General features: G+C 36.7%; 2 protein-coding genes and 1 pseudogene across 3 annotated transcripts; 2 read left to right on the forward strand and 1 right to left on the reverse strand.

Annotated features, from left to right (window-relative positions):
* Nucleotides 1–5,275: 5,275 nt before the first annotated feature.
* On the forward strand, nt 5,276–100,431 carry BLTP3B (bridge-like lipid transfer protein family member 3B). Of its 2 annotated transcripts, XM_055336481.1 has the most exons (22): nt 5,276–5,530; nt 17,040–17,170; nt 40,736–40,898; nt 42,672–42,710; nt 43,996–44,087; nt 48,805–48,994; nt 49,748–49,888; nt 50,825–50,995; nt 52,942–53,122; nt 55,014–55,097; nt 60,366–60,548; nt 61,058–61,176; nt 64,358–64,499; nt 68,625–68,818; nt 70,731–72,229; nt 72,439–72,614; nt 75,688–75,827; nt 76,504–76,654; nt 79,491–79,744; nt 80,085–80,193; nt 97,075–97,268; nt 98,897–100,431. In XM_055336481.1, exons 3-22 carry the CDS (start codon nt 40,836–40,838, stop codon nt 99,014–99,016), a joined length of 4,242 nt encoding a protein of 1,413 aa, XP_055192456.1. In that variant the 5' UTR covers nt 5,276–5,530; nt 17,040–17,170; nt 40,736–40,835; the 3' UTR covers nt 99,017–100,431. The 2 variants fall into 2 exon arrangements, with proteins under 2 accessions (XP_055192456.1, XP_055192455.1); XM_055336480.1 differs by lacking the exon at nt 17,040–17,170.
* Nucleotides 39,303–39,704, reverse strand: LOC129516920 (60S ribosomal protein L26-like). Its single transcript, XM_055336483.1, has one exon. The coding sequence runs from the start codon at nt 39,702–39,704 to the stop codon at nt 39,303–39,305; it is 402 nt and encodes a 133-aa protein (XP_055192458.1).
* On the forward strand, nt 82,668–84,321 carry LOC129516919 (T-complex protein 1 subunit zeta-like; annotated as a pseudogene).
* Nucleotides 100,432–129,179: the final 28,748 nt, after the last annotated feature.

The raw sequence follows: 129,179 nt of genomic DNA on the forward strand, positions 1-129,179 counted from the left end.
TTGTCATCTTTTCATCATATACTCATTCTCTTTTATTTTTTTAAAGATTTTACCTTTAAGTAATCTTTACACTCAACCTGAGGCTGGAACTCACAACTCCAAGATCAACAGTTGCATGTTCCACCAACCAAGCCAGCCAGGTGCCCCCATATAATTAATCTCTTAACTTGTATAGATGGCAAACTCCTTGAAGTCAGACCACTCTATTCTACTGGTCTAGATCTTTGTATCGAAAAATCATTGAATGTCCAAAGTTAATTATGTGCAATTTTAGTCATTCTGTATTCTCTAATTTATCACTAAACTGGTAAGATCTCTTACTACAAACATGTAAAGAATGTTTTCTAAAACTTACAGCATAGGGACATCTGGGTGGCTCAGCAGTTGAGCATCTCCCTTGGCTCAGGGCATGATCCCAGAGTCCCGGGATTAAGTCCCACACCGGGCTCCCCTGAATAGAGCCTGCTTCTCCCTCTGCCTGTGTCTCTGCCTCTCTCATGAATAAATAAATAAAATATTTTTTTAAAAAACTTACGGCATAGAGTTGACATCATTTCTAGTCATCTTCATCTCTTAAAATATGATTTTTCCTTCTGATTATCAGCCTTTTCTTATTTAAGCTTCTCTTTTTGCTTTCCTCAACATTTATATCCTCCTTGATTAAGGTCATTTTTGTTCTTGGTTTCAGCTGTCATTAAATAATGATAAATCTAAAAGCAGAATTTCCACCCCCAACTGTAGTCTGAATGTTTCTACCCAAGTATCCTAGGATAACTTTAATGGGTAGCAACAAATCCAAAACTGAATTTTATCTCCAAAAAGATTTGTTCCACCTAATTACTTATCTATATTAATGTGTGTCCCAAGATCCACATGGTGCATCAAGCTAGATACCTCAATTACCTTCAACCCCAATCCCAGAATTACTCTCTGGAATCTGTCCTTGGCCTTTCCTCTTTACTGATACCACCTTATCTCTCACCTCAAATAATGCCACTGCCTTCTCAATGCCCTTTCTGCCTCCATTCTCTTCTCATTCTGCTCGGTCTTCTGTGCCGCTAGCATAATCATCAGCAAGTATTTTTCTAAACCAGAAATCTGATCACCCTCTGCAAATGTATTCCTCACCACACAAGTCCTTCCTTCTATGACTTGACACTGCCTAGGAAATAATGCCCATATATTTGCAATTTCATCCCCCTTCAACCCATCTTACAGCGTGTGCTGGTAAATGGTCAACAACCAGATCTCCAGGGGAAAAAAGCCCTGATTTGTAGGATTTACCATGGTCTGTGTTATAGATACTGTCATCATGGTTGATTTCCAGCTATCCTGAAGTCACCAAACACTGAACACAGAGCTGGGAAGAAATGCATGTAATTGGTTCTCATGACCCTGTAGGAGCCAACTTTCAGCACAAGACTGTTCAGTAAAAATTTTGAGTCCAGTCACTTCACACCATGCTCTCTCCCCTACCAGATTTTAGCTCAATTAATCTCAAGCATATATTACTGTTGTTAAAATACAATTCAACTGAGTAAATTTGAAGATTTAATTGGCTTTACTGAAAGATTCATGAACCAGGCAGTATCCAATCTAGCAAACTAAGGGGAATTCTAAGTAGAGAAATTGTACAAAAATGGAAGTAGGTGGAGGCCACTGCAGAGCTTGAACTCAAGACTCTGTGATCAAGATCTGAGCTGGGATCATATCAGACAACCAACAGAGCCACCCGGGCGCCTCCTAAAATGACCTTTCTTATGTGAAGGAAGTGGTGTCTTTTTCCAGGGACCCTTGACTCCTGCTTATATAATTTTAAAAGAGTTAAAAATATGACTCTGGGCAGCCCTGGTGGCTCAGCAGTTTGAGCGCCTTCGGTCCAGGGCGTGATCCTGCAGACCCGGGATCAAGTCCCACATCGGGCTCCCTGCGTGGAGCCTGCTTCTCCCTCTGCCTGTGTCTCTGCCTCTCTCTTTCTCTGTGTCTCTCATGAATAAATAAATAAAATCTTTAAAAAGAATAAAAAATAAAAAATAAAATAAAATAAAAATATGACTCTGCTACAAGTATATAATAAACATGTGCAACAGTTTTAAGTCCTATTAATGAGTGAACTAGCTCTAACTCCTATTTTGTTGGGTTTTACATTAATATGAGTTGATAAATCTTTGGTGCATATCCATTATACATCTGTATGACAGTCATGTTTTTTAACTTTTAAAAATTATACTTTGATAATTAAAAAGCAATTAAAAATGTAAAGGGGTGTTGGGTGGCTCAGTTAAACATCTGACTTGGGCCCAGGTCATGATCTCGAGGATCCTGAGATTGGGCCCCATGTTGAGCTCCCTGCTCAGCGGAGGAATTTGCTGGTCCCTCTACCTTTGCCCTGCATGTTTTCTCTCTCAAATAAACAAATAACATCTTAAAAAAAAGATGTGAATTAATTTAAACCACTGAATATATAGTGTTATTTTTTTAAGATTTTATTTATTTATTCATGAGAGACACACACAGAGAGAAGCAGAGACACAGGCAGAGGGAGAAGCAGGCTCCATGCAGGGAGCCTGACATGGGATTCCATCCGGAACCCCAGGATCACGCCCTGAGCCGAAGGTGGCGCTAAACCGCCGAGCCACCCAGGGGTCCCTTATAGTGGTTTTGACATATGTTCCCTCAATCCAGGGACAGAAAAATTGCAAATATATTTCTCAATAAAAAGATATTGGTACAAATCAGTAAAAACTCATTAAATAACACAGGCTTAAGGCAGAGTCAGTTGCCCATAGCAAACCAAGACCTAAGTACAGTTTCAACCTCTTTAGGTGTGGAATTTTAAGCCAATTAGCCTGGAATTTTCTGGTCTGCATCAATTAGGTAATCTGTCACATGGTCCCTCCTCATCCCAACGTCCCCCCCAAAGGAAAATAAGGTAATCTACCTAATAGGGCTCTTGGCCTTTCCCCCTAAATGAAGGTGACCTTGCCTGAAACAGTCTTTTGTCTTTCTTTCTTTTTCTTTTCTTGCAGTAACGTCCTGTAAATTCCTTCTATTTATTTATTTATTTATTTATTTATTTATTTATTTATTTATTTACGATAGACAGAGAGAGAGAGAGAGAGGCAGAGACACAGGTAGAGGGAGAAGCAGGCTCCATGCCGGGAGCCTGATGTGGGACTCAATCCGGGATCTCCAGGATTGTGCCCTGGGCCAAAGGCAGGCGCCAAACCGCTGAGCCACCCAGGGATCCCCTGTAAATTCCTTCCTATAAATACTTTCCATTTTGTACAATTCCTTTCTTGGGAGTTCCCCTCTACTTGCTATGTGGGATGATCCCAATTAATGAATTGCTTAATAAAGACAAATTCTCAATTTGCTTAGTTGAATTTTTTTAAAACTATACTACAACTATAGTTATCAAGCTGTGAGATTCTTTAATACTTACAACTTGGAAAAGGAATCTGTGTTTTGTTCTAGCCACAACATTAGGCCACTTGCCTTTTATAAGCCATGAGCTTTGACACTTCCACCTGCCTGGAACATACTCTTCCTGCTAGTGAATTAATTCCATCATATTGTGTCTGGCACTCTTTCAAGTAGTCTAGTACTTACTTAACCTTCATTAGCTTGGTTAATCCTCACAACCACCATCGTGGAGCCTGAGAGGTTCCATACTGTTCCTCCGATCCCATTGTTAAAAAAATCTGCAGAGCTACATTTTATATCCAAATCTTGAATTTCAAGGTCAATGCATTAAGCTGATTCAGTCTCATCTTTGAAATAACATGTCTACTGTAAATCTGCCTTTGACCTAAGGTAGAACAAATCACTCCTTCTTCGTGGGCTCATACACTTTGCATCTGTTTTCAATAATGCTAATTTAATAGCATTTATTAAAGAGTTTGCCTAGTACTGAGCACTTTGTTGAAAACTTTATATGCATAATCTCATTTAGATCTCATAAATTCTGAGTTAGAAACTTAATATTGTCTTGCATAGATGAGGAATTTGAGGCTGACACATTAAATCACTTGCCCAAGTTTACATAGTGACACAAAGGCCGAGGTAGCATTGGACCCAGTCGAAGGACTTACCTCAAGGTCTTGAGAGTCTATTTACCTACCTAGTCTGTTAACTCTTTGATGACAGAACAGATTTGTTTGCTTTTGGCTAGGCAACCCCAGAATAAGGCCTAGCTCGCATTGCATGAGGAATGGTGAGGAGTCAAAGCATTATCTCCTTTCCTTTCTCCAAAAAGGGCAGCTTGTTGGACTATGTGTGAACTACCTTCTCTCCCCCACCCTTAACCAGATCCTTCCTGATCCATCCCTCAGAGGTAGTGTTAATACCTTTCCTCCTTGAGACGTCGCTTGAGACGTTATTTTCACCCTTTGAAAATGTTGCTTTGGGGCTGGGTGAGGTGGAGAGCTGTAATAGTTCTATTTCAATCATTTCCTTCCTTTTTATTGAAATTTTCAAGTGAAATTTTGCATTCTTATTTCCGTAGCCACAACCTAGCGAGACGGTTATAGAATACAAGATTAACGTATTTTGTCTCTGATTAAGGTTACAAGTAAGGAAATTATTTTCTTCAGGTTAACACAGCTAGAACCACGGAGCCAGGACTTGAATTTCTGACTTCTAATTCTCAGGTCCTAGACTCTTAAGACACGTTGTCAACTTTTACTTCCCTTAGGATTGGAATCACCAGAGGAAACATTAAATTACAGCATGGGCGTGTGTGTGTGTGTGGGGGGGGGAGGAGCAGTATATCTTAGCAAAGAAGAAACTGAGGCAAACGTATGAAGAAAGCGGAGTACAGCAGGTAGAGAGCAAAGCGAGCAGGGTAGTTTGTGGAGCAAATTGTGAAAAATGAAAAAAACAAGTAGGATGTGGAAGGAGCACTCCGTGATGGAGGCAGGAACCAGGCCAGGGCAGAGACGGAGGATGTGAAGCCCAGGAAGGTTCTGGGATCCGGAGCGGCGCGGCAGCAAAGGACACTCATGCAGCGCGGGGCGGGGCGGTCCGCGCGGGGCGCGTTGGGGGGCGCGCAGCTCCGCCCCCCCCGCCCGCGCCCCCCCCCGCGCTCCCCCCCGTGCGTCCCCCCCCGCGCGGCCCGCCCCGCGACTCCCCCCGCCCGCAGTCTGCGTCGCCCCGCCCCCGCCCCGCCCCACGCGCGTCCCCGCGTGCACGCCTCCCCCGCGTCGCCCCGCCCCGCGCCCCGTCCGCGCCGCCCCGCCCCGCCCTCCCCCAGGTCTCTTAGGTGATGCTGCAGCCAAGATGGCGCCGGCGGCGGCCACGGAGGCCTGAGAGCGATGCTCCGGGTCCTCGGCGGCAGCGGCGGCGGCGGCTGTGGCCTCGGCCGGGGCCTTCGGTCTCTCCCGGGCGTGAGCACTCACGCGACCCTTCGCCGGGCTAGTCCGGACCACGAAGAGAGGAGGCAGTGAGAAACGCGGAGGGAGCGCGCCGCCTCCTGCCCCGGCACCATGGCTGGGCTCATCAAGAAACAGATCCTGAAGCACCTCTCCAGGTCAGCTAGAGCCTCGGGCGTGGGGGGCCAGTCCGCCTCCGCCCTCGCCGGCCCGGGAGGCTGCGTGCAGCTCGGGGACCGCGGGGCCCGGCAGTCGTGCGGGAGGCGCCGCCTGAGCGTCCAGGTCCTGGCGGGGCAGGGGTCGCGGCCCCGGTGTTCCGTGGCCGGCGGCGCCCGGCGCTGACCTCGGGAGTCGGCCCCCTGGACCGGCCGTGCCCCGCCGGCTCCGAGCGGCGTGGAGGGCGGCGGGGCAGGCAGCCTGCTGACCTGGCTCCGGGGACCCCGCCGGGCGCTGCTGCGCGGAGGCGGGGATGCTGTGTGCGGCCCGGTGACTCCGAGCTCCGTGCTCGCCTCCATCCGGAGCACGGCGGTTCGGTTCACCGAGGGCGCCTGGAGCAGGGCGGACCTTGGGGGCTGAGGCTTGTCTTCTCCGTGAAATGTTGACCTTGTGGTTTCCCGAATTCACCCCCGCCTCGCCGCTCCCGCTCCCGTGCATTAGAGCGTGTGCCTGTTTGCACAGTTAGGGTTTGTGTTCGCCAAATAGACTTCCCAGCTTTGGCGAAGTTCTTTCTGGGGTCGTTTTAGTTCGACATCATTTTGGCAAAAACAGTTTTGCTTTTCTTTTTAAAATACGAGGTCCATAAATTCAGGTAGTCAGCATCTGTGGTGATAAACAATACTTGTCATTCTTTCCGTTTCATAACGCGGTTTTAGTCAGAAACATGACTCAGTAAAGCTGGCACTTTGTTACTTCTGACTTCTCCATATTTGTCTCCGGGCGCAGGCTGAATGTGGGATCTTGTTTCCAAATGGTTAACAGAATTCAAAGCGTTTGGTTATGACCCTTTTTTGCTCTGTTATTTGTAAGTTGATGCTAGGATAAAACTTGGGTATACAGGTATGTTCACACGGTGAAGACGGTTGATTGTCCAGATCACTGCATACCACAGGTTGCAGGTTGGGCAACAAAATCAGTATTTCCTTGAATCAGCAAATATGTTATCTAGACTTAAAACACTGAGTAAGATATAACCTCTATTTTAACAAGTAGCAAATTATAGCAGCACTTACGAATATGCATTTCTTTTTTTTTTTTTTAATTTTTTATTTATTTATGATAGTCACAGAGAGAGAGAGAGGCAGAGACATAGGCAGAGGGAGAAGCAGGCTCCATGCACCGGAAGCCCGACATGGGATTCGATCCCGGGTTTCCAGGATCACGCCCTGGGCCAAAGGCAGGCGCCAAACCGCTGCGCCACCCAGGGATCCCCGAATATGCATTTCTTAATATTATCGCTAATTGAAATGTTTTAATAACTTGTACCTACGGTCCAGTACTGAATTATTTTATTTTGGAAAAAGGTTTTATCTTTTTAATTATTATTTAGGTAATACCTGACTTAATCAGATGTCCTCTAGCCTTTGTCATACTCCATTCCCCAAGAAAATTCAGACTTCCGGAAAATGATTTGAGCGTTTATCTTCCAAGGATGATGGCACATGGCTAGTTCCATTCCAGATGCTTGGGAGAAAAGTTAATTCAGAGTGTCTTACGTAGTTAGTTTAATTCTCTTGTGGAACTTCAGTTGAGAAAGACTCTTAAAAATTAATAGCAAAGGTGGTGGCTTACTTCACAAAAGAGACCACAACTACATATTCAGAATTGAGTCCTTGGGGTACTATTTGACCTGTGTGATTTTTAATAGCTTTGTGGTAAATGGTAATAAGGATTGTTTTTCAGAGATGAGGATTTCTGTTTTTGCATCTTTGGCCATTTGTATGCCTTTCCTTCCTCCCTTCTTTCGACTTAGAGTTGACACACAATGTGAACATTAGCTTCAGGTGTACAACACAATAATGTGACAACTCTATGGGTTATGCGGTGCTCTCCACCAAGTGTAGCTATCACCTGTCACCACACAATGCTATTATAGTACCACTGACTGAATTCCCTGTGCTGTACCTTTCATCCCTGTGACTTGCCCATGATCAGAGCCCTTTACTCTGCCAACCATGAGTTTGTTCTTTGTATTTATGGATTTCTGCTTTTTTGTTTTTCTTTCTTTAGATTCCACATGTAATTGAAGTCATATGTATTTGTTTTTCTGTGTGTGATTTATTTTCACTTAGCATAAAATCCCCTAGGTCTATCCATGTTGTTGAAAATGGCAAGACCTCATTCTTTTTGAGTGTGTTTTTGAAACACATGAGTTTTTAGTTATTTCATATTTCAAAACTTAACTCGGGTGACTAAAGAGTATCAAATTCACATTCTTGGCTAGAATGTTGATGTGTGTTGTAATAAATTATAGTTATTCAGGTAGAGGTGAATTTTTGAAATTACCTGGGTCAAGCTTAATTTTACAGATTATCCAGTAATAAAGATGTCTCTATTAAAGTAATTATCTTTAATTATGACAATGTAAATGTTTAACAGGAAATACTTAGAACACATTACCTTCTAATAATAAACGTTTCTTACAGCCAGTGGATGCCATTACTGACCCTTCAAAGGAGGCCCTATCTGACCAACCTTTTCATCCTTCTCTGCCTGTATAGATGCTTGCTCTTTGTCTTCTTCACTTGAACGTAAACTGCATGATGGCAGGGATCTTGTTTTAATCTAGCAGAATGTAGGTACTCAGCAACTTTTTTTTTTTTTTTTGTAATGAATCGTGGCACCAAAGCATTGACTTGCCCTTGTATTTTCATAACTGATTAAGACTATATGCCACCAGTGTTATCACAGATATTGGGTATGGCCAGTTTCCCTGTGTGTGTGTGTGTGTGTGTGGTTTTGTTTTTTTTTTTAAGATTTATTTATTTATTTATTTATTCATGATAGAGACAGAGAGAGAGAGAAAGGGGCAGAGACACAGGCAAAGGGAGAAGCAGGCTCCATGCTGGAAGCCCGATGCGGGACTCGATCCTGGGTCTCCAGGATCACGCTCTGGGCCAAAGGCAGGCGCCAAACCGCTGAGCCACCCAGGGATCCCAATCCCTGTGGTTTTAAGAAGGTAATTGAATTACTGAATAAATGAGCCTTTTTTGTCCTGGAAAGGAAGGACCGGAAAATTGACTCTATATATGGGACCTTCCAGTAAGAAGGAGACTGTAAAGGAAAACAGGAGAAAGAAAATGCTTATTCTGAGCCTTGAGATTGAAGTATGGTGAAATTGTAACATTAAAACCAGTGTTCCTGAGATACAGGGGCTTGAGAAACTGGTATATTGGAAAATTATAAAAGAGATTCTTAAGAGATTCTTAAGAGATTAATAAATGCTTTAAGTAAATGCTGAACTATTTGAGAAGTATAAATCTATATAGTAGTTCCCTGCCCAGTTGTTGTTTAGTTTGTATCCTAAGCATCTGTTGCATCCTTAATAAAAAATAGTTTGTGGGACACCTGGATGGCTCAGTGGTTGAGCGTCTGTCTTCGGCTCAGGGCGTGATCCTGGAGTTCCAGGATCAAGTCCCACATCGGGCTTCCTACATAGAGCCTGCTTCTCCCTCTGCCTGTGTCTCTGCCTCTGTCTGTGTGTCTCTCATGAATAAATCAATAAAATCTTAAAAAAAAAAAGTTTAAAAAAATAGTTTGTGTACTTGGAACTGATCTGAAACTGAACAGGGAAAGAGAGAGAGAGAGAGCTCGCTCCCGAGCTGGAGCTTGCCCACGTGCCTCCTGGGATTGGGCAAGGGGGCAGGGCAAGAGGGTGAGGGAGTGTGAGTGTGTGTGGTGGGGGTGGGGATTGGAGTAGTTATATTTTAAGAGAAGTGAAACAGGAAAGTCCTTGAAGAGAAATTACTGTGAACCAGTACAGAATATGTTTTGGAGTCTTCTCCAAGAGAGTATTTTTCACAAAAGAATGAAGAGTTCTAAGGAAAAGTTAGAACAAATGTAAAAAAGGAAATAACGATCGCTACCTTTCAAGGCCTCCTGTTTCTGTGGCATTTGTATTTGTGTGTTCGAACAGGAGAAGAGGAGGAAAATAGAAGCTAGAAGATGAAGTGTATTAACACTAAGGACCTGAGAAGGAGTAAGAGAGATTCAGATACAAATGTTCCCTCTTCCCTTCCTCCCATGCTTTGGCTCATACACACTAAGCTGGACACAAGGTTTATGGGAAGTGGGAGTTGGCAGGACAACTGTTCACAAAGTCTTATACAACCGTGGAGTCTTTGTATAGTTTAAAATTGTGGTTTTCAATCAGGTGATTTTGCCCCTTAGGGGTTACATGTTACATTTGGGATGTACTTTAGGATGTTATATTTGGTAACATCTGGAACATTTCTGATGGTCACAACTTGTGGGGTGGGATGGAGGCCAGGAATGCTGCTAAACATGCTGCAGTACACAGCATAGTCTCCCACAACAAATAATTATTTGACCCAAATGTCAGTAGTTTTGAGATTGAGAAACTTGTTTGAAGTATACAAGCATTTCAAATGTTTGAACTAGGGTACTGGTGCTACTTCAGGTTATTTTGTTTTTGCAAACAACAAAAACTTCAGTTTAACTTAAGTAATAAGGGAATTGTAACAGAAAGCTGTTGGGATAGGTCCCAAAGTCTGGGGAGAGGCAGGACTTTACCAGCTCCTAAAACTTCATTGGGTAAGTTAATTCTCTGTTGTGAAGACCTGCTCTGTGTTTGTAGGTCTTTAGCAGCATCTCTGGTCTCTACCCACTAGATGCCAGTAGCACTCCAGGCATTGTTAATATCCTCTGGGAGTAAAATCTCTTGATTGATAACTGCTGCTTCTACCTCTCACAACTCCCTGTTTTTGGTCTTTTCTGTCAAGTTTTAGATTCCTGGGAGAGAGAACCTGTTTGGCCCAGTTCTATTTACCAACATATATCAGTTAACAATGGCAAAAGGGTCATAAAGCAAAGATATGGTCAGAGGGAAACTACCTTGAGTGTGGCTTGCTGTTCCATTTGGTGTCTTTAATAGGCCCTGAACTAAAAATTAGATGTCAGAAGGCCTCATTTGCTGTATTAAAGATATTGTATTTCATCCCGGGAGGTGACTGCTGATAAAGAATTCCAGACAGAAGAGGAACATGATCATTAAAGATGTTTGGTTATCAGTTTGGTTTTTGGACTCCAGAGTTCAGGAGCAGTTGACTGTCATGGAAATACAGAGTCTACAGAGGGTCTCTGATTAACTTGAAAAGTAATGGATTAGAAAGACATCAGTATCCCAATGGAATTTATGGTTGGGTGAGGGGACCACTCTTGGAAAGGGACTAATGATCTAGGTAGGAGAAACTGCTTGATAGTCTCAACAAGATATGTTCCCTAAATTAAGGGGAAGGAGTAAAAAGAAAGGGTGTTTTGAGAAGATTGTTGAATATTTGGAATATTTGTTAGGGAGATTAGGAATGGTTGAACACTTGCTGGATCTTGTGAGTGAATGGCAAAGTGATAGAGAGTTTACCATGCCTCGGTGTATTCATGGATAGCTTATGATGTGAAAGAAAGAGAAGGGGGAAACAGCAGCTGATAGTCTGGAAAGAACCATCAAAGAATTGGAAATTTTATCTGAATGGGAGAGCAGTTGAGAAAAACAAATGAGAGAACTGGAAGGATTGGAGGTTTTGTTTGAAAGTGTCATATTAAAGTTTAAAATGTCAGAGGAGGATTAGGCCTAATTTACGGCAAGGTATCCATTAAGGCCGTAGAACTGAATCGCTGAAGAGAAGTTAGGGTGCATATAAGCTTCTGGAGTGGAATGAGGAGTGAAGGAAGTAGAGGGAGATGAGATCACAGAGAAAACCAGGCCACCTTGTGGGGCCTTATAATGACTAGGTCTATATATCATTCCTGAATTAAACATTCTTAAAAGGAAACACAACATTATTTCAACTGTCAGAAATTATTTTTTCAAATGATAATTTTATATAATTATGTTAGGCTAATTACATTTCTACTTTTATGGTAAAGCTCAATAATTTTTTTAAAAGATTTTATTTATTCATGAGAGATACAGAGAGAGAGAGGCAGAGACACAGGCAGAGGGAGAAGCAGGCTCTCTACGGGGAGACTGTGGGACTCAATCCCAGGACCCTGGGATCACACCCTGAGCCAAAGGCAAGATAGTCAACCACTGAGCCACCCAGGTGCCCCAAAGCTCAATAATTTTTAGAGTTGATGTTTATCAGGTTCTTGAATACTGGGCATTAGAGATACAAAGATGGGTAAGACATGGTCTCGGCTCTTGGGAGACCTCAATGATTCCTACTGTGGCATAGGAAGCATGAGTAGGATTACTAAATGTTACCTATTCCTAGAGCTATACTACCATATGAAATTCGTGAGATTTGGCTTACTTGGATTGGGCAATTGGAAAAAATTTGAGTTAATTATTACCCTTTGGGAATAGAAATAGGGATGCCTGGGTGGCTCAGCAGTTGAGCATCTACCTTAGGGTCAGGATGTGATCCCAGTCCTGCATCGGGCTCCCTGCATGGAGCCAGCTTTTCGCTCTGCCTGTGTCTCTACTTCTCTCTCTGTGTTTCTTGTGAATAAATAAATAAAATCTTTATTAAAAAAAGAAATATAAATAAATTTACTTTTATAAGTCTATGAATTTTTTAAAGTAATTTTTAGTTAGATTGACAGTATTTTAAAAATAATCTCCAATACTGTTGACTTTAACACTAGATATATAACAGTTGTTTATTTAACAAATATTTACTGAGTGCTACTTTGTACTGTGCTCTAGTACTTTGTGTTGTGGCATGAATCTCTGCCCTTAATGGAATTTACATTTTTAATCAGAGGAGGCTGATAGTAAAAAAAAAAAGTGAAGAACATTATATCAGTTTGCGGTAAGTGCTATTAAAAATAGAACACAGGGAAAGGAGATAGGAAGTGCAGGGAAGTAAGGAAGGAGTTTGCTCTCTTAAATCCAGTGATCAGGAAGGTCTAATTGAGAAGGTGATATTTGAGAAGAGAGAGGAAAGAGGTAGTGGAGGCAAATGCAGAGATCAAGGAGTGAAATCTTGCTTGCCATTTTTGAAATATAATAAGGCCACCAACATGAGTGAAGTGAGGAGTGAAGTAAGTAGAGGAAGATGCATCAACTTGTTGGACCTTGTAATGACTTTGTCTTTTATCCTGAGTGAGATCAGAAGCCACAGCAAGGCTTTGAACCAAGGATTACTCTGCAGCCATATGGGAAGTAAATAATAGGAGGACAAGGGCAGAAGCAGGAGCCTAATAAAAGTGCTAATTATCCAAGTGAGAAAGGTATCGGCTTGGGTGTAGGTTGATGTGGTGGACTTGTTGAAATATAGTCGGGTTCTAAATGTATTTCGAGAGTAGAACCGCAGGATTCTGACGGATAAGATGCGGATTGAAAGAGAAAGAACAGTCATGACATAAGCAAATGAGGAGATGGAGTTGCTAAGAAGACTGCAGGAGGGGCGGGCTTTAGGTAGAGAGATACGGAGTTTGGTTTTGGGTGTATTAATTTGGATGCCTGCTAGATACCTGAATGGAGAGGCCTTTTACTAGTGAACTAATTTACGCATTTTGGTCTGCTGTTCCGTCAAATGGAGTGTGGGCAAAACGACCTCCAAAGGCCTAAGGGACCTTAAGACTGAAGAAAAACACTAAGTTCAGCTTGGTGAGAAATGGTTTATTAAGGAGGTTTATGAACAGAAGCAGGTCCTGAGTGGCTGCAAAGCAAGCAGACCTCTACAACCCCACCTCCTGTGAAACCTGCTCTTGTAGCTCTAGAGGCTGGAGAGTATGTGCGAGGAGACCACCAGGGAGGAGATGTTTGCAAATAGGTATGTATCATAGTTGAATCTCCAGAGCAGATCCAAAGTGTTACACCCCAAGGGTGTACCTACAGGTGCTGTTAAACAAAAGAGAAGAATGGGAATGGGGGCTGAATTCAAGAAGGCTTAGGTCACAAAGCAGCCTTCGTGGTGGTAGTCTGGTTCACAGGTCTGGCAGCGACAGCGTCGAGTGTTTCAGGTATATTGGTTTATGAAGTACATGATTACAGCGAAGTGAATTGTATGATGAATTTTAAGGGGTGGACTTTATAGTATATTTTGCTAATAAGTATACTATGTAGAGGTAACATATGTAAATGTGCCCATTTCTTTCACACTAATTTACAGTTAAAACCAGATATTGATTCTTCAGAAGTTAGTTTCAGGGGATTAATTTGTAAACTTTAGTTGAAAAGGATGGATGCTTTGTCCATTGGATGCTTTGTCCATTGGATGGGTGTTGTAATATTACCATTCTAGAATCAGAAAAGATTTGTTCCGGTTTCTGAAAAGGAAATTATTAAAACGTTAAGATTTGTAACTTGCCCAAGGTTTGACAGGTAGTGTTGGGTGGTGAAGTCATTGATCCAGTACTCTTTTAATATGATTATTCTATGCTGTCTGCTCAGGCCATTGTTCCTACCTAACAGTTTGCTTTTCTTTTACTCAATTTTCAGTATTTATCATTAAATTTCAGTCTCACACTCTTTTTTGGTATTTCACCATCCTATTGCAGTATCCCTTAGGAGATTCTTTTATTATTTGAAAATCCTTTGACTCTGTAGTTCTTTGAAGCTTGGGAAACATAGTCTTTTGACTTAGCAATTCTATGAAGTTGGGAAAGCACAGTTTCTCCATTTCTTAATAGTTGCATAATTTTTTTGCAATATTACACTTTGCCTTAATAATGCAGTTTCCAATCTAAACATTCTTTAGTAATTCAATCTCTTATCAGTTGTATATGTTCTATGTTTTGCATATTATATTGTATATACTAGATTGAATAATTTAATATTCCTGTTAAATATCGGTATTTAGTTGATATTAGTGACTAGAGCTCAGAAAGTAAGTTTGAAAATAAGTTACAGGTGTAACTTTACGACTATTTCCATGAGTGAAATAGGAGCAGTTATGGTATCAAGATCAAGTTATTAAAACAAAATTAAGAGCTGCAGCAAATATCATTCAGGTTATAATAGTTACTGTTAATTTTTTCAGACATTAGATTTACCGTTAGTCTGTCTGATAATTAGTTGACTTATTTTGAGACTTCTCCCAGCCAAAATGAATGTTATATATAAATTTTGAATCTTCAGTCTCTTCTTTAAGACTTATTTTTAGCTATATGGTATGTACTTTTTTCTACCCAAAAATACCATTAAGAGAGAGCTCTCTGGTTTCTTTTTGCCACTACTAGCATAGCATCAAGTGTTGCTTTCCTTTCCTGTTTTCTATTTGTAAACCTTTTGTTTGTAATTTTATTGATAGGAATTAATACTTAGAGATAAATTTAGAAATACCAGAAAATTCATTTTAAAACTTGGTCATACTGTATTGTTAGATACTAAATTCAGTTCCTATTCCAAAGTTTTCTTCTGCTGTGATGGAACTTTATATATAAACGAACTATACTATAAAAAGGGGCATCATAAAATGTAAGATTTATATTATCTTTAAGGAGTATTAAAAGTATGATTATTCCCATTGATAAATCATTCATTTATTCTTTCTACCAGTACTTAAAAGAAGATCTATAAGATATGTAAGTGAAGTTAAGAACTAGAAATGGCTTCTGAAAACAGTATGGTGGATAAGTAAATAGATACCAGGATAAAATAGAAGTCTTGAGAGATAGGCACAGAGTACTATATTCAACTTTAATGGAAGTAGGGACTTTGAGACAGAGGTGGTCTAAGTCCAGAGAAACTTGTAAAGAAATAATGAATTAAAAGCACAAACAACAGTGTTGGGATATCAAATGGATAGTTATTAAATCTGTTTGCTTTGACAGTGGCATGCATACCAAGGGAATATTTAAAGCAATTATTTAGAGAAGTTAGGGATATATTTTTTTTAATTATTAAAAAAAAAAGTTTCTAAAAAAAAAAAGTTTCTATGTTTACCTGAAAAAGAGTACATGCTTGTGCACCTCTGAGGATGAGGCGGGGGGGGGGGGGGGGAAGCAGAGGAAGAGAAAGAATCCTCAAGCAGATTCCTTTGCTGCTGACTGAGGAGCCCAAGGTGTGGCTCCATTTCAGGACCCCGAGATCATGACCTGAGCCACCCAGGTGCCCCATAAAGATACTTTAGATCCTAGAGACTTGGCTGCAGTTTTTTTCCACTGTTTTCCAATACTGCACTTTTTCTCCTTTTTGTTTTTCGCCCATCTTCTGTTGTCTTACTACTATAGCCAGATTGTCTACATTCCTTCCTGCCAGGTCATCCTCTTGGGCTTCATTTTACTTGTACATCTTCCATAGCCAGCTTTAACCAGGTAGGCTAGTCTCATTGGTCTTCATTTTTTTATTCCTTTAGCTCTTAAAATATATTTTTATTACAACAGAAGTTTCATATTTTTAATTCTGTGGATTGTTGTCTTTTTTTTTAAGTAGGCTCCATGCCTAATTTAGGACTTGAACTCATGAGTACCATCCTCCACTGAGCCAGCCAAGTGCCCCTAGATTGTCATCTCTGTAAGGGCAGGATCATCGTGACAGACTGAGTTCTGAAGGCAGTAATTGTGTGTATCCTGTTCACTGTTGTACCTTTAGCATCTGCCACAGTACTGTTATACATAGTTGTTTAGGAACATTTTCAACTGACTAGAGAATAGATTTATACTACTTTGGCCTTCATAAAATACATAGGATATAAATTGGTTACTCTGAATACATTTTTGGCAGATGATTTATATCCAAAAAATTTAGATTAAAAACTTGGATTAATACTGTAGTTCTCTGATTTGCTTTTGAGTATCTATAGATATAATTTATTGCTGGATCTCTCTTTGGTTTGTGGGTTACTTGTCATAGCTAACTGTACTTTTTAGTATTCTCCGTAAAATGAATCTAAGATTACAGATTTATTTATTTATTTATTTATTTATTTATTTATTTATTTATTTATTTATTTAATGATAGTCACACAGAGAGAGAGAGGCAGAGATATAGGCAGAGGGAGAAGCAGGCTCCATGCACCGGGAGCCCGACGTGGGATTCAATCCCGGGTCTCCAGGATCACGCCCTGGGCCAAAGGCAGGCGCCAAACCGCTGCGCCACCCAGGGATCCCTAAGATTACAGTTTTAAATGGACTTTTGGTAGTTACATTAATTTGATAATTTGTATTTGTAAATCACTTGTCTCTTAGAGTGCTTGTCCTATTTGGTTTGATTTAATGTTGAGTTATGCAGTTTGGTCTTCATGTAAGTCTTGTACAACAGAGCTAGCTATCTCATTTTTAATATTTTTAATATAGACATTTAAAAATATTAATTTATTAGATAAGCAGTAATACCAGTGGTAGAGAGAATGAAGGAATTCATAAATGGTTCATTTATCTTAGAATTTAAGCAGTGTTTGCCTTAGTTATTCCAGTGTGAAATGCGTCTGTATTTTTTTTTTAAGTGCATCACGGCTAAATATTTTTATCATATCATTCCTTTCCTCTTCCTTCCCTTAAACTTGCTCCCTCCTATGTCCCCTGTGTACCCATTCCCTGCAGCGATCCCTGCTGGCTGTGGTGGAGATTGGTGTGCTGTGAATTTCATAATCAAGGAGTCTAAGAAACCTTGGCACCTGACTACTTGCTTTCACCAGGAATAGGGACCTTTTGTCTGAATTTCCTGCCCTCAGGTAATACTTCTATTCCCCGTCGTTCTGACTTTTTCTTTCTTTTTTATAAATGCAAGCACTTATTATACCCCACATAAAGATACTTTGAGAATATTTTCTAATTCTTACTGCATTAGTCAGATACGATTTTCTTTTTCTCCTTCTTTGCCACCAACCCCCCCCCCTTTTTTTTTTACCGTACCTATAGGTTCATGCAGTTCCTCTCTTAAGGTGACTTTTCTAATATATAAGGTTTGCCAGGCAACTTAAAGTTATAACCAACTCTTTCTATTGTTAAAAGAGAGTTTTATAACTTAGTCAGTCAGCTATTTGGAAATAGTAATTAGCATTTGATCTACTCTTTAATGGAGACGATATCGTAGTCTAATGTAATTAATGAGGTATGAAGGCTCTTTTGATAAAGAGAATGTTTTCATCACTTCTTTTATTGAAGGACTTAGGAGTTTATTTTGTATACTTAATGTTAATTACAGTCTTTATGAAAGAGATTGAAGTAATTTATGAACAGCAGTGAAAACAGTATTCATTCCTGAGGAATGTAAAGACTTGCCACCTCATTTATTACTTTCCCTTTCCCCTACCCCTTTTAAAAATTCATTATCAGGGAAAGTAATTATGTTATAAAACCAGATTCATGGAAATAGCACTCATTTTGTTAAAGTTGGATTTAATGAAAAACCTAGAAATGTATCCTTGAATACTTCTAATGCTTGGGAAATTTATCTGCATAAATACTTTGAACCTGTTCTAAAAGTGTAGTAAGAAACTGGTGATTAAAATATTAACCATGACTGGGGCACCTGGCTAGCTTAGTTGGTGGAACATGTGACTCTTGATCTTGGGGTTGGGAGTGAAAGCCTCACAGTAGGTGTAAATAAAGATCACTTAAAAATAAAAGAACATCCTAAAAAACAATGATAACCATGAGCAGAATTGTGCAACTTATTACATAGGAGTAACGTGACACTTGATAAACTTACTGGCCATGTGTTAGATATGATATATATCAATTAAATATTATTTTCCATATTCTTATCTGCCTTGATTCTATACTGTCATTTGGGTATCTGGATCTAAACAAAAATTGCTAAGAGAAAAGATGCCAGGCTTTAACCTTAGGTAGACCATTAGGGAAGCCTTGGGTAGACCATTAAGGAAGGTAGATCATCAAGGATTATCTCTAGGATATTGATAGTTAAGCATATTGTTTGTATAGGCATTCAAAGATGGTTCTGATTTTGCATATACCTCTAGTAAGTCTTCTGAGACCTTTTGCTCTTGAAGTAGAGTCATAGCTGTAATCATTTGCTTTTTTTAGATTACACTTTCTCAACATATCTTTTTTTGGCCTGGTTTGTGCTTAGCTTATTGAAGATGAGATGTTACAATTTTATTCCTAGTTTAAACCACAGCTATCCATTTGTTTATTTAAGTCTTCTGCCAAACTTAATTCTTTTATCCCTTTATCTTCTCATTTTTATCAATTATGATGCCTTTTTATTTAAATAACTTAACTTTTTCTTCCTTTTCCTGAACCTAGTATGCAGCAGACTTCTTGGCACAAAGTAGACATCAACAAGACTTGAATATCTCTGTTGTCATGACCCAGACTTAACTCATCATTTCTTGTGTTACTCTTGCAAATAAGTGTTTTCATTTCCTTCTGGTCTCATACTTTTTAATTTTATCCTTGGCACTGAGTAGAGAGATCTGTTCAAAATGCTAATCTTAACCATTTAATTTCTTGGTAAAAATCTTTTTTTTTTAATTGAAGTATAATTGACACATAGTATCCCATTAATTCCAGGTGTACATCATAGTGATTTTTTTTTTTTAAAGATTGAGAGTGAGATGGAGTGAGAGAGCGAGAGAGCAAGAACATGTGCAGGGGGAGGGTTAGAAAGAGAGGGAGAAGCAGACTCCCTTGCTGAACAGGGATTTGGTTAGAGCTCAATCCCAGAACCCTGGGGTCATGACTTGAGCCAAAGGCAGATGGTTAACTGATGAAACTACTCAGGCATCCTTATTTTTTGTCCTTTTGATAATAGCCAATCTGACCGGGGTGAGGTGATATCTCTATGTGCTTTTTTTTTTTTTTTTAAGATTTTATTTGTTTATTTGAGTAGAGAGAGCAAGTGAGAGAGAGGGAGGGAGAGAGCGAGCGAGAGAGCGCATGAGTACGTGTGCACTAGCATGATCAACGGGGAGGAGCAAAAGGAGAGGAAGAAGCAGTCTCTCCACGGAGCAGGGAGCCCAATGCTGGACTCAATCCCAGGACCCTGATCATGACCTGAGCCTGAAAACAGATGCTTAACAGACTGAGCCACCCAGGTGCCCCCTCATTGTGCTTTTGATTTGCATTTCTCTGATGATAGTGATGTTGAGCATCTTTTCATATGTCTGTTGGCCATCTGTAAGTCTTCCTTGGGGAAATGTTTATTTGGATCCTCTCATTTTTAAGTAGGATTTTTTTTAATACATTAAGTTGTATAAGTTCATGATATATTTTGGATATTTACCTCTTATAAGATGTATGATTTGTAAATATCTTCTTTCATTCAGTTAGGTTGCTTTTTCATTTTGTTGATGGTTTCTTTTGTAGAAAAGCTTGTAGTTTGATGTAATGCCATTTATTTATTTTAGCTTTTTGTTACCCTTGCCTGAGAAGACCGGTAAAAAAAAAAAACAAACACACACGCACACACACAGCTAAGACCAATGTCAAGAGCTTATTATTATTATTATTTTTTTTGAGTTTCATGGTTTCTGACTTCACATTCAAGTCCTTAATTCATTTTGAGTGTTTTTTTTTTATTTGGTATAAGATAGTGATTCATTTTTTACATGTGGCTGTCTAGTTTTCCTACCACCATTTATTGAAGAGACTTTTTTTTCCCCATTGTATATTCTTGCCTTGTTACATATATTAATTGAACGTATATGTATGGGTTTATTTATGGGCTCTTTATATTCTATATATATACATTTTTTTAAAGATTTTATTTATTTATGATAGAGAGAGGCTGGCTCCATGCCGGAAGCCCGACGTGGGACTCGATCTCGATCCCGGGTCTCCAGAATCATGCCCTGGGCCAAAGGCAGACGCTAAACTGCTGAGCCACCCAGGGATCCCCTCTATTGATATATTTGACTTAAGTTTTTATGCCAATACCATACTGTTTTGATTACTAACAGCTTTGTAGGATTTGAAATTAGGAAGCGTGATAACTTCCAGCTTTGTTTTTTCTCTAGATTGCTTTTGCTTTTCAGGGTCTTTTCATGGATCCATGCAAGTTTTGGGATTCTTTGTTTTAGTTTTGTGAAACATGCCATTGGTGTTTTGAAGAGGATTGAATTGAATCTGTAGATTGTTTTGGGTAGTATATAGTTAATATTTTAACAGTATTCTTTCATTCCATGAGCACAGAGTATCTTTCCATTTATTTGTGCTGTCTTCAGTTTCTTTCATCAGTGTCTTACAGAGTATATGGGTCTTTCACTCCCTGGTCAAATTTATTCCTAGAATTTTTTTTTTTTTTTGATGCAGTTGTAAGTGGAATTATTTTCTTAATTTCTTTCTGGTAACTTATTATTATTCCTATTTCTGTAAACTTTGTATCCTGCAACTTTACTGAATTTTTTAGTCCTTACTAGTAGTTTTTTTGGTGGAGTCTTAGAGTTTTCTATATGTTATATCTGCAAATTGACAGTTTTATTTCTTCCTTTCCAATTTGGATTCCTTTTATTTCTTCTTGCCTAACTGCTCTGGCTAGGACTTCTAATACTATGTTGAATTAAAATGGTGAGGGTGAGCATCCTTGTCTTGCTGCTGATCTTAGAGGAAAATCCTTCGGCTTTTCACTGTTGAGTATGATGTTAGCTGTGAATTTGTTGTAGGGCCTTTATTATGTTGAGGGGTACATTTCTTCAATACCCACTTAGTTCAGAATTTTTACCGTAAATAGATGCTGAATTTTGTCAAATGCTTTTTCTGCATCTATTGAGATGACCATATGATTTTTATCCTTTGTTTTGTTAATGTGGTGTATCATGTAAAGATTGGTAAAAAGGGGGCAGCCCTGGTGGCCCAGCGGTTTGGCGCCGCCTTCAGCCCAGGGCATGATCCTGGAGGCCCGAGATCGAGTCCCACATTGGGCTCTCTGCACGGGGCCTGCTTCTCCCTCTGCCTGTGTCTCTGCCTCTCTCTCTCTCTCTCTCTGTCTGTCATGAATAAATAAATAAAATCTTAAAAAAAATTTGGTAAAAAGTTCTTAATGGCTCATGACAAGCTTTTTTAAAAAAATAGATTTGTTTTTTAACAGTACAATTTTGGGGGGGCACCTGAGTGGCTCAATGGTTGAGCGTCTGCCTTTGGCTCAGGTTGTGATCCCTGGGTCCTGGAATCGAGGCCTGCATCAGGCTCCCCTTAGGGAGCCTGCTTCTCCCTCTGCCTATGTCTCTGCTTCTTTGTGTCTCTCATGAATAAATAAATAAAATCTTAAAAAAAAAAAGACTTTTTGTCCCAAGAAATACTAAAATAGAACTTAATTGCATAAGATAAGGTAAAAGTAGGGCTCTTTGTTAATGGAACAAAGACCAGGCTATGCTCATAAATTATCTTTTAGTAGTTTAGTTGAATCAGTAATTAGGGAGATCAGCTATTAGATCTTTTTCCTTTTTATTTCTTCGCCTGGCTATGTTGAATCATGAGCAATCTTCTTAGAAGCACTGTGGGAACAATCCTTATGTGTAGGATGCAGGAGTCCTTCATGATCTGGTTTCAGACCATCTTTCAAAGGCATACCATTTCTTTACAAACTACCCCATGCCATATGCTTCATCTGCGACTCCTGTATGTGATCCTGTAGTCTTGAACATGCTGTTGCTGTGCCTAAAATGCCCTCCTCTCCCCTATTCACTGAGCAGAAACTTAATCTTGAAAAATAGCTCGTTTGGCCTCCGTGAAGCTTTCCCAAAAGAGTATTTTTAAAAATTATCACTACTTCTCCTGTACCTCTGTCTTATCCTGTATTTATTTTTACTACAGTATTTGTCCCATAGTGCTTGGCACATAGTGAAACTATAATGTACTGTCACAATTTCTGTGCTTGTCTTTGATAATAAACTGTGAGCTGTTTGAAAGCAGTAATTACGTCTTACTTTGTCTGAGTTACCCGAGAGCCTAATCATTGCTCAGTTTTTGCCATAAAGGATGCCTGCACATGTATTTGTGTCAGATCTTCCAGTATTTAACAAAATTAGGAAATCCAGAGTTTTTTTTCTATTCCCAATTTCATTTATTTTTTTTACAAGTTCAGTATTTTTAATTTAAACTCAATTAATTAACATATAGTGTATTATTAGTTTCAAAGGTAGAGGTCAGTGATTCATCAGTTGCGTATAACACCCAGGGCTCATTACATCATGTGCCCTCCTTCATGCCCATCACCCAGTTATCCCATCCCTCCACTCCCCTCCAGTGGCCCTCAGTTTGGTTCCAATGATTTATAGTCTCTTACGGTTTGTCTTCCTCTCTGATTTTGTCTTCTTTTATTTTCCTTCCCTTCCCCTATGATTCTGTTTTGTTTCTTAAATTCCATTTATGAGTGAGATCATACGATAATTTACTTTCTCTGATTGACTTCTTTCACTTACTGACTTCACCTTATCCATGTTGTTGCAAATGGCAGGATGTCATATACTACATCCTCTTCATTTATCTGTTGATGGACATCTGAACTCCTTCCATAATTTGGCTACTGTGAACAGTGCTGCTGTAAACAGGGGGTTCAGGTGTCCTTTTGGATCACTACATTTGTATCTTTGGGGTAAATCCCTAGTAGTGCAACTGCTGGGTCATAGGGTAGCTCCATTTTCTACTTTATGAGGAACCTTCAAACTGTTTTCCAGAGTGGTTCCACTAGCTTGCATTTCGCCAGCAGTGTTAAGAGTGTTCCCCTTTATCTGCATCCTCACCAACAGGTCATTTGCTGACTTGTCAATTTTAGCCATTCTGACTGGTGTGAGGTGGTATCTCGTTGTGGTTTTGTATTTCTCTGATGCCAAGTGATGTTCATGTCTTCTGCCCGTTTCTTAATTGATTATTTATTCTTTGGGTGTTGAGTTTGAGAAGTTCTTTTTTTTTTAAAAAAGATTTTATTTATTTATTCATGAGAGACACAGAGAGAGAGGCAGAGAGACACACAGGCAGAGGGAGAAGCAGGCTCCCTGCAGGGAGCCTGATGGGGACTCAATCCCAGGACTCCAGGATCACACCCTGAGCCAAAGGCAGATGTTGAACCTCTGAGCCACCCAGGTGTCCCTGAGAAGTTCTTTATAGATGTTGGATACTAGCCCTTTATCTGATAAGACATTTTCAAATATCTTCTCCCATTCTGTAGGTGGTTTTTGGTTTTCTTGACTCTTTGCTGTACAAAAGCTTTTTATCTCCCAGTAGTTCATTCTTGCCTTTGTTTCCCTTGCCTTTGGAGACGTGTCTAATAGGAAGTTTGCCCCAGCAAAGGTCATAGAGGTTGCTGCCTGTGTTCTCCTCAGGATTTTGGTGAATTCCTGTCTCACTTTTAGGTCTTTTATCCATTTGAGTCTATTTTTGTGTATGGTATGAGGAAGTGGTCCAGTGTCATTCTCCTGCATGTGGCTGTCCAGTTTTCCCAACACAATTGTTGAAGAGACTGTCTTTTTTCCATTGGATAGTCTTTCCTGCTTTGTTGAGATTAGTTGACTATAGAGTTGAGGGTCCACTTCTGGGTTCTCTGTTCTGTTCCATTGATCTATGTGTCTGATTTTGTGCCAGTACCTTACTGTCTTGATGATTACAGCTTTGTAAGAGAGCTTGAATCCAGAGTTGTGATGCCACCAGCTTTGGTTTTCTTTGTTTTATTTTATTTTATTTTATTTTATTTTATTTTATTTTATTTTATTTTATTTATTTATTTTTTTATTTTATTTTTAAAAAGATTTTATTTATTTGCTCATGAGAGACAGAGAGAGAGAGAAACAGAGACATAGGAGGAGGGAGAAGCAGGCTCCCTCCAGGGAGCCTGATATGGGACTCAATCCCAGATCCCGGGATCACGCCCTGAGCCGAAGGCAGATGCTCAACCACCCAGGCATCCCTGTTTTTTTTTTTTTTTTTTTTTTTTCCTTTCATCCCTGGTTTTCTTTTTCAACATTCCTTTGGGTATTTGGGGTCTTTTCTGGTTCTATACAAATTTTAGTATTATTTGTTCCAGCTCTGTGAAAAAAGTTGATGGTATTTTGATAGGGATTGTACGGAATATGTAGATTACTCTAGGTAACATAGACATTTTAACAAGATTTGTTTTTCTAATCCATGAGTATGGAATGTTTTTCCATTTCTTTGTGTCTGCCTCGATTTCTTTTGTGGGGATTCTGTAGTTTTCAGAGTACAGATCCTTTGCCTTTCTGGTTAGGTTTATTCGTAGGTATCTTACAGTTTTTGGTGCAATTGTAGATGGGATCGACTCCTTAATTTCCCTTTCTTCTGTCTCGTTATTACTGTATAGAAATGCAGTTGATTTCTGTGCATTGATTTTATATCCTTCCATGTTGCTGAATTCCTGTATGAGTCTGGGAATTTTGGGCTGGAGTCTTTTGGATCTTCCGTATAAAATATGTCATCTTTGAAGAGTGAGAGTTTGACTTCTTTGCCAATTTGAATGCCTTTTCTTTTTGTTGTCTGATTGCTGAGGCTAGGACTTCTAGTTCTGTATTGAACATTAGTGGTGAGAGTGGACATCTCTGTCGTGTTCCTGATCTTAGGGGACAGGCTTTCAGTTTTTCCCCCCATTGAGGATGATGATATTTGCTGTGTGCTTTTCATATATGGCTTTTATAATACTGAGGTATGTTCCCTCTATTCCTACATTGTGAAGAGTTTTAGTCAAGAAAGAATGCTGTACTTCATCAAATGCCTTTTCTGCATTTATTGAGAGGATCATATGGTTCTTGTCCTTTCTTTTATTAATGTAGTATATCACATTGATTTATATGCAGAGGTTGAACCTCCCAGCCCAGAATGAGTCCTACTTGGTCATGGTGAATAAGGAAACTGAGATTTTAATACAAGGTCTACCTTGTTAGCCACTCATTCAGATTTTTAAAAACTGTTCAGACAGACAAAATGTGTTTGTGGATAAAACATAGCTTACAGGCTGCCCATTTATAACCTCTTCCATTCTTTAAAAGTTTTCAATTCTTTAAATGTGAAAAACTGGCTAGACAAGATTGGGTGGTTTCCTTTACATATATATAATAAAAGTAACCAAGCCAAACAAACTCTGTAAATTGAGAATACTCAAAAAAATTATTAGGAGTATAACTTGATTCTTCTTCCATTAACACCATAGTTTTCTTTAAAGAAAATAACATTTATGTCCTAAATATTTAATAAGTCTGAAATGGACATTGAAAGCTCCTTGAAGGTAAAAATTGCCATATACTCCTATAATGCCTAGGAAATGTTCATTAAATATTGTTGAGTTGAAAATCAATCAGTATGACAATGAAATGGTAATTGATCTTGAAATACATTTTAAGTTTAAATTGTACAAATTTGTAGGCTTGACTCTGTCTTGATAAGATCTTAGCGGTTGACTTAAACCCTTTTGGGCTTTACATTTTATATAATAAAATGAAGACTTTGAATTAGAGGAACATTCCAGGTGCTAAAATTCTAAAATTATTTGATATTTTTGATAGTATGAAGGCTGCTTATGGATCTACCTGACTTTCTTATTTTTATTTATTTCTTAAAGATTTTATTTATTTATTCATGAGAGACAGAGAGGCAGAGGGAGAAGCAGGCTCCCCACAGGGAGCCTGATGCAAGACTTGATCCCAGGACCCTGGTATCATGCCCTGAGCCAAAGGCAGATGCTCAACCACTGAGCTACCCAGGTGTCCCTATTTATTTTAATTTTTAAAAAGATTTTATTTATTTATTTGAGAGAGAGAGAGAGAGTATGATTGGGGGAAGGGGTAGAAGGAGAAGAAGGAGCTGACTCCCCACTGACCAGGGAGCCCAAGATGGGGCTCGATCCCAGGACCCCGGGATCATGACCTGAGCCAAAGGCAGACACTTAACCGACTGAGCCACCCAGATGCACCTTTTTATTTATTTATTTTAAGATTTATTTATTTATGGGATCCCTGGGTGGCGCAGCGGTTTAGCGCCTGCCTTTGGCCCAGGGCACGATCCTGGAGACCCGGGATCGAATCCCACGTCAGGCTCCCGGTGCATGGAGCCTGCTTCTCCCTCTGCCTATGTCTTTGCCTCTCTCTCTCTCTCTCTCTCTCTGTCTCTCTGTGTGACTATCATAAATAAATAAAAAAAATTAAAAAAAAAAGATTTATTTATTTACTTTTAGAAAGAGAGAACAAGTGGGAGAGGCAAAGGGAGAGGGAGGGAGAATCCCAAGCAGACAACATGCTGAGTGTGGAGCCCTATATGTAGCTTGATCCCAGGATCGTGAGATCATGACCTGAGCCAAAACCACAAGTCAGATACCTAACCGACTGAGCCACCCAAGCACCCCTATCTTTTTCTCATTGATTTGCTTTTTGAAAATCCCCTTACTATAAATTCAGTTCAATTTCAGGGCTCTGTTTTGTTCCATTGTTCATGGGTCTGTCATTATGCCCATCTCAAACCATCTTGAATACTAAAGTAGTTTTTTGTTTGTTTGTTTTTTATATATAAGCTCTATGCCCAATGTGGGGCTTGAACTCATGACCCCAAGATCAAGTTTCTTGCTCTACCTACTGAGCCAGCCATGTGCCCCACCGTAGCTTTTTAAGAAGTCTTGAAATTGGTAGTATAAGGCCTCCAAGAATCTTCATCTTTTTCAAAGTTAGTTTGATATTCTATATCTTGTATATTTATATAAGTTTCTGAATCAACCTGTTGTTTCTACCAAAAAGCCTGCTTGGTATTTGCTTGGGACCTATAAATCTTTTTGAAGAGAACTGACATCTTAAAATATTGAGTCTTCTGATCTATGTATGTGTTTTTTTATTTATGTCTTTTAAATTTTCAGCAACATTTAATAATTTTCAGTATATAGGGCTTATATACCTTTTGTCAGATTTATCCCTAAAAATTTCATACTTGCCATGCTAGTGTAAATGGTGCTTCCAAATTGTCAGTTCCTATTGTTGTTAGGATATGGAAACAATTGATATTTTTATTCCAGTAACTTTTTAAAATTAAATTTGCACACAACAAAATGAATAAACCTTCCTATGCAACTCAAATGAGTTTTTAAAATAATATTTTTATTTTGAAGTACTTTATTTATTTTTAAAGATTTTATTTATTTATTCATGAGAGGCAGAGAGAGAGAGAGAGAGAGAGAGAGAGAGAGGCAGAGACAGGCAGAGGGAGAAGCAGGCTCCATGCAGGGAGGGACTCGATCCCGGGTCTCCAGGATCACGCCCTGGGCTGAAGTCAGAGCTAAACCACTGAGCCACCTGGGCTGCCCTACTTTAAGATTATAGAAAAGCAGTAAGTATAGTACAAAGAGTGTTCATATACCTCATATCCTAACTCCCCTGTTTGTGTGCGTGTGTGTGTGATTTTCTTAATTGTAGATATTTTGATTTTGGTAGAGGGATTACCATGTAATGCAATAAAATCTGCCTTTTCATTTCTATGCTCAGAGTCTCCTTAAAAATATTTTTTCTGTGGAAAAAGATGCTAGGCTCTGGATTTCATGTTTGCATGTACTCTCCAAAAATTAATGCCAGATTGACAGGTTTGTAAATATTTACTCTAGGTAGCAGTTTCAAGACAGCCATGTATCCCCCTGAACAATGCTCTCTGGTAAGTTACTAATAACAAAAATCTGCAAATAAGAAATACTGAAAAATTTTATGAATCAAGAAATGATATTGCGTGAGAGACCTGAACCAAAGATTTTTATTAGGCTTCTCATAGTCTTAATAAGAATTTACTCCTGTGTTATGCTTTTGGAAATGTGCTCTCAAAACAGTTTTCATGAATCATTAGAGCTTTTCATTTACTCCTTTGAAATAAAGTATGCATGACAGATTTTCTGTGGTTGAGAAAAATAGATTTTAAAACTTAGCTATTCATGGATTATTTTTTAAAAATGAAAAGGACAAGAATTCATCCATTTTACTATTAATATGTTTCAGAGCATGATACATTTGTCACAATCAGAAACCAATATTTATAAATTAACTATTGCCTATACTTTATTTGAATTTCCTTAGTTTTTTATCTAATGTCCTTTTTCAGTTTCAGGATCTCATTGTGATTATCACATAGTCATCATTTTGTTTTAGACTCCTCCTGACTGTGACAGTTTCTCAGATTTCTTTTTGATGTTCTTGAGAGTTTTCAGTAGTATTGGTTATTTTGTTCAGTGTCTCAGTCAGTGTGTAATGTTTTTCTAATGATTAGAATGGTTCATGGGTTTTTGACAAGAAGGCCACAGAGGTATAGAATCCCATTTTTATTATGTCATATCAAAACTATATACTATCAACATGTCTTATTGTTGTTGTTGGCCTTTGTATAAAGCTATTCTTTTGACCACTTTCATGCTATATACTTTGGAAAGAAAAGCAGCCAAACACAAAAGGAATGAGGGATTGTGTTTCACTTCCCTGAGGTTTGAATAGAGAAAACATAAGTTATTTGGAAATTTTCTGTATGGGAGATTTCTCTCTTCTCCCAATTATTTATTCAATCATGTATTTATATCTATGCAGACTCATGTATATTTATTTTGTATTTTGAGTTATAATCTAATAATTTATTTTGTTGCCCAAATTGTCCCAGCTTTAGCCATTGGGAGTGCTTTCATTTGGTTCCTGAGTCCCTTCAATTGATCTTATTTTTTGTATTATTCCTATATCCTATAACCTTGCTAAACTCATATATTAGTTCTGGTAAGTTTTTAAAAGGCTTCTGTATGGTTTTCTATACAGATGATCATGTAGTCTAGGAAAAAAGGGCAGTTTTACTTCTTTTCTAAACAGAATGTCTTATTTTTTTCTTACCTTGTTGTGTTGGCTAAAACCTCCAATACAATGCTGAATAGAAGTAGTAAGAACAAATATCCTTACTAAGAGACAAATGACAAATGAGACAAAGAGACAAATGTCTCTGTCTTAGGGCCAAACAATGTTTGTTAAACCAATCTTCATACTTGGTCACAGTGTACTTCTTAAATATTTTTTGTTAAACTGTGAGTTACAGCTTACCTTGTGAAATCTGTGGATAGGTTGTAATTGTATTTTATTTTGTCTTTTAATGATTTATTTGAGAGAGAGAGTGTGTGTGCACATGTGCACATGTTGAGGGGTGGGCGGTGAGAGGGGAAGGACAGAGGGAAAGAGAGCCTGATGTAGGACTCAGTTTCACAACCCTGAGATCATGGCCTGAGCCAAAATCAAGAGTTGGCTGCTCAACTGACTGAGCCACCCAGACTCCCTGTGGTCACTATTTTAAAAGAACGAAATAGAAAATATCAGACTAGATTAAACTATTGTTCTGTGAAATTTTCATCTTGTGTTTGTGTGTCTGTATGTAACAGACTGTAACATAAAGTGTATTTCTTGACCTAGCTCATATCAACATTTAAAAAAATAACTAGTTCACTTTTTGACCCTGAAGATAATATAATAGGTAGTGCAAGAAAGCAAGTAGCCCAAAGAGGAGAGTGCCAGATTCAGAGATACACCCGGGGTGAAAAAATGGGGTTAGACAATGGGGAAAATGAGGAAATATGTGTTTCTTTAGAAAAGCCTAATCTGTAGGGGTGCCTGGGTGGCTCAGTGGTTGAGCGTCTGCCTTGGGCTCAGGTCGTGATCTGGGGTCCTAGGATTGAGTCCCGCATCAGATACCCCACAGGAGCCTGCTTCTCCCTCTGCCTATGTCTGCTTCTCTTTCTGTGTCTCTTATTAATAAATAAATAAAATCTTAAAAAAAAGCACCCCATCTGTTTTCCCCCCCTAAGATTTATTTATTTATTTATTTATTTATTTATTTATTTGACAGAGAGAACAAGTGGGAGGGGCAGAGGGAGAGAGAATCTGAAACAGACTCCATGCTGAGTATGGAGCCTGATAGGGGGCTTAGTCCCAGACCCCGAGATCATGACCTGAGCTGAAATCAAGAGTCAGATGCTTAGCCAACTGAGCCACCCAGGTGCCCCGTTTCTTAGTTCTGAGTGGAGTGATCTTTATGTCAACATGATGAAACTGATGAACAATGAAAGGATGTAATTAGTTGCAGATAAATAACTTAATGTTCCTAGCCAACGGATTTGGTAGTCTTTCAGATTTGAGGAATTCTCTCCAGAAACTTCCTTTCTTATATGACAGCCTCAGGAAGAAAAATCTACGTTTAATTGGGGTTCCCGAGGGCACCGAAAGGGACAGAGGTCCAGAATATGTATTTGAACAAATCATAGCTGAAAACTTTCCTAATGTGGGAAGGGAAACAGGCATTCAGATCCAGGAAATAGAGAGATCCCCCCTAAAATCAATAAAAACCGCTCAACAGCTTGACATTTAATAGTGAAGCTTGCAAATTCCAAAGATAAAGAGAAGATCCTTAAAGCAGCAAGAGACAAGAAATCTCTAACTTTTATGGGGAGGAGTATTAGGGTAACAGCAGACCTCTCCACAGAGACCTGGCAGGCCAGAAAGGGCTGGCAGGATATATTCAGGGTCCTAAATGAGAAGAACATGCAGCCAAGAATACTTTATCCAGCAAGGCTCTCATTCAAAATGGAAGGAGAGATAAAGAGCTTCCAAGACAGGCAGAAACTGAAAGAATATGTGACCACCAAACCAGTTCTCCAAGAAATATTAAGGGGGACTCTAAAAGAAGGAGGAAGTCCAATGGAACAATCCACAAAAACAGGGACTGAATAGGTATCATGATGACATTAAATTCATATCTTTCAGTAGTAACTCTGAACGTGAATGGGCTTAATGACCCCATCAAAAGGCGCAGGGTTTCAGACTGGATAAAAAAGCAAGAACCATCTATTTGCTGTCTACAAGAGACTCATTTTAGACAAAAGGACACCTACAGCCTGAAAATAAAAGGTTGGAGAACCATGTACCATTCAAATGGTCCTCAAAAGAAAGCAGGGGTAGCCATCCTTATATCAGATAAACTAAAGTTTATCCCAAAGACTGTAGTGAGAGATGAAGAGGGACACTATATCATACTTAAAGGATCTGTCCAACAAGAGGACTTAACAGTCATCAATATATATGCTCCGAATGTGGGACCTGCCAAGTATATCAATCAATTAATAACCAAAGTTAAGACATACTTAGATAATAATACACTTATACTTGGTGACTTCAATGTAGTGCTTTCTACAATCAACAGGTCTTTTAAGCACAACATCTCCAGAGAAACGAGAGCTTTAAATGATACACTGGAGCAGATGGATTTCACAGATATTTACAGAACTTTACATCCAAAGGCAACTGAATACACATTCTTCTTAAGTGCACATGGAACTTTCTCCAGAATAGACCACATACTGGGTCACAAATCAGGTCTTAACTGATACCAAAAGATTGGGATTGTCCCCTGCATATTTTCAGACCATAATGCTTTGAAATTAGAACTAAATCACAAGAAGAAGTTTGGAAGGATTTCAAACACGTGGAGGTTAAGGACCATCCTGCTAAAAGATGAAAGGGTCAACCAGGAAATTGAGAAGAATTAAAAAGATTCATGGAAACTAATGAGAATGAAGATACAACCATTCAAAATCTTTGAGATGCAGCAAAAGCAGTCCTGAGGGGGAAATACATCGCAATACAAGCATCCATCCCAAAACTGGAAAGAGCTCAAATACAAAAGCTAACCTTGCACCTAAAGGAGCTGGAGAAAAACAGCAAATAGATCTTATATGACTTTAATATGTGGTCTCAGGGAGGCAGCCCGGGTGGCTCAGCGGTTTAGCGCCACCTTCATCCCAGGGCGTGATCCTGGAGTCCCGGGATCAAGTCCCACATAGGGTTCCCTGCATGGAGCCTTCTCCCTCTGCCTGCCTCTGCCTCTCTCTCTCTCTGTGTTTCTCATGAATAAATAAATAAAATCTTTAAAAAAAAATATGTGGTCTCAGGGTACTTTGTTCTCTTCTAGAAATAGTGTTTTGAATAAAATCAAGCTAAAGCTATTAAATTTGCTTAAAGATAATTGGTTCGTGTAATATCTCTTCATGTACAGGGAGATTTAATCCTTCTACGGATTAAGTACTTGCTAGTGATTTCAATTAACATTTCATAGTTTTGAATTGGGCCCAATTTAGGAGCATGGAACAATGATGGAAGAAGAATCTTTAAGGTATCTTTAAGTTCTAAACTATTGGATTTGTGTTACTCTGACAGTCATATTTATTATTTGTCATCTCGATACTAAAATAGTGTTCTAGTTTCACATTTCTGAAGGAAAGAATCTGATTCAATAGCCTAGATGCCTTTTCAGTTTCTAGATCAATTCAGCTCTACCCTAGGAAGTAGGTCTTAGGTGTGTACCTTTCTCCTTTGTGTGAGAGGATGGAATCACTGATTGCTGGGCAGCCACCCTGAGAGGTTTGTTATTAATAAACAAGTTAATTATGTTAAGTTGTTTAGTATTAATAAACAATTAATAAACAAGTTATTAATAAACAAGATATATTAAATTAAGTAATAACAGAATTGAAAATCAAATTATTGACAGATCTTATTTTCTGAATGCTTAAAATTAATCCTTTTTCTTTAAGTCAGTGGTTCTCATTAGCCTTTTTTGTTTCTAAAAGCCCCATTTGAAAATATGATAAAATATCTTGGACTCCTTTAAGTCCATCCAGCAACGTCAGATTATAAGTGCGTACTTTATGTTTCATAATCAGCTTAACATGCATTGTTAAATTCCCTGTAAAATCTAGTTGTTCAGGCTGTAGCATGAAATAGCACGGAATAGAAATGATTATTTCTAGTTACAACTGTTATTTGAGAAAATAATTGTCAAGTAGCAGAGCGAATTATTAAGTTTAGAAGAATAGTAGGCACTGACGTGAATCTTAAATAACATATATAGTAACAGGAACCATAAACAATTTTAGGACAAGGTGAAAACTCAGTAAATGAGTATTTTCTCATGAGGTTAGAGAAGAATGCCACAGGGTTTTAGCATTTGAATGCAAAGAGGTAAGCACCTAGATTGGGAAAGGGTTTATAAACTGTTAAGATTCTTTTGAATTCTAAGATTTTATGGTTCTACCCCCCAAATAGTTGTATTTAACATAGAGATGGTGCATTTCAGAAATGTTTCAGGTTGCTTTAGCAAAGAAACCAACTCTATTTTCTTTTGTTTTTATGATGTAGCTATAGAATGGATCTAATGAAAGTTGAAGTAGATTATGACTAAAATTTATAGCAGCATCAGATATAAAATTTACACTTTCTGATTTATGATCTGCATACTTAGTGTTTTATCAAGTCTCCCAATTTTGGGGGAGGAATTTTCACTACTCATTATATCAAGTCTCTATGTTCATGTTCTGATTTAACCTGTGTCTTTGTATTAATAATAATGAACACTGAATTTTCCAATGTATTAGGGACAGTTCTGGCATTTTATTTATTCTAACCAGTTAACCCTCAAAAGCCCCATGAAAGTAGATATTATTTTGTTATCTCCATTTCACAGATAAGGGAACTGAAAGTGAAGCATATAGAGGTTTATAGAGGTTGAATAGTAAGTGGCATTTTTATTCTTGCTGAGCTAGAATTCTTAATTTTTTTGTGCATTTATGGCCTGTTTCCTTAAGCAAATTATAAATCTTCGATTTGGGGCTTACCTTTTTTGTTTTGTCATGAGTGTCTACTTAGCACTGTGCCTTGCATGTAATTTAGACTCTAATAGTTATGTATTGATTATAAAATGCATAATCTGTGTCAAACACATTCTTTCCATTTGCCAGGAAATTTTATTCCTCTAGTTAGCTATATTTGTTGTTATTGAAAAAACTAGTAAATGTATTTTCATGTGTAATGTGTAATTAAAGAGGATTTTGGATAAAATGGAAGTCTGTTTTCATATTTTAAGTATGTTTTCAAATTGTTACATTGTTAAAATTTTATCATTTTTAGTGATGCTTTCAATTGCATCAACCAATAAAATATATACATTCACTTTAAAATTTATTCAATAAGATACTAATGTTAGAGTGAAGGATACATGTTTGTTTTAAAATAAACCTCTTTGCCTGCCATAGTGTATGTAGTAATGAAACTGTGTTTCTAAATTTTGAAAATAAAAAATACTGGTAAGAGTTGTGCCCTTTTTACTATATCATGTGACTTTCTTCTGTGCTGTTGTGACTTTGGTATGTTCAGGTCAATGAACTTTCTCCTGTATCCTCATTTTGAGTCTTTATTAACAGCAACTTTGGTTTTATATGTAGGCTATGTTTCATTTCTCCCTTTATCTCCCCTCCCTTTATCTTCAGTAAATAAATAATTATCCAGAGTTTAATTCATTGACTTAAATTTCTGCCCTATTTTTAAAAGTTTGGTTTTAAAATATTTATATAACTCTTTAGAGCTTGAAGGGTTCATTAGTGGATTGGAAGTGGTATTATTTCAGATAACAATTCTCTTTAGGATCAGGTCCTTCTCAGTTATAATATTCAGCAGCATAATATAATTATCTGAGGATTTCAGATGGCAGTTTAGTTCAAAGAGCTGTAGCAACACTTGGAAAAAGTACAGGTAAAAAAAGTACCTTTTCCAAGCCTTAATGCTATTTTGTGAGCTTCCCTCCCTTTGTTTGCCTAGTATATAGTTAATGAAAGTCTGCTTATCTTTTATTTATTAAATTATGACGAATTGGCTGAAAATCATTCTCCAGTTTCTGTTTTTGGAAGAAACATAATTATATTAATAACTGACTGGAACATGTTTGTACAAAACTAGAGTATATGTAAATTAAAGTCTAACATATGAATAATGGAAGATAAATAATTTGATATTACTTACCTGATGTAGGGACTAACTTTTTAATGAATGTAAGTTACCAATATATCTTCTGATTTCGATTTAAAATAGTTTACTAGATGAGCAGTATTCATATGTTTTCCACATTAGCTCCATTACTTGACCATTTTAAAGTCCTATTTGGATAAGTGTGAGCTTTTTAAAAAATTTTTTCCAGATTTTTATTTATTCATGAGAGACACACAGAGGCAGAGACACAGGCAGAGGGAGAAGTAGGCTCCCTGCAGGGAGCCCAGTGTGGGACTTGATCCCTGGAATCGGCCACACCCTGACCCAAAGGCAGACACTCAACCGCTGAGCCACCCGGCTGTCCCAAGCATGAACTTTTGATATTGCTTCAGTTAAAACTGTAATCAGTATCCATAATTTAATCTAAATTGAAAGAGGGAAGGAAGAAGAGAATTCTTATTTGGATATGTTTTGTACCAGATGTTTTAGATATTACCTTTAATCCTCACTAAAATCGTTTGAGGTTGGTATTGTTTTCCCCCTTTTATAGATGAGCAAATTGAGGCACAGAGGAACCACAGTAAGTGGTTAAACAAGAATTAAGATTTCCCTGACTTTAAGGCCCATGCTCTTTGCAGATGTTGTGTCCCTTTTGTAAAATGAACTAAATTGAAGGTAGAATTTTTTGTTAATGACAGGTATTTTATTTATTTATTTATTTTTGTATTTTATTTATTTATATAAAAAGATTTTATTTACTTATTTGCTTGAGGAAGAGAGAGCAAGAGAGAGAATGCAAGTGGGGGAGAGGGAGAAGCAGGCTCCCCGCTGAGCGGGGAACCCAAGTTTAGGCTCTATCCCAGGACTCTGGGATCATGGCCTGAGCCAAAGGCAGATGCTTAACTGAGCCACGCAGGCGCCCCAGTGACATGTGTCTTAGTTTTTCCATCTTTTACTCTTGCTACACCTGTCTTTTTGGGTTTCTGATGAACTTTTGTCTCTATAAAAGTGATATATGTTCTTTATTAGAACATTTAAACGTAAGGGAAAGTATAAAGAAGAAGAAATCTAGAATCTTACCAACCATGTGTACTTTTGATATTTGACATTTTATAACATTTTTTTTACATAATTGAAATCACAGTAATGTAATTTTAAACCTTGAATTTTCACCATAATATAAGCATTTTCTTATTATTTCTCTTTGGATATTTAAGTGCTCTCACTTTTTCCCCTCTGTAAATATCATTGAGATGTACATTCTTGTATATACCTAGGCAAGTTGTTGCTTGGTTTCTTCACTAACCCCTCCTACATGCACACCCACACCCACACCCTTCTTGCCCAACACTAAGGATAGGTATAGTAAGATGTTGGTTACTCAGATTAGTCTCTGTCCATCTGTCCCTGTTTCTCTCTTCTTATCTTCCCCTTAAGTATGCTTATAGTATTTTTGAGTATAATTAGGTTCATTTGTTTCAATTTGCTTTCAGTTTTAGGTGCTTCCCCTCTTACACTTTCTCATTTTATTTTTTACACACATAGAGTATTAACAGGCTTTCCAACATCAGAACTATTCAGGGCCAACCCCTCTTCACCCATATTGCATTTGCCGTCTTCTAATCACGGATTTTGCTCTAGCAGTTGTCTGTCCTTACTGTACCATCAGTAGTTTTCTTTTTTTCTGCATCATTGTCACTAGCATACCAGCTTGTTTTCTCTTACCTTAATAAAGAAAACAAAACCTGAAAGCAACCTAGTTTTTCTCCTGCCTTACTGGTTCTTCTTTTCTAATCTCCTTTATTGGTTTCTTTCACAGTTCTTAGCCCCTTAGGGGCCTCTAACCACAGTCCTTGAGCTATCTGATTTTTTGTCTCCATCTTGCAACTGCAAATACCATCTATAACATTGGTGATTACCAAATTTGTATCCACACCCACCAAATAAGATTTGAATATCTACCTAATTGGCATGTCCTGAATATCTAATGGGCATCACTTAATTAAACTTTTCAAAGCCCAAATTCTAGTCCTAACCCCAAACTTATTTCTCCCTCTGTTTCTTTACCCTGAATAATGGTAACTCTGTCCTTCCATTTACCCAGACTAAAAACCTTGAAGTCATCCTTGACTTCATTCTGTATAATCAAATCCTGTTGGCTTTACCTTCAGAATATATCTAGACTATTCCCTTTCTACCATTACACTTTTTACTCTTCTATCTTGATCCAGGGCAATGTCTTCTCTCACTTGGATTGTCGCAGTAACTTCCTACTGGGCCGCCTGCTTCTTTCCACATCCTCCCTTTCATATATTCTCAATAGAGTAAAACTTGGAAAATTAAAGTTTCCAGGGGTGCCTGGATGGCTCAGTCTGTTGAGCGTCTGACTCTTTTGAGGTTTTGGGATCGAGCCCTGCATTGGGCTCTACATTCAGCATAGAGTTTGCTTGAGATTCTCTCTCCTTCCTCTGCCCCTTCTTGCTGTGCTGGTACAGGCAGGCACTCATGCTCTCTGTCTCTCAAATAAAAAATGAATAAATCTTTAAAAAAAAAGTTTCCTATTCTAGTCAAAACTATCTCCAATTAGTTTCATTTTTACTAAGAGTAAAAGCCAGAGTCTTTAGAGTGGCTTTAAAGGTCTCACATGATCTGGCCCCTGTTACTTCTCTAACTTATCTCCTTTCCTCCTACTCGTGCATTCTTTGCACTTCCTCCAGTCAGATTGACCATGCTGTTTCTCAGATATGCCAAGCATGTTCCCACCTCAAATTTTTACCCTTGCTTTTCCTTGGCCTAGAGCATTCTTCCTCTAGATATTTGTATAGCTACTTTACTTCAGATCTTTGCCCAAATGTTATCTTTTCACTGAAGGTTTGTTTTTCTGTCTATCCTTTTAAAAATTAAAAGGTCCTCTGCTTGCACCTGCTATCTTACTATTTTGATTTTTCCCCTCCATAGTCAGAATCTGACATAATATATCTGGCTTATTTTTTCATTCTCTGCAGAACCGTGTCCCCTTAGGCCCCATGAAGGCAGAGGTTTTTATGTTTTCTTTATTGTCATATCCCCATTGTCTGTTAATTTATAGGTATCATTTAAGATTTACTGAATGAATGATTTAATGAAATGATCAAGGCCTTGTAGAGTCAGTCCCTTCTTTGTCCTTTCTGATTTATCTTCTACTCTCATGGCCCTCTTGTATTTTATGCCATGCTGTCTCCAGCCTGAAAACATTTCTTTGTGTTTTATTCCTACTACTTGGAATACTTTCTTCCTGTCTCCCTTCTTTTCCTTGCCTAGTTAACTTCTACCACTCATTCTCAGATATAATCTCAAAAATCCCTGTTTTCAGAGAAGCTGTAGATTAAAACCCTGTACTGTATTCTCTCTGAGTCATGCTTTTTGGTGTTCAGTCTACCACCTGAACTAGAACTGCATAAAGGCGGGGACTCCTTGAGTGTACTGCTTGAGTGTACACTCCTTGAGTGTACATGTGTCCAAATAGTGAATTCTCAGTAAGTACTTACTGAGTGCTCCCTTCCAGCTGTGATGGTCTGCCTTGAGGTACTGGCAGGCCATTCCTATGTGATTAGGAATGAGAGCCTATCAGGAAATGTCATAGTTTTAAACCAAATATGATTGATGGGTAAGTTAACACAACCTAGCATCACTGGTCAAACATGGGTTACATGTGAATTCTGTATTTCTCATTTCACATTCTGTGAGATGATATGAATCCCAATAAAATGTGCCTCATGAAATTCTGGTGTAGAGTCAATGGGAATCATGAAATGAAGCATGTGTATATTGGTGATACTCTCGTTGATGTGTAGAGCGTGTAAATAATCAGAACATTTTGTTACTTTATTTTTTTATTTTTTTTTATTTTGTTACTTTAATATTTAGTTTCAAAAAAGGTAAAAGACTGGCTGATAAATCTTGTTAGCTGGTAGTTAATCTTGTCAGTAGTTTAATTTTTGAAAAAAAAAAAAAAAACCTCCTGGGCAAAGTTAGTGGATTTTCACTTTTTTAGGGTTTTTCTTTAAAGTCATATGAAATATTACTTTGTTCCTGCATCTTCTCAATTGTTTCTTCCTTATATATTTGCCCTTTCCTTTCCTACTTGGTGACATTTGGCTTTATGTTCAAGGATCTTTTTACAGTCTTTGCCCATTTTTGGTCTAGTCATAACCACCTTGCTAAAGTAAATGGCCGCGTGGACACTTGTGCCATTTGCCTTCTTTTGCTGTACTTGTTCAGTGGAGATGACGTATTTCTTCCTGTAAACCTGGACTGCTTTGCCAATCTGCTGACCTTTGTAGTGTTCTTGTACACCCTGAACTTCATCCTTTTGGATGGGCATGGATCGAACATTGTACTTCTGTCTCAGCTCTTTGGAAAGAGAAGATATAATCTTCCTGTGAATGTAGGAAGGTGCATTTAAATATCTTTTACGATTCTTGCTCCAATCAGAAGTCACAAAGGGATTGAACTTCATTTGGCTGCTGGTGCTTATCTAAACAGTGAGAATAAAAGTAGTATTGACCCTAATGTTTTATCATAGGAATTAGATGAAGTAGTAATGTTTGCATGCAAAGAACCTCGTATGCAATAAACCCTTGGAAAATGTCCAGTATTGTTTTAACTATTATTGTCATTTCCATTCTTTTTTCTTAAGTTTAAGAATTTTCATTTTTATTTCATCGCAGAGAATCTGTATTCTTAATTAAATAGCTTTTAGCGTCCAGTCTCCTATATGACTTTTGGCACTTTAACTAAGCACTTTATACTTCATTTATTTTAACTCCTACAGAAAGGATAGATGGTATTTGTACAGCCAATCTGGATTGTAAATAATTGGTATTTTTAAGTCTCATGTTAGAAAACACCAAAATTGACTGCCAAGTAGAGTTGCATAATCTGCTACCTCAGAGACCTTTTAGAAAAAGATTTGTGTACTCTAATTTATTCCTGAATAATGTGGGTCAATTTCTGAAGCTAGGAATCTCTGGATGATTCTAAAAGGAGTATTAATATCCTTTGATATTGTTCTTGAGATAATGAATGGGTAGTACTTGCTATTGCTACTTCTAGAGGATCCCCTTATTCCCTTAACCTTCCTGTTAAGGTTGGTTAGTAAAATAGAAATATTCTTATGGTCTGTAGCAAAGTAAACAAAATGTGATTACGGAATGGTTTTGAGTTAGTTCCACTGCCTTGCATAGTACCTGGAAAAAGTGGATGCTACTTATTATTCATAAATTTGAAAGGCAGTAAGAACATTTGATGTATATGGAAATATGATATTCACATGTATGCTAAAAACACTGTAGGCTTTGTATAAGAGAGCAATGAAATAAGAGAGTTCAAAGTGATAACAAAACCTTACTGAAAAACTTAGAGACTGTCAACTGAGATTTTCTGTTTCGTTGTGCTGCTGTTACATTTTTAACGCTCTGTACATTTGCAAGAATGACTGGGGTACAGAAACTGACGCTAAAATGAATGTCAATATATATTCTCTTTCAGATTTACTAAAAATTTATCTCCTGACAAGATAAATCTAAGTACTCTCAAAGGAGAAGGTGAACTGAAGAATTTGGAGTTGGATGAAGAGGTGCTCCAGAATATGTTGGATTTGCCAACATGGCTTGCTATCAACAAAGTTTTTTGTAATAAAGCATCTATTAGGGTGAGACTTTGATATCTGTGGAAAGCATTTCTGTTCTCTCTTTTTTTAAAGATTATATTTATTTATTCATGAGAGACACAGGCAGAAGGAGAAGCAGCCTCCATGAGGGGAGCCTGATGTGGGACTCGATCCCTGACCAGGGATCATGCCCTGAGCTGAAAGCAGACTCAACCACTGAGCCACCCAGCCTCCCTCTGTTCTCATTTTTAAATTTAATTCCTATCTCTTTAATATTTTGTTTATATCTATAAAAAAACATTTTCATTAATATAATTTAAAAAGACAAACACCTATGTCTAAATAATTGCATGAATGTGTGCCAGATGAATTTAATTGAAGTCATATATTAAGATTAATTTGTAGTTTAAGTTTTATTTAAAATTTAATCTTAACATTTAAATAAAATTATTGGTAGTTATTAATAAAATAATTGGTTAAATTTGGCACATACCCAAATATTTTTTATAGGATTTATTGTTAATAGGGACAATTTAAATTTGTACTAAGTAAACATTATTTCAAATAAAGACATGAAGCCATAAATCCTTAATTTTATTCTGTACATTCTACTTTTACTTGAAATTTTATTTCTTTTATTCATTTGTTTCTTCTTGAAGATTTTAAAATTTTCTTTTATTATTTCTCCTTATTAAAATTTATTCCTGCTTACCTTTGACGCTAATCATATATTATATCACTTCTTACTCTTAAAGACCAGTTTTTAAAAGGAAGTACTTAGAATAGAAATACCACATGAAGGACACCTGGGTGGCTCAGTGGTTGAGCATCTGTCTGCCTTTGGCTCAGGGCTGGATCCCAGAGTCCTGGGATCGAGTCCCACATCGGGCTCCCCTTGGAGATCCCGCTTTTCCTCTGCCTATGTCTCTCCCTTTCTTTCTATGTCTCTCATGAATACATAAAGTCTTAAAAAAAAATACCGCATGAGTAATGTTTCATAAAATTAAAATTAAAATTGGACTGCAAGAAAGATTTTGGAAAGGTTCCTTGTATCATTTGATGGTCACCTTTATCTTCCATAAACTCAAACACCTATTAAAATGTGACTTTTAAGTGTATGTTTGAACGTTATTTGAAATTGCCTACATTTTATATGCGTGGCCTCACCTTTGTATGTTTCTTGAATATCTACAAAAAGATTGGTCAAAATTTTATTTTTAAACTTTTTTAAAGATTTTAAATAATCTCCACATCCAACATGGGGCTTTAACACATGACCTCAAGGTTGCCAAGAGTCACACATTCTTCCAGCTAAGCCAGCCAGGCGCTCCACGGTCAGAATTTTAGAATTAAAAAAACTGTTCAATGAATGAAAAACTGATTATACTCTGCTGGGAAATCTTAGTTTAAATTACAAAATTAAGAGGCACCTGGCTGGCTTAGTCAGAATAGCACGCGACTCTAATCTCAGGGTTGTGACTTCAAGCCCCATGTTGGGCATGGAGCCTACTTAAAATTAAATTAATCACGAAGTTAAAATGTTTTTTAAGGTCTGGGGGAAAGCTTATGAGGACCTAAAATTCTTATTTTAAAAGATGACAGAAATTTTGATTAGTCTTATACAAAATAGGTACATCCAATTTTAAGAGTCTGCATGAGTTGCTCTGTTTATTACTTTGCAATTTGAGAAAAAGTCATCTGATAAAATTTGGTATGTCTGTCACTATATTTAGAGAGCATCTATATTGATTGCTAGTTTTACATTATTTTTTGATGATTGATTTTAAAGAAAAAAAATTTGTCTTTTTTTGGTAGATACCATGGACAAAATTGAAAACACATCCCATCTGTTTGGTGAGTTCTGACTTGCTTCAGAAATAAACATTTTTGTATGCATTTGATCTAACTACTCTGCTAATATTAACCTTTTGTTTCATAGAAACACAGTCTTCTGGCTTTTCTACAAATTGACTTTCATTTTATTTGGAGTCCTTAAATGAGAAGTGTGACCTTTAAGATGGGAAGGTCTTTATAATTTTTCAGATGTATTATGTTCTAAGTTGGTATATTTTTATTCTGTCATTTAGCTCTTCATTGACGTATTATGACAGTCTTAGTAACATTTAATTCAAATTTGCTGTGTTTCTGATTTTATTGATCTGCTAAATTAAATAATATACACCTGAATATACTTTCTTTTTTTCTTTAAGATTTTATTATGTATTTAAGAGAGAGAGCATGTACCCAAGTTGGGAGAGGCAGAAGGAGAGGGATAAGTAGGCTCATTGCTGAGCAGGGAGCCCTACACGGGGCTTGATCCCAGGACTCTGGGATCATGACCTGAGCTGAAGGCACATGCGTAACTGACTGAGCCACCTTGACACCCCAATATACTTTCCTTTCTTTAAGGAAAATTGAGGAAAGATTGGTCATTTGGTCATTTATTGATTCATTCATTCCACAGATATTTATTGAGCACCTTCCCTGTGCCCTAAGGGAACTTAATATTCTTATTGAGAAGACCAACAAGAAACAAATAAATAAGACAATTTCAGATAGTAAATGCTATATCAAAATAGAAAATGAAGAATGAGTGAGTTACACTAGTGATGACTACTAAGGATATTTGATCTTTAAGCAAAACTGTTACCTTGAAAGAAATTTTTTATTATGATAATGTTTATTTTTCACATTTCTTGCATATTTCATATTTTTCATTGTTAAATGTCTTAAATCTCAAGTCTTAGACTGGGATAAGCTTTTAGCTCCTTAAATCCCATTTATTAATACATAATCTCATTTAGCAATTAATAATGTCATACATTCTTGGATTAGAGATTGCACTTCTATAAAATCTGATGATTTCAGCAGCATTTGGCAACTTGTAGTTTGTCTTATACTCCTATATGCCCACAGCTTTCTTAACAGATAATAAGTGCCTTGAGAAAGGACTGAGTATGTTGTTTTCTGTTTTGGTATTTGTCTTTCTAGACTTTTATAGAGACATTTTAAAAGTGACTCTGCTCACTTATTGTTTACTTTGTTCCTAAAGAAATGAAAGAGAAAATAGTGTTACATAATATTTGTATAATATACATAAAATATCTAATTTTTTACATTTTTAATGTATTTTTATTAGTCCCTGGATAAAGTAATAATGGAAATGAGTACATGTGAAGAACCACGAAGTCCTAATGGCCCATCACCAATTGCAACTGCTTCGGGACAAAGGTAAGTTATTTTCATTAATTTACATGACTCATAGTGAAGAGAGTTCTTTTCTGTAGTCAGCTCTGTTATCTGTAGTAATGGAACATAAAATTTCCTAACCTCAGGCAGCCTCTATTTGAGACACCTTTTCCCATCAGACATTTTCCAGTTGTGGTATTATGTTGCCAAAGTAGCAGAATTGGTTTTTAGCCTTTTTTATTCATTTTGCTTTCCTTGATGTTAAATAGTAATGATCAACCAAAAGCATTCTATAAATCAGATAATCTCTTAGTCTGAATAGTTTCTTTGCCTTTCATTTATTCTGTGCATTAGTGGAACTTTTATCACTCTTAAGAGTTAAGTTGATGCCTTTAAAAATATAGGCCTTTTGGCCCAGAAGGCCTATATTATATTAAATATAGAATGCTCACATTTTGTACAAATTGAATTTTGATAGATAAAAATCAGTAGAAGCATGGAGGCCATTTCACAAAGCCTTCTTGCAAAGATCTTAAAAAAAATAGGTTTGTTTTTTTTTTTAAAGATTTTATTTATTTATTTGAGAGCACATGCATGTGAGTGTTACACAAGCAGTCAGTGGGGCAGAGGGACAAGCAGACTCCCTGCTCTGTCCCAGGACTCTGAGATCATGACCTGAACCAAAGTCAGACACTTAACCAACTGAGCCACCCAAGTGCCTCTCAAAAAATAGATCTTTAAAAAAAATTGCCTGTTTATTTTTGCATTTTTGAATTCTATACATCATTTCCTAAAGGCAGGATTTCTGCACTACTTTTTAACTGTGCACCTATTCATGTAAAATACTCACATAGATTTTAATGTGATTAGTGCCTCTTCATCATTTTATAGTATTCTGCATATTGTGTCAAACCAATGATGAGTTTTCTTTGGAATGAATGTACATGGGGTGCCTGGCTGGCTCAGTTGGTAGAGCATGTGACTGTTGATCTCGGGGTTATAAATTTGAGCCCCATGTAGAGATTGCAGAGATTACTTAAAAATAAAATCTTTAAAAAATAAATAGAACGTACACATCAGATACACAGACAGACACATGTACTCATTTCCAGATTGCTCTTTCACCACGGTTGAACTACCTTTACATTAGTGCTTTCTGGGGGAATACCTACAGCCTGATCAATGGCTTTCCATGTAGAAATGGTGATCCATCAATTCACAGCTATAGTTGACTGAAGGCCAGATTTATCAGATGTACCTGTTTGGCCTACAGGTAATAGTGACTGGGAAAAGAGCTTTCACATTAATTTCTTTGTAGTTTATACATCATCGAGCAATTTGAGATTTTAAAGCTTAACTTATGATTTCATGTGTGATACAGTCGATTGGAGCAATTGGTCAAGTTGACTAGAGTCAAAAAAAATGGAAGAAAAAGTAGAGGTGTTTTTAAGATTATTGAAAGTGGAAAAAAGATCAGGAAAATTGCTGTTCTTGATAATGTTCTTTATGACTCATGGTTTTCTAGTATCAATAAGCTTTATAAGTTTGGCTTTATAATCATGATGATAATCCTTATATTTTGATGTTGGCAGTATGGTTAATCTATTTCCACATTTTTCCAGAGTTGCCTGATTATAGCAATCACTTAGGATGCTTATTAAATCTGTATTCTTTTAGGCTCCTTTTTTTGAAATTATGAGTCTTGAGATCTAGAATGGTTATCAAGAATGTGATTATTTTTAACAATTCTTTATATTTCTGCAACTTGGAGAAACACTGATCTATTTGATTTTTGTCTTTATAAGATTAAAACATAAGGAAATTAATATTTAACAGATTGGCTTTACCTTCTGTGCAGGACTTATGAATTAATAATATTCCCATAGAGTGATGATCTAGTAAATTTGTAAGTTCAGAAATTTTATCGTTTCATATAGAGGAGATCTCCATCTATGTGAAGATTATTAATCAAACTTAGAATAGGCTTGTTTGAAAACTGGAATTTCACCTTTTTAATTTATGATGAGTGATATAACCAGAAACTTAATAGACTTTAGTCATTGATTCAGGCTTCAACCCTCTAGTGATAAATCCTCCAGTACAATTGTAACACTTTTTAATGCATAGATTAGAACAGATGGGGTTGGATATTCCAAAGGGCATTCCCCAATAATGATTATAGATACATTCTTTCCAACTCCAGGAATATTTCTAGCCAAATGACCAGTATTTGTCGTTGGGATTAAAACAACTTTTCCCTAGGATGTTGATGAGTTCTTCCTCTTTAGTTCTTAATCTTTTGAAAATAGTTATTATTTTCATTTTACAAATGAAGAAATTGAGGCTTGGATTTTCATAGTATTTTTCTCAGACTTTTCATAGTATTAATAAGAATATAATACTATTAATAATACTATAAATAATAGTTATATTTCATAAAGTATCATGAATCAAGAGATGGGCTGTTTAGTTCATAGGTATTATTTTGCGCAGCCCACGTGTAACCTACAAAGTATTACCTGATTTAAAGGATAGGTCATCTGAGGATTAGGAAGTTTTAGGTAATTTACTTATTCAGTAAGATAGTAAATTAAGAAACTTAGCAGCAGGTAGAGGAGAGGGATGTGCATGATCAATGAAAATGATGGGTTCTTTTTATACATGTTATCTTTGAAATGTATCTTTGAAATGTATTTCCAAGTGGAAATATCTGATGGACATTTGAATTTTAACATTCTGAAGTTTTAGCAAGAGATCTGGATAGAGAGATTTAGGAATAATGGTCAAAGTGATAATAATTGAAGTAATGTATCATTTGGACAAATTTTTATCACTCTTCCTGCCGAAATATATTGATAGTCTGTAGTCCAGTCATATTGTACTACTCATTATTCTCAAAGTACCTCTACTTTCCTGCTTTTCTGTGCTTTTGCTTGTTCTTTTTCCTAATATAAGATTTCCCTTCCCATTGCTCCCTGTGGGAAATATATTTTTCTTTCCTAGATAAATTTCTCTAGTAATGAACAGTTTCTTCCTCTACCAAGTGTAGTAATGATGATCCCCCCCTTTTTTTAAAATTTTATTTATTTATTCGAGAAACAGAGAGAGAAGCAGGCTCCATGCCGGAAGCCTGACATGGGACTCGATCCTGGGTCTCCAGGATCATGTCCCTGGGCTGAAGGCAGCACTAAAATGCTGAGCCACCTGGGCTGCCCATGTTGATTCCTTTTTTAAAGCACTCAATTACACAATGCCTAATGATTCAGTTTCTAGGGCACATGTGTTTTTCTTCTCTAAGTAAGTTGTGAGCCCTTAGAATACCACAACCGAGTTTTGGTTTTTCTTATGTCCCAGCATTGTGCACATGGTAGATGTTCAGTAAACATTTGCTGATTGGATTAGAGAATGTGAACTTTTCTGACTTTATTCCTAAATTTGAGCTTATTTTGTAGTTATAGTTTGTAGCCTTCTTTGTGTCAGGAATTTAGCTCTCTTATTTTTACTTTATAGATTCTAGTTGTTTGAACATCTGACAACTTGAAGAGTAGGCAGTTTTGGATAGTGATTATAATAACCTAATTTAAAGAGTAACGTTTCAGGGGGCCTGGGTCTCTCAGTTGGTTAAGTGTCCAACTCTTTATTTCTGTTCAGGTCATGATCTAGAAGTCATGAGATCAAGCCCGCATTGGGCTCCTTGTTGGATGTGGAGCCTGCTTCAGTTTCTCTCTCCTTCTCTCCTTCTGCCCCTCTCCTGCTCACACAGGCATTCTCTGTCTTTATCTCTCTCTCTCTAAAAAAAAAAAAAAAAAAAAAAAGGGCCTATCAAAATGGTTACATTTGTAACAAAAGGTTACAATCAAAACCACAAGGAACAAATATTAGCAAGGATGTAGGGAAAAAGGAACACTCGTATATCATTGGTGGGAATGCACACTGGTGCAGCCACTGTGGAAAACATTATGAAGGTTCCTCAAAAATTTAGAAATAGAAGTACCCCCACAATCCAGTAATTGCACTACTGGGTATTTACCCAAAGAATACAACAACACTAGTTAGAAAGGATACATGCACCCGTATGCTTATCGCAGCATTATTTATAATAGCCAACATATGGGAGCAGCCCAAGTGTCCATTGATTGATGAATGCATAAAGAAAAAGTGGTGTATATCTACAATACAATATTATTCAACCATAAAAAACAATGAAATCATGGCATTTGCAACAACATGGACCTAGAGCATATAATGCTAAGCAAGAGAAGTTGACTAGAGAAAGACAAATACCATATGATTTTGGAATTTAAGAAACAAACAAATAAGCAAAGGGAAAAAAAGAGAAATGAAGAAACAGATTCCAAAGTATAGAGAACAAACTAATAGTTCCCAAAGGGGAGAGGTGGGCCAAATAGATGATGGAGATTAAAGAGTATACTTATGATGAGAACTGAGTAGTTTATAGAATTATGAGATCACTATTGTACACCTAAAATTCATGTATTTCTGTATATTAACTATTCTGGAAATAAAGTTAAAAACTTATCAAATAAAAAGTAGCCTTAAATTTTAGAAATCTTTTATCATTTTGAGAACATTTTTATAATTTACATATAATCAGACTATTGTTATAACCAAAATTTTTTTACATAAAATGAATAATGGTCAGTTTGTGTACTTGTTTTTGAGAATATTAACAAATAACCTTTTTAATAATTTATTTTGGCTCTAGTGCATTATGTTTTGTTTTGATTTATTTTTCCAGTGAATATGGCTTTGCTGAAAAAGTAGTTGAGGGAATTACTGTTTCTGTAAATTCCATTGTTATCCGCATTGGAGCAAAAGCTTTCAATGCATCCTTTGAACTTTCCCAGCTAAGGATCTATAGTGTAAATGCAAACTGGGAACATGGAGATTTAAGATTTACTCGTATTCAAGATCCACAGAGAGGAGAGGTAAACGTTTCTTTTCATTCTTTGTTTAAAAAATGTTTTAGTCACTAAATATAAGAGGACATTTTAAAATAATTACTTCTTATAGTTACATATATTCACATACCACATTTACTCTTGTGTTTTAACTATACTTTTTCTCTATTTCTCTTATTTAGTTAAAATGCATATTTTGGTGTTTTTACTGTAATAAACCTTTTAATTTATAGAGTTAATGAACCCCATTTTAAATTCTCGGCTACTCAGAATTGAATTTTAAATATACAAAAAAAATGTTATTTAAGTTTTTCTTGCTCATATGATTCAAATGTTATTTGTACTTTATATCACAATTAAAATAAAGTACTAACAACTTTACAAATAGTGAATGTAATTATGAAAAAATGTTACTGAATTTTTAGTAACTATACAGTTTTAAAAAATAAAATCATAGTGAATATATCTAGAGTGTCATAAGAAAATTGGTAAAGACGATGCCTGGGTGGCTTGTGGTTGAGCATCTACCTTCAGCTCAGGGTATAATCCCGGGGTCCTAGGATCGAGTTCCATGTTGGGCTCCCCACAGGGAGCCTGCTTCTCCCTCTGCCTATGTCTCTGCCTCTCTCTCTGTGTCTCTCTTGAATAAATAAATAAAATCTTTAAAAAATATTAGTAAAAAGATAAAATTTTATTTAGCTTTTTTGTTGTTTTTATGAATCTACATATTTCTTACTCTATTTTGACTGAGTAACTGAAGCTAATACCTATTCTCCTTAGGTTTTGACATTTAAAGAAATAAATTGGCAGATGATTCGAATAGAGGCCGATGCTACTCAAAGTTCACATCTTGAAATTATGTGTGCTCCTGTTCGATTAATAACCAACCAATCAAAGATCAGAGTCACACTTAAAAGAAGAGTAAGTCAACAGGGTTACCTTTTTGGTTCATGTGATAGATAACTAGTGGAATTGAGAGGAAATTTTAAATAATTTTCCAGATGAAACACTGAAATATTAAAATGAAGCAAAATAAAAGGAAATATAATGCCTCAAGCAGTATTTGAAGAAATCTAGTGTTATGATAACATTTTTCAGTTTTCTAGGTTTAATAGATTTTTACTTTTGATAAATTTAATGGATTCTCCATTGTCAAATATCTTTGAATATTTCCTGTCTTATAGATTTCATTTCTTCTATTGAATCTTACTTAAGAATGGGTAAACAGCAAAGCCTCCGTTATTAGTAGACTGAACTACTACCTTTAGAAGGTTATTAAGGTATGAATGGTGATTTAAATAAATAGGGAATATAGTTGCTTAAGGATATCAAATTCAGAGTTCACTATAGACTGTAATGAAGTTTAATGAAAGAATAATGGGTTTTTAAAACACGGTGCACTTAAAGTCTCATCATTATGTTTTATATCACTAGACACAAATAAATATACTAAATTAAATTGAAAAAATTTTTTTCAGAGTATAAGCTTAGTGTTGTGAAATGTGGTTAAAATAACACTTCAGTTTTTAATCTTAATACTTCTTTCTGTACTAGAATTAGCACAATTAATATGGGTAATTTTACGATTTATTAGCTATAAATGCAAAATTAAATTATATAAGTACTTGTATCTGTATAACATGCATCTGTTAAAGTACAGGAATTTGTCAGTCTGTTTTACCACCATATCTTCAATACAAAGACATACTCATTCTATAGTATAGGAACACAGTAAATACTTGGTGAATGAAGGAAGGATATATATTTAATATCATTCAAACATTTTAAATATTTTTAAAACAGTGCATTGTAAGTTTTATGTCTTGGCTTAATTTTATGAATCCTTTTTTCTGACAGTTAAAGGACTGCAATGTTATTGCAACAAAATTAATTCTAATATTGGATGACTTACTGTGGGTTTTAACGGATTCCCAATTGAAGGCTATGGTACAATATGCAAAGTCTCTTAGTGAAGCGATAGAAAAATCAACAGAACAAAGGAAAAGTATGGCTCCTGAACCTACACAGGTATGTTCTTAAGAGGAAAAACACAGAATATGTAAATGGTCTAAAAATCAGAATGGTTAGTGGTTTCTTTGTGTGAATTAGATCATAAGACTGAGTCCAAGAATCTTTTATGTAGATATCTCACTGGATAATTTTCTACACATAGTATATATATGAAATGTGTTTCTGTCATATGCCTATTTTGTTTGAAGTTCTGTACTAGGCACTAGAGTTAATGATGACATAAAAGTATTTGATATTATAAATATCTTTTTTCAAGAAGTAAAATACAACTTAAACTTACTAAGGTAAGGGCAAAAGGAAAGAACCTGGGTATAGTCAAGGGAGAAGTGTGAAAATTAATATTGCAGAAAATGTAAAACCCTGGGGAACTGCTAAAGTTCAACACTTAAACCGTTAGCATTGTATTTGTTCTTAATAAAAACAAGGGGTATTGTGAAATCATTGTTGGGCTCCATACGGGACCTGGAGCCTACTTAAAAAAAAAGTAAAAAATAAAGTAAGTAAAAATAAAAATAAGTGATTTGTCTTACGGAAATTAATTTTACAATTAGTAAAAAAAACAAAAAAATTTATCTCGAGCCCCTAGAATTTAAGGCTTCACAGTTGTATTTCATCTTTCCTTTTCTTTAATTACTGTGGGTCTTGATCATTTTCTTTGAGAAATTCTCCTTTACTGAGTATACTTTAAAATTTGTTTGCAGATAGTTCTTTTTTTTATAGATAGTTCTTAATAGATGATATGTAAATATGTATTTATACAAAATGTATACACTTTAATTTTCCATATATCACTAACTGTTCTTTTATTATTGGGTTGTTCTTAATTAGAAACTTTTAAATATTTTTTAGTGAAAAATTTTGTCTTAATTTTGTTAATTATTACTAAAGTTTCATGTACAGTTCTGTAGCTTACATAACGTGTCCTTATAGTATGCTTACACATATAGTATGCTTACACATTTTAGGTTATTAGATTCATATAGGTCTTTACACTTCATCAGTATTTCATGCTTCTTCCTTCGGGGGAAAAAATTTGAATTCAATGTCTATTATAAATCTCTTCTGCTTTCTGGCTTCTTCAGATATCCACGTTCAGAGGACATGCCACATCCCTTAGGAGAGGCATCAGATCACTTACTAAACAGTATCACAAGCAATGTAGAAAGAAATGATTTATATTTTACATGGGCATATAATAGTGTATACAGCTCATATATACAGGGCTCACATTTATTTCTCTTTTTCTGGAAAAAGATTTATTTATTTATTTGGGGGGGTTGCTTGTTTGGGGTGGGGAAGGGGTAGAGTGAGAGAATCTTCAAATGGACTGCCCTCTGAGTCTACACCTGATGCAGGGCTCCTGTTTCACCGCCTGAGCTGGAACCAAGAAATGGAAATGTTAAAACAAACTGAAATAACAAAATGAGGAGTCAAGGTTAAACAATAAGCAAAAGAATAGAGAAAAGTGTTTTCTAAGCTTTTTTACATTTCTCACTCTTTATATTCCCTCATAGAATAAGCTAAATTATGTTATTTAAGGGGAAAACTCCTCCACTGACTGAGCCACCCAGGCCACCTCTTTCTCTTCTAATATGTAGAAGTAATACTATTTGAATAAGCTGCCTTTAATAACTATATTTATTTATTTATGTTATATATTTATAAATTAATAAATATATTTCCCCAAAAAAGACTACAAATATAACTATTCAAATATTTATTAAAATACATTGGTTTCATTTTCAAATTGTGTATAGCCTCCAGTTTTTAGATTTAACTTTATTCTCATATAATTCAGAAAATATTTTAGAAGAATCAAGTTATTGATAGAAAATATATTAGCTTATTTTTCATGACTTCATTACTAAAGATATTTAAGTTTTCTCATTTGTGGAATTTCAAATATTTAACTTGAAGTGATAAGGCAGTTTTGAATCTTTTAGAGCTCTACAGTAGCCCCATCTACCCAACAAGTGAAGACACCACAGACCTCAAATGCTCCTGATCTAAATGATGCAATTGTGAAACTATTCAATGACTTTGATGTTAAAGAAACCTCTCATCACTTAGTGATTTCTCATCTAGATCTACACATATGTGATGATATTCATGCTAGAGAAAAAGGTAATAAGAGCTGCTTATTTCACACTATATTTTGGTTTTTCTAGGATTTCCTACAAAACTAGATTATGTATCATATGTAAGATATAGTATGTCTGGTATAACTGGCCATAATTTTATCATTCATATGAAGTACATAGATGAAAATTGTAATTTTAAGCAATATATGTTGATATGAAATTTTATTTTGCTTTAATACTTAGAATTTCAGCACAATTAATTGGTAGCTATTGATACTACCAATAAAATTAGGTTTAAAAAAAATCAAGGACTAAATAGATGACATCCTTAGAGGATGATGAAATATTAGACTTGCCTTTGAATTAGACTTTTTATCATTTTGAAATTGTCTGTAAATTAAATTTTAGTACATACTCAATTCATAATTATTTGCACACATGTCCCATGGTCGTCTGTCTGCATATTTCTGACCCCATGTGCATGTAAACACAGATGTATGGCTATTTAACCATTTCTTGTGGCTCTTTACCAGTAATCCTCCCAAAATTTGGTTAGGAAGCTAAATTCCAGGTAGTAAGGTTTTTTTCTTTACTTTTAGCTTCTCTTACTTTTCCTTATATAGTAGGTACAGGTAATGAAGTAAATGGGAAGCTCTTGGTCACATTGAAAATCTGTGGTTCCATAATGTAGGTACTGGACATTTCTGTTTCTCCACTGGAGAGTGTTCCTGGCCTGTGAGTGTTGGGAGGGTTGGTTTAGTGGTACTTCTAGGACGGTAAGTAGTTCTCCGACTTTGCTGAGCTTGAGGATCTCTCTCTCTCTCTCTCTCTTTTTAAAGATTTATTTATTTATTCATGAGAGACACAGAAAGAGAGAGAGGCAGAGACATAGGCAGAGGAAGAAGCAGGCTCCTCACAGAGAGCCTGATGTGGGACTCGATCCCAGATCCCAGCATCAGGACCTGAGCCAAAGGCAGGCACCCAACCTCTGAGCCACCCAGGTGTCCCTGAGGATCTCTTTAAAACAGGAATATCTGTATTGGATTGATCTACTTCAGACCTGATTCAGAGTCTGAATCTGTGAAAATTGTTGCATTGTATTTTTAAAGCTGAAAGAGAAAATAGTGAAACCTACCTGGATATTTAGCAGAAGTTACCCTGCCTTCATCAGAAAAAGCAGCCAGATATCGGTGACTAGATAAAAGGGTGGAATGGAAAGGTGAGGAAGATTTGGAGTTTTGAGAAGGATTTGTTGTCTTCTTTTGTCCACCTTTGTGCTTTCTGGTTTAAAGTTAGGATCTTCTGCTTTAGTTACTTGAAAGGAAAAATGGAAAAGTTAAAATAATAAAAAATTTAAAAATGAGGGGTCAAAGTTAAGTAATAAGCAAAAGAATAGAGAAAAGTGTCTTCTAAGCTTTTTTATATTTCTCACTCTTCATATTCCCTCATAGAATAATCTGAATTATGTTATTTAAGGGGGAAAACTCCTCCACCAAAATTTTTCCCTCATCCTACAGATCTGTTCTAAAATCCAGAAAGGTCTGAAATGAATTATATTCATTTGTATCTAGTTGTATCTTAATTTGTATTTTCCTTACTTATAGTTGATTTATCCATGCTGCTTTAAAATTTGATTTTTATGTTGGAGTCACACAGAGTTGTGATCTGCTTCTAATCTTAATATAGCTGTGTGACTTCAGACAACTTACCTAACCCAATAGGCTAAAAATCCTCTTTAATAAGAGACAGGATGATATAGTATAGTGGTTAATATTTCCTGTTTTCAGAACAGCTCTGTATTTCTTAGCTGGTATGACCTTGGTCTATTTAATTAACTTCTTTGTGTCTCAGTTTACTGCAGGTATGATAAATGAAGTATTTCTGATACTTCCTTAATGTTTCTTTCTCTCAATTCTATTTTTTTCTTTTTCTAGAGTCGAATAGACGTATTACTGGAGGGGCTATGCAACTGTCTTTTACACAGCTAACTATAGATTATTATCCTTATCACAAAGCAGGTATGTATACCAGTTTCTTTAATAGATGTAAATCTTGCTTTAGTTATATAGAAAAAAAATTTAAAAATGAAGTTATATAGACAGTTTATCGCATTTCCTTTTGTATTTTGTTTTAATTCATTTCTTTTTAAATTTATTTTATCATTTTGTTTTAATTTAATGTATGTTTATTTTTATCTTTTATTATTTTAATTCCAGTTAGGTAACATATAGTGTTACATTAGTTTCACGTGTACAGTATAGTGATTCAACAATTCCATACATCACTCGGTACTTATCACAAGAACTACATTCCTCAGTTCCCATCACCTGTTTCACCCAACCACCATCCACCCCCCTCCTATCAGTTTGTTCTCTATAATTAAAGAATGTGTTTCATAATTTGTCTCTCCTTCCCCCCCTTTGCTCCTTTGTTTCTTGAGTACCACATGAGTAAAGTCATATGGTATTTGTCTTTCTCTAATTGACTTATTTTGCTTAGCATTATGCTCCCTACTCCATTCATAATCCTTGCAAATGGCAAGATTTCATTTGTCTTTATGGCTGATAATATTTCATTGTAGATATATATACCATATCTTTATCCATGGACACTTTGGCTGCTCCCATATCTTGGCTGTTGTAAATAATGCTGTAATAAACTTAGGGGTGCATATATCCTTTTGAATTAGTGTTTTTGTATTTCTTTGGCTAAATACCCAGTAGTGGAATTAGTGGATCATATAGTAATTCTAGTTTTAATTTTTTGAGGCTCCTCCATACTGTTTTTCACAGTGGCTGCACTAGTTTGCATTCCCATCAACAGCGTACAAGTGTTTTTTTTTTCTTCACATCCCACCACCACCTATTTTTTCTTGTGTTGTTGATTTTAACCATTCTGACAGGTATGTGATGCTATCTCATTGTAGTTTTGATTTACATTTCCCAGATGAGGAGTGAAGTTCAGCATCTTTTCATGTGTCTGTTGGCTATCTGGTTATCTTTAGAGAAATGTCTGCTCATGTCTCCTGCCCATTTTTAATTGGATTATTTGGTTTTGGGGTGTTGAGTTGAATCGGTTCTTTGTATATTTTGGATACTAACCCTTTATTGGATATGCCATTTTCAAATATCTTCTCCTATTCTATAGGTTGCCTTTTAGTTTTGTTGATGGTTTTCTTTGCTGTACAAAATTTTTTATTCTTATGTAGTTCCAGTAGTTTATTTTTGCCTTTGTTTCCTTGCCTCAGGAGACATATCTAGAAAAAAGTAGCTGTGGCTGGTGTCAAAGAGGTTACTGCCTTTTCTTCTAGAATTTTTATGGTTTCAGGTCTTACATTTAGGACATTAATCCATTTTGAATTATTTTTGTGTTTGGTGTAAGAAAGTGGTCCAGTTTATTTTCTTGGATGTTTCTGTCCCAGTTTTCCCAGCACCATTTGTTTGAAGAGACTGTCCTTTTCCCATTGGATATTCATTCCTCCTTTTTTTTTTTTTTTGAGATTTAATGTATTTATTCATGAGAGAGACAGAGAAGCAGAGATATAGGCAGAGGGAGAAGCAGGCTCAATGCAGGGAGCCCGATGTGGGACTTGATCCTAGGACTCCAGGATCATGCCCTGAGCCGAAGGCAGACACTCAACCGCTGAGCCACCCAGATGTCATTCCTCCTTTTTCAAAGATTCATTGACCATATAGTTGTGGGTTTATTTCTGGGGGTTCTCTATTCTGTTCTATTGATCTGTATATCTGTTTTTGTGCCAGTACCGTACTGTTTTGATCACTACAGCTTTGTAATAGGACTTGAGATCCAGAGTTGTGATGACTACAGTTTTGCTTTTCTTTTTCAAAATTGCTTTGGCTATTTGAGGTCTTTTGTGGTTCTAAACAGATTTTAGGATTGTTTCTTCTAGTTTTAGAAAAAAAAAATACTGTTGGTATTTTGATAGGGATTGCATGAAATGTGTAGATTGCTTTGGGTGGTATGGACATATTAACCGTATTCTCCCAGTCTATGAGCATGAAATGTCTTTCCATTTCTTTATGTCTTCTTCAGTTTCTTTCATCAATTAGTTTTCAGAGTACATATCCTTTGTCTCTTTGGTTTAGGTTTATTCCTAAGTATTTCGTGGTTTTTGGTGCAGTTGTAAATGGGATTGATTCTTTGATCTCTCTGCTGCTTCATTATTGGTGTATAGAAATGCAGCAGATTTCTCTACATTTATTTTTTTATCATGTGACTTTACTGAATTAATTTATAAGTTGTAGCAGGTTTTTTGCTGGAGTCTTTCAGGTTTTCTACATGTAGTATCATGTCATCTGCGGATACTGGAAATTTCACATCTTCCTTGCTGATTTGGATGCTCTGTATTTCTTTTTGTTATCTGCTTGCTGTGCCTAGGACTTCCAGTACTATGTTGAATAAAAGTGATGAGAGTGAACATCCTTGTTTTGTTCCTGACCTTAGGGGAAAAGTTCTCAGTTTTTCCTCATTAAAGAAGATGTTCACTGAGAGGTTTTCATATATGGCTTTTATTATGTTGAGGTATGTTCCCTCCATACCCACTGTGATGAGAGCTTTTATAATGAATGCATGTTGTACTTTGTCAGATGCTTTTTTTTGCATCTATTGAAATGATCTACCCTTTCTCTTATTGATGTGATGTATCACATTGATTTGCAAATATTGAAACACCCTTGCAACACAGGAATGAATCCCCCACTTGTTTGGGTGAATGATTTTTCTAATGTGTTGTGGAATTCAGTTTGCTAATATTTTGTTGAGGATTTTTTTTAAACACTTTTTTTTTAATAAGTCTTTTTTTTAAAATTTTATTTATTTATGATAGTCACACAGAGAGAAAGAGAGAGAGGCAGAGACACAGGCAGAGGGAGAAGCAGGCTCCATGCAGGGAGCCCGACGTGGGATTCGATCCCGGGTCTCCAGGATCGTGCCCTGGGCCAAAGGCAGGCACTAAACCGCTGTGCCACCCAGGGATCCCTTTGTTAAGGATTTTTGCATCTATGTTCATCAGGGATATTCTGTGGTGCTTGTTTTCAGTGGTATCTTTATCTGGTTTTTGTATGAAAGTACTGCTGGTCTCAGTGAATTTGGAAGTTTTCTTTGCTTTTCTGTTTTTTGGAATAGTTTGGGAGACCAGTACATACTAACTCTTCTTAAAATGTTTGGTAGAATTTGCCTGTGAAACCATCTGATCCTGGGCTTTTGTTTGTTGGGAGTTGATTACTGTTTCAATTTCTTTGCTGCTTATTGGTCTGTTCAAATATTCCATTCCTGTTTTAGTTTTTGTGGTTTAAATGTTTCTAGGAATTCATCCTTTTTTTCTAGGTTGTCTAATTTGTTGGCATATAGTGTTTCATGATATTCTCTTATAATTGTATTTCTGTGGTCTTGATTATATTTCTTCTCTCTCATTTGCGATTTTGAGTACTGTTTCATTTTTTCTTGAGGAGTCTGGCTAGAGGTTTATCAATGTTATTGAATTTTTTTTTTTCATAGAGCCAGGTCCTTGTTTTATTGCTCTGTTCCATTGTTTTTTAGTTTCTATATCATTTAATTCTGCTTTAGTCTTTATTATGTCCTTCCAGTGGTTTTGTTTTTCTTAAAACTTAAAATCAGAATATGGAAGACATATTTTGTACTATTTTATTTGGTTAATGTGACAAAAGCAAATTTTTAATATGTTTTAAATTTTAAAAATTAGTATATTAAAAAAATCAAGAAAGTATAAAATAAAAGGATGACAGTGATTTAGCTACATTGTAGGATTCCTGGAACTTTTTTTTTTTTAACTTTTCTGTATTTTTAGGTTGCATTAATAGATTTTTTACATTTGATTGTAGCCAAAAGCCTGAGAAGTGATACATTAATATGCTTTTAAATAGTTGAATATGGGATCCCTGGGTGGCGCAGCGGTTTGGCGCCTGCCTTTGGCCCAGGGCGCGATCCTGGAGACCCGGGATCGAATCCCACATCGGGCTCCCGGTGCATGGAGCCTGCTTCTCCCTCTGCCTGTGTCTCTGCCTCTCTCTCTCTGTGACTATCATAAATAAATAAAAATTAAAAAAAAGAAACCTATTAAATAGTGAATATGGACAGCTGGGTGGCTTAGCAGTTTGGCACCTGCCTTCGGCCCAGGACACGATCCTGGAGTCCTGGGATCGAGTCCCACATCGGGATCCCTGCATGGAGCCTGCTTCTCTCTCTCTGCCTCTCTCTCTCTGCCTCTCTCTCTGTATCTCTCATTAATAAATTAAAAAAAAAAATAAAATCTTTAAAAAAATAGTTGAATATTGATAGGCTTTTTCTCCCAAATAATAAAAACAAAAAGTATATATGTTTATGGCCAAATTAAGTTATTTGACCTTATGCCAGTCTCTGCATTTTGATGATGTGTGGCTTTTTTTTTTAATTCACAAAGATAAGAAAAAACATATAATGAATTTTTAAAGACTTTAAGAAAGTGATAAAATTTTTCTGTTCACAACTTTCATGAAAAGTAGAGATCTCCTACTCTTTTAATTCTGTATCTGTACTTGACAGAATGTAAAGGTTATACTATTTGATTTTTGTTGGAAGGCTTTGTTGTATATTCTATTCTCCTAATTTGGCAGTTACTTACATATACATAAAATATTTTTAACTACAGAAATATTTCATATTTTGGGAGGTAAAACTTTTAGTCATAAAGATTTTATTTTCTTAACTCTTATACATTCATATTTTCTCAGGTTTTGCTACAGAGAAACCTAATAATCTTGATTTTTAATTTTTCCTCTAAAAATCTATAGAGATATAGATATATCTATATTTTTATGACTGATGTCTATCTTGAGAAATTTTAATGGTTTCCTTAGTGTTTTAATAACCTTCATCTTATTTTATTACTTTATAACAAATCTTTGATGAAAGGACTTTCACCTGTTGTAGTATTTTGTGGGGTTCTTTGTAATGGAGTAATACAGGTAGTTGAGCAGTCAGTGAAGGTTGACCAGCAGTACTGTTTGTAATTGAAACATTGAGTGATGTTGTACCAGTGGTGGGTCTTGAATGAAACCTCTTAAATAATTTTCCTTTGACACTCTCTTCTTGTATTCTAAATGTTTTGTTAATATTTTCTAGGAAGATTAAAATCTCTTATAAGTGAAGTCTGCTTTCTTGAGAAAGATTCCCTTGGAAAACGGATAAATCTCGTCAGAAGAGGTGCTATAATAAAATAAATGAAAATTGTACATTTTTCAGTGAAATACCTATCATTTATTTTACAGGAGATAGTTGTAATCATTGGATGTATTTTAGTGATGCAACCAAAACAAAAAATGGATGGGCCAATGAATTGTTACATGAATTTGAGTGCAATGTTGAAATGCTTAAGCAGGCTGTAAAGGATCATAATGTAGGTTCACCTCCTAAATCCCCAACACATGCCTCTCCCCAGCACACACAAACAGGTATTTTACCTATAATAACATTATGGCATTCCCCTGGTATTAATTGTGTGTGTGTGTGTGTGTGTGTATTTGTGTGTGTGTGTGTGTGTATGTGATCATAATATATTTTCTGTGGATAAGTATTATGTTTAATTAATGTGTAAAAGTTCTGCATCTTATTCAGAACATAGGCTTTTGGACCTAAGCACTTCTTAATATGACCAATAAGAATTATACCCAGGTAGAATATTTGAGACTGTTAAATGCTTTTTTAAACAAGACTTTCAGGTAGAAGTTATTGTACAAAAATATCTTAAATGTGATGTAAGTATGACTCATGTTTAAGGAATAATCACACAAAAAAGAGGAATCGTTGCAATAACTTACATTCCTACATCAGTTTATACATAAAGTTTCTTCACATATATTATCTTATTTGACAAACTAGAGTTCATATATATTTCTAGAAAGTGACTGTTACAAAAATCATTTTGCAATAAGTTGAAAGTTTTTTTTTTTATTTCCCACAGAGAAAGACTCAGCTCTGAAAGGGACTTCCAGAACACCTTCAGTATTATCTCAACAATCCAAAGCTAAGTTAATGTCTAGTTCTGTTGTGGTTAGACTTGCAGATTTCGATATATACCAGGTATGCTTTATTTTTTAATTATATCTTCTGATAAACATCTTCTACAAGCATCTGTTATGAACTAATATCATCATTTTATTTAAAAACATCTTGACCAGGGGCACCTGGGTGGCTTACTTGGTTAAGCATCTGACTCTTGATCTCAAACTCTGGTCATAATCTCAGGGTTATGAGTTCAAGCCTTGCATTGGGTTCCATGCTGGATGTGGAACCTACTTAATAAAAACAACCCCACAACATCTTGACCAGTTTTGTGAAATGGCTAAATTAGACAGCAGAGAAAATGTCAGTTGATTAATTTTTGTTTATATGGTTATGCAGAATTAACCAAACTGTTAATTTAGCATACTTTAGCTAAAGAGCACATCTTCCAGACTGCCAAATCTGTACAAGACTTCTGACAGCAACTGCAAGTTCAGGAGTCTCCCCTAAACTCTCTGTGGATTCAAGAATTCATTAGAATAACTCACAGAACTCATAAAATAAATTATACTAAGAAACACATTTATTTTTTTATTTTATTTTTTTAATTTTCTTAATGATTTTATTTATTTATGAGAGACACAGAGAGACAAAGACATAGGTGGAGGGAGAAGCAGGCTCCCCGGGGGGAGCTTGATGCCTGAGTCGATCCCAGGACCCTGGGATCACAACCTGAGCCAAAGGCAGACACTCAACCACTGGGCTACCCAGGTGCCCTTCAAAATGGATTTGTACTAAGAATTACATTTATTACAGGGAAAGGATACAAACTAGATTTGGCCATAGAAAGAGAACCAATTTGAATTGGGATGGGAGGGTTCTAAATGTTCTTAGGACACATTAGCTTCCTGGAAGGGATGTTTAATAATACACATGAAGTAGTACCTTCATAGATGAACTCAGTTTCTACGTAGATTGATACCAGGTGACCCGAAGCCTCTACCCTCTAAAGACTACTGTCAAGTCTGGCCAGCTCCACTCTTAGTTATCATCATAAGCATAAACTATCAGTTGAATTTAGAATTACCTCCAGGTAATTCTAGCAGGGACAAAGGCCAGACTTCTCTTAGAAGGCCAAATTCCTTATTATACAATGCTTAGTGGAAGAAACTAAAATACTTTTTGTTTTATTGAACTACCAAATATTGCCTATTTTGTGAACTGAACTTCATGGCTAAGATCTCTGTCCCATTTATATTGTTCAGGCTGTAATCATACAATCTAGTGGAATATTGCAATCCTTGAGACCAACACTATAGAATGAATATGTAATATTCTTAAAAAATAAACAGTTTTAGTTATGTGTTCTCATTTATGAATTATTGTGGTTTATTTTGATACATAAATATATTTTTTTTTCCTCAGTGGTTTTTATCTGGGCCTGATTTACCACCTGGAAACATTTGACATTGTCTGAAAATAGTTTTGGTTGTCATACCTGGAGGGGATTACTACTGGCAAATAGTGGGTTGACACCAGTGAAGCTGCTAAACATTTTAACAATGTACTGGACATCTTTATCAGTGCCCACAACAAAAAATTATCTGGTCCAAAATCTCAACTGTGCCAGTTTTGAGAAAACTCTATTATATGTTTTTTTTTCCTTATTATACAGTTGGTTCTTGTTTTACATTCCATATATACTGTATCTTATTTTAAGCTAACTTTAAATTATAAAATATAAATAAATACATATGGAAATAGGGGAGGGGAATCACCCTAATTCAAAGTAATTGAGAATAAAATACTGTAAAGACATCCCACATGCACAAATACACCAAAATAGAACAAATAAAAATAACTGGAAGAAAATAGAATGTTTATCTCAATTTGAATAACTTTTTACCTGTTGAAGGAAACAGGAAGTAAGCTATGGTCTATTAAAATAAGTTGATACTTTGAGTTCCAAAGGATTTGTTTCCATATATACAGAGAAGAGCTTCATAATCTGATAATAATGCTAGAGAATGACTTAAATTTATAGAGACTGTACAAGTATTCCATAGGTTTACTAGCAGTTTAACCAAGGTGAAACATAAACTATTGAAAAACTGTTCTGCTTCACATAAGAAATATATATGTTTGTTGAATAAATAGAATGAATAAAAAATTAATTAACCTTGAGATACTTCCCTGGGTATATACTAAACAAGCACAAATAAATGAAATTCATAAAACTAATGAACTTTGGGGAAATTACTATATACATTTTTGAAGTAAATTTGTTGTTTGAGGGGAGGGTAAAAAAATGTAATAACCTTCAAACTCATAGTTCTTTTAGAAAAAAATAAGAGGGGCAGTCCGGGTGGCTCAGCAGTTTAGTGCTGCCTTCAGTCCAGGGTGTAGTCCTGGACACCCGGGATCAAGTCCCATGTCAGGCTCCCTACATGGAGCCTGCTTCTCCCTCTGCCTGTGTCTCTGCCCCCCCCCAATAAATAAATAAATAAATAAATAAATAAATAAATAAATAAATAAATAAGTAAATAAATCTTTAAAAAAAAGAGATTACACTATTTGACAGAAGTATTTGTAGTTGTATTACTTATAAGTAATTTTTTATTGCAGCAAAATATGTATGACATAAAATTTACCATTTTAACCATTTTCTAAATTGAAGTATAATTGACATATTATATTAGTTTCAAGTGTACAGCATAATGTTTTGATAGCATTTTAACTATTTTTAAGTGTTGCATTCATTGGCATTCATTATTCATATCGTTGTACAGTCATCACCACATCACCATTATCCATCTCTGTAATTTATTATCCCAGATTGAAACTTTGTATATAGCTATGTTATTTTTCATAATAATAAGTTAAGATAAAGAATTACTATAAAGTACACACCAGAGAAGCAGTCTGTTCTTAAGGACCTGGATGTGTGTTCTGACTCTGCTCTTTACACTTCTGTTACAGAAATATTCTGATATTTGAAGGCTCAAAGTAATAAGTTTGCAAGGACTATTGTAAGGATTTTGTAACTGATAAGACTTTAAAGAGGTTATCGTTTTCTGAATAGTTGATTAGTATTATTAAAAATAATTGAATGTGAAGTTAAATATATAATAAAGTTTTCATCGGAAATTACTAATTATTTGAAGTAGTTTTAGGAGTTTGAAGTGATGTTCATGTGGCGTAAATTGTTTGGAAAGGGCTTTATTCAGTGTTACTTCAATGTGCTTAATTATATTTTCAGGTCTCTACAGCAGAACAATGTCGTTCTTCCCCCAAGAGTATGATTTCTTGCAATAAAAAATCCCTGTATCTTCCACAAGAAATGTCAGCTGTCTATATAGAATTCACAGAATATTACTATCCTGATGGAAAGGATTTTCCAAGTAAGAGAGTTTCCTGTTTTGTTATTACTTGTCCATTACTTTGAAAGTTGTTTTTTTACTCCTAAGTTTTTGAGTTTTATAAACATGAGAAAAGAAACAAAAATCCATTATTCTTTACTTACTGTCATTGTACTTGGTATATAACTATAGTATAGCATTTTTTAACATATTCTGTTTATTCATATTTTTTTTCTCTCAGTAGCTTGTAGCATCCTTTAAAAATTTTTTTTGTTTTTTTAATTTTTTTACTCATGAAAGACACAGAGAGAGGCAGAGACACAGGTAGAGGGAGAAGCAGGCTCCATGGAGGGAGCCCAATGTGGGACTCGATCCCAGGACCCTGGGATCACGCCCTGAGCCAAAGGAAGATGCTCGACCGCTAAGCCACCCAGGTGTCCCTTAAATTCTTTTTAAAGATTTTATTAACTTATTAGAGAGAAAACATGACCAGTGGGGAGGGGCAGAGGGGGACGGAGAAGAGACTCCCTCTTGAGCAGGGAGCCCCACATGGGGCTTGAACCCAGGACCCAGAGATCATGACCTGAGCCAAAGGCAGATGCTTAACCTACTCAGCTACCCAGACAGCCCAGCTTATAGCATCCTTAATGTGGTAGGCATGCTTCATATATTATCCCTGAGATTTGACTCATTTTTTAGTAGCTGTTTGTTAAATGAAAGAATTTATGGAAGTTAGGTTATTTGTAGAATAAGGTCGTTTTTTTTTCCTTTAGTAAAAACCAATTTCATTTCAGTTATATAGAACTCTATATTTCCTTGAAAAATTAATAATGGAGTTATTCTTTTAGCTGTAAATTTTTTGGCTTTTTTTTTTTAGGCACAGATGTATACTTTGGACAGCCTTTGGCTGTTGTGTTTATTTAGAAACATTGAATCACATAAATTTTTATTTGTATGCTATTTTGGGGCCCTAAAAAGTTAAAATAATTATACATTTGTGTCCTTTGTTAAATTTCTATGTTATTGCCTCAGTTCATCCAGGAGTTCTTCAAACTAAAATTTGCCTTTATTTATGTGGTACCTTTTTCTTTAGCTGTTTAACCATTTAATTGTTGTGCCAAAATTTTGGGACTGCATTCTCACTGCCTTCATGCTTGTCAGCAGTTTTTTGTTTATTTCTCATTTGTTTCTCTTTTCTACCTTCCTGACTAAAACAGTGAGGAAGTTAAGACATTTGCTCAGCACCTTAGTAAGATGGCACAGCTGAAACTCAAGCATGGGTCATCTAAATCAAAATTCATTGTGTCTTCCCCTCAGTCCCCAACTATGTTATTACACTGCCTTCCTAGGGCATTCGCAACCATTTGTTATATTTAATTGGAGAATCCCATTGTTTCTAGCCCTCCTTTCCCCTCACAAATAATTGTTTTCCTTTAGTAATACATCAATGAACTAGTAATTCCTCTTCAGAGTTAAGACTAGTTTACAGGATTTCTGACTTCTAATCTAGGTTTATATATATATTTCAATCAGTTTGGTTAATATGTGCCAAAGGAATCTCATTCTATATAGTACATATATATTTTTTAATAAAACTATAAAATTCTTTATCAGCAATTTAAACCCTAACCTTCTAGATACTTAGGAGTGGAATTACAAGGTTATGTTTAACTGTGTAATTTAACTGTTCATTATCAAAAATTTCAAATATACACAGAAATAAAGAGGAGAGTACATTGAATCCCCACATACAAAGATCCATGTTTAGTCCTTATATTTCATCTCTTTGTTAAGCAATCCAACTTTAAAAATATATCACTTTTTAAATAATTGTAAATGGGGATCCCTGGGTGGCTTGGCGGTTTTGCGCCTGCCTTCGGCCCAGGGCATGATCCTGGAGTCCTGGGATTGAATCCATGTCAGGCTCCCTGCACAGAGCCTACTTCTCCCTCTGCCTGTGTCTTTGCCTGTGTCTCTGCGTCTCTCTCTGTGTCTCTTATGAATAAATAAATAAATTTTTTAAAAAAATAAATAATTGTAAGTAATATATCTTATGATTTTTTTAAAAAGAAAATGCCAAAAATAAAAAATTGCCCACAGCCTACAATTTAGAGATGACTTCTGCTGAACATAAATGTATGAATTTGCTAGGGCTTCCATAACAAAGTACCACAGGCTGGGTGATTTAAAAAAAGAAATTTATTTCCTTCTAATTCTAGAGACTCTAGATCAAGTGTCAGCAGGGTCGTTTCTTCAGAGAGCTCTTCTTGGCTTGTAGATGGCTATTTTTCACATGTGTGTTTCCTAACGATGCCAATCATACTGGACTGCGGCACACCCATATGAACTCATTTTTACTGATTGCCTTTCTAAAAGCTCTGTCTCTAAATACAGTTAGATTCTGAGGTGTACCCTGAGTTACAACTTTAGCATATCAATTTTGAGGAGATACAGTTTAGACCATAACCATAAATATAATGTTGCTAGTCTTGTTTTTAATATATGTGTTTCTATTACATATTTTATTTACATCTTATCCTTTCCCTTTGATATGAGCATACTCCAGGTTTCTACAGGTTTCTTTTATTTATTTATTTTTTAAAAGATTTTATTTATTTGAGAGAGAGAGAGAGAGAGAGAAAGAGTGAGTGAGCACGAGTGGGGGAGAGGCAGATGAAGCAGGCTCTCTGAGCCCACTGAGCAGGGAGCCAGTGGGGGGCTCCACCCCAGATGCTGGGATTATGACCTGAGCTAAAGGCAGACGCTTAACCAACTGAGCCACCCAGGCGCCCCACTACAGGTTTATTTTAAATAAATATCTTTAATAACTATATAATAATCTATTTCATGAGTGTCCTCTTTTAGAAACTGTGTAGATTTTTCTACTTAGTGCACCAGGTTTCTTTGTCTGTCCCAGATTGCAGAGCTGAGTTTTTCTTTCCTTCTTTACTGTAGCTCTCTAGTCCTCTCTCTAGCTTTCATCATCACTCAGTCTGTAGTCTATATGAGAGGCGTCCCCCTTCCTTCCCTCTAGAGTGTGATGTGATCTTCTCAGTATCCCGCTGCCTTTCTATTTTCAAATACAAGCACCTCCACATCCTAATTAGATGTCTCTATTGGACTTGAATTACAATTTTTCTACCTTTGTGTCTGTCTTGAGTAAAAACTTACAGACTTTTTATTACTTTGTGCTTAATACCATACACAAAACGTAGTTGGCATTCAGTGAGTCTTCGCTGAAAGAAAATGAATGAATGAACAAAAGAAAGAAAGAAAGAAAGAAAGAAAGAAAGAAAGAAAGAAAGAAAGAAAGAAAGCAAAAAAAGTGCTGTTCAGGACATTGTAATAATGCTGTCTTTTTCCTGATATCCTATACTTTGGGTTTATTTTCCTAAATTATTCTCAAAAGTTCTAGATGTGCATGCTCTTTGTTATACTAGAAGTAAATAGGTCTGAATGTTTAGGAATAAAGATTTTTAAGATGGTCTGAAAAAAATGGCTTTTATAGTAGAAGCAAAAGGGTTTCAGGAAGTGATATACTGTAAATATGAATATTAGTTTAATATAAATTAGCAATAAACTATTATCTAACCTCTGAGTATTCTAATATTTGAAGGGAGCTATGAAAAAGAGTATATTCCTTTTATTATTTACTAGATACTTGATTTTTTACTTTGTACCAAGCACTATTCTAGGATTTGGTTTAAGTGGAAAATAAAAGTACCTGGCCCCTTCCTCTCAAAGAGATCTGCCTTGTTTACTACTTGGTTCTCTTGTTTTAGAGGATTTGGATTAACATATACATAGTAAAAGTCCTTATGAAATATCTGATTAAGGACCACACCTTGGTGTAATACATCATCAAGAAGGTAAGGTTTTTGAAGTTTGCTTCTTGGTGACTATACCATTAGGAAAAGAGATCTAAATAGTACTTTCTGCTTACACAGATAGTTTTAGATTAATATATTTTCAGTTAGTGAAGCATAGAAAAATCTTGTTTTGTCTATTTAAATGTGTTTGTTATCATCCACATGTGTCACTTTAATTTTATAATTTTCAAAACCTTATCTTAATTTAAAAAGAATAAAAACTGTTAAAAATGTTTTCTCTCATGGAAGATTTAGACTATCTGTTCATTAAATATTAAAAAATTTTTTTTCTCCACAGTTCCATCTGCCAACCTTTATAGCCAACTGAATGCACTACAGTTTACTGTGGATGAAAGAAGTATTCTATGGTTAAATCAATTTCTGTTGGATTTAAAACAGAGTCTTAATCAATTTATGGCTGTATACAAGTTGAATGACAATTCAAAATCTGATGAGCATGTTGATATTCGAGTTGATGGCTTAATGCTAAAGGTACCATGTAAACAAGTGACTGCAATAACAAAACCATCTTTTTTCTTTCTTCTTCTTTCTTTCTTTCTTTCTTTCTTTCTTTCTTTCTTTCTTTCTTTCTTTCTTTCTATTTCTTTCTCTTCCTTTCCTTTCCTTTTCTTTCTTTTCTTTCTTAAGATTTATTTACTTACTTTAGAGAGAGAAGTGAGGGGAGGGGCAGAGCGAGAGACAGAGAGTCTCAAGCTGACTGCACTGGATGCGGTGCCCAAATGGGAGTTAATCTCATGACCCTGAGGTCATAACCTGGGCTGAAACTGAGTTGGGTGTTTAACTGTGCTACCCAGACACCCCACAAAACCATTTTTAGAGAAGTTAGCAGCAATAGCAATAGAATTTCCAGGATTTAAGATGGAGGCTCATATATAAATCAGCTTAATTGTATCTTAATTTTGATTTTGAAATTTCAGTTTTAATTTTGGTTTTCTTTTTTTTTGGTTTTCATTTCAAAAAGTTTTAACAGACTACTATCTTCCCCTTCTTTCTTTACTTTCTTTTTATTTTATTTTATTTTGTCACTGCTCATCCATTTGGAGGTAAGCAGAAATAAAATTTAAATCAGTCATTTTTTTTCCCTACTTTTTACCAGACTGGATAAAATTTTTCTTTCAAAACTAGTAATTAATATAATGAAACTAGTAAATTAGATTTGGATTTTATTTGTTCACAGTTATTCTATTATTGATATCCAAAGATAATAGAAAGTTGCTTTGTATTACAGCCAAGTAGAGGATAATCTGAGTTCCATGAATATTTAAACTTTAAAGGAGGGAATTTATTTATTTATTTATTTATTTATTTATTTATTTATTTATTTATTTATTTATTTTAATTTTTATTTATTTATGATAGAGAGAAAGAGAGAGAGAGGCAGAGACATAGGCAGAGGGAGAAACAGGCTCCATGCACCGGGAGCCCGACATGGGATTTGATCCCGGGTCTCAAGGATCGTGCCCTGGGCCAAAGGCAGGTGCTAAACCACTGCACCACCCAAGGATCCCAGGAGGGAAATTTTTTAAAAAACAGATACTATAATGTAGTTAATAGAATAAGACTTGGACATGGATGAAAAGTTTCAGTTTCTAGGTGTGTTGCTGGTATTCTAAATTTCTGTAATTTTTTCTCTGTAAAATGAGGTTATGAATAAACATACATTGCAGAAATGTAAAGATCTTCTCAAAGATCTTATATTCAACAGAAAGACACATTTTATAACATTTACAATTTTACTTTAAGACAATCATATAATGATCTTTACACTCTCAATATGCAAAGTTTTAAAACCAGTCCCTTTGAACTCTTTGATGTGAATATTTTGAGGACTGAGGTTAGTAATTTCTGAAAAATTATTTTAGGAAGTAGTTTGACCTGTACTCTTATTTTCTTAATAATTTTATCCCAGAAAAGTCATTGTAATGACATGTATCCAGTCATTCCATTTATCCATCCAGTCATCTTCCAAGTCTCTTGGGTTTAAAATATCCTAACAAAAAGTTCCTTTTTCCAAACTGAGCATTTGTATACTTAGGGCATAGTAAGCTTTTCGTAATACTGATTTCATTTAGTTTCCTTTTCCGTTGTTGTTTGTTTTGTTTTGTGATATTTTGTATGCAAATTTACATACTATGTTCACTATTCATTATTTATGGATTTTTTTTAAGTTGTGTTTTTCTTAGTGGTTAATCAGTTAAGTCCCTTTTACTTGGTTTAATGAAAGTACTTGTGGGGAGATAGTATTTTATGTCTGGATAAGATAGGAAAGTAGTGTTTTGGGGGGAAGCACCAAAAAGAATTCCTGAGCTAAATTATGTTTGTGATTATTTTATCTTTAAGATGTATGGATTTATAAGTTAGATCAATGTTTTTTCTCTTGTAGTTTGTTATTCCTTCAGAAATGAAATCTGAATGTCATCAAGATCAACCACATGCAGTTTCTGTTCAGAGTTCTGAAATGATTGCCACAAATACAAGGCATTGTCCAAACTGTCGACATTCTGATCTAGAAGCTTTGTTTCAAGACTTTAAAGATTGTGATTTTTTCAGTAAAGCATATACCAGCTTTCCCAAATCTGGTGACAATTTTAATCTTTTGCATCCAATCTTCCAGAGACATGCTCATGAACAAGATACCAAAATGCATGAAGTTTATAAAGGAAATATTACTCCCAAGTTGAATAAACACACTCTTAAAACTTCTGCTGCCACAGATGTCTGGGCTGTGTACTTTTCTCAATTTTGGGTAGATTACGAAGGGACAAAGAGTGGAAAAGGGCGTCCCATAAATTTTGTAGACTCTTTCCCTCTTTCCATCTGGATTTGCCAACCCATAAGATACGCATTGTCACAAAAAGAGCTGCAGTCTTATAATCAAGGATCTCTAAATACATCACAAAGCGAATCTAGTGATCTGACGGGCCGACTGAAGCGGAAGAAGCTCTTGAAAGAGTATTATAGTACAGAATCTGAGCCCTTGACAAATGGTAGTCAGAAGCCTTCAGATACATTTCTAAGATTTTCCTCCTCATCAGCAGATGCAGATGTTCATGTCCTGGTTCACATTCATAAACATGTCAGTATGCAGATCAATCACTACCAGTATCTGCTCTTGCTTTTCCTCCATGAGTCACTTATTCTGCTTTTGGAGAATTTAAGGAAAGATGTAGAAGCTGTGACTGGCACTCCTGCTAGTCAGACCTCAATTTGCATTGGAATTTTACTTGAAAGTGCAGAAGTGGCTCTTTTGCTACATCCAGTGGATCAAGGAAATACTTTTAAGTCTCCTGTTGCTGAAAGTGTGAGCCCAACAGTTCCTGATTATTTGCCTACAGAAAATGGAGAAATTTTGTCTTCAAAAAGGAAACAAGTTAGTAGTGGCATAAATCAAATTAGAAGTGTAACTATTAACCACATGTCAGACAACAGATCTATGAGTGTTGACCTTAGCCATGTGCCTTCAAAGGATCCTTTGCTTTTTAAATCAGCTAGTGATACCAATCTGCAAAAAGGTATTTCTTTTCCAGATTGTTTATCAGATAAAAATTTAGGGAAAATAAGTGAAGATGAAAGTAGTGGAATTGTCTGCAAAAGTGGATCGGGAGAAATTGGATCAGAAACAAGTGACAAAAAGGATTCATCTTATACAGATTCAGATAGTGTCTTAAACCACAGAGAAGATTCACATTTGCTGTCCTTTGATAATGATGGTAATCAAAACATACTTTCAAATAGTTTAAGTAGTAGAGGACATGAAACCATAGAGTCAGTCTTTAAAGGTGAAGATTTGCTTCCAGAGACAGCTTCACTCTCTGAGAACCTAGAAATCAATCAAGAAGAAGCACCCACAGTTAGAACACTTACATCACAGTCATCTTTAAGGTAACAGCATACTATTGGAATTTGGAGGGGTTTTGGTTTTCTGTGCGTATGTGTGTGATGGGGGGGGTGTTTTGTTTTTGGACAGAAAACCTCATACAAAATAAGGAGGCATTGTTAGAGTTAACGCATAGAAAAACAGATTTTATAATGTGATGTTTTTCTTTTTCTTTTTTTTAAATGTGATGTTTTTCTAATAATTTTGTTAACAGTGGAAAGCCTAAGGAACGCATCCCACCCAACCTGGCTCCACTCTGTGTTTCTTATAAAAACATGAAGAGAAGCTCCTCACAAACCTCATTGGATACCATTTCACTTGACAGTATGATATTGGAAGAACAGTTGTTAGAAAGTGATGGAAGTGATACTCATATATTTTTGGAAAAAGGTAAAGCAATAGAAGTTTAAGAATTCATATTAAATATATAAATCTTAGAAGTGATATTTAAGTATTGTTAGTTCTACCCAGTAATAAGGTATAGCCCAGAAAAAACTTATTTTATTTACATACATACATATATAATAATACAAAGAGCATCATACCTAACTTTCTAATGGTTGTTCTATTGCTTCTTTTCACCAGATGCTTCTTCTTTATGGCCACATCCAGCAATTACTTGTATATAGTCATTTAGGGCATAAAGCAAACCACATGGATGCTATTAGCTTCTTGTTATGTAGACTCCTTTATGTAAAATTTTGGTTAGATGGGCTTAATTTGCATGATGGATTCTCATTTATGGTGGTCTATGACTGGAATTTTTCCAGACTGAATCTGCTGATCTCTGTAACCAGGATTCTGGTACAGAGTTAGGAATGATGAACCTACATAATACCTGCATTTATTCAGAGGCAACTAATGCCCTAGTAAGACCACTAGGAATGACTGAGAGTATTAAATGCATCCCAATCACTAAGACATCAGGGACTTTGTAAACAGGAATGAAAGCATGGGCCGTAGCTAGAGATTAGTTGCCAGACACTGAAGTAGAAGAGACCAGAAGTGAATACAAATTACTTTGTGAATGAAGGGTAATAGGCATATTATTGATGATGTTGAAAACAGCTTAGAGTAAGGAAATGCTTGTAACTTCAGAAACTGAGGCTTAGAGAAATTAATGTACAGTTAGGAACTCAGCTAGATGGACCCAGGAGTCTAAGCGTTTACCCAATCAATATGTTATACTAGATTCTCAGACTCGGGAAGCAATTACCACATGTATGGGAGAGGGACTGATAATGGGTCCTAGAACTCTGTTCTAGAGAGTTAGGCACAGAGAACTGCTAGGCACTCTGTTGCCTAGTTCCGCAGCTCCCCTTACGGCTTATGATCCTGCCTTAGAGATTTCTGCTTTATGATCAAAACATACTTCATAAACAGTGTTCCTATAGAAAATATGCTTAATTGTTCTTTTTTTTAATTTTTTTTTTTTTTAATGATAGTCACAGAGAGAGAGAGAGAGAGAGAGGCAGAGACATAGGCAGAGGGAGAAGCAGGCTCCATGCACTGGGAGCCCGATGTGGGATTCGATCCCGGGTCTCCAGGATCGCGCCCTGGGCCAAAGGCAGGTGCCAAACCGCTGCGCCACGCAGGGATCCCCTTAATTTTTCTTAAAAAGCATTAGTGATTTCCTTATTATTATTTCTAAAAATTAAATAATGAAAATGACTACCATTCAATATAGAAAACTTGGAGAATATATACCAACAACTACAATTTGGAAAATAAAATAACCCAAAGTCCCATAATTAGTGATACCATCATTTATCATTTGTATATATATATATTTGGTATCATACTATATATATGATTAACCTGCTTTTTATCACTTTTAATCATTTTCTAATACTTAAACTCCTTTGAAAATATTTTTAAAGTCTGTATTAAATTGTCATGAAAACGTACCATGACTTTTCTTTTTAAAAGATCTGATTGATTGATTGATTGATTGAGAGAGAGAGAGCATGTGTATGAGTGAGGGGAGGGGCAAAGGGAAAGGGAGAGAGAGAATCCCATGCAGGCTCCACACCTGGCATGGAGCCCAGGATGAGACTCCAGGTATGCTTGATTCCACAACCCTGAGATCATGACCCCAACTAAAATCAAGAGTTGGTTGTCTAACCACCTGAGCCACCCAGATGCCCCTGTACCATGACCTTTTAATCATTTTCCTGATATTGGATGTTTAGATTGTTTATCATTTTCCATGGTTATAAAAATGCTATAATTAGGGATCCCTGGGTGGCGCAGCGGTTTGGCGCCTGCCTTTGGCCCAGGGCGTGATCCTGGAGACCCGGGATCGAATCCCACGTCGGGCTCCCGGTGCATGGAGCCTGCTTCTCCCTCTGCCTACGTCTCTGCCTCCTCTCTCTCTCTCTCTCTGTGACTATCATAACTAAAAAAAAAAAAAAATTAAAAATTAAAAAAAATAAAAATGCTATAATTAATATCATTGTTCATAAATTTGTCTGCATTTCTAATTACTGCCTTTGAATAGATTCTAGTAGTAGACTGTTTTTTGCATCTTGAAAATATAAGAGGACTGATTCTGTGCGTAGCTTTATTTATTTAAAGTTATTTATTTATTTATTTATTTATTTATTTATTTATTTATTTATGGAGGGCAGGGGGAGAGAATCCTGAGCAGACTCTGCACTGAGTGCAGAGCCAGACACAGGGTTTGATTCCACCACCCTGACTGAGATCACAGCCTGAGCTGAAACTAAGAGTCCAGTGCTGAACCGACTGAGCCACCCAGGCACCCCTGTGTAACAGTTAAACGACATGACTATAAATTCCTAGTTCTCCTGAACCATAATGATTTTTTTTTTATATCCGAGGAATTGATTTACATTAGGAAAAGACTCTTGTTTTTTGTGTTTAAAGTATTGGTCTATGATAGACACAGAATTTTTTTAAGATTGTCTTTGACCACAGAGTTTGAGAAATAATGAAACACACCATACTGATAAATTATGACAGGTAGGTAAGAACAGAAGATGATCACACTGATAATAGTGGCATTAACCTCATGTAGATGATAATTAGACATTACTATAAAATAACTGAAAGGGGAAATGCAGTGGTTAAACTGGGAATATTCCAAGTGAGGTAGCATAGCAGGAGGTGAAAGCTGGCTAACTAGAAACCTGTTACTCCAGCACTGCACCAGCAATGGGCCTGTGGTCAATGTTTCACATTTCTTTTCAACCTAAGTTTAGCGCTTTCATATCTCTATGATTGTAGAGATTGTGGACATTATTTCCTATTATTTGCTAGCTAATCACAATTTAATTTGTCAAAAAAAACAATTTAATTTGTCTTTGCCTATTGTCTTTTAAACAAGCCTTTGCTTGAGAAAGAGTTGAGGGATATCCCATATTTGTTAGATAAATGTAATGTTGTTGGATCATGTCTAAAACTGATTTTAATTTGTTAGTTTATTTCTTTATTACTTCAGGTATTAAAAAGAATGTTACTACAAATTACCAGAGCCTTGGAGAGAGTGCAAATGCCAGTGCAAATCTACCAAATTTTGGTGAAACCTCCCCAGATGCCATCAGTACAAATTCAGAGGGTGCTCAAGAAAATCAAGACTTGGTAATCATTTCAGAGACGTTCTGTGAAGATAAATGCTACCACTTTTATTTCATATTTAATACATGCACGTTTTATGACAATATATAAAGTGAATTGCCATAGTCATGAGTGACTCACTTTACTCTTTCTATTCTTGAAACTTCTTCCTTCCCTCTTGGTGAATTGTTTTTCTCTGAATTTCACTTCTTTACATCTGTTTTTCTCACACTGAGGAAGGGAGGTTCTGTCTTTTCCATCTTTTATTTTTGGCCTTTATTGTAGTGACATTTAAATACATTTTGAAAATGAGTTTGATGGTCAATAGTAATCAGTTCTTATGAGGAACTTCCTACAAAAGAAGTATGTTGCTGGTTAAAGCCCTTTCCACCCAGTGAAGTATTCCTATAGATGACTTAGAAAATGTGTTCAGCCTTCAGTGAAAATAATTTCACACAGAAATGTCATATAATCTTTGTGACCTAAAAAAATTCTCTCTTGACTGAATAGAAAGAAAGCTAAAGAAAAGCTAAAGTTTGTCACTATAACGTATAACCACGTTGTATTGGTCAGAGTATATTTTTGGCTATATTAGGTCACATTTGTGTTTTTAGAAGTTATAATAGTTTCCTGTTGTCACTTCTTAAATTGTGTTTTGAATTACTTGGTGTGCTAATATTTATTATGCAATCATTATTAGATGTCAGTTGTGGTGTTTAAAATTACTGGTGTTAATGGGGAAATTGACATCCGAGGGGAAGATATGGAAATCTGTCTTCAAGTGGACCAAGTGACACCAGATCAATTAGGCAATATCAGTCTTCGGCATTACCTTTGTAATCGTCCAACAGGTAAGACTTAAATATGATTTAACCTTGTTTTGTTTTTATACATATGATTCCTTAGCAGTTCTGTCTTTGGTATAATGGATTCAAGGACAAATTATATTTGTTTATAATAATGTAAGAGATTTCTTTTAGGTTACCTTATTTTTATAAAGTATTTTGATTGTTAGAAATATAACATGTTTCTAATTCCCTTTTGTTTTCTTTATTAAGTGCCATTTTTTTTAGTCTTCTTGTTCTTTGATGTAATAGGTTTAAGAAAACTGAGCTCTTTTCTATATGAAAAGAATAACAAAGTAATCCTAGAATGTCAAACTTAGTTCTATGCTGGAATTAATGTCAATTTTTGTATCATTATCTTGCTTAAAACCAAACATTTCCTGAGTCCGGCATGGTACTTGGTATTTGGAAAAATCACGTATCATGTTCTTAGGGTCCTTCATTCTGAGATCAACACATTCACTTGGACGTAGAGGGATATGAACAACAAAACATGCAGTGTATGAAGAGGAAACCATATAAAACCATCTCTTTTTCAAAGTTTATATGAAGTTATCACTCATGGTTTTCAGTCATTTGAAGAAATTAATTTATTAGAATAGTTCTAAGCTTTTAAAATGACAGTGTTCATTTTTAAAGTCTTTAAAAAGTCACTGAGCTGTAATATTTTTCTTTGCTATATATATAGAATGCTAAATCTGATACATAACATGTTGAAATACATAGTCCTGCATGATATCAAATAAATATGCTATCACCTCACATCCTGGGAATTGCAGGTAAATGCCATTTGTTTTTAAACCAACATTGTAGAAAAAATTGTCTCCTGGCTTTTTTTTTTTGTTGTTAAAGATTTTATTTATTTATTCATGAGAGACATAGAGAGAGAGAGAGAGAGAGAGAGGCAGAGACACAGGCAGAGGGAGAAGTAGGCTCCATGCAGGGAGCCCGATGCAGGACTCGATCCCAGGTCTCCAGGATCACACACACATTGGGCCGAAGGCAGCACTAAACCGCTGAGCCACCCCGGCAACCCTCCTGGCTTTTTTCTATGTATAAACTTTGCAGTTTACAATGTATCTGTTAAAAATTTTCAGGAATTTTCTGTTAGAAGTATAAATCCCAATAGCATGCAAAATAGAGGAAGCTAAAGGTTTCATAGTGAACAAAAGAAATTTCAAAACCTAGACCCTGTTCTATTCCCAATCCAAACACTTTTCAAATTGTACACTCTCAAGATTACTTCCAGTTGCTCAGTTGTTTTTACTTATTTTTATGGGTCACTTAGTACCATGTCCTATTACTTTTTTTCATGTTGCTCTCTTTACTAAAGAAATCATTTTGAAATGTCTAGTATGTGTATGGGTTGTATAGTCAGTACTAATGCCTTCTTTTTCTCAACTGTCTCTATTGGTTGTCTAAAAATAAACAAAAATCAAGAAGGAAGAAAGCAAAAGGAAAAGAAAGGAGCAAGGGGAAATGGGATAAAAGGAAAGGGAGAAAAAATAGTTTAGCTTGAACATCTCAAAGGTTGATCTGTGGTTTGTAACTGCTGTTACTTTGACATGACCAATCAAAATTGCAAAGTTGTTTTTGCTTTTGTTTTTGTTTTTCTACAATGTGTGGATTTGGAGTCCTTTAATAGGAAGACTTTTATGTAGTATTTTCATAGCATGAAAGGTAGAAGAGAGGAATTAGTTTTGACTAATGAAGATTTTCTTTGGTCTCCACTCCAAATTCTCTTTGTTTGAAATTATTTCTGGCTCTCGGCTCCTTAGAGTGAGTAGGTATCTCTCTCTCTCTCTCTCTCTCTCTCTCTGTATAGATATGTAGATAAATAGATAAAAGACCAAACAAAATCACATTTATCAAGTTGTTTCTAATTACTTTTATTATTAGACTAATTGTTGTTTGTCTTGATATAGAAAAGAGCACTAACCATCATCAATTTGTGGCTATTTTACCTTTTATTTAAAAAAAAAGTCTGAGTTCTTAATTGTTCAAAGAATTCTTTAGAATTTTATGTGGACTCTTCTTATATCTATATTATTTATTTATATTGAATGTTAATCTATAGTACTAACATCGTACCTGAAATAAAGTTGTAAAAACAACTCTTTATTTTGAGTTGTGTATGGAGATCTATCCTTGGTGCATAAATATAAGTATGTTTTATTTCTTACATCCCCTTCCCTTCACAAGTATTTATACGTTTGACATTTTTAAGACTAAAGTATTCACGTCCATGCTGAGGAAAAACAAACATCTCTCCATCACGAATTTAATTAGTAGGGTCTTCTTATGAAGACCAAGACTAATAAATTCAAGACTTCAGTAAAGTTTCACTTTTCCAGAAAATTCAGTTTCTTTCTTAACTCATTGGGTTCTGTGAATTGTGAAACTGATCATATTTATCTCTTTGCTGCTACGAAGTTCATTTTTGTTCACTTGTGATACAGAAAAGTAAATAATGTGTTTAGAGTTATTAATCTTACTACCCATCCTTACCTTTTCTATCCTTTTCTGTCTTGTGTATTTACTTTTCTAATTATTTAAGGACCCAGTATTAATGAGGAAAATGCAAAACTTAAGGCTTTTGTTACTTCCTGAGAAATAGCTTAAGAAGCATTTTAAATTCTATGATTTTTTTCAAGTTTGGGTTGTGTATGGCATATTGTATATGTGTAAGTGTGATTTAAATGAAAGGTAAATATTAAAACCTTAAGACATTATTGCTTTAACATTGTACTAAGTGGCAATAATGTCTTAATGACAAATAGTTGGGAGTGACACTTCTGAGTAGTGCTACAAGTTCTAATTTTTATGTGTTCTTTTTCCATAGGTTCAGATCATAAATCTATAATTCATTCCAAATCCTCTCCTGAGATTACCCTGAGATTCGAGAGTGGGCCTGGTGCTGTAATACACTCTTTGCTTGCAGAAAAGAATGGATTTCTGCAATGCCATATAGAAAACTTTAGCACTGAGTTTTTTACATCTTCTCTTACTAATATTCAGCATTTTTTGGAAGATGAAACTGTTGCAACAGTAATGCCAATGAAGATACAAGTTTCTAACACAAAAATTAATTTAAAAGTATGTTAATAAGTATTTTTATATTTTCATGTTATAAATGTTCACTTTGCCTACCTGGACTTTGATTCATGTCTAAGAATGTGTCTCCTCTATGATATACACTCATTTAGCAGTTATCGAAATGAATCTGTGTTCTTTGTGGGGGAATGATGAAGAGATCCTTAGAAATTAGAAAATATAAAAGTAGAATGGGCATTTTTTTCACCGTATCATCTGAAGCTTCTGAAGATAAGTTTCCAACTCACTAAAAATATCCACTGAAGTAATGTTGTTAAGAAAATGATTAACTTTATCATTTACTTTAATAACAATATTCTGATGCCATTTCTCTTTTCTGTAGGATGACAGTCCTCGTAGCAGTACAATATCCCTGGAACCAGCTCCTATAACTGTTCATATTGACCATCTTGTGGTGGAGAGAAATGATGATGGCTCTTTTCATATCAGAGGTATAGATCAAAAACATTTAATTGAATACCTGCTGAAATTTAAAATTAAATTATTTATATGATGATTGCTTACTCATACTTACTGTTTATAGATATATACATATGTTAGTAGATGATTGAGGGACACTTTTAGTACCTTGGAATAAAATATTATCTATGATCCTTTTACTTCAGAAATAACTTATCCACAGTTCATTTAATACCTTTTGTACAAATGTGTTTTGAATGAAAGTGACAGAGGCTTTTATGGTCTTACATGGCTCTTGAGCTTACTTGGGTCTCTACTTGATCTCTTTCTTTTTTTTTTTTTTTTTTAAGATTTTTTAAAAATTTATTTATTCATGAGAGACACAGAAAGAAGCAAGACACAGGAGAAGGAGAAGCAGGCTCCCTGCGGTGAGCCCGCTATGGGATTCGATCCCAGGACCCCAGGATCACGACCTGAGCCTAAGGAAAACGCTCAACTGATGAGCCACCCAGAGATCCCTCTACTTGATCTCTTTCTTAGTTTTGTCTCCCAGTGTTCTTTTATATATAGTCAACCAACTTCAGTATACTCCCTGTCGTGGAATTTTTCGTGCAGTTTTCCCTCTCCATATTTTTACTTGCCTTGTTATTTCTCTTTAGAATTGTATGTTTCCTTTCTAGGCTATCTCAAGCTTCTCCTTTTCAGTCATCTGTTCTTAATACCTGATGTGACTTCTTACAATTCTTCGGTAGTTATTCTCCATGCATTAGTTACTTATAGTATATTGCTATATATTTAGTTCTGCTTTAATATCTTGATTTAAGAATTTGTATCTCCAGTCTAACAAGATTTTTAAGGTCTCCAGTATCAGGACTATATCTTACAAAGTGGTATGGAATAGAGGAAAGAGCTTGGTAGACTTAAGTATTCTAGTCTCACTTTGTTAGTAGCTACTGGAGAGTGAAATATGAGGGACTTATCTATGTATCTATTTCATCTATCAGAACCTCATGAAATGACATGTATTAAAAGAAGAATAAAATCATAACAGTACTACAAAAGAAAACGAAGTACCATCAGTGGGGTCAGAAATCCTTAAAAGAGCACAGAGAGCAAACAAGAAAAGGCAAAACCTGAAAAATCTGTAGCCCTAAACCCATTTCAGAGAACTATTGCTAAGGTAGGAGCAGTTCATGGGGATTCCTAATCAACAAGTCTACCCTTCCAGAGTTTGGGATCAACTAGAGCAAACAAAGAAACTGGCCTAACAAAGATAAAAATGTCAGCTTCCTTTCTGATATAAGTTCACATGGGGCACATAGCTTAGGCGTAAGAAGATAGGTTTGCTGTATGTCTCTTTCCACCAAACACATTAGGTCCCAAAACTGCAGGTCTGTCTTATAAAGAAAGCAGAATACAATGCATCCTTTTTGTAGACAATGCTCATACCAAAGTGAGGAAAGACTGAATCACACATTTTTTCTGAGCTCGTCAGTCAGGTAGATGATACACTGTGAATAAGTGAGAAGGCCAAGAAAGTACAGAAGAATATTCTCTTCAAAAACAAGAGAAATCTTCCCAACAGAATGTTGAAATTAGATCCCTGAAGCAATAGGGTGAACAATCTAGGCACTTCTTTTTGAGACCCTTTCTGTGCTTCTACCAAATAGCAAACTTCAGTTAGGTTTGCATTCCCTAGGAAGGGAATGACTGTGTTATACCCAGTTGATACACTTTTGGTAACTCTCACCTCAGCAGCACTACCTCTCCCTTCCCCCACCCCATCACTGGATGTCACACATCGAAACAACATCCATAATCTTAAAGAAAATGGGTTAAGCATACATCCAAGAATTCTCAAACATTTGATTGTAAACAGGCAGTAGTCATAATTGTAAATGAGAGATATCCTCTAGCTAATTGAGTAGAAAAGGAGTTTTATAAAGGTTACTGGAATAGAATAAAGAGACAAGAAATAAACTCTTACATTTATGATTAACTGATTTTTGACAATGGTGCCAAGACAATTCAATGTGGAAAAGAATAGCCTATTCCACAAATGGTGCTGAAACTACATGATATCCACATGAATGAAGCTAGACCTCTTCCTTACATTATCCACAAAAATGTATTCTTTGTAGATCAGAGATCTTAAAGTAAGAGGTATAGCTATATAAAACTCTTGAAAGAAAACATAGAAATAAATCTTAATGACCCTGGGTTAGGAAGCCTTCTCAGATACCACACCAAAAGCATAAATGACAAAAGAAAAATGTAGATGAATTGGACTTCATCAGAATTTAAAACTTTTATGCCTCAAATGATACTGTCAGGAAAGTGAAAGGACAGCCCACAGGATGGAAGAACATTTAAAAGTCATATATCTGGTAAGGGATTGGTATCCACACTATATAAAGAACTCAAAAACTGAAAAAGATAAGGAGCTGGCCTTGGGCAATGCCATGCCGGGTCTCTTCCTCCTTTCGTACTGATTAGCTGTGGCACCATGAAGACCCAGAACCCCATGGCTGAGGTGGCCTAAGCCCAGGTGGCCCTGGCAGTCAACATCAGCATGGCCCAGGGGCTGCAGGACATGCTGCAGACCAACTTGGGGCCTAAGGGTACCATGAAGATGCTTATTTCTGGTGCTGGAGACATTAAGCTTATTAAAGATGCCAGTGTACTGCTTCATGAAATGCAAATTCAACACCCAGCAGCCTCCTCAGTAGCCAAAGTATGACATGGTGACATCAACTGGTGATGATACCAGTTCCAATGTTCTAATCATTGGAGAGCTACTAAAACAGGCGAATTTCTACATTTCTGAAAATCTTCATCCCAGAATAATAACAGAAGGATATGAAGCTACAAAGGAAAAGGCACTTCAGGTTTTGGAAAAGTCAGAGTAAGCAAAGAAATGAGTAGGGAAACACTTAGAGATCTGGCCAGGACATCTTCACATACTAAAGTGCATGCTGAATGTGCTGCTGTCCTAACAGAGGCTGTAGTGGACTCCATTTTGGCCTTTAAAAAACAAGATGAACCTACTGACCTCTTCATGTTTGAGATCATAGAGCATGGAGGTGAAACATAAATCTGAAACTAATACAGACTTAGAGGTCTTGTTTTGGACCATGGAGCATGGTGTCTTGATATGAAAAAAAAAAAAGAATCGAAAATGCATACATGCTTAAATGCAGTGTGTCATTATAATATGAAAAACAAAACATGAATTCTGGCTTTTTTTTTAATAAGCATGCAGAAGAGAGAAGCATGAAAGATGAAAGAAAATTCATTGAAGATAGAGTTAAAAAATAATAGAAGTAAAAAGGCATCTGTGATTCAGATAAAGAATTCATTGTTATTAATCAAAAGGGAATTGACTTTTTTTCTTTGGAAGCATTTGCAAAAAAAGAAGGCATAGTAGCTCTGTGTAGAGCTAAAAGAAATATGGAAAAGCTGAGTCTTGCTTGTGGAGGGGTAGCTCTCAATTCTTTTGTAGATCTTGTCTATGAGTACACATTGGGAGAAGAGAACTGTAACAATCCTCACTTTGTCACACTGTTGGTTAAAGGATCAGATAAGCACACACTCACTCAAATCAAAGATACAATAAGAGATGGCTTGATGGCTTTAAAAATGCTAGTGATGAGGGCTGTGTAGTTCTAGGTGCTAGAGTGGTGGAAGTGGCAGTGGCAGAAGCCTCGATTAAATAGTAGCCCAGGATAAAGGGCAAGGCCCATCTTGGGAGTTCAGGCATTTGCTGATGCATTGCTCAGGCCAAGGCTCTTGCTCAGAATTCTGGTTTTGAGCTTCAGGAAACACTAAAGTTCAAGCAGAACATTCAGAATCAGGTCAACCCATAGGTGTGGACTTGAACACAGGTGAGCCAATGGTAGCAACCACAGTAAGCACATGGGATAACTACAGTACAAAGAGACAGCTTCTTCACTCCCGCACTGTGATTGCCACCAATGTTCTCCTGGTTGGTGAGATTACGCAAACTGGAATGTCTTTTCTAAAAGGTTGAATTGAGGCTTCCCTTGTTGTCATCTGAATCATGAAGGCCCTACATAGTGATCCTAAGAATATAGCTGTGGAATTTTTGTCCACACTTCAAGTGATTTTAAAAAGCATTTTCTTTTCCCATATGAAAGAAAGAGAACACAGACACTTAAATTCTGAAGTTCTGAAATTATAATTAATTAGTATTTTTTATATTGCACTGCAGTGTACACACATTAATCAGGCCTTTTTACCCAATAAACAGAATGTTTGCTTTAGCTTCAGTGATAAAAAAAAGTACCATGTTAGATAAGTATATGTTATCTCATCGTTATAAAATGTTCCTTGAAAACAAACAAAAACTGAAAAAGATAACCCAATTTTAAAATAGGCAAAGATGAACAGATATTTCTCTGATGAAGATATAAAAATGGCTGGCCAATAAGCATATGAAAAGATGCTTGACATCATTAGACATTATAAAAATGTAAATCAAAGCCACAATGAGATAACACCTTCAAACCCACTAAGATGACTAATCAAAAAGACAGATGATAACGAGTAGTGGGAGGATGTGCAGAAAGTGGAACCCTCCTACGTTGCTGGGCTTGTAAAATGATGTGGGTGCTAGGGAAATAATTTGGCAGTAACTCAGAAAGTTAAACCCTTACTTATGACCCAGCAATTCCACTCAAGAGAAGTAAAAACAGAGGTCCACTCAAAAACTTGCACATGAATGTTGATGTTCACAAGAACAGTATTCATAATTGCTCAGAAGTGGAAACAACCTAAACATCATGCTATGAATGGACAACGAAAATGTGATATATGCATGCAATTAATTATTATTCAGCAATAAAGAAAATGAGGCACTAATACATGTTACAACATGGAAGCTTTGAAAACCTTTTTGCTAAATGAAAGAAGCCGATCATGAAAGACCACATACTGTATGATTCCATTTACCTGAAATGCCCAGAAGAGGCAAATCTGTAAAGACATGAAGTAAATTAGTGGCTGCCTAGGGCTGGTGGGTGGGATTGGAAAGCATTGGGGACAGACTGCTAATAGGTACAGTGGATTTTAAAGGTGATGAAAATATTCTAAAAATGATCGTGGTGACAGTGGTACCATTGGTAAGCATACTAAAAACCTATGGATCACACATTCTAAATGGATAAATGGGACACATGAATTATTTTTTAACAAAGCTCTTAAATATATTTTAGAATCATGAGAGACCTGGGGAACCAGGCCCAAGGTTTACCTCCATGCCCCCAAACCACAGCACAGTGTAATCTGGTGTAGTAGGAAACATTGCTGCCTGACATTGGACACTTGATTTTACATTTTGCATTACTGTTACTATTGTTGCATGAATTCAGCTTTATTGCAGCTGCTGCAGTCAGCAGAATTTGAGCTTTTATACTCAGGAACTTGACCTTGCTTTTGCTGTCATTGCTGCCCCCATAAAGAGAAAGTTCTCTTCCTTTCCTTCTTTAGTATCTCAAGGAAATCTAGGGTGAGTACAGTTTTAATGGTAATATCTGGGTCACATGCATGGAAAGGAATCTGGAAATTTCAGTAGTATTTTCTAACATTTATTGAAGGAAACAAATTTTACTCCCCAAAAACTCATAAAATATGAAATTCTTCAAATACAGAAAGAGATTCTGATGTTGCTTGAATAGGTGGAATAAATGACAAAATGCCTACTTCAAAAATCAGTAAAAGACAAAAATAAATAAATGAATAATACAGTTGATGCTAAAGAAAAGTGGAGACTTTTACAGATACATGATAGGATTTTGAATTCATAAATTTAAGAACATGCTCTTATGGGAAATCTTTGAGACTTAAATCTTGTCTTTGAAATAAAAAATAATAGTAAGTTGTGTGTCTTCTGCCTTTGTTTCCCTACACTATTGTAAACCCAGCAACCAGAGTGCCATTTTCAAAATATAATTTATATCAGATAACTTCTCAGCTAAAGACTCTCCACTGGCTTCCTTTCTCAAACCAATTAAAATTACCAAGTTCCCTCTAGTGGCTGACAAAGTCCCATATGATCTTGTTCTTTGCTTTTCTCTGTCCTTACCTCTTGCTATTCACCCTCTTTGCACCATTTATTCCTGTCACCCTGGCCTCCTGTCTGAGACATGATCCTGCCTCGGTATTTTTACTTGCTGCTACTTTTGCCTGGAATTCTCTTCCCTCAGATATCTCTATGCCTCACTTAATTACTCTTTTTTTTTTTTTTTTAAGATTTTCTTTATTTGACAGCGTAAGCAGGGGAAACAGGCAGAGGGAGAGAGAAGCAGGCTTCCTGCTTAGCAAGGAGCCCGACATGGGGCTAGATCCCAGGATCTGAGTTGAAGGCAGATACTTAACTGTCTGAGCCATCCAGGCGCCCGTTCTTCATTACTTTTTGCGAGTCTCTGGTCCAGTCTTCCCGTATAGAGATTTTCGTCCACCGATCCTTCTATCCTCAACAGCTCCTTTCCCCGCCCTAACCCTGGTTGATTGTTCTCAGTGAATGCTTAGAATCTTTTTATATACTATATTCTCTATTTGTTGGGTAGAATATGTTACATGAGAGCAAGAATTCATTTGGTACATAGCTATCCCTAACTCCTAAAATACTTACTGTCTTACCTAGTAGATCTTCAAAAAACATACTTGTTTAATGACTGGGTGGATAAAGACAGCTTAAAAACAATGGACACAGCTAAAGATTGAATAGGCTGTCTAGAACAACAGTGTCCAGTATAATTCCATGCTCATGGAAATGTTCTGTAATCTATAATGAGTTGGCTATTGAGCACTTGAAATGTGGCCAGTGGAACTAAGGAACTGGATTTGAATTTTAGTTAGTATTTAATCAGTTTAAATCTTAATGACCACATGTTGCTAAATGGCTGCTATTTGGATAGCACTGATATAGAAGACTGAACAAAGTGTATTCTAATAGAGGGGAGAGAGTAAAAACAAGTTTTAAAAGTACGGTAAAAACATTAAGATAACCATTAAGAAAGACAAACAATAGGGAAAGAATGAAAGGAAAATAGAGTGGCAAAGTGTAGGTCTAGCAAACACAGTTCAGTGTGCACGGGATATCTTGGGCCATGGGAACAGGGAAAGAAGTCTAGGGGAAAGGAATCTTCAAAGATTCTGAGGTGTACTGATAGAATAAGAGGGCATCTAGTAGGAGTAACATATCTTTTTTTGACCCATGGTATTCAGGAGGGCACATACATAGACACACAAGAAGGACAGAGCCAGAAATTCTAGCATGTGTCTAAAGAGTTCTAGAAAGAGAACAAGATAAAAAGAAATAGAAAACATAAAGAAGTAATGAAATGTCTCAAATTTGAAGGAAGAAACAAGCCTTCAGATTGGTAAAGCGAACTTAAATGCAGAGCGAAGTGAGTGAAAACTCATACCTGGACATATTGGTGACATTTCATAATACTTATTAATATTAGGATAAAGAGAAAATACTTATGAATATTAGGATAAAGATAAAAGTCTTAAAATTTTTTTAAGTTTTTGTCCTTTTGATGGAGGAAATTACACTAGATTTTGATAGAACAATGTGTGTTTAAATAATGTATGCTAATACTGTATATATAACCTTCGATGACCTAAGATAATGAATAATCTTTAAACCATTAGGACTGGGGAGAAACCTTGATGAAAATATCCAACTAATTGAACAAAAGCCACAGGGTACCTGGGTGGGTCAGTTGAGTGTCTGCCTTTGGTTCAGGTCATGATCCCACATTCCTGGGATTAAGTTCTCACGTCGGGCTCCCTTGTTCAGTGGGAAGTCTCTCTGCTTATGTTCTCTCTCATTTGCTCTGTCTCTCTCAAATAAATAAATAAAATCTTAAAAAATAATCTAGTAAAAGGTAGAAAATTAAAAATGGAATAAAAAGGAAGCATCGTAAATAGAAAACATTAGAATACAGCACTGAAGCCATTATAGTAAATATGAATGATTTAAATTCACATGTTAAAATAAAAAAAAATTTTTTAATTCACTTGTTAAAAGACAGAGGTACTAAGATAGTGTTGGGGGAAAAATATCCAGGCATGTGTGGCAAGAAGATAGTCCTTCAAAATAAAATGACAGACACTGAAAATAGGTGATGGAAAAAGATATATACCAGACAAAGGTTAAGAAAAAGTAAATGAATATTAGCTAACATTAAATTTAAAACTAAAAGTAGAGAATGGGACAGAGAGGTGTTTTTTAGAGTTTGTTTTTTAGAGCATTTTTAGGTTTGTAGCAAAACTGAGGCAGAAGGTACAGAGATTTCCCATATACCTGCTGCCCCCACAGGTACATAGCCTCTCCCATTATAAACACCTTCTACCTGAGTGATACTTTTGTTAGAATTGATGAGTTTACACTGACACATCATTATCACTCAAAGTCCATGTTAGAGTTATTCTTGGTGTTATACATTCTGTAACTTTAGACAAACATATAATGACATATCCATCATTATGGTAACATACAGAGTAGTTTCACTGCCCCTACATTTCTTAATCTATATCTTACAGTTAGGTACATATTTTACCAATGTGAACTGTATTTTAATATAGCAGCTAAAGGCAAGAGCAAATCACTGATGAGGCAAAGGTATGCATTTTCATGAAGATCATTTCAGTATGGAAATTCTGTTTGCATTTGTCTTTAAAGTTGTGTGAACTTCAAAAAAATCACATCTAAATGAGTCCACTCTAATAAAGGCAAGATAATATCTTTTTATTATTTCATATGTCATCTCTCCCATTTGAAAACTAGAAGCCAATCTTTATTAAATGTATTACATTTTAAGAATATTTTTTGCTTACATCTTTAAAATGACACTTGGTCTTTTCAGCAAAGCAGTTTAGGTAGTGATGACATGTTAGAAGAAAAGGCATATTCTAGATTTTTAAAAATATCTAAACTCAAAGTATTAGAACTCAGGCATCAAAATATCAAAACTCAGTATTATTTGAATTTAAACAACAGCTCTCATACATGTAAATTGTAGATAGACTTTTCAGAAACTTACTGGGATGATGGAAAAGTATGTTGTGTTATTTAGGATATTAACACTGTACAAAATCCAAGATAATTTATTTTAACGTTGTTTTCCACTGGCACTGGAAAGAGCATATTTTAAGCCAAAATAGGTATGCTTTGTTTTATATACTGTCTCATATTTTATTTTAATGTGTTTCCCAAAAGCAGTGTCATGAAGCAGATTGTTAATGTTTGATGATTGATGCTATTTTTCTTGTGATGTGGAAATTAATTGCGCTAGAGTCTTTAGTGTATGAAGTATGTAATGTAACATATAGCCTAGTATACCACTCATATAGCTGGTAGGATAATGTATTATAAATATAACTCAAACTAATACAATCAGACATGGTAAACCACTATTAACGATTTTATGTGCTGCTTAGAATTTACAAAGGTTTTGGGGGATGATTTGAATGGCCTTTCTCAAACAGCCGTTTAAGAAATGGCAAGATATATTGTTTTTTTTCCCTCCTTGAAGCAGATTTATTTAACAAGAAAAAGCATTGAACATAATCTTATTGGTAGTTATTTCAAAATTAGTTGTAGGTATTTGTTGCTTTGATAATGTAATGGCAGCTTACCTAGCATATTTCTTCATTTCTTCCTGCTCTTTTCGTTTATTCTGAGTTATATTTGCAGTTGCTCTGGATGTGATTAAATAAAGTCCATCATAAAGGAATAAGTAATTTCATACCTTTTTTGCTGCTTATCATACTACTTAACACTTTTTTGGGACATTCTTAAATGGCAATTACCAGTTTTTAAATAATCACTTTAAACTAGAGAAACTTCAAATCATTTTTCAGAAAATTACAATAGTTAACTACAGTTTATTTCTTGCTCCAGTGAAATATGGCTGATTAGGTAAATATTAATAAGACTACTAAGGGCAGCCTGGGTGGCTCAGCAGTTTAGTGCCGCCTTCAGCCCAGGGCCTGATCCTAGAGACCCGGGATCGAGTCCCATGTCAGGCTCCCCGCATGGAGCCTGCTTCTCCCTCTGCCTGTGTCTCTGCCTCTCTCTCTCTCTCTGTGTGCATCTCATGAATAAATAAATAAAATCTTAAAAAAAAAAAGACTACTAATAAGAGAAAAAGGAAATGTTTGTTGGTGAGTATATATATGTGTGTATATGGTGTATGTATATATACCATGCCATGCATTGTTATTTACTTTAAATAGTACTGTTCTGGCTCACATTTTTCCAGCCCAACACAGGTGGGCCTGGCATACTCCCATCTGGAGCAATAGCTATTATGGCAAAGGTTCTCAACCAAAAGGATTGTGGGGAGGGCCTACCTCTGAGTAGATTGTATCCGAATGATATGGGGAAGGGGCACTGTCTGTTTGAAGTCTGGGATAAGCAACTCTGTCATTCACACTCCTAGAATCGTTGCTGTAATGGTTCCTAAATGGTAATGTGGGAAGATTTTTTGATTATGAAACCTAGTGAATGGCGTAAAACCCAAGTTCTGAAGAGTCTGTATCACCAAAGAAAAATGAATAGAAATCTTTTATTGGAATAAACAATAGAGTCTATATTTAAAGTCAAATATTTATCAATACCTACTGTGGAACTATTAATGATTAATATCTAAGTAATGCTTGCCAATGTATAAAGTTCTTTTACATTAAATATTAACTAATTTAATTCTTGCCAGACCCTTTGAGATAATTAAGGCAAGTATTCTTATCACCTCCATTTTGCAAATGAAGAAATTTAAGTTTAGACATATCAAGTGACTTCTTCAAGTTGAAAGAGCCTGTGCTAGGGGGAAAAAAATGTTACTGTACAATGCTCAGATGCACATTTCATCTGAGTCGCATGGATTTGTTCATCATAATTTGTCCTAAAAACGTGAAAAAAAAAGTTATTTTAAAGCAAAAGGAAATATGCCTTTCTATTGTAATAGACTCCAGTCACCCCCATCATTTACAGATTCTCTCTTCCCATCTCTTTCCATCCCTCTTATCTTTACTTTCGTCCTCCTGCCCCTTCCCATTTCCTTCTTTTTCATCTCTTCCTTTTCTTTTCCTCCTTGTCCTCCCTACTTTTCCATCCTCTCTTTATCTCCCCTTATTCCATACATGCTTCTTTCTCTCTTCCCATCCTTCCTCCTCTCTCCATCTCTCTTCCCCCTCCTCCTCCACCTCATTCCTTCTTTCCCTCTCCTTGTATGTCTTCCTCTTCCCTTCTCTCCCTCTCCTTCCCATTTCTCTCCTCATTCCATCTCCCCATGATTGAAATAAATGAGTCTCAGAATTATGTAGTCAGTGAGTATCCCGTGAATAGGGGGATGTATGCTATTAAATGGAATTAAATCCTGGGTCCTCTATTATCCTAACTACAGTCAATGTAACTCAGCTCTTATTTTTAGTTTATATTAGCATTCTGCATCAAATTTCATTTTTATTTATTTATAAAGATTTTATTTATTTATTCATGAGAGACACAGAGAGAGAGAGGCAGAGACACAGGTGAAGGAGAAGCAGGCTCCATGCAGGGAGCCTGACGTGGGACTCGATCCCCGGTCTCCAGGATCACACCCTGGTCTGAAGGCGGCGCTAAACCGCTGAGCCAGCCACGCTGCCCTCAAATTTCATTTAAAAGAAGTTTTATTCCTTTACAGTTGAGAATGAAAGTATGTTATAAATTACTAATAATGTAGTATACTAGAGGTGTTACTAGTTTTTTGTGGTTTAAAGAGTGGAGAACTCGGCTTTCCCATGGTTTCTACTATTTTAGGTTTCTCTTACAGTCAGTACCAGGCTGAATGCTATGTTAGTCTGAACCGGTACAACAGGTTTCATAGTTTCAGTTTTTTTTTCTAGTATACTACTAAAAACACAATCGATACAAGACAATATTGTAAAAAAGTAGTTTCTGATTTGAGACCACTGTAAAATGAAGCCAAGAACACACCAAAGCTCAACTTGATGATGCTTAACCATGTAGATAGAACTATCCCATTTTTATATATACAGAATAGGGATAAAATTGATAGAATCATCATGGAGGGTAATTTGGCAGCATGAATAAAAGCTTTAAAAAAAGTTTCTCTTCTTTGACTTTAGCTATCCCCTTCTTGGAATCTTTTTAAGGGGAAAAATTACGTTGAACAGATACTGTTCTTTAGTCCACTCAGTATTTGATTTGGCAAACTGCCGTTCTCCCATTTCATGTTATTTGGTGGACCTGACAATCCTGTGACCCTATCACAAAAGTGGGAATACGACACAGCTTGACCAATCAAAGTACTTCAGCCTTTGTGACATGATGAGTGTATTGATGAGTGTACATGTATTGACTGTGACCCAAGTGTTGAGTCTTTTTCATGATTTGATAAGGACACTGAGAGAGAAAGGGCCACAAACTGTAAAACTTATTTTGGGGGCGTTACCAGTAGCCACCTTTGCCATGATATAACTGGTCCAACACAAAGGAAAAGTAAAGTGGACTTGAGAACTAGAGAGTCAGATTCCCAAAATGACAGTCCTGAGGACAGCTTATGAATCCCAGTATCCAGCCATGATTGAAGCACCACCACTCAGCTCCCTGTTAGAGTCGAATATACTTCTTTTTATTAAAAAATTTATTATTATTATTATTATTATTGAAGTATAGTTGACACACAATGTTACATTATTTTTAGGTACATTTTCTTTTTTAAAAGCAAATTTAGAGTTGGACTTCTGTTCTCTTGCAACTTAAAGCGTTATATATATAAATAAATCATATATATGTCATATATATAAATAAATCATATATGTATCATATATATCATATATATATACATATGATCCAAAAAGTAAGAAAATACGTTGATGGGTAAAGATATTCCCTGCCTTGTTTTTATAGTTGTTTTTTAATAAAAGCATTTTTGAGATATAATTCACATACCGTACCATTCACCCAATTAAAGTATATTTTCTTCAGTGACCCTTGGGGTGTCTCAGTTAGTTAAGTGTCTGCCTTTGGCTCGAGTCATGATCCTCAGGGTCCCCGGATCCAGCCCTACGAGCTCCCTGCTCAGTGGGAAGTCTACTTCTCCCTCTCCTTTCCCCTGCTTATGGTCGGTCTCTCTCTCTCTCTCATTCTCTTTCTCAAATAAATAAAATCTTTTTTTAAAAAAGTGAGGGTATTATGCTGAGTGAAGTAAGTCAATCGGAGAAGGACAAACAGTGTATGTTCTCACTCATTTGGGGAATATGAATAATAGTGAAGGGGAATATAAGGGAAGGGAGAAGAAATGTGTGGGAGATATCAGAAAGGGACACAGAACATAAAGACTTCTAACTCTGGGAAATGAACTAGGGGTGGTGGAAGGGGAGGAGGGCGGGGGGTGGGGGTGAATGGGTGACGGACACGGAGGGGGACACTTGACGGGATGAGCACTGGGTGTTATTCTGTATGTTGGTAAATTGAACACCAATAAAAATTAATTTATAAAAAAAAAATAAAATGGCAAAAAAATAAATAAATAAAATAAAAAAAATAAAAAGACCTCCTTTAAAAAAAAAAAAAGTGAACATTTTCTTTACCCTAAAGAACCTCCATACCTATGAGCAGTCTCTCCCCCATTCTTTCTCCAGCCCTAGGCAACCACTAATTTACTTTTTGTCTCTGTAGATCTGCCTATCCTCGACATTTCATATAAGGGAAATCATGCAGTATTATGGTCTTTTGTGACTAATTTCTTTCACTTGATATTTTCAGTTTATTAGTGTTGCATATATTAATATTCCATACAAATATGGCCAAATAATACTTATTATATGAGACATACTACATTTTGTTTATCCGTCCATTGCTTGATGGACATTTGTATTGTTTTTACTTTTTGGCTGTTACAAATTATACTGCTGTAAACGTGTATAAGTTTTTGTTTCTCTTGGGTACTATCTTAAGAATAGAATTATTGGGACATATGGTAACTATTTTTAATCATTTGAGAAACTGCCAGATTTTTCCAAAGTGGCTACACCATTTTACATATTTACCACTAGCAGTGTTTGAGAGCTCCAACTTGTTTACCAATGCTCATTAATATATGATTTTCAATTATAGGCGTCTTGTGGGTATCAAGTGGTTTATCATTATAGTTTTGGGTTTTTACATATTTATTTCATCATGAGAAGTGTATTCTTTAAACCCCATCACCTATCTCACCCATCTCCCCACCCACCTCACCTCTGGTAACCATCTGTTTGTTCTCTATAATTAAGAGTCTGTGTCTTGGCTTGTCTTTCTCTTTTTTTCTTTGCTTATTTGTTTTGTATCTTAAATTCCACAGTAGTGTGAAATCATATGGTATTTGTCTTTCTCTAACTGACATTCTGCTTAGCATTAAACCATCTAGCTCTATCCATGATGTTGCAAATGGCAAGATTTCATTCTTCTTTATGGGCTGATAATCCATTCTGCATATAGAACATATCTTCTTTATCCATTTACCTGTCTGTCGGTGAATACTCAGGCTGCTTCCATAGTTTTGCTCTTGTAAATAATGCTTCAAGAAACATTGAGTTACTGTTTTTGTATTTTGGGGGGGGGGCGGGGTAAATACCTAGTGGTGTGATTACTGGGTCATAGGATAGTTCTATTTTTAACTTTTTGAGGCACTTCATACTGTTTTCCACAGTGGCTGCACCGGTTTGCATTCCCACCAACAGTGTACAAGTGTTTCTTTTTCTACACTTCCTTGTCAACACTTAGTGTTTTCTTGTAGGTTACATTTTACCCATTCTGACAGGTATAAGGTGATATCAGGGAAACTGATGAAAACTACAATGAGATAATGATGAGTGATGTTGAACATCTTTTCATATGTTGTTGGCCATCTGGATGTCTTCTTTGGAGAAATGTCTGTAAATGTCCTCTGTCCAGTTTTTAATTGGATTATTTAGGTTTTGGGTGTTGAGTTATATCAGTTCTTTATATATTTTGGGTACTAACCCTTTATCGAATGTGTCATTTTCAAATATCTTCTCCTGGAGTGCCTGGGTGGTGCAATCACCTAAGTGTCCAACTCTTGGTTTCAGCTCAGGTCATGATCTCAGTGTTATGAGATCAGCCCTATGTCTGGCTCCAAGCTTAGTGCAGAGTCTGTTTGAGACTCTTCTCCCCCTCCTCCCCTCGTTCCTCCCACTCATGTTCTCTCTCAAATCAATCTTCTCCCATTCCATAGGTTGCCTTTTCGTTTTCTTGATTGTGTCCTGTATTGTGCAGAAACTTTTTATTTTGATGTAGTCCCAATAGTTTATTTTTTGCTTTTGTCTAGAAAAACATTGCTATGGGTGATGTCAAGGAGACTAATGAAAAGGTGTAGTTTTCTGAGCATAAGCTTTATGGGGTTTTTTTTTGCTAAACTTATTTCTAAGTATTTTTTGATGACATTTTAAATAGAGTTGTTTTCTTAATTTCAATTTTGTTTGTTTATTACAAGTGTTTAGAATAACAGTTGATTTTTGCATATTGACCTTGTATCCTGTAACCTTGCTAAAATCATTTGTTCTAAGAATTTTTAGTGGATTCTTTAGTGTTTTTTTTTTATACAAGATCATGTCATCTGTGAATAGATATAGTTTTATTTCATCCTTTCTAACCTAGATTCCTTTTACTTTGTTTGACTAATTGCATTGGCTAGAGAACCTCTAGGACAATGTTGAGTAAAAATGGTGAGAACAAATATCTTTGTCTTATTCCTTTTTTTTTTATTTCTGCATTTTTTTTAATATTTTATTTTTTTATTTTTTTTTATAAATTAATTTTTATTGGTGTTCAATTTACCAACATACAGAATAACACCCAGTGCTCATCCCGTCAAGTGTCCCCCTCCGTGCCCGTCACCCATCTTAGTGGGAAAACATTCAGTCTCTTACCGTTAAGTATGGCATTAACTATGGATTTTTTTGTAGATGCCCTTTATCAAATTGAGGAAGTTTCCTTCTATTCCTAGTCAGCAGAGTGTTTTTATCATGGGAAAGGGTTGATTTTGTCAAATGTTTTTTTCTGCATCTATTGAGATAATCACATGGCTTTTATTTTATTGTATTGATGTGACATATTACTTTAACTGAGTTTTGAATATTAAATCAATCTTGCATTCTAGGATAAATCACACTTGGCCATGGTATATAATTATTTATATATATTGCTGGGTTCAGTTTGCTAATAATTTATTGAGGATTTTTATGTTCATATTTATAAGCACATTGATTTTAGTTTTCTTATGGTTTCTCTGTTTGACTTCATAAAGGAATTGAGAAATGCTCCTCCTCAATTTTTAGAAAAGTGTGTAAAGATTTGTAATTAATTATTATTTAAATATTTGATGTAATTCACCATTGTAGCCATCGGGGCCTGGACTTTTCTTTATGGTTAGGTTTTTTTTGATTCTTGATTCAACCTCTTTACCTACTATATGTGTATTTGCATTGTGCATTTCTTCTTGAGTCCATTTTGGTAGTTTGTGTTTTGGAGAATTACTCTATTTCATTTTAAGTTATCTAATTTGTTGGCATACAATTGTTCATACTATTCCTTTTAATCATTTTTATTTCTGTAAGATTGATAGTAATGTCACCTTTTTAATTTCAGATTCTAAGAATTTCATTTTTTTGTCAGTTTAACTAAATTTTTGTTGATTTTGTTAATCATTTTAGTGAACAAGCTTTTGGTTTTATAGATTTTAATATTTTTCTATTTAATAATACTGTCTACATACTAATAGAGATATATTTTTTAAAATTAGTTTTTCACAATAGAACTTAATATTTATCATGTACTTTACAATACTATCTGAGCATTTTATTTGTTTGATTAGATTCTCAGATGCTTAACACTGGAAATGATTTGAAAAAAAAAGTCACAAGTAATTCAATGCTGCTTACCAGTGAAAAGTATGATATGAAGAAACAACACAGTGTTACTCAAGCCACACAGACGAGTCCAGAGGTTCCTTGGCCTTCTCATTCAGTTAACTTCCCTGAGTGCTCCTTTGATTTTACTAGAGAACAGGTAATGGGAAAACTAATTTGTTTGCATTCAGTTTTGGCAATTAAAAAATATATATATTAGATATTAAAAAGTTAAAATATTTATTTACTTATTTAAATAATGTTTATTGAGTGCTTGTTAACACCCAGGGACTATGGAAGTACTGTTGAGCAAGATTGGAACATTCAGTCTTCACAGAGGTTGTAGTCTAGTGGGAAGGTAGAGGAGTAAATGTGGGAGAGTACTAGTTCTTGGAATCTGAAAAAGATTCCTGGAGGATATATTCATTTTGTGGTCTTATTTTTAATTTTGCATAAGTATTATATTTCAGAACATTAGAAAAACATTTTTAAACAATTTTAATGCATTCTAACTTTCTGCAGTCCTATAAATATATTTTAAAAAATTTTTCTTCTCAGGTTCTTTTCCAAAATTTTTCAAAGACAATTATTTTAGTTTATATACCATTTTTTTAACTTAACATTGTTCAACAAATATTTTTCCATATTACTACATATGCTTCATATTTATTGTTAATGGCAGAGTAACATGATGTGAATGTACTGTCGTTTCTAATCCTCCTTAATATTTGCTAACACTTGAGTTGCTTCCTCAATAACAGTATTATATATTATATTCTTATAACATCCAGCAGAATTTTAATTCTCTATGATAGAACCAAAGAGTGAGTGAGTTCATTTGTTCACCAGAATATTTTGGATGTCAACCTTGAGCTAAGAATATAAAATTTAACAGTATATTACCCTTATTAAGAAATTCAAAGTCTAGTGGGAAGGTTGGGGGTGTGTAACTGATGGTTGTAATGTAACTGTGTCAGGTACTGTGCTGGAGATTGGAGAAATGCAGGCAAATACCCAACCTGGCCCATAAAGCAGGAATTCTTAAGCTGGGACTAAAAGAAATCTGAGAACTCTTTGAAATTAAATGTATATATGTTAATATATCTATATAAATGTATTTTAGTGGGGGAAAAGTTCTTAGTTTTATCATTAAATCTTCATAGTTAGAGGTTAGGGAATAGTTCCAAGAGGATAATGTACTTGAGCTGAGTCTTAATGTGGGGAGGGAGACCTATTGGCCATCTAGATGAAAATGTTTAAGGACATATTCAGAATATAGATCCGTAGCTCAAGACAGAGGTATGTGCTGGATCAAGTTATGTGATAGAGCTGTAGGAGTAGATGTATGACTCAAGTGATAAGATGACCAATTATGGAATCTAACAGTGTGGTAAAATGTAAGGGTTTGTTTTAAACAGCAGAAGGAAAGAAGAAAAGTCTGTGGGTGGAAAGAGATCAACATGAAAGAGCTGAGGCATAAAAGGCAAAGAGAGAAGCTTAGAAAGGAGGAGCAAGGTCAGCAATGTGTAAAACCACAGAGAGGTCCAGAGAAACTGGAATTAAGCAAAATCACTATTAGATTTGGAAATTAGGAGTGAATTCCTGTTTTAAATTGCTGGAATGTATACATTTTAAAGTGCTTCTCAAAGCAATTTCACCTGAAGTGCACTCTCACCAGCTTTGGGTGGTTTTACTATCCCAAAAGTGTTACACCTTTAAATGGTTATGGATAATCTGTATTTTCTGAAAATGACTAAAGTCTCTTATTTTCCATATTTATCATTTCAGCTAATGGAAGAAAATGAATCTCTTAAACAGGAATTGGCCAAAGCTAAAATGGCTCTTGCAGAGGCTCATTTGGAAAAAGATGCTCTTCTTCATCATATAAAGAAGATGACAGTTGAATAGCAGGAGTGGCAGTCAAATTCAAATTACAGCTCTGGAGTAGGGAGGTTATATTTATAATGTTATGTTACTAGTTAGTGGAAGACTTTCCTTTTACAAAAAGATAATAAAATAAAATAGAATGTGATGAAGTGGTGACTGTTCCAAAACCAGTTTAGAAAGTATTAGGTACGGCATTACAATCTTTTGGTTGTTTTGTGTTTGGGGTTTAACCCTCTTTAAACTGGTATAATAGAGGGAAGTCAACACATACTGTAAAATAATTACATGCCTAATGGAAAAAAGATGTCATTTTCCTAATTTTGATATCACACTTTAGGCACCTTTTAAAAAGAAAAATGGAAATCTGTTGTGTTCCCACAGGTTGCTGATTTTATTTACCACTATTTGTTAATAATTTACTATTATTTATGAAGATTCAAATGCTTTTAGGGCTATTGTAATTTCAAAGGATGCTTACATTTTAAATGTTATTAGAATTATGTACTTAAATATATAATTATTTAATTACTGTGGAAAAGTCCAATCAAGTTATTAAAGTCCAATCAACCCACTAAAAATAGTGAGCACGTTCAAAAGTTCAAAAATCATCACCCTATTGAACTTCTAAAACTTGAAAATGTAAAAAAATCATTTAAAATGATGAATAAACTGTATAAGTTAAAGGTATAATTTTCAACTGAAAGGATCATACAAATGTAAAAATAAAAAGCACAAACTGTAAAAAAAGCAAAACATTACAGTATATGGCCAGCTGATTTAAAAAGCATTACTTGTACATTCCTTTAAACAGTTACTGTTAGAAGTAAAGAGTAATTTAACTATCCTAAATTTGGCAGCATTTGTAACTATAAGAATTTTAATTGATACTATTTATATTATTTCTTTATCTTTTCTCTGTTTAAGGAGGGGAATGTTTTCAGAGAATTTTCTTTTCATATATGTAAAATACTTTCATACCATTCTTGTAGTATCATTAGGTAGACGTTTGCACATATTGTATTTATAAAGCTAGTTTTGATTAAAGGTGTATGTGACATAAATACTATCTTCTATAATAAGAATAATTGGTAAATTTTGATTCTATTTTCTAGGGATCATTAAGGTTGAAACCATCACGAGGGAGAAAATCATGTGTTATGAAATAAGTTTATGGGTGTGTAAGAAACAGACATTTTTAAAGATTTAAAATATATTTCTGATAGAATTAAACTAAGTGGGGTCTATTTTAAAATTAACATTCTTAAACATAAATATATCTAAGCTATAACATGAAACAGCTCAGACTACTCTTTCTTTAAGATACTTGAAGATTTTAAACAACCTTATGACACTTTATGGTGCTTTGCTTGTTTGGCATGACTTATATAGCCATCCTGTATCTGAATACTTGGACGAAAATACATGTTTCATTTATATTAAGTGTTGGAGTGATTTAGATTTCACTGAAAACAATACTGGCCTTCCTCCTCCTCCTCCTCCTCCTCCTCCTCCTCTTTCTTCTTCTGTAATATCCATTTTCATTGACATTATTTTAAAAATACAAACTCTGTTTGGGAGCTGAGGATACAGCAAAGAACAAATTAAATTGTTAATTTTTTACCTCAGAGTATTTTAAAAATCACGTTAAACAATGTTAATCTAAAACTATATCATAGTCTTAGATTAAAAGGAAAGGTCTAGTTAAACACTTAAAGCATATAGCTTATATCTGTAGCGTAGAGTACTTTTGATTTGTAGGAATGTATTCAACAAAGCAGTCTCATAGTAAAGCAGGATTGATGGGACATTAATGTCTTCAGAGCTGGCAGTTTCTCAGGATTGACCTATTTGCTCCATAGAATTTTTAATTTATGGTGTAATCTTTTAGTGTTACAGAAGCTGAATGTTTTCCTTACTCCTTTTCAGTTTACTTGGCCTTCTCAAAAAAAGTATATAAACAGTAGAAATGATGATTAACATGAGTCTGAGCATTCTTGTATGGTTTGTTGGATTTTTAAAAATTTATACTGAGTACTATTTTTATAGAGATTTAAAATTCATAAAGCACTTTGAAAAACATCTCTTGTAAGTTCTCACAACAAATCTGGGAGGTAGGTATTATTCTCATTTTAGAAGTTAAAAAAAAAACCATAAGGTTTAAAAAGAACAAACGATTTGAAATCACAATTAATGACCTGACCTTTTGATTAAGATCCCAGTTACATGTTTTTGTTTGTTTTGTTTTGTTTTTTTACCTATGTCATTAATTTACAGGTTTTGCCAGAGGTGGGGAGAGGAATCTCTTATTTTATCTGTTTTTCTTTTAAAGATAAATATATTTTTAATTGGGGGGATATGTGTATATTTTTCAAACTACTTAAAAGATAGTAGAGGGATTATGGTTTATGTTAACCCTAACCTTTTTCACAGTGTGAAAAATACAGGAATAAACCTATGATAAACTTAGAGTTATTTAATGACCATAAATTAGGAAAAAAAAGTTGCCATATTTTTATTTATTTCTTTTGTAAATCTTTAGCAGAGGTGTTAGGGATCAGGGAAGGAAAATCATTTCCTTAAGATAAAACATATCATGTTTTGCCTTTTAATTTTATGTATGTCAGAAACATTTTCTTGGTATCTTGTATTTTTTTCCTTTTCTCATTTTGTCCTGGAATTTCAAAAGACTACCATGTGCCATTAGTTGTGATGAAGTGTTGTTTTTATTTAAGCCACGTAAGAATGGCTGTGTGCAATTGCATGAAATATATGTGGAAAATTTAACCAGAAACTCCTTTCTGGATTTTTATTGTAGTTCTTGGCTTTGTCATCATAGGAATTCCACTTCAACAAGTCTGTGTTAACCTGCACTCTAATCAAGGCATTTCCTATTCCAGTGCATGGCACCACCACCATCCTGGCTCCCAAACTGGTAACCTAGAACCACTCTTAGACATTTTCCATTCTCTGACTTACCCCCACCCTCTACCCCTGCCGCTCACCCTGTCAGTTCTTCACCAGACTCTATCACTGCTCAAGTGTGTGTGTCTCCGCTTCTCACTGCTTCTCACCACCTCCCTGGCTACAATCAGCACCTTTTGCCTGCTTCATTGCAGTTGCCTCCTGACCACTCTTCCTGCAGCTACTCTGGCCCTCCTCCAGTCCACTCCATCGCAGGCAGGATTCTCTTTCGAAGTGCAGTTGTAATTGAGGCAGTCCCCCACCCGTTCTCAACCCTCGCATGAAATACTTGGATGACTTTTTCTTGCTCTTTAAGATGAAAACAAAAATATTTATGTGACCTCTATATTAGAGCCGCTATTTGCTTTTTAGTATAGTTCTGAGCATTGAAAGAATTAACATCTCAAAACATTAGAACAGTGGCTGGCACGTAATTTGAAAAACTCTTGGTAGCGGTTAGCTGTTACCTATAGCTGCTTAGCCTCATCGTTTCAGTTCCTGGTACCTCATTGGTCTTGAAGTATATGGAGTGAGACTTAAAGTGCTGCTTCTACCAGAGGAACCTTTGTTCCTGTTCCTTTGGCTTGAAATACCTTCTCCCTGTTCATTGCCGAGTGGAATTATTTGTCTTTCAGATCTCAGTTTATTCATCACTTCCTCAGGGAAGCGTTCCTTAATTTGGGTCATGCAGTAAGACCCACTGTTGTATATTATCACATGAATGCATACCTCTACTTAGCATTGAACATCTTTGTAATTTTACATATATTCACTTGATCAGTGTAGACACTCCAGACTGTAAACTTCATGGGGACCAGGAACTATGTTTTTGTTGTCAATGTTCAACTTTGTATTCCTTATGCCTCATACAGTGGTTGGTATGTAGTAGGTGTTCAATAAACCCATTGAAAGAATAAAATGAGTGCTCAGATGAGGTTTTGAGGATGATATTTAGGTATTACATTTTCCCCCTCAGTTGGATTGAGAGGAGATGGAACATAGGCAGAAAATAGGTGGTGGTAGTTATTTAAAGGGCCACACTTGGGATGCCTGGTTGGCTCAGTGGTTTAGTCCCTTCGGCTAAGGGCGTGACCTGGAGTCCTGGATCGAGTCCCAGTGTTGGGCTCCCTGCATGGAGCCTGCTTTTCCCTCTGCCTGTGTCTCTGCCTCTCTTTCTGTGTGTTTCTTATGAACAAATAAATAAAATCTTAAAAAAAAAAAACACTCTGGGAGTCCATAGGAAAAGATAAAGCTGGGGAATGGAGAAATTTGCCGTGCTGTTTTCTTCAGAATTTTTTAATATCTGGACTTGTCGATTTATCTCAGACCATCGAAAAACAGAAAATTAGCACATCATTTCATAAAACTGCTACCGTGCCAAAATGTCATCTGGCTTTGATTGTAGCGTATGGTGTTGTGGCTGTCAAGATCTGACAGGCCCATCGGCTAAACAAAATGGAAAGAAGAAGGTCAGAGTAGTGGCTGAAATGGTTTTCGGTTTTGACAAATTGACTAATACCCAGGATCATTTGTGCCTAATTCCTTAATGTACGAACAGTTTCGTTTCAGCTTGTGCCTAGAGATGCTAAGGAAAGTAAATTTTGAGCTATACTGCAGTTTACTTTTAGAAAATACAAAATATTAAAAGCTGGAATTACACAGCTTTTACACAGATACAGAAACACTAAAGTAATAATTAATGTTTTTAAAACACTCATTTCTTCATTAAATTGTAATGATAATTTTTTAACTTTTTGCTGCCTTATTTGAGAAACGCAAAAATTAAGGTAACAGGAAGCAAATATGTAAGCATAGTTTTATCAACCATTAGATATCATCTAAGGAATCGTAGTATAGTGGAGGGAAATTCATGCTACTGTTACAGTATTGAAGTTTAGCATCTGTGTTGCTAACACTGTTGTATAGTTGTATCAGGTTTGAGAATTTGAAGCAGAACTTTTAAGAAATATGAAATCAACTTAGTGTCTTTTTTTCTATTTGTATAATAAAACGTGTGATAGTTTTTTTGATCTTAGAAGCCAATGTATCACTAAATCACCAAGAAGAGTAAACTGGATTTTAAAAGATTCTGAAACCATTTAAACAAAAAGGCAGTACCATGTAACTTATTAGATTTTATTTATAATTTGCTTGTGTCATCAATCAAAAGTTAATTCATTCTTTGTAAGTTATACTAAACTGAATTATAAGTAAAATTTCTCATTCTTAATTCTTTACTATTGATGTGAAAAAATATTTGCTCATTTATTGAAGAAATATTGAGCATTTTGGAGATTAGGAGAGCACAGTGAGGTGATTTAGTCTATCTTGCAGCCATTTAGCAGAATGGTTTTGGCTGATAAGACAAAAAACTCAAATACTAAATCAAGTGTCATAAGAATAAATGAGAATGAAAAAAAAAAGAAAATGAAAAATAGATACGTGAAAGCTTAAATAAGTAGAGACCGGAAGTATCTCTAAAGGATATGAGTGAAATAAGCTTATAGGGGTAGGATCAAAACCCATCCTTAAATAGTTAATCAATATTTAAAATCACTCCAATTAGATATACTGTATAATCAGAGCAGGAACTTTTGAAAGTAATCATAGTAAACAAATACATGTAAGGAAATATGTTGGACAGTATTCCAATAATAAAGGACTTGAGGGATCCCTGGCTCAGCGGTTTAGTGCCTGCCTTTGGCCCAGGGCGTGATCCTGGCGTCCTGGGATCAAGTCCCGCATCAGGCTCCCTGCATAGAGCCTGCTTCTCCCTCTGCCTGTGTCTCTGCCTCTCTCTCTCTCTCTCTCTCTCTCTCTCTCTCTCTCTCATGAATAAATAAATAAAGTCTTTAAAAAAATAAAAAATAAAGGACTTGAAAGGGGCAGCCTGGATGGTTCAGCGATTTAGTACCGCCTTCAGCCCGGGCCTGATCCTGGAGACCTGGGATCGAGTCCCACATCGGGCTCCCTGCATGGAGCCTGCTTCTCCCTCTGCCTGTGTTGTGTCTCTGCCTCTCTCCCTCTGTGTCTCTCATGAATAAATAAATAAAATCTTTAAAGATTTAAATAAAAATGAAAAATAAAAAATATTTTTATAAAATATTTTATAAAAAATAAAAAAAATGTAAATAAAAAATAATAAAGGACTTGAAAAAGACATGGTAAAGAATTCACTTGAATTAAAATCCAAGGAAAAAATTGATACGGAAATTCTTAAATTTAAGGTGTAAAAATTGGCACATGCGGAAATTCAATTCTTAAGTAAACGATATGCCCATAATGGATAAGATTCTAATTTCTACATGCAAAGTGAGGACATTCACTGCTATTGGAGACATTTTATCGGTATAGCGATAATTCAGCATCATAGCATCCTGTCCAAATTCAATATATCTGCTTCATAATACTTACTAGCAACATTAGCACAGGTATGAAACTGTTTGCTGGTTTCTTCACTGTGGTAATTGTTACTTTCTTCACCCCTTGCAGTTGAAGAAGAGATTTTCTTCAACTAAAACATTAGAATTATGGAGGTAAAAGAGTCTGAAGAGGGATATGGGATAAGCAACTTTTTAATTTCTATATAAATTTCCAGAATTTAAGGGATTCCCATATTATAGTATCAATATAAAATCATGCCAAGGCCAAGTATATATTTTTTAAAAGTGGTAGGTTTTTCTGCATAGTACGGATACTTGAGAATTACTGTAAGCACGTATATAAGGTTTTTCTATAATTTTAGTGGAGCACAGGTAAAACTTTGCAATTTGTACATGTATTTTTAATAAACCCCCTCTGCCCCTTTTGGCCTTCAGAATCCAATTTCTTGTAAAAGTATATTTTGCTGAGTAAGCTTTAGCTTTGATTTTGTTTTGATCCACTTTTTACAGAGCTTCATTAATATGCCCAGACACTATTTCAGTGTGACCAATTTTGGAAATTGAAGCACAAATAATATAAAAATATATGCTGGTGATTTTACATTCATTTTTCCTTCCCGCTTGCACAATCAGTATTGCAATATTAAGTCAAAGAATAAAATTGTGGAAGAGTCAGAAGGAAACTTTGGAGTCCTCTAGTTCACCCTCCCACCCAAAATCACCAGTTTCCAACAGAGTGGGGAATCATCACCACATTACAGCTGAAATTCCTAGTAAGACATTGACCCCATAAACCTTTGTGTTTTAAGTAGTTCTAATTGGCCTTTTTTTTTCCTATTCATGAATTAGAATATCTCCCTCTTACTACACGTTGCTCCTACATATTTCGCTCATGTTACAAAAGCTATTATATCTCCTGCCAAGTCTCCTTTCTAGGCTTAGCATCCCTAATCGCTTATACTTCAAAAGACATTTCCCAAAGACTTCACCACTGTCATTTGGCTGTACCCCGATTTGTCAAAGTCCCTCAAAATTGTCATTTAAGTAAGTTTGGATGCTTATGTCTACGACTTAAAGCCCAGCTAAAAGTAGTGATACCCTTAAGGTTTTAAATAGAAATAGTTCATTGTATCCTAATACAAAACAATACATCTGGAGACAGGGTGGCTCTGGATGCTCATCGATGCTCTTGAGGATCAAAGCGTCGTATTCTCTAGTTTCTGTCGTCTGGAGTGCAGGGCCTTGTAGCCTTGTGTTTCCTTCTCATGGTTGCAAGGTGTCGCAGCCAGCTCCCAGCACACCTCTATACAGCCACATCCACAGTCAGATGGGAAAGGTACTTTTCCTTTTAAATAAAACTCCCCAGAAATTCCTCAGCAGATTCACCTTTTTATCTTATATCAAAATACATCGCGTTCCTGCCTGAAACAGCAGTGGTTACACTTTGTCACTCCCAGGGCTTGTGTGCAGATGCTTCCCCGGGTACGTGGCCACATGGAGGTGAAAGCCTGGTTGGAAGGAGCAGTGCCCAGGAGACAGGTGGTGAACTGGGGGGATTTGTGCTAGTTGGTAGTTGGTAGACAGTGCTAGTTGGTAGAGGCAAGGTACTCAACCCCGTGATGTCTGACTGATGACTGCGATGGGATTCACCAGCCAGAATGTTGAAAAACAAGTACGTGACAGCAGGACACCAGCTGCCTCTCTGCCCACAAGGACTCAGGGAGGTGGGCAGGTAGGTGTGATCAGTACGATATGTTGAATGCCTTCCGTGCGTGTAACCCAGCCTTGGGGAGTCAGAAAGCTTCCCAGAGGAGGTGTCCTCTCAGCCAAAGCCTGAAAGCAGAATCCATCGACTTGGAGGAGTTTTTAGCAGAGAACAGGTTGGAGAGAATTATGTATGCTGGGGCTTGGTTGCTTTCAGGAGGCCCACACATCTAGTCCAGATGTTTGTTTTTAGGGGAGTCCAAGGGCAAGTCTCCAAGTATCCTGTCATCTTCGAAGAGTGAGGGTTTGACTTCTTTGCCAATTTGAATGCCTTTTACTTCTTTTTGTTGTCTGATTGCTGAGGCTAGGACTTCTAGTACTGTGTTGAACTATCAGTGGTGAGAGTGGACATCTCTGTCGTGTTCCTGATCTTAGGGGAAAGGCTCATCCTATTGAGGATATTTGCTGTGTGCTTTTCGTATATGGCTTTTATTATACTGAGATATGTTTCCTCTATCCTTACATTGTGAAGAGTTTTAATCAAGAAAGATGCTGTACTTTTTGTCTCTCTCTCTCTTTTTTTTTTAAATGATTATTTATCTATTCATGAGAGACAGAGAGAGGCAGGGACAGAGATGGAGGGAGAAGCAGGCTCCCTGCAGGGAGCCCAATGCAGGACTCAATCCCAGGACCCCGGGATCATGCCCTGAGCCAAAGGCAGTTAGATGCTCAACCTCTGAACCACCCAGGAGTCCCTCCTCATATTCTTTTTATTCTCAATTCCACTTCAACTTGAAGTTCCAGTCCTGCCACCAACACTCACCTGAAACTGCTTATGTTACTATCAACCTCTACATTGCCATATCAAATGAAAATGTGCATATTCCCACCTTATTAGACTTTCTGAGTTTTTGACACAATTGGATACTCCCTTCTTGCTTTTGGCTTCCATGATGGCAACACTCTTGGTTTTCCTCTTAATTCATTGCCTCTTCTTTTTCCGTCTCCTTCGTTTTATTCTTTTCGACCCAACCACTATATTATTGCTCTCATTTCTTTTCCTTTTATTTCCTCAGGTTCTCATTCATTTCTTTTAGTTTTAAGTATCTTCTATATATGCCAAGACTTTCAAAAATATATCTCCAGCTCAGACCACCATTCTGAACTTTACCTACTTAATGTCTTCACTTGGATGTTTCACAGGCATCTCACACTTAAAATGTTCAAAATAGAGCTTCTGGCTCCCTCTCCCCTTTTTTTCCCATGTCGACATGTGCTTCTCAATGTAGTAAATGGCACTACCACCCATACAGCCAAAAGTCTGAATTATTGTTTCTATGATTTCCCTCTACCTATCTTCATAGGCATGCACTCTATCAGCTTGTTCTACTGAGTCTTTATACACATAACACCAATTTATCAATTGGTCACCATTTCCAAATTCCTTCCCAGGCCAAGCAACATATTTATCTTAATAGCCTCCCACTTCCTTTCTTGCCCCACTCTCTCATCAGTCTTTTTATAGAGCAACCAAGGGGCCCCTGGGTGGCTTGGTCTGTTGAAGTGTCCAACTCTTGATTTCAGCCCGGATCTTGATGTAAAGGCTGGGAACCAAGCTCCACATTGGGCTCCTTTAAAAAAAAAAAAATGAAGAGCAACTGGAATGATCTTAAAATAATGCAGATATGTCACTTCTCTACTTAAAGTACATCATTGATTTTCAATATACTTAAACTATGAATCCTTAATCTGGCTCCAAGGCTTAGCAGGATTTGACTCCTGCCTAACCTATCTTAGGCTTCTCTGCCCTCTAGCCTTGGGAAACGCTCACATATCGTTCCTTCTGTCAACAGTGTGCTTTTCCCAATTCTTCACTTGTCTAAACACTGCCATTTTTCAAGTCCTAGCATCAATATAATTTAGCTGTTTGGTTTTCAGTATAATTACAGAGATACTTATTAAGGACAAAGAATTAGAATTAAACTTTGTTCTGCTGGATTAATTAATTACCATAAGCTCTTTCATAACATGATTTCCCTTTCTGAGTTGTTTCTATCCTTAGTCATCTGTAATATTTAAAAAAATTTTTTTCAGCAAGGGCATGTGGGTGGTATATTTTTTCTAAGTATTTTTACGTCTAAGAGTGTGCTCATAAAAAATGAGTGAGTTTTTAATTTCAAATTACAGTATTTTTTTTCGTCTCATGAAGGAGGTACTATTGGTTATTTCCCCTTTTTCTTTACTGAGAGAACTCTGGTTTTGTTTGATAATCCACCCTTCTCCACCCAGCCATGCACTTCACTAAAGACAATTGCATTCCCTTTAAAAAATGATTGGTTTAGGAATGGGCATGTGACACAACTGTAGCTAGTGAGATCTTTCTTCTTCTGCTTGATATTGTCATGTCTACTCATAACACCTGGTACTGTAGGAACATCGTATGAACACAATGATGAGCAACTCAGGACAAGACTGAGCCCCTGAGCTTGGCAAAGGAGAATGAGGGAAGGAACATAGGACTTCGAGTCACTAAGTTAACCATCTCAGAGCCAACCTAGCAATTCTTATGTGAAATAATAAATCTGCGTTATCGTTTATACTGATCATGCTGGGTTTTCTATTTCTCCTGGTACACAACTTTTAACTTTCTGTGTTGTTTCATTGCCCCTTCAGGGAAAAATGAGGTCAGCATGATACTTGTTTCTTTATGTATAATTTGTTTTTCTTGATAGTTAGAATTCTTAAAAAATATATTTAAAATAAAGAAAAGCCTCTATAGCACGTATCATCATTAGCTTCTATTTTTCTTGGCACTTAGCTTTATAATGGCACATTCAAATCTAATATTAAAAGTTTTCTTCAATTATTTAAACAATTACTTCTTTTCCTGATCCTTCTACTGATCTTGTTTTAAACTTATAACCACCAAACAGCACTAGATCGGGGCTGCCTAGTAATTTCTCCATATTCACAGTTCTGCTCTTCAACTATTTCATGCTGCATCTCTTTCCACAAGAACTCAAAACTACTACTTCTCTCTCCCCCCTGAAGCCTATGTCTTTGTTTATTATTTCGCTGTGAAGATCAAAGTAATCAGTATTTCTGCATCTTCCTATTTTGTGTCATCTACTCACTCAGATCCCTCTTCAAGAAAGGACATGTTACCCAGTTGCTAGGTATGTGCTTGGCTGATAGCTTCCAGCTGTTAATGACTTCAGTGTCCACTTTAGCTTTCAACCCAAGGCTATGGGCTTTTTTGAGTGGCCCCCGGCCAGTGACAGAACAAGACAGTATGCAAGGATCTATATCCATTTCCATCTAAGGTGGGACTCCTCTAATAAGCGATCTTAACTCCAGAGCTGGGCTGGCAGAGATTGTTAGGACAGCATCACAGAAGTCTACACCATATCTGATGGCTCTCCCAACCCAATAACCACTTTAGGCTCCTCATTCTGTCTCAGTGTCTCCTTCTTGGAAAACCTAAACCCCCTCTGAACCTTCAAGCCCCCTAAATCTCTCAACCTGACGATGTCTGTGCCTATATGCACTACCTTGCGTGAGTGAATCATGGAGCTGCAGCTGCCAACTTTAGTGAAATTTTCAATTTACACACTGAATGCTATTGTTTCTAAACCATTTACACATTTTTCTTCTGAAATGTTTTCCTTTTTCTCCTACACCAATTTTTCTTTCTACATTATTATCAATATATAAACACATAAATTTCTCAACCTAAAAAAAGACTTCCCTTGGCCATACATTCCTTTTTCTTCTGGTAATTTTTTCTGCTCCTCTCTATAAAGACTTTTCAATGTATTGTCTGTCTCTTTTTCATCCTTTCCCATTTTGTCTTGAACAAACTCCAATTAGGTTTTGTCCTCCTTCCCCTGAAACTGTTCCTGTCCTATTTCCACTTTGCTTCAGCTGTCAGTCCTTGTCTGGTCTCTCAGAGGCATTGACACAGTCCATTGTTTCTTCCTTTATTATTATTATTATTTTTTTTTTTAGAGAAGAGAGGAGGGAAAGAGAGGATTCCAAGCAGGATCCACACCCAGTGAAGAGCTCTACTCACAAACCTGAGATCATGACCTGGACTGAAACCAAGAGTCAGATTCTCGACCAACTGAGCCCCCCAGGCGCCCCTCTTCCTTTTGAAACACTTGCTTTATTTAGCTTCAGGACACACCCTTCTACATCTTCACCTTCGCCTCACTGGTTGTTGGATCTCAATCTTATTCAATGAATCTTCCTTATATGTCTAAGTGTCCCAAGCCTCAGTCCTGAGTTTTTCTTGCCCATATTTACTTCCTAGGTGATCTCTTCCAGTCTCATGGGTGCAAATATGACAAACGTATTGACTGTTCCAGCCCTGTCTTTGCCCTGGACTCCAACTCACATACTCAACTTCTGCAGGACTATGTCTCAGTTTATACTTAGTGTCCCTGGGTCTGCCATGCACACAGCAGGGAGTATGAATTCCAATAATTCGAGATGAGTGCATGTCACACAGATTTTCTGCTTTTGTTTTTTTTTTAAGATTAATTTTATTTATTTATGTATTTAATTTATTTATTTTAAGAGAGAGAGCTTGGGAGTGGGGTGCGGGGAGGAGCAGAGAGAGAGGGAGAAGCTGAGCACAGAGCCGGTCCTGGGGCTCGATCCCATGACCCTAAGACCACAACCCCAGCTGAAACCAAGAGTCAGATACCCAACCAACTCAGACACCCAGGCACCCCAAGATTTTTTGTCATTTAGGTATAGAATATTACATATTTTTAAAAGAATTCGTTTTGGTTCCAGTTTTTTTTTTTACTTCATTTCTTTGCTTTATTTCCAATTTCCATTATGTGATTTACCAGAGAAAGCTTTAGCGTTGCTTTATTTTTAAAAAAGATACATACTATTCATTTACAATAATTCAAGATCTGTGTTAGCCATTTTCAGGTGCACAATTTAAATAATTTAGTTGCTGTAAAATCCATATTATTTTCTAGTGATCAGTTGAAAAGATGTGGATAAATTATATGCTTCATCTGTTCTATAATTTTTCCAGTTTTCAATATCATGCTTATTATCAGCATTTAGTTTCTGGAATCTATTTTTTTATATTTTGAAAATGGAAACATCTGTTCATATTCAGTCTTCTGGCAACTCTTGTGTTCTCCATTTCTCAAAATTACTGACAATGATTCTATCATTACATTACCTATTATTGTTTTATACCAATAGATATAATTCATTGGTGGTTAAAGACTTGAACCAGTTTAAACAAACAATGTATATTCTTACTATGCTTCAATTGTCTTATAGTCATGTTTGTTTTAACCCTTTTAAATTTGAAAATTTGATAATTCTAATTCTCCTCCTCCTCCTTCAAGAAGGCTCTATGTCCAGTGTGGAGTCCAATGCAGGACTTGACCTCACAACCATAAGATTGAGAACCGAGTCGAGATCAAGAGTCAGAGGCTTATCCAATTGAGGTACCGAAGCACCCCTGAAAATTATCATTCTTAATGAATATAATAAGCAACACAGCAGTTAATAATAGTTTACTACCTCGAACAATAGTTTTTCCTTCAGATATTTTCTAGACCCAGTTAAAAAAAATCTAAAATGATCTAATTATCACTTTTGTTTTAAACTGTGTAGTAAAGAACACTTTTTAAAAAGGGATTTTACTTCTTTATTTCAGATAGAGGGAGAGAGCACATGAATGGGGGGGCAGGGGAAGGGGCAGAAAAAGAGGGAGATGGAGAAGCAGACTCCCCGCTGAGCAAGGAGCCCAACTCGAGGCTCAATCCCATGACCCTGAGATCATGACCTGGGGGGGGCAGACATTTAAACAACTAAGCCACCCAGGCACCCCATGAACACAGTTTTTAGAAAGATTAATCGTACTTGTTTGGCTATTATGGTATTTAAATTTTGGTAAGTTGTATGCTTCAGTGGAAGGTATTAAACAAAATTATTTTCTTTAAATATTATCCTGTTCCGCAGAACTAAAAATGAAAGGATTCACAAAGATACACATATAGATCAATGGAACAGAGCTGAGAATCCAGAAATGGACCTACACTTATGTGGGCAATTGATTTTCAGTAAAGGTGTCAAATTCAACAAGAACAGTTTTTTTTTTTTCAAGAAAAGTTTTTGGAATGACTGAATATCCATATGGAAAAGAAATAAACTTTGATCTACTTTTATACCAGACATCTAAATTAATTCAAAATGGATCACAGACCTAAATGTAAGGAAAAAAACACATATACATCCTACAGAACAAAGCATAGGAGAAAAGCCTTTGTGGCCTTGGGATAAGACACAGAAAACATGAACCATAAATGGAAAAACTAATACAGACTTCAAAAAAAAATAAAAATATTTTGCTTGTCTACAGATATGATTAAGAACTTTTACAATTCAATAATAAGATAACTCAATTTTAAGGAATAGGAAAAATATCTGTACAAGCATGTGACAAAAAGCTGCTCAATTTCATTGGTAATTAGGGAAATGCAAATCAAAACCACAATGAGCTACTACTACACACCCATTAGAATATCTTAAATTGAAAAGACTGAAGGGTGCCTGAGTGGCTCAGTCAGTTTTGTCCAACTCTTGATATTGGCTCAGGTCTTGATCTCACAGGGACAAGTTTGGCTCCATGTTGGGCTCCATGCTAGAACCTACTTTAAAAAAACAAAACAAAACAAATCCTGAAATGCCAAGGCACCAAGCTGGCTCAGTCAGTGGAACGTGTGACTCTTGATCTTAGGATTGTGCCCTATGTTAGGTGTAGAGATTACTTAAAAATAAAATCTTAAAAAAAAAAAAGGACTGAAATGCCAAGTGTTGGTAAAGATGTATACAACTAGAACTCTTGTACATTGCTGGTGGAAATGCAAAATGGTGCAGCCACTGGAAAAGTTTGTCAGTATCTTAAAAATTGAAATATGCACCTATTACACGACCCAGCAATTCCATTCTTAGGTTTTTGCCTAAGAGAACTGAGATTTCTCAAAGATTCGTACACAAATGTTCATAGCAGCATTATTCATAATAGCCAAACGATAGAAACAACTCGACTATCCATCAAGTGTTTAATGCATAAAAAAAAATAAGGCATATGTGTTTGGATATATGTTTTTTTTAATTAATTTATTTATTTATGATAGTCACAGAGAGAGAGAGAGAGAGAGAGAGAGAGAGGCAGAGACATAGGCAGAGGGAGAAGCAGGCTCCATGCACCAGGAGCCCGATGTGGGATTCGATCCTGGGTCTCCAGGATCGCGCCCTGGGCCAAAAGCAAGCGCCAAACCGCTGCACCACCCAGGGATCCCAGGCATATGTATTTGATATAATACAACTTAGCTAATAAAAGAGAATGACTACGGCATGTAGAACAATATGGAATAATCTCAAAACCGTAAGAGTTAGTAAAAGAAACCACACACACAAAAATATGAAATATGAATACAAAATTATGGAAAATTCAGAAATACAAGAGCAGAAAGCAGGTTAGTGTTTGCCTTGTGGCTGGGGATGAGGGACAGTTCGATTGCAGAGGAACACAGGAGAATTTTGAGGATGAGTAAAGTTCTAAGACTTTGACTCCAGTGGTGGCTGCACATCATGATATATTTACAAAAACTCATACAAGTTTACACTTATAATGGGTGAGTTTTATATTCTATAAATATGCTTCAATGATGATTTGAAGGGTGTATACATTAAATCTCAAGGTGTGTGTTGTTGGTTTTTTTTTTTTTTTAAAGATTTTATCTATTTATTCATGAGAGACACAGAGAGAGAGAGAGAGACAGAGACAGAGACACAGGCAGAGAGAGAAGCAGGCTCCATGCAGGGAGCCCAACGTGGGACTCGATCCCAGGTCTCCAGGATCAGGCCCTGAGCCGAAGGCAGGCGCTAAACTGCAGAACCACCCAGGCCGCCCAAGCCTCTAACTCTTGATCTCAGCTCAGGTCTTGATATCAGGGTCATGGGTCTGAGCCCTACTTAAAAAAATGCCTAACATTTCATTTTCTACAAAACAAATTTTGTCTTTGTTCAATACAGTTATGACATTTAAAAATCTAGAATCATATTATAAATTTAATAGCTATCATGATTTGAGTAATAGACTAGAATTGTAGGATTATTAATTTAAAGTAACAGTAAATTTTCCAGTAAAACTCTACTTATTTGAAGTTTAATTGTGTCTTAATCTCATACATCTGTAACAGATTCAGGAAGGTATAAGTAATCAAAAATATGTTTGTACAGTTAATTTTGAGATCACAATGTCTACATATTAAAATCATAGACATATTTTTGAGGTAAGTGTTGGTAAAGTCACTGTGAAAAACAGTACGTTATTTGCCAAAATGTATAGGATATGCAGGGAATAAAAATGTATAAATGAATAAATCTGTATTTAGCTCTTTATTTTCCATCAAATTTGCCACCACTGTCATCATCTATCACTAGAAGAATAATGCATTTTTTATCTACTTCTGATTCTGAGCCAAAACTTCTAATCACAAGACTTTAGGAGCAGTCCAAAAGGATGGCATTTCTGTTAACAAAGAAATGAACACATTGCCAACCATCAATGATGCATTTCACAAATGGTTTTCCGGAAAAATAGTTTATCATAATAACAGTCATTTAAGAAGAAATGTAACAATCTTTAAAATTTAAAAATAACAATATCCAAGGCCATATATTAAATTTTTTTTCTTTTTAGCTAAATACAACAGAAATTAGTTTGAAGTTTTAAATGTTATCTTCAAAATGCCATCTGTCTATGAGTATTGTCTTGAAAGAAGTCATTCGCCTCTCAGATCAAAATATAACAACTCAGGGGAGATGAACCACATCTCTATAGTCCTATGCACTGGCACCTCTGCTCGACTTTATCCATACAGTGATACCTCTGCTGGGAGTTTGTGGGACAATTTATTTACAGGTATACAGACAAGAATTATTTTGCATTGCTGTCTGTTATCTGCAGTTTATAGAGCTGTGAAATGGCTCAAGCAACGAAAGACACAGAACTTCCCTATCATCAGAATCATGTACCTTGAAGGGTGTGCTCTAAATGCTGGAAACTTCCCCAGGAAAGCATGTTCCTTCCCCCTACAGTTTTAGGAAGGGGTTGTTTCCTCAGAAGAACAAACTATTTGTTCAGCTAAATGTATGGTAATGGAGTCGCTGAGGGAAACACTGGCGTTATTTATTGGCTCTGGAACCATCTTCCTGGGAAAGAATTTCCTGGAGTAAAAATTTAAAAGTCAGGTTGACACAGATGACCTCAGTTCTCAGTACTACTAGTTAAGCTATATGGGGGCAGGTGTTCTCAATCTTCTATTTGCCTTTGTATCTACTTAAGCCAGGAATATTTTTCTATACCAAGGAGAAGTTGAGGTGAGGAAAGCGGACATCCTTCGTTTCCCACCTCTCTGTATTTGAGATGCCTCATCCATCTCCTCAGGGTCTAGTATATTGAAAGGCAAAAACTAGAAACAAACTTCTATTTACCACGAACCTCCCCTGAATGATGGGATACATGATTTATTTTTATTTTTAAATTTTTTTGGTGGGGAATGAAGTTACTGACGGTGAGGACAAAAGGGAAAGAAATGGGAGAGGAGAATTTTTTTTTTAAAGTTTTATCTGGGGGATCCCTGGGTGGCGCAGCGGTTTGGAGCCTGCCTTTGGCCCAGGGCGCGGTCCTGGAGACCCGGGATCGAATCCCACGTCGGGCTCCCGGTGCATGGAGCCTGCTTCTCCCTCTGCCTGTGTCTCTGCCCTCTCTCTCTCTCTCTCTCTCTCTCTGTGACTATCATAAATAAATAAAAAAAATAAAGTTTTATCTGGCTACATTCTTACAAATGTTAGTGATGTATGTTTAGAGAAGAAAGTTATCTGATAGAATGAGGTTTAAATGTTTTACGTGAAGATGTTTTTAGTATGCTAGTCTGCTCTATAATGGTAAGAAAAGTAGTTCACCAAGTCCCTACCTGCGCAGCAATCTGAATGTCTCAGTATTTTCTTTCCTCATTCCCAAGACTCATTGGAATTTTCTTTCTGCTGACTCCATAATTATGGATACTAGAAAATAATCCCAACCACCCCCACCTTTTTTCTAATCTCTAGATGTTTACGATGTCTTTCTTAACTTGCTGGGTTGTAAGGATCTACTCTGAATGTAGGTTCCTGCACCTAAAACCACACATTCCAAACAGGAAACAAATGAAATGCTTGTCTCAGGTTGCAGTTTCTGTGAATGACTTCACTCTTTATCCTCTTTCTTTAAAAAATCTTGCATCAAATTTATTTGAATCAGGTGATATCTGTATTTCTCTATTAGTAAATGTGATGCTTCATAGCTGCTGAAAATCATCAAGAAGCAGAGCTGATGGTTTTTAAGAAAAGTAACCTAATGACTGGGGTATTGAGGAGGTCTTTATCTTTTCTCTTTACTGACTACATTAGCTCCTTGCAAAAGTACTAAAAGGTTCACTTATTTTATGTATTAATTACATGAATAATGTATTAATGTATTATTTATTGATGTACTAATGCATTTATTAATACTACCAGAGTATTTTTCTGATTCTAAACTTTTACCATATGTATGCATGCATCATACACATTTATACCCATTTTGGATTTCTGAGTCAAGCAAACTTAAAAGTTTGACTCTCATTTAGAAATAAAACCTTGAATAAATTTAATTCCAACTACTGAATGTTTAAAATACTCAGAATTCTCAAAAAAATTTTTATGGTCTTGATGGACAATTGATCACACAGATATTGAAGTGAAGTGACTTCCTCATCACTGCTGAATCTCAAAGGCAGCAAAGGCATTAACTCAAGCATTTGAATTACTCTGTTACAAGACTGCAGTTGTGTATCCCTATAGAAAGTCCAGGTTTCTTACTCTATGTTCACCTTTCACACCAAATCTTTCTGCATACCATTATGTTAGAAATAATGAGTACTTCAAAGATTACTTGTTTAGTTTTAACTAGCACTTATTGAACATCTACTAAGAAACAGATGCCTTCACTTCTTTGGTCTCATTTAATCTGACCCTCAAAACATCAATCAACCCTGTTATGAACTTAATTTCGTCCTCCCCAAATTCGTATAATGAAGTCCTAACCACTAGATACCTGAAAATGTGAATGCATTTGGAGAGAAGGTCCTCAAAGAAGTAGTCTAGTTAAAATGAAGATATTAGAATGGGCTCTAAGCCAACGTGACTGGTGTCTTTGGAAGAAGGGGAAATTAGGATGCCTGTACATGTACATAGAGGGAAGACTATGTGAAAATATAGTGAGAAGAAGGCCATCCATAAGCAAAGAAAGAGGCCTCAAAAGAAACTAACTCTGCTGACACTTTGTTTGTTTATTTATTTATTTATTTATTTATTTATTTATTTATTTATTTACGATAGTCATACAGAGAGAGAGATAGAGGCAGAGACACAGGCAGAGGGAGAAGCAGGCTCCATGCACCGGCAGCCCAACGTGGGATTCGATCCCGGGTCTCCAGGATCGCACCCTGGGCCAAAGGCAGGCGCCAAACCGCTGCGCCACCCAGGGATCCCTCTGCTGACACTTTGATCTCAGACTTCCAGCTCTAGGAAGCTGTGAGGAAATAAATGTCCTGTTGTTTAAAATGCCCAGTCTGTAGTACTTTGTCATGGGAGCCCTAGCAAATTAATGGACCTGTACAGTTATGGGCACTGCTCTGTAGACACTGATGGCTCTAGAAGTTTGCAGGCTAAGAGAGGTCACACCAGGATCAAAACCCAGGTCTCCTAATCCCAATTCTAGTGCTTTCTCTAATACAAAAACATAATTTGTGGCATAATGGGAAGAGTGCTTTGGAAAGCATTTAGGTACCAATATAGAAGAAGATACATACATTACTCAGATCATATTAGCTACTGAGTCCAGGAAGACTTCATAATTACTCCCCTTCTGTTCTTGGCTGCGAATCCAGCCCAGCTTGATCCCCCAGTTGGCAGGTGTGGACCTCAGCTGGGTAGCAAGAAGAAGCTGGCCCATGAATATGGAAGGTGGGAGGGCTGTGGATTGTGTAAAATAAATAGGGAATTCGTCGCACGTTTCTTTGTTAGTATAAGAATTAAAAACCATATGCATGTGGGACAATTATAGTTAGAATTAACGATTCATTTTTTTCATATTCAGTTTAGCCTTGTTTTCAAGTCATTTCATGTGACTAATACCCATTCCTATTCATTGATCCATAAAGTACACATAGACATTGAAAAAAGTGCCAGCCATGGTTTACTCATTTTGGTTGTCTTCAGGTGAAGAAAGAGGAAAGCTTCTTTGAAGTGGGCATATATCAATTTAAAAAGGAGTGAAAGGGGCACCAGCCTGGCTCAGTCAGTAGAGCATGTGACCCTTGATTTCAGAGTTGGGAGTTTGAGCCCATGTTGGGTGTGGAGCCTACTTAGAATAAACAAACAAGAAAAACCATTGAGAAAAGAAATTCGAGACCATATACGAGGGAAAAAGTAACCTTATTTCATTTTTAGAGAAAATATTTGAATAATATTTTATATAATCTTGAAATTAAGAACCTTCAATAACAAGCTTTAATTTCAGAAACAGTGAAAACATGATTGGGCGATGTGAATGGAGGAGGAGGAGATGTAAAGATGTAAAGAAGGAGATGGCAGGAGGCAACATGGAGCTTTAGTTCGGAAATTTTTTTTTTTTTTTTTTTTTTTTAGTTCGGAAAATTAAAAGGGCAAAGTGTAGTGATTCTCAAACAGCCCTCCGCATGGAACATTCTTTATCCATCTCCTATTTCCTTTTGTCATTTCTCTCCCAGATCCTTTGGAGACAAGTCTTTGCTCACCTCCCAGACTTAATCGGGTGTCCCTATTATTCACAATCATAGCCTTTATGGTATCTCATTTATAACAGTAGTCATATTTGTCAGTGCGTGTTCCATGTCTCTTTTCTTAGAACGTAAGCTCCGCTGTGGCAGCAACCACACCTGCCTTGTTCACCGTTGAATCACCAGCATCTAGCAAACTTCCTGGCACACAGAAGGCACTCAGTAGGGTGTCGAGTGAATGAAAAGACAAGAAATTCATACTCTCTTTGTATCCTCAAGGCCACAGTAAGTTTATTTCTTAAAGTTCTTTTTGAGGGCAAAACTAAGCTCCTAGATATTCCCGATGCCTGCTTTCATGTGATAGTAAATGAAACAATGACAAAAAGAAATAGAGAATGGCACACCTTTCCTTAATTTCTGGCATTACCACTTACTTTTTTTTCTTTAAGATTTATTTATTTACTTGAAAGAGAGAGAGAGTGTGTGCATGTGAGCTGGAGGAGGGGCAGAGGAAAGGGAGAAAGAGAATCTCAAGTGCTCTCCCCACTGGGCAGGGAGCCCAATTCAGGGCTCCATCTCAAGACCGTGATATCATGACCTGAGCTGAAACCAAGATTCAGACACTTAACTGAACCATCCAGGAGCCCTGGCATTATCACTTTCAACTGAGGTTCCATGAAGGCAGGGAGTATGTTTTTATTTATTATACTCTTACCTAGAACAGTACCTGGCATATAGCAAGTTCAATAACACACCTGCACATATCTTTTATAAACAAAAACATATTGAAGAAAATACTGCTAAATATCAATAAAAATCAATGCAGAAATATTAAAGAGTCATGGCTGGAGTGCAAAAAATCACAAGTATGTCAAACTTTATTTTTTTTTTCAAACTTTAAATGGACTTAGATTTCTAAGAGCTAAAGTGGAAAAGTGAAACAATTTCTTAGTTACCATTACAAGGAAAAAAAAAAGAATTCTTTAGAGGTAGCACAATTTCCCTAGTACAGTTTGATTTCTTTGTCAATGTGGGGCTCAATATAAGGATTCACAATTTCCAGGAACATTCCTACATCCTGTATGCTAGCCAGATGTCATATGGCTGCTGATAAAAGCCAAGGACATGGCATTACAATACTATTCAGGGAAGGTTCTTCTTTGGGTCAAGGGACAGAACTGGTCAAACATGCAGCCCACTGGTTGCTCAAGGTCAAAATACCTAATGCGTTGTTCCTAAAGTTCATCCAGGCAGATGCTATGTGAGGGGGAGAAGCCTGCATTTTTGGATGCCATTTTAGATGCATACACCTCAAGCACTTATGAGGATTAAATGAGAAAATGCACCTGGCACATATAAAACTTTCAACAAGTTTTAACCATTATTTCCCATAGAATGATCACCTGAAGGGGGTTTCTCTTAACCCAAACCCTCAATATCATTGTACCTTTGTGGACTACCAGTGTCCGCATTACCACTGGCAGCAGGCTCATCAATGCCTTCATACCTAATCAGATCAGCTCAGCTCAATCAACTCAATAAACCAAGGCAGGGGGATCCCTGGGTGGCTCAGCGGTTTAGCGCCTGCCTTTGGCCCAGGGCGCAGTCCTGGAGTCTTGGGATTGAGTCCCGTGTCGGGCTCTTGGCATGGAGCCTGCTTCTCCCTCTGCCTGTGTCTCTGCCTCTCTCTCTCTCTCTCTCTCTCTCTACCTCTATAAATCTTAAAAAAAAAAAACAACATAAAAAAAAAATAAACCAAGGCAGGGAGTCCACCCTTCATAAAGCTCTAGTATCCTGAACATGTCTGATACTAATTTCTGTATCAATTAGGGTTTCATCAGAGAAGGAGAACTATTATTAGTGATATGGAATAAGAGGATTTTTATTTTTTTAAGATTTTATTTGTTTGAGAGAGAGCGAGAGAATGAGAGATAGAAAAAGAGCACAGAGGAAGAAGGAAATGCAGACTCCCCACTGAGCAGAGAGCCTGACCTGGGGCTGGATTCCAGGACCCCAAGATTTTGACCTGAGCCAAAGGCAGACGCTTAACCGCCTGAGCCCCCCACCCCCACCCCACCTGGCGCCCTGGAATAACAGGATTCGTAAAATAGAAATTTACCCTCTATGATTTGGGATCTGGTAAATAGGTTTAGGACAGGCTGTGGCCCAAAGTTACTGTGAGTAGGGCCAGCAGTTGGGAAGAAGTGTAAGTGGGTCGTGACAGAGCCAGGGCCCCCTGCGGCCCACGGGGACAAGAGGAACCGGCGTCTGTCCCTCGCCCTAAGCGAGGGGCGCGGGCCCCTGCGGAAGGGGGGCACCCGGCCAGCACCCCCGGGATTCCCAGTAAGAGAGGGTGCGGCCGAGCCTGAGGGCCCACGCGGCGGCCCGCAGCCGACCCCCGGACTGAGTCGACTCGCGTCTTCCAAACGCCCGAGGCGGCTTCGCGGCCTCTCCTGGGACCGCACCGCGCAGGGGCCCCGAGGGGACTCAGCCCCTCGGCCGCGTCGGCACGAGGCCTCCACCCCGTAACCCAAGGTGCCGAGACGACCGTGGCTGGCGCTCTGGCCGCGGTGCCACCTCCCGGGAACCCTGTGCGCCACGACAGCCACTGGGGGGAAAGCAAGCGCCCGGCCTGGAGCCTAGAGCAGAAAGAGGGGGCGGAGGGCGCCGAGTCCAGGAAGACCTCGCTGGTGGCCCAGGGCCCGGCAGGGAGCGGGGTGAGGCCGCGGTGAGCCGGGGAGCGCTGCGGCCCCGCGGCCGCCTGCCCCCCCCCCCGCCCCCGCCCCCGCCCTGCCGGCTGCCCGCACCACCACCGCCACCACCGTCGAGGGCCGCCTTGCTCCACCCGGACATCCCTTTGGTCTCCTGCGCTGGAGCTGAGCCTCCGCTGTCCTCGTGGCTGAGCGTAACGTGCATCGTACCTCACCTCTTCTCCCGTCTTAGCTGAAGAAAAAGAATACTCCGGATATAAGAATTCATTTTCTGAAACTTAGATCCCTGTGATCGACTTTTTTGGAACTATTTCTATGAATATTGTGTCCTAGACAGTTCAAGATGATTTTATGAAGCTCTTGGTTTCAGAATGAATTGGGGTTTTTCTCCTACAAAAAGTCATATGAAACTTGCCATATACTGGCCCATTCACCCAAATGAGCCAATTCCTTTGAATATTTTTGCACTGTTTCTCAGTTATTTGTTCCACAACCAACTTCACTCCTGACTAAATGGAAGGCATTATTTTCTGTATAAGGTTTATAAAGGAATGGAAAGATCTGTGGTGATTATAGAAATATCAACTCAACTGTGTTACATACAGTGTTCTTTTTATTTAAAATAATCCCGGAAAAAAGTTTCCTCCCTTGCTGTTGGAATAACTTATTCAGAATTAACTGGCAGAAGATTTCATGTTTGATTTTTATTTATTTAAAGATTTTATTTATTTATTCATGAAAGACACAGAGAGGGGCAGAGACACATGCAGAGCAGGCTCCATGCAGGCATGAATCACCCCCTGGGCTGAAGGCGGAGCTAAACTACTGAGCCACCCAGGCTGCTCTCATGTTTGATTTTTAAATCCAATCAATTATCAATACTATTTCTCAATGAGAATCAATATATTATTTTCTTAACACAATTCCCTGACAGTATTTGATTTCTTAATTCCCTGACTGACTGTATTTCCATCGTTTTCTATGCCTCTGATTCTCTCTTTAGCGTAAGCAGCAGAGACAACTCCAGTGCACATGATCTGATGTTTTCAACAAGACGTCCATTGGTAAAACCAGATCATACATCTCCCAACCACTGCCGGTTTTCTTCCCCCTCACCCCCCAACACCTCCCACGCAGCTGCAGCTGCTAAGTGGAGTAGCACACCGTGGTAAACATTTAGTTACAAACTATTAGCAACCAGTGAATATTAAGTCCACTGCGTCGATCCTGCCCTTTTGCCATTTTTCTTCTGGTTTTAATTATAAGGTAGACTGTCCTTAAGAAGCAAACTTTGGAGGCGGAGGAAAAACATTGTGCTTTGACTTAAAAAAAATCAGATGAAATCATGACTCATTTTATTATGTAGAGGAACGTAAAATGCATACAGGTAACATGTTATTGAATGTGAACACTCCATCCTAACCATATATCCTCCATGTGTTTCACTCTCCCCGCAGCTGATGACTAATAGAAATGAGATTCTGAAATAGTTTTTCACTTGCATCATTTGGAGAAAAAAAATGTCTATAAGGGCTGATTTTTTTTTAATAAACACAGCACTGATTACACATAATTGATGCGTATCTAGTGTAATGGTTGGCAATCCCTGACGAGCTAATTTCCTAACAGAATGCTTATATAGAGACTGTAGTAATTTCCATTGACTGTCCATTCCACATTGACATAATACTTTCAATAAATCCTCTAAAGTTTCAACGAAGTGCTTGTAAATTCCATGAAATAATGGAAATATTATTCACCAAAATTAAGAGGGGATGTTTCCCCTTGGTGAAGAGTTGTAATGTATTGGGCTCTGGCTGGACTGTAATTATTGGGGTGCTGTGCTGGGGGGGTCACCATCTGGGTTTGGGAGCTGCGAAGCTGTGAGCAGTAGCAGAGGGAAACCAAGACCACTCGGAGCCACTAGACCAATGAAAGATGTAGCAGGTGGCCGGTTACACCCTGTGGGCAACAACGTGTCATTCTTCAAAATTTCCAAAGGAAATAATTGGGAGTTCCACGGAACCTAGTAACGGGTAAGTTCTCCACCAGAGGGGAGCCTGAAGTCTAATCTAAAGGGCCGGTAAGCTGCAGGGGTAGATGGACAACCAGGAGGCCAAGGAGTGAGGAGGGCAATCCGGGCTTCTGTGACCTTGCGGCCAAGACGCTGCATGTGAAAGTAGTGGCGATGGAGGAAGAGGTGGAACCAGTGCGACCTAATTTTCAAGGGGCAGGTAAGCAGTTGTTCTACGACAGCCCTTTGGCTTTAGACCCCTCTCATGTACCCTTGTGCTGTTTCACAGACCGCATTACTGCCTGCCCCCGGGGCTCCGGCCGGGTGTCCCCTCAGAGGCCACCAGAGCCCCTGCCACCTGCTCTGGCGGCTTGTTGCAGGAGCAGCAGTTTCTCTGACATGCAGGACTTACTGTTTTCCTTCAGACGTCAGCACCGCCCAGCTGAGGAGGAGGAGGTCTGGGCCTGGTCTGCGGCCACGGGGACAGCAGCAGCTCGGCTCACGGGCTGTGCTCCAGCTCAGGGCAGCCGCCCTCCTGTCAAAGCTACTGGCTGATCATGGCACGTGAGGACACGTCCATGGGATACCCAAAACAAAAAAACAAAAAAGCTTAATAAAATCAGCATGATAGACATTCCGAGGACAGGTCTTCCCGGAGATGTGAAGGACTCTGAGGGGCCTTGCCCCCGGGGCAGATCCCTGTGGACCCAGGAGGGGCTGTCTGGCTGCCTCAGGGGGACACTGTGATTCTGGCCTCCTGTCTCCCCTCCCCCACCTAAACAGGCCGGGACAAGCAGCAGTGTCCCTCAAAAGGGCTAGTAAGTCACTCCCACATCTATGGGCCAAACCCTGCTTGCAGCCTGTAAGGCCAGTTAACTAAGAATAGTCTGTACATTTTTATTTTATTTTATTTTATTTTATTTTATTTTATTTTATTTTATTTTATTTTATTTTATTTTATTTTATTTTATTTTTTTAAATTTTTATTTATTTATGATAGTCACACACAGAGAGAGAGAGAGGCAGAGACACAGGCAGAGGGAGAAGCAGGCTCCATGCACCGGGAGCCCGATGTGGGATTCGATCCTGGGTCTCCAGGATCGCGCCCCGGGCCAAAGGCAGGCGCCAAACTGCTGCGCCACCCAGGGATCCCCTATTTTATTTTATTTTTATTTATGATAGTCACACACACAGAGAGAGAGAGAGAGAGAGAGAGGCAGAGGCACAGGCAGAGGGAGAAGCAGGCTCCATGCACCAGGAGCCCGACGTGGGATTCGATCCCAGGTCTCCAGGATCATGCCCTGGGCCAAAGGCAGACGCCAAACCACGGTGCCACCCAGGGATCCCTAGTCTGTACATTTTTAAATGGTTGGGGAAAAAAATCAGAAGAGTATTTTGCGACACATGAAAATCATAAAATTTGAAATTCAGCATTCATCAGTCAAGTCCTTTCGGAGCCCAGCCACGCTCATTGATTTCGGTGCGACCTACGGTGACTTTCATGGTCCCAGAGCAGAGCTGGGTGGTGTGACAGAGACCGTGTGGCCCACAGAGCCGAAAATGTCACATGGCCCTTTACAGAAAAAGTTGGCAGGAGCTGCTGTAGGAGCAAGACTGAAGTAGAAGACCGGTGTGTAAGAAGGGGCGAGATTGGGATTCGCCCTTGGGGAAGATGAGTTAAAAGGGCAAACGTGGGTTCTGTGTTTTTGTGTCTGGTAATAGGTTTGTCAGAACGCTAGCTATTTTCCTCAAAAGGAAATAAAAAGAGATGGTGGGGATTTATGGGCGTCTCAGGGGGCCCCTCTCTGTGAGGTAACTGGTGTGAAGCGGACACAAGACTGCACTGTTCATGGGCGGTGTGCCGGCTCACCCTTGGGGCGCACAGAGGCCTGGTGGCTGGGGGGAGGGAGTTAGTGATGGAATAAACAGGATGGCAATGGAATGTCCCATGGGGTGGTGATCGTGGGGGAACCCTTAATCTTCTTCATCACATTTCCTTAAAGGGGGAAGAAATTTCTGCTTAGCTTTCCAAGGAGTTGTATCATACTGAACACGCTTGGTTTCTCTCCCTACTTGTATCCGTTGGAAGCCCTTGACCACAGGGTGCGGTTACCGAGGAGGTACCCGTTCCATCATTGTGCTCTCTCTCTCTCCATGCCTGCCTCATGACTCGCTGAAAGCCAGCCAGTGGGCTTCCCTCTGTTTCCTACCCGAAGATGGTAAGCACACCCTCCAAAGGCAGTCCGGAAACCTATCTTTCTGTGCCATCCTCTGCCCCCAGTGTGAGACAGGCCGTGTGTGGCTGGTATGGATGTCCCATTTGTGATCTAAGTCCCTCCACAGACAAGTCTCAGGGCGTGCCTCCGTAGAGAGCTAATTCCTCGTTTGATTTTCAGTCTAGTTTTACTTTTAACCCCTGTGCTTTGTGAGATATTAGATCTGAACAGATCCAGGAGAAGATGGGGGGTTCACATTCGGTGGCCTTCACCACTCGTCACCATGAATTCAGAATGACTGAGAGCATCATGATATGTTCAGTGTTCGGATTTCTTCAGGAAGATGAAGACAGAGCAGGGACTTGGCTTTTGTTTAGATGTTTGGTATCTTCGTATTGTGTGACCCAGAACTGCCCACTTCTGTCCCACAGCCCATCAGAAGAGCCCCAGATATGCAGAGTGCAGAATGGAGGAAGTAGGTATTTTCCTGACTCACTTCCTTAAATTGCAGGGTTACCCTATCTGAGCCCAGATTGCCGTACGTCAGAAGGACGCTATCCTCCTCACCGTAGACAGACCTTCGTGCATAGTTCTAAGGTTGATGTGGATTCACATGCCTTCATTTATTTTGTACTTCCAAAGCCTTTGTGTGTGTTACGTGTGTGTGTGTGTGTGTGTGTGTTTGCATACACTACCCTGGCTTTGCCTCTCCTCTCATTTTAGCCCCTAGTCCTTCCTTTTATTGATCAATCTCAAGAGCAGTGACTTGCACTATATATACTGGAGCAGTAATTCCCAGCCTGCCCAAAAGATCTAGAATTAGATCTGTGTATATTAAAATTTGGGATAGGATTCAGAAGCTCTACAGGAATTTGATTATTGACCTCATGGGGTTTATACCATGTGCCTATAGGAAATATATGTATATTATCATATATGAGGGATAGTAGATTCTTTGTCTTTTTTAATCCTGACTGGTATGTGTGTGTATATGTGGACATGTATCAAACACATATACAATGATATATGTATACAATGACACACAGACTATATATATATATATATAATAAGCATGTATATATGTATAGACACACACACTATGATATACATATAAAATGAGAAAAAGACTCTAGTATCATTCCTGGATCATAATATGCATTTACTACTACTGTCAATACTGTTCATTGAGAATAGTAAAGATATATATATATATTTTTTATTTTTAAAGATTTTAGTTAATTGACAGAGAGAGAGCGAGCCAGAAAGCATAAGTGAGGGGGAACAGCATGGGGAGAAGGGAGCCCGATGTGGGGCTCGATCCCAGGATCCCAGGATCAGGACCTGAGCTGCAGGCAGACTCTTAACTGACTGAGCCACCCAGGTGCCCCAGTAAAGAAAGATTTTTATGGGAAAATTTTCAATAAAAAAATATGAGGATAGTGTATTTTTATTTTTGTGATTACAAACAGAATAGAAATTGACCTCAAATCTATCACCTTATTGATTTCTAGCTTCAATTATGCATATAATTTAATGGACTAGTCCATGTCTCATCATACGCATTGAATGTTAGGACGATAAAGGGCATTTGAGACCATGAGATACAACTTTTTAATTTTACATATGTGCAAACTGAGATGTAGCTTGTTTAATTGGTTCCCAAGATTTTCTGGCTTTTTCCACTTAGACACAGATGCAAAATATTTTGATGAAACCTGGATGTTTAAAAAATATGGATTTCTTTTTTGCCTCTTCAGATTTTTGGAAGAATGTTTTCATTTTTAATTTGCATGTTAGTTTCCATGCATTCAAGCCTCTGTCCTCTTTGACAAGAAGCTACGATGTAAGTAAAAACAAGGCATTCGGAGTTAAAAAAAACTGACTTTGAATATAATAAACCACTAGAGTGCCTGGAACTGTGGAACTGACACAAGACTTCTAAAAAAAAGTTTTAAGAATGAAAGTTGAGAAGCATTGTGTGATACTGATGTGAAGGGCAATTTCCTGACGGGTACAGCCATTAAACATTGCAATGGGAATCTATAGTAGGTCATGGAATCTCCTACTATAGGCCTTTGAAAGTAATATTAAAAAAAATAGAATGATTGTAAAACGGTATTTCCCAACTCAGGTTATACTGCAGATGGGGAAATTGGAAGTACCCTCTTCCTCTCTCTAGGGATGAAGCACAAATGAAGCTTAGCACCATGTTTAGAGAAATGGACAAATGGTAATGGTATAGCCGTAGATGGTAGTTGGGACACATTAGTGTAAGTCTGGTTCTGTGAGGAAGCAGAAGCAATAAAAA

This window comes from Nyctereutes procyonoides, unplaced genomic scaffold, assembly GCF_905146905.1.
Source record: "Nyctereutes procyonoides isolate TBG_1078 unplaced genomic scaffold, NYPRO_anot_genome, whole genome shotgun sequence".
Classification (NCBI taxonomy): domain Eukaryota; kingdom Metazoa; phylum Chordata; class Mammalia; order Carnivora; family Canidae; genus Nyctereutes; species Nyctereutes procyonoides.

Bases quoted from the DNA above. Each gene is read 5' to 3' on its own strand.
- BLTP3B (XM_055336480.1), top strand. From the start codon at position 5,487: ATGGCTGGGCTCATCAAGAAACAGATCCTGAAGCACCTCTCCAG. The intron at 44,088-48,804 runs GTAAGTTATTTT...TTATTTTTCCAG, and splicing joins GCAACTGCTTCGGGACAAAG to TGAATATGGCTTTGCTGAAA. The intron at 75,828-76,503 runs GTAATCATTTCA...AATCATTATTAG, and splicing joins CTCAAGAAAATCAAGACTTG to ATGTCAGTTGTGGTGTTTAA.
- LOC129516920 (XM_055336483.1), bottom strand. From the start codon at position 39,704: ATGAAGTTCAATCCCTTTGTGACTTCTGATTGGAGCAAGAATCGTAAA.